The sequence below is a fragment of the Sarcophilus harrisii genome, chromosome 6, assembly GCF_902635505.1.
Source record: "Sarcophilus harrisii chromosome 6, mSarHar1.11, whole genome shotgun sequence".
In the NCBI taxonomy this organism is placed as follows: Eukaryota; Metazoa; Chordata; class Mammalia; order Dasyuromorphia; family Dasyuridae; genus Sarcophilus; species Sarcophilus harrisii.
In genome coordinates, this window is record NC_045431.1 from 158,371,672 (window position 1) to 158,495,429 (window position 123,758).

The 123,758-nt window shown below is 35.5% G+C and overlaps 1 protein-coding gene across 4 annotated transcripts; it reads right to left on the minus strand.

The window, feature by feature from the left end:
* Positions 1-17,764: 17,764 nt before the first annotated feature.
* On the minus strand, positions 17,765-104,983 carry LIN54 (lin-54 DREAM MuvB core complex component). 4 transcript variants are annotated; one of them, XM_031943392.1, is made up of 13 exons: positions 104,870-104,983; positions 80,464-81,198; positions 75,874-75,994; positions 73,081-73,223; positions 62,994-63,219; positions 48,484-48,560; positions 47,986-48,183; positions 42,921-43,012; positions 41,179-41,250; positions 39,469-39,571; positions 38,312-38,449; positions 29,002-29,204; positions 17,765-20,117 (listed from the first exon to the last, which is right to left on the minus strand). In XM_031943392.1, the coding sequence occupies exons 2-13, from the start codon at positions 81,160-81,162 to the stop codon at positions 19,916-19,918; spliced, it is 2,274 nt and encodes a 757-aa protein (XP_031799252.1). In that variant the 5' UTR covers positions 81,163-81,198; positions 104,870-104,983; the 3' UTR covers positions 17,765-19,915. The 4 variants fall into 4 exon arrangements, with proteins under 4 accessions (XP_031799252.1, XP_031799250.1, XP_031799251.1 ...); XM_031943390.1 differs by lacking the exon at positions 104,870-104,983 and adding an exon at positions 102,379-102,441 and having other exon boundaries at positions 48,484-48,557; XM_031943391.1 differs by lacking the exon at positions 104,870-104,983 and adding an exon at positions 102,379-102,441.
* Between the last annotated feature and the right edge of the window lie 18,775 nt (positions 104,984-123,758).

Here is a 123,758-nt window from a genome sequence, read left to right on the forward strand (position 1 = left end):
TGATGCGGTCCCTTTTGCCCACCATTCCGAAATACCGATCCGTACCCCACCCCCCTTCAACCTTCCCACTTCCGGGGTGAGTCATAGATCATCCCATAAAACTGGAGGCCGGGACGAGGCTGGACTGGAGTGGAGAGTCTGAGCTGGGACAGGGGCAGAGTCCTCGGACCTACGGAAGAAGTCTTGGGACACACAGCCAAGAGTAACGGGCTGAAGTTCCAAAGGCCGACGTCCCTAATGAAGACAGCCCAGGAACTTTAAATCCTCGATTTGTTGTATGGAGCTCAAAGCATTGCATTTCTCCTTTGAGTCTCCACACCGAGATCACTTGCCCGCGGTAAAGCAGCGAGGATAAGTTTTGCTTTATTGAAAGTCGACACTGTGCTAAGTTCCGAAATGACTATTAAGCGCTTGCAGCGCCAGAAGCTGCCAAGCAGAAATGATAAAGTGGCAAAAATCCGACATGCAACTCGGTATCTTAGCAACAGTTACTGGCGGGCTGCCGTAAAGGATGAATCGAGCCTTTGCTTCAAGTAGGATTTTAAGCCAGCTGAGCTAAAGGCAGCGGCCAGTAAAGGGGAGATGGCAGACTGCGGTCAGGCTGGGGCAGCTGGATTGTAAGCAAGTGGAAGTGAGGTAGAGGAGCGGAGTGCTAGGTGCAGGGGAAGCCCTGGGCCGAGTCAAAAAAAAGTCCATTCAAATTCAGCTGTGACCCCAAGCAATTCATTTACACCAACTTTACCGAGGATAAATGTGTGCTATTATGTCAAGTGCAAATGACCCAGATGGTAATAAGGAACTGCTGAAATTTGTGTGGCAACAGGGCTTTTCGAAGTCTGCTGGGAAATGGATTGGAATGGGGAGCAAATGAGGGATTCCAAAGTGTTAACGATGTTGCAAAAGTAGAGGTTGCAAGCCTCTAGGGATGTTCATAACCAGTTACCTGTATGGTAGGCATAGGTTTTGAAAGGGTAAATTCAACAAGTTAGATATAAATTGGAAATTGCTGTCTATCAAGTTTTAGTGGCTATATTGTATCAAAACAACTTGGGGGGTAAGGGGGAGAAATAATCGGATAGCCTATTTGGGAAAATCTTATATTCTTAAACAGTGAACCTGTGAGACAATTGGATATTTCTAAATTAGCAGAGATCTCTCCAGTGTGAAAAATTTAAAAAGCCCCTTTTCCATTTTTTTACTCATGAGGTCATTTATTATCCCTCATCTTGTGTTATATCTTGTACATTTTGCATGTACTAAAATAGTTTTTAGCAATTAGCTTGATCATTTATACCCGATGTTTCAACACCATAATAGGCACTAGAAATGTAAAAACATGGAAACAAGGTTCCTATTCTTTTGGTGAAAGAAACAAGGTGGAAAGAGGGAATGGGTAGACCTGGGAGGTAAAAGTCCTCATTGTGAATAGAAAATGTTTGCGGGAGAGCTGTCACAGATTTAACAGGATTATAATTCAACTCTGAATCTAACTCGGTTTGAATAAGAAATTTATGCTCAGATTTCTTATTCTAAATTTCTTATTCAAACCAAGTTTAGCACATTGAATTTGCTCCCACAGAATTTTAGACTTGGAAGTGGCTGTCTAATCCAACTGAGTATTATTTGCAAGCTTAATGAAAAAAAAATCATTTAAGTTCAATTTCTTTTTGAAAACTTTTATTTTTAACTTTTTGTTTGGTTGAAGATGACAAATGTTGAAGAAGTCATACTCTGGTTAGCCAGACTCAAATCCAAAACAGTGAATTCCAGGTGGGGCTGGGACAGGTCCGGACCTTCTATTGGAATTCAAAGGGACCAGGATTTGTGAGTCAAAGGGTAATTTACATTAGCTAGGGGGGGTTGGGAATCAAAGATTGGAATCTTTCCCCCATCATTCCCCCCTCAAGCAGTTGGAACTTAAATTCATTTAAGGACTGGAGAGACTGGGACTCAAATGCAGAGGGCATCTGAACAGAATTAAAAGATAATCCTTTAGTTGTGCATCTGCTGAAATGAACGTTCCCAAAACCGCACTGCACTGAACTTTAATGCTGAAACTCCACAAACATGAGGTCGTCTCCAGTCACAACCTGAAAATTGACAAACATGACAAAACAATAATCAATATTGAAAGCATTATGGTAAGATGGGTATACCGTTGCACTATAAATCATTAACATTAATAAAGTGTATGTTATCAGTTTAGAATCAGGCAAAGTTGTTAAAATGTCCATTTTCTTTGGTTAGGAGATTGAACAGAGGGATTCATTGTTTTTTAAAAAAAAAAAATCTGCATTTAAGCCATATTTTATAAGCACTTTTTCTGGCAGGAAAGAGTCAGCAGCAAAGTAGGTATATATACAAGTAAGGAAAGCAAAGAAAACCATAGGGAATGATTTGGATCAGAATTGCAGATACAGACTATTGTTCCTCAATTAGCCATTTAGATTTTGAGAAAATGACATTTAGCAAGCTTACCTTTTTCTATTAGTATAAATTAACAGAGCTGGAAGGGACCTTGGGTCATCTAATCAAATCTCATTTTATAGAGATAAAGCAGGAGAAAATGTCACAATAGTGTCAAAGTTCAGCTGTAACTACAGACTCCAGAACTCTTGGATCAAATTCTGAACAGATGATTTTCTTCATGAAGTTATATTATCCAGCTTTATTCCTAGGAAAAGACTCGGATCAATATCGTGCAAAATGAGATACATCTCAAACATGGTCACTGTGTGGGTTTAATTTGCTCAATTTCCCCTCCCTTTTTTTTTTGGGGGGGGGGGGGAACACAAAGTATAAGATTCAATAATGATAATAAGTTAAATTTACATAAAAATACAATGAGCTCTATGTAACAATTTGGTATTGTGTGTTACAGAAAATCCAATTTACAAATACTCAGATATAGAACAGAAATGTTTATTCTTAGCAACTTGCAAGAAGCTAACATCTCCAGACTAGACTCCAGACCAATCCAGAGAGGTTAATTTCCATAAAGATTGAAATGAGTTATATAGTCATGACCACAAGAATAATGCTTGGAAGTAACACGAACTTTTTGACTTGGAATTTTGTGATGGTCAGTTTTACAACTGTTTACCCTATTTTGTTTCCCAGATAAATTAAACCCCAATCTACCTTAGTTAATGATTTTATAAGAAACCATATAATCCCCTCACAAAAGATTTGTTTAGAGCTAAGTAATCCATTAAACTAGGATAATCAAGGAAGCTCGGTTTACTCAGGCTTCCTCAACAAATAGAGATTACCCAGTTTACAGATCCCTTAGAATGTCTCCAGTTCATTAATTAGTTAGCTTCTTCTAAGAAGTAGAGGTCCAGGAGATCAGTTATTTCTACTAGAGGAGCAGGTTTTTGTTCTCCTTTCCAGAGTCTTAATGATTAACAGACCCTTGAAATTGGGTCTGGAATTATTAAGTGAGAGGTTTAAGTTTTGGGGTCCTTTTAAAAATGGCTTTCTTGTGAAGTCCTCAGTTTCCCATTACACTCAATATAATTTTTTTCTGTATTACTTTGTATATGGAAATATTCGATTTTTTACTTAGTTCTACCATGTAGTTTCATCCAATTCATAATTATGAAAGCAGAAACTTAGGAGTGGGCTTTGAAATTATGTTAGCTGTTTTGTAGAACAGTTTTGTAGTTAAGACACCAAGGGTGATTTAATACTGGTTAAACCAGAGTTTGCAAAGATTGTTTTAATAGCAGCTTTTGACACTCTCTCCCTCTCCCCTCCCCCTAGGTGCTTTCTGGTTCCAAGTATTTGACATCCATTTTGGTGACTTCACTGTGATGATTTTACCTTGCAGTAACTACTACTAATTTCAGAGACAAGATCTTAGTTCAATATCTGGTTTACAGACCCTGGACAATTCACTTAACACTTCAATACCCTATGCTAATTAGGACATTGTCAGAAAGTTGCAGAACCTGCCAGCCAACATTAGTGGAGGGACTTTCCTCATTTGGGAGTTCCCTGTTACCCTATGTAGGGAACAGTTTTCTGATATCTTCAGCCAAATGAGAAAGTTGTTGAATGTTTGAAATAACTTTGAATTTACCTAGATTAGATTTTGTTTATACTTCAAACAGAAATAAGGATTAAGGCAATCTCCTCTATTAGCCACCCCCATCAGAGATTGACTGACCTTTAAGGAACTGGTCCCTAAACAAGAAAATAAAAACCTGGATCCTAATTAGTAATTGGTCACTAATAGTAGGAAATAATATTTCCTGGTCCTTAAGCCAGTTTCTGTAAAAGCTTAGAAGCAGATGCCTCTTCTTCTACATGAAGCCTACTTATCCACAAAGTATTATTTAAAAATTAAGCTACACATAACAGAAAATCATTTTCATATGCAACTATGTTACTCTATTTAAGGAAATGCTCGTTTTATTAAATTCACAGTAACTTAAAGTTATTGCATCCTGACTTTAAACCCTTAAATACAAACACTTCATACTTTTTCCTACAAGCAATACAAATAGAGCATTCTCTAGCTAACTGACATGGTCAAATCTATGCTATTTAGGAGTACCAGATGGAGAAGAATGTCTATCTGAATGAAAATGTAAACAGATGTCAGAAGTGGAGGCATATCAACCAGATGAAACAAAAAACAGGATGGGGGAGGAACAAAGTCAAGTATGGATTATTGAAAAGACAAGACTTCACCAAGAGAATAAAGACTAGAGTCTGGGCCTCAGCTTTCTCACCTTTAAAATTAGTGTCTTGCTTCTACCTAATTTATGATGCTATATTGTATTCCAACTTTTCTCCTATTTTTTATGATATGGGGTAGTTTTATCTTGAATCCCTAAGAGATGTCCCATATTTCCTGCTACTCAAATCTATGGATCCTCTCAACAATCTAGTTAACTTCTCCAATAAACTAACAGCAAAGGCTTGAGATTTTTTGTCTCATTCGCAGGTAAGGAAGGTGATCTATTTCTGTATTTTCCAGCTAAAACATTTATTTATGTGCAAAGCAAAAAGGGAAAAAATAATTCCAAATATAACTTCAGAAACAGCATCCATTAAATTTAGGAATCCTCTGAAACCCATGTTGAAACTCAAGTTTGAATTTGTTGTGAAATAAGAAAAGTTCTGATCTTGAAATGACCAAAGTACAAACTGCTAATGAGATCACAATCTGGGAAACACTGGTGTTTTTCCATTCCCAGAAATTAGCACAGCATTTTGCATAGTCAGGGCTAAATAAATGCCTTTTGAATTGAATTGTTGGAACCTTCAAAAGGAAAACATTTTAATTAATTTAAAATATGCATGAGAAATATCCTTCAAATCTATATATATCAAATTTACACATTTAACCCCCCAAAAAATTTTGCATAAAAACATAGTCAGGTTTTCCTCATCACTGTACAACATGCCATCTTTAAATTCTGATTAGCATAAAAGTTATTGCAAGTAATAAGGAAATATTCTTCCACAGAATTCATCTTTGTTATCATAATGAAAGAAAAGATATAGCCACTCTTCAGTATTGCACATCTCTGTGGGTTAATGTTGAACTATGTAATTTATGGAAGGACATGAACAAAAGTTATGAAGAAGAAAAATAAACACAAAACATGGAAGCAAAGAACACTTTCAGCTACAAAAATATTTTTAAATTAAGAAAAAGAACAGGAACCCCTAGATTTCCCAAAATTATCAAGTGACCCTAGGTCACCTTAAGGAGATATACAGGTAAAGTTACTAATATTAGCATCTGACACTGTTGATCTCCTAGATCCCATCTTCTCTAGACCTGCCAGACTATACACTTAAGTATACAAATAGTATAGCATCATCTCGATTTCTTTCTTTTTTTTTTTTTTGGTAAGGCAGGTGGTAACTTGCCCAAGGTCACTCAATTTATGTTCTTTGTGTGAAGTGTCCCAGGAAGAATTTGAACCAGGCCGGTGCTCTATCCAATGAGTCAGTTAGCTTGCCCCAATCATTTCTATGCTTAAGTCCCAACTCCCTTTACTAAATCCCCACCCTAAACTCCAGTCCCCATTTTTCTTCTCCCTTCCCTTGCCTACATGTGCAACCTTGGCATTATCCTTGACTTCCCATTCTCCCTTACATTCCCACCCCACCAGTTTCCAGTTTCTCTTCTCCTAAGGCCATCACCTAAATTTATTCAGATACTTTTAAGTACTTAATACACAAGAAGCCTTTTTTGATTCTTCACACTAGCTATAGAGCCCTACCACTTCCTTTTCTGCACAAAAAATTTATCTTTGACTTTACTTTATATTAAGTTATTTCTATAAAGTGCTGTTACTTTCTCTAAAATATAAGGGCAGCAAATCATCTTCAAAATAAAAGTAAATATGGATACATTGAAGATCATCTAGTAACTTGTTACTTTAAAACTAACAAAAAAACCATTTTTGGGGGGGGGGGGGGCGGGGAAGAGTTATTCACACATACCCAAAAATAGTACTCTCAGGATAACTTACATTTTAATCCACTTCACCTGCATATTCATTATCTTCAGAATTTCAGGTTATCCCTTTCCAATCTCTGGAAGAAGGTAATTCCTAAGAGAAAAAATAGCCTGTAAATTATCTGTTCACCCAACCACAGATTATCTATATAAACACTATCTTTAGACCAATTTGCATATCCTCATACAAATATTTAATAATCACAACGGTTCATGATGTGAACAGCAGTGAAAAGGTTTAATCACTGGATATGAAGTCATTAGATGAGGTCAAACATATCAATAATAAAAGAAATTGAAACCTTATACCATTTTTTAAATCAAAGATATGTACTACTCCACTAAAATCAGGGAGTGAGATAAGGCCGTCTATACCTAAATGCTCACCACTTCCACTGGATACCGAATTCTTTTGGCCTCAGGAGCTGCTTCAAGGCCACAAAGTCCTCTAGACCACGAGCATCTGGCACAGTGCCCTGCACAAAACCATCACTTTAATGTTTGCTGAATGAAAAACACAAATTCTAGATGGATTTGTGTGTGATGCAACAATTTCTCTGCAAATGATTAATGATTCCATTTTGCAAAATGTCCAAAATCAAGCAATTCAGGTCTGGCAACCGCAATATATGGGTTTGTAAGATGTTTGTCACATAAAAGGGAATGATGGTTAACGAGTTCATTCCTATTAAAATATTCTAAATGCTACTACTTTAGCTATTACTACTATTATTACTAGTATTATTACTACTAAATGCTACTACTTTAGCCATTACTACTACTATTAGAAGAGTAATACTACTATTCTAAAGTAGTACATTGGTCATAAATTTTGTTCTAGAACCACACACATAAACATACTATGGAGGCCCAGGGAAGTGACCTAGCATACATTTTAGATTTCTATTATGAAATCGAATTCCTACAAAGTAGCAGACATCCTATTTTGGGTAGAATATTAGAAAACCCTTAAAAAGGGAATGGAAGGGCGGTGTCCTCAAGTGTTAAAAATTCCCTTGGTTATTCATCCACATACACACATATATAAAATTAAGTTTTGCTGGGGTTTCTTCCCTTCTTTTTTTAATTTAATTTTTAATTCACTGTCATAAAAGGTGCGGCACTAAGTGGGGGTTGGGATACAAAACTAGGTAAAAATACTAGTTACGCAAAGGCTGCGTTAAAATGGGATTTACGAGGCGCTTCGATGGCCTGCAGGAGCCGCGCTTGGGATAAACGCGGAGATGCCCAGGTTTTATGAGACGAGGCAGAAAACGAAAGCGCTCGCCCCCGGAGATGGCTTCTAGGCCGCGATGCCCAGGCAAAAAGGCCGCGAGGGCTCGGAGAGAGCCCAGAGCTCCCCGGCACCACCAGCCCGCCGCCTCCACACGTGTCTCCTGCCTAGCCCGACCGTGGCCCGGTGGCCGCTTGTTGCAATCGCCCTCCCGGCCAGGGCAGAGGAGGCTGGGCGGGCCCCTGCTCGCCCCTCCGTCCGTTCTCACCCTTCGATTCGGGAGACTCCCAACGGCTTCCATGCCGGCAATCTTGGAGCGCGGGGCCCTGGAGCCGCGGCGGCAGAACGGAAGAACGGAAGAACGGAAGACGACCGCAAGAAGGAGGAAAAGAAAGGAAATCGTCCGCGAGCCCCCATTTAAAGCCAGAAGGGGGCGGGGCCCCGAGCAAGCCGAAGCTTCTATTTCGATTGGTTCGTCAAATGAAAAGCGGCCTGTGATAGGTAGCATTCAAAAAAGAGGCGGGGCTATACTTAGAAAGGAGTCAGTGGAGGAGGAGCGACGTGTCGGTTAGTTCTCATACCCAATCTTCCCGCCGCATTAAGGAGGCCCACACCGAGGATGGAGCTAACGTTCTTTGACGTCACATCCGGGGGCGGGCTGCTACTAGGGAGTGTCGAGGTGGTCGGATGTGCCTCTTTTCTATCATCTAACGGAATTCAGGCCCTTCTCTGTTTAACTTTTAAATCTTTCACAACTTGGCTGAAAATCCCCTGCAGCACGTTAATCATGTCGCACTCTCTGTTCCTTTTAACACTACGTCTCTTATCTTGCACCCTGCGAAGTTGCTCGTGCCTGGAATGCATTCCCCCCTCCTCACATTACAGAGCCCCTCTGCGGCGGATCAGAAATCACGTTCTAGAAGAAGCTGTTCCTCACGCCCCACCCTCCCCAGCCCCGCCTCTCCCAACTGCTTGGGTCCGCCCCCTAACTACCCCTAGCAACCGGCGCTGGACCTGCAGTCGCCAACGCCCAAGTTCAAGTGCAGCCTCAGACACTCCCTTACTCTGTGACCGTGGGCTAGTCATTTCCCTAAAGAATAGCTTAGGAAACTAACTAAAAACCGAGTAACATTACACCGGTCCCCCAGCGTAATCAAAGATTGCTTCTTCAATCAGCCTCTTACATTCTCAACTTCAACTTCGTTCTTCTTCTCCCCGTGTGCTTAAGTATAATCAGTCCCTGTTAAATTTCACTTCTAGTCCCCCTCAAACTATATGTCTCACATCACTTTTACAGCCAAACTCTCAAAAGATTCTTAATCCTTTGACTTCTAGCTTCACCAATCTACTGAAATTGCCTTCTCCCAGATTGCCAACAATTTTCTTTTTCATTTTTGGTTTTTTTTTTTTTTTGATTTAACAATCTTTTGGGGGATTTTTGTTACATTTTACAGATATCAGAGTTGAGAATCCCTGCTTTTGTGGAAGAATAGAATCATTTTTAGTAATATTTTATTTTTCCAAAAATATGTAAAGATAGTTTTCAACCTTCATTTTTGTAAGACATTTGTGTTTCAAATTTTTCTCCCTCCTCTTACCTCCCCCAAGAGGGCAAGTAAGGTTGCATGTGCAATCCAAAACATATTTCCATATTTGTCATATTGTGCAAGGAAAATTACAACCAAAGGGAGAAAAACATGAGAAAGAAAAAACAAACCAAAAAAAAAAGATGAAAATACTAGCTTTAGATAAATGGTCAAAGGATATGAACAGACAATTCTCAGACAAAGAAATTGAAACTATTTCTAGCCATATGAAAATATGCTCCAAATCATTATTAATCAGAGAAATGCAAATTAAGACAGCTCTGAGATACCACTACATACCTGTCAGATTGACTAGAATAACAGGGAAAGATAATGCAGAATGTTGGAGGGGATGTGGGAAAACAGGGACACTGATACATTGTTGGTGGAATTGTGAACACATCCAGCCATTCTGGAGAGCAATTTGGAACTATGTCCAAAAAGTTATCAAACTGTGCATACCCTTTGATCCAGCAGTGTTTCTACTGGGCTTGTATCCCAAAAAGATCATAAAGAAGGGAAAGGGACCTGTATGTGCCCCAGCCCTGTTTGTAGTGGCTAGAAGCTGGAAAATGAATGGATGCCCATCAATTGGAGAATAGTTGAGTAAATTGTGGTATATGAATGTTATGGAATATTATTGTTCTATAAGAAATGACCAGCAGGATGAATACAGAGAAGCTTGGAGAGACTTACATGAACTGTTGCTGAGTGAAATGAGCAGAACCAGGAGATCATTATATACCTCAACAACGATACTGTGTGAAGATGTATTCTGATGGAAGTGGATTTCTTTGACAAAGAGAAGATCTAACTCAGTTTCAATCGATCAATGATGGACAGAAGCAGCTACACCCAAAGAAAGAACATTGGGAAATAAATGTAAACTGTTTGCATTTTTGTTTTTCCTCCGGGGTTATTTATACCTTCTAAATCCAATTCTCCATGAGCAACAAGAGAACTGTTCGGTTCTGCACACATATATTGTATATAAGATGTACTGTAACCTATTTAAGTAGGTTTCAAGTAGGACTACTTGCCATCTGGGGGAGGGGGTGGAGGGAGGGAGGGGAAAAATCGGAACAGAAGTGAGTGCAAGGGATAATGTTGTAAAAAATTACCCCAGCATGGGTTCTGGCAATAAAAAGTTATTAAAAAGAAAAAGAAAAAAAGAAAGAAAGAAAATACTATCCTTAAACCCATATTCAATTTCCTTAGCTCTCTCTTTGGATGCGGATAGCATTTACCAACCCAAGTCTATTGTATTATCTTGAATGCATTGCTAAGCAGAGTCCATTACATAATGTTACCATGCACAGTATCCTCTTGATTCTGCTCGATTCACTCAGTGGTAGTTCATGTAAGTCTTTTCAGACTTTTCTGAAATCAGCCTACTCATCATTTCTTACAGAACAATAATATATTAGTGACTCAGTTTTCCCATATCTCCTCCAACATTTATCATCTTTTCCTGTCATCTTAACCAATCTGAGAGGTATGAAGTGGTGCCTCAGAGTTGTCTTAATTTCCAACAGTTTTTTATGTGTTAATTTAATGTCCCTTTCTCCATCCTCATCCTTCTTGTCTCTGTGATTTGGGGCATGATTGACCACCCCTTTCTCCAATGTAGTCTCATACTTTGTCTCCCTTAAACACGGCTTCTCCTCCTACCTGGCTCATGCTTTGTTGACCATTGTCCATCATCCATTCCTTTAGAATATGTGAACCCCAAATTTCTATTCTAGGTCTTTTCCTATTCCTGGGTCCTTAAGCATTCAGTGATCATCTCTATACAGAAAACTTGTATATCTTCATATCCAGATCGTACTTCTCCTACATTCTAGCCCCCTTGATGATATCTGGATTTCAGGGTTCCTAGTCAGGGAACCAAATGATGAGATTTAGATTTAGGGAACCAAAATGAGATTAGGATCCTTGGTAGTCTAGTGGTTAGGATTTGGCATTCTCACCGTAGTGGCCCAGGTTCAATTCCTGCTCAGGAATTCTAAATTTCAGGGTTCCCGGTTGGGGAACCAAATGAGATTTAGATTCAGGGAACCAAAATGAGATTAGGGTTCCTGGTGGTCAGGGAGTTAAATGATAAGGTTAGTGGCAGGTTTGGGGTTCAGGGAACCAAATGAAGAGGTTTGGCTCCCCTAAACCCCCCTTAGGATTTGGCACATGGGTAGGGAGTTTGGGCAACCCCCTTTCTGGCAATGCAGAGATCCTTCATAAAGGAATTTACAAACCCTGAAAAGCTAGACTGATAAAAATAAGTTTATTATAGGTATTTGGAATTCAGCCTTTGCTAGGAATGAATAGAAAGGCTGAATTCTTCAGTGGCAAAGTCCCGATAGAGAAGTAAAGTTTCTAGAGAGAAATCCGGACAGAGAGATTTTAAAGTCTTGTTAGGGAAATAGATGAGGATAAAGAGAGACTAGAGAGACTAATGCTGAAAGAGAGTATTCCAGGGGACAGAGTTTGCCTATGCCGTGAAGAGAGAGTTTCTTTGGTATGGCAACACTAGGTCCTCTGCAAGAACTGAGCCCCAAGTTATCATTTTTATAAGGAAATCTGAGACAGAAGTTTCAATTGAATGAGATTCCCTCATTGCTGTCACTGCCCCCAGGCCTAGATGAGACCCCTTACTGAGAGTTGTTTTGAGCCAACAATAGGGGTAAAAAATCTTGGAACTGAGTACTTCAACTAGTCCCACCAAGATAAACCACTTTATCTTAGTTCCTTGGGGAGGTTATCAGAAGAGGATTCAAGGAGAACTTCTCCTTGAAGGAGTTTTCAGAGAATTTTGGGGTCCCTTCATCATCCTTATCAGCAACTAAATGATCAGATTATGGGGGTGGCAATCTGATTTTCCCCTGGATTAGATCCTTTGGGAAAGTTTTGTTTTAAGAGCACTTGTCCTTAGTCTGTCCTTGAAATGCCACAATAACATAACATTCAATATTCCCAAATAAGCACCAACAAGGGGACTATGCCAGGTCTTCCTTCCAAAAGTATAAAAAAAAAAAAAAAAAAAAAAAAATCTCTAACATGAAATTCAGAGTAAAAAAATAGCGAAAGAATGGGTAAACAAAAACGAACCACACAATAATGAACTATTAAGGTGACAGGGATATTCAAGACGCAAACAAAAATGTCAGAATGAATTCTGATTAGGAAAGCCCAAAATAAGTATTATTTTTCCAACCCAAGAGCAGCTTAGGAAAATAAGTTAGTGGGATGGGGACTGACCAACAGTTAACAATAAAGCATGTGAAACATTCTATAAGCCAGGGATGGTAAAAAGCTTGAGACTGAAAACTAAAACTGGAAGCACTGCAACAGAAAGAGATCCCTGAACCAGTATCAGGAAGAGGAATGGATGCCATCAGGCAGCTCTGTCACCCATTTTCTAGTTCCAAGGTGGAAAGGAATGGTCCAGCAAGAGAAGCCCATGTTGTGTACAGAACAAAGAACAAGTTCTAAAAAATTAGCAGTGTGGCACCTAGTCTGAGAGTATTGGGGAATGTCACTCAAACAGTTAGCCCTGCAATAAGCCATTAATTAAATAAACAATGGCAAGAAAGCAAGATCAAAAAAGAATCAAACAATTCAGTCACTCTAAACCTGAACCTGCAGAACTTCCCAATAGAATAAGAGTAATTGAATTCAGCAAAAGACTACTGAAACTTAAATATAATATAGCCTAGGGCAGTACTTTGGTCAGCAGTTTGCAGACCTCACACCAGGAGAGCAGGCTGTATGTGTCTCCTTATTCAAGGAGACCTAGCACCTGTGGTGGGAAGGCTGCTCATCAACCTTTAGTGTCCACTTGATTCACTCATCTTTTGCCTGTGGCTTCAAGAAGCAGCTACCCTCAGGTAGCTAATCAGCAGACTGGCTAAACCACATTGAGGGTAATTGACAGGCCTCAAACCCATCAATGAATTAGGACGATGCTTACTCCAATTATGCGAAGATTTTCCCAGAAGAATGGATGGATAAGAACAATTTGTTCCAATGACCTTGAAGGCCGCTGAAGCAGGTGCTATGACACCATTAGAGCTTGGTCAGATATCATGGATGCCAACATCATCCACTTCGTCCTGAGCCATCCCTAGTCATCTTGACTTTTGTCCTACTACTGGACTTTGAAGACTGGAAAAGAGCAAGACTGATGATTTTGTACAAATCTGCCTCACTTAAATCCATCCAATTCACTCAAAAGTTGACATCACCTATGATATCACCGGTAGAAGGACAGTGAACAGACATTTTTCCCAGATCACTCCATCTTAAGTGAAGAAGGGACCCTGAAACTCGAAAAATCCTTGAAGGAGAAAATTTCCTTCAATTCTGCCTCAGTGAGGGACCCCACCTGAGGGAAACAAGACAGTTTCATTCTGTTATCTAAGTGGGGCTGATTCTAGTCCTTAGGAAAAGAATTCCAATTCTATTCAAGAAATTCATTTTATTCAAATTCCAGCTCAAGTTGAAACCCAGCTAGTAGATGAGCCAACTTGGGACTCTTAACAACTAGCCCCCTTCAGCTTGTAGCCAAAGCTCCTATTATAAAAGAGCCAAACTAAAATCCTCTTTGCAGGGGTCCCAAACATGCCATGCTATGCCAAGTAGGCCTCTGCCCACTGGAATAATATTCTTTTCCAGTGCTATCCTCTCTTAACCCTCACATATTTCCCTATCCAGACTTCATGCCTCTCTGTCAGGATTTCTAACTTTACTTACCAATTCCTATAATAAACCTCTTTTATCAATCTAGATTTTTTGGGTCTGTAAATTCCTTCACAGAGAATCTCTGAACCGTTAGGAGTTTCCCAAAATTCCCTATCCTTGCACTGAATCCCAAGGAGGTACAGGGGAGCCAAATCTTTCCATTTGGCTCCCTGAACCATGAACCAGCCACTAGACCTTATCATCTAGTTCCCTGACCACCAGAAACACTAATCTTTTTGGTTCCCTAAATCTAGACCTTATCATTTGGTTCCCTACTAAAGGGAACCCCAAAACTTAAAGCCCATCATTAGAAGCATTGAAAATTTGCAGACCCTCAGAATGAGCTGGGGAAACATCAGAAGGTAAACATCTACAGCCAAAAAAAAAATCTAGATTGGATGCAAAACCAGTAGGAATTAGAAGTTTAAAAAAATATATTTTTAATAAGAGCAAAAAAAAAAAAAAAAAAAAAGAGCCAAGTAATTCTTTTTTATGGTGGCAAAGAATTGGAAACTGATGGAATTCTCACCAACTGGGGGCAATAACTGAATGTGATGGAATGCTATTGTGCTCTAAGAAATGATGAACAGGGCTGGTTTCCGAAAAACCTGGTAAGATTTGTATGATCTGATATAATGGAAAGTGTACAGAATCAGGAGAATAACGTACACAGTAAAATAAATATTGTAAAGATAATCAGCTTTGAAAAATTAAGTAACTCTGACCAATACAATAATCAGCTATAGTTCCAAAGGACTCATGCTATGTATAACATATCAAATTGCTCACTATCTCAGGGAGGAGGGAGAGGAGAAAGGGAAGGAAAAAATTTGGAACTCAAAGTTTTAAAATTTTACAATTGAAAAAATGTTAAAGTTAGCAAAAAGTATAAAAACATGATATAATGTATAAAAACATGATAAAAATGCTATCACCAGATATAAATAAAAGCATATATTTTTCTCTTTTTTTGAACATGGCTTATGCAGAAATTTTACATATCTATACATATTTTTACATAGCTACAATTTTAATAGGATTTGTTTTTCTTGTCTTCTTGATTGGGAATAGTATGAGGGAGAAATTTGGAATTGAAAAAGAATTAAAAAGTCTGTGCTTTCAAGCTCTTAGACTACCCCGGACAAATGTGTGCTTTGGAACATACAAAACTGGCTGTAATTCAGTTTTTACTTAGAGATAAGGAAAGAGAAAAATGGGACATTGTTCTGAAATAGTAAGTGTAGCAGGGGATTGGTCAAGGAGGTTCTTTATCAGTTGAGTTTCCCAGTTCACTTGTTGAAGTTACAGTTTTTCATGTATAACATATATTGGATTGCTTGCCACCTAGGGGAGGATGAGGGGAAAAAGGAGAAAATCTGCAACACAAGGGTCAATGTTGTCAAATTATCCATATGTTTTGAAAATAAAAAGCTTTATTAAAAAAAGGGGAAAAAAAATCTGTGCTTTGAAAAAAAATACAAAAATTAAAATAAAAATTTGAAAAGGCAATTAAGTATCAACTGAACTGAAACTAATCTCTAACCTGAGAGTGAACTGTAGTAGAACAAAGCAGGCCAGAGACAAGGAAAGTCAGAACACAAATAGAAGTTTAATTTCCAAGTGAGGAAAATGGCTTGCAAGCAATGACACATGCTGGAGCCCTGCCCCTAGTAGGGGAGCCCAAGGCAGTGTGGAGAGTTCTCAACTTTTGCCAGTGGCTTCCCAGTGAGTAGTAGCCCTGACAGTGAAGAACAACAGCAATCTTTAAAAAAATGAAACTACGTTACGAAAATAAATTTACTTTATTTTATACTTGATAAAATTTAGATTACAGTTATAACTATGTGCTAATTTTAGAATAAACAATGAATCAAGTACTGAGCTTTGGGGTGTAATTTTTTTTCTGACAAAATTGTATGATAGCAAGAAAAATAATTCTTTACTCCATGATTTTGGAAGAATTATATAAAGAGTCTTTACCAAGCAGGATAGAGATCACAGAAGACATAATGGGAAAAAGGAAAAAACTAAAAAGTACACAAACAAAATCAATGCAGCTAAAATTAGAAAAGGAAAAAAATCTTTGATAAAGGTCTCATTTCCAATATATGTAAGGAATTGACTCAAATTTATAAAAATAAGAGCCATTCCCCAATTGATAAATATGCAAAAGCATATGCACATAGTTTTTCTGAAGAAGAAATCCAAACTATCAATAAACCATACATATATATATATATATATATATATATATATATATATTCTTCCAATAATTAATAGAAGCAACTATTAAGACAATTAAAGCAGCTCTGGGTTTCAATTCAAACCTGAATTGGCAAAGTTGACAAATAAATGGCAAATGCTGAAAGGGCTATGGAAAATAGATGTATTATTGTAGTATTAATATAGTTGTGAACTGGTCTGACCAATATGGATCTATGCCCCAGAAGTTATTAAATTATGCATACTATTTGACCTAATGATACTACTAATAGGAGTATGCCTCCTAGAGATAAAAGAAAAAGCAAAAGGACATATATGTATAAAAATGTTTCTATCAGCTCTTTTCCTGTTGGCAAAGAACTGGAAACTATATTGGAAACTGAGGGAGTACCCACATCAGTTGGGGAATGGCTGAACAAATGATGGTATAGGAATACAATGGTACATCATTGTACTTGAGAAATAAAAAATGGGATAGTTTAAAAAAAAAAAAAACCTGGGAAGATTTGTATGAACTAATTCAAAGTGACGTAAGCAGGATCAGAACAATTTAAACAATAAAAACAACATCACAATGAAAAAGAGTCCAGTGGACTCATGAAAAAGCTAAAGATTTTTTGTCCATGAGCAATATGGGAACTGGTTTTGCTTGATTTGGTAAGGTTAAAAAATAAAAAAGGATTATTACTGTAAAAATCAAGACTTGAACTCAGGTCTTCACTGACTTTAATGCCATGCCATGCTGTATTTGATTTGAGTCATTATGATGTGTTTAATGTTGCAGAGTCAAATTAAGATATATAGAATGATGCTATCAAATTCATTTAACAGTATTATACAATGAAACTCTAAAAAGTTTTTAAATCTTTTAATAAAATACATCATTCAGGGGAAAATTTAGGAACTATTATTATTACCCTATTATATACACCTCAAAATCATTTGAACCATTATCTAGCATCCCAACCAAAATTATAGATTGCTCCTTTAATTAAAGAAATGGGAAGAAAAGGTTCAGGAAACATAATAATAAAAATAAAATTGTATATTTAGTGAATGTGAAATAATTCTTAATAATGCAAGCTTTTAGCAGTGATTTGTCTTTTGTAATTTCTGGCATGTTAAAATGTAAAAAATGTAAATTCTCTCAACTCCTTCACCATAAAGATATTGAGAAGATCTTGACACAAAGGGGCATCAAGAAAAAAGTACTTATAAGGCTATTCACAGTTTAGAAAAGACTAAAATTGTGAAATTTTGTTGGGGAAAAAAAACCTAAATTAGATAATGACCATTATTTTCACAATCAACAATCTGATGTAAGGAATTGAGCAAAGTGACAAATTCTAACTTGTGGGCTAAAAAGAAAAAGCCAATTTTATTTTTAATGAATGTCAACTACATATATTAAAGCTGTCTTACTTATTAAATTGCCAGATATAATAAAAATATAGTAATTTTAAAGAAACTAAAGAAAAATGCAAAATCAATTTTTTTTTTTACAGAATAGTATAAATGTTTATTTTTCCTTATGATTTATCTTGCTGCTTTGTTTTTACAATATAGAAAAGTGTATTTTCTGAATAGCTCTAGTAAATATAAATTTATTCTTTTCTACTTTTGGATGTAAATAGAACTAGAAAATGATATACTCAGCCCACCCCAAATATTCTTTTAAAATAATTGAATGAATGTGATTATTAATATTGTTGAGCGATTTGATGCAAATGGCTAAATACAAAAGGAAAACATTTAGGAAGTACTATATGGGGAGGGAAAAATACTTTTGATAGCTTGTTGAAAAACCAGAGAAACTAAAAGCAATTGATTGCACCTTCAACTCTTTAGAAGAAAAACATTCTCAACAATGCCATCATACATAATCTACAATTATAAACCAAATTTCACAAACATTTTCTGCATACAGTATATATAAATACACATCACAAAGGTGCAATTAGAATTAAACACAGAATATGTACAAAATGAACACAGAAGTTTAGTTGTAGACAAAAATTACTGTAATCTTTTAAAAAATAACTTGATTAGGTATTATTTTATCCACTTACACTAATTACATTTATACAAATTTTAATTGAACATACTAGTTTGATGTGCTAAGAATAGCTATACTATCTACATTTAAAGTTACTGCACTGTTACTTTGAAAGTCCAAATAAGAAAAAGAAGATACTTTAATGAATAACGGATTTTTCTTCTTAAGGATTATTTAATGTCTATCTTCTACCTGTTGAGTGGACATGCTCACACATATATGTAATGCACTTCACACATGCTACAAATTCCATTGTAGGAAATATAACAATCATGTACATGTAATAATTACCAAGGTAAGCTATCTTAAAAAATGGCTGAATTCCAACATGGTTATTTCTTTTTCATAAAACCTAGAGTTCTACTGAACTTAAATCCTTAAATAAAAAAAGGTTCTTGAGTTACAGAAAATGATTTTCATGTTTTTATTAATTCTATGAAAAAAATCAAGACCTTCAAGCATCATACTATCATCTTCTAATGATAGATTTGGTTTGGATAATTCTGATTCTTTACCAATGTACTATAGCATCTTTGATAAAAAAAAAATTTATCTATCATCTTACTTTTATCTTTTAAAAGAAACAAAAATTGTGATAGCTTTGTTAGGAGGCACGCTTCTGTAAATCAAATCCGATTCACAGATCACTGTTCAAAAGGTTCTCTTTCCATTGAGAAAAAAACAAATGTTCAGATTTCACCAGTTCTTGTGGCTTTGATATCTAGATCTTTCAAACCCTCAGAAAATGACACACTTGATAAATACATGTAAATATGATTACTTTGTGACATTAACAGATGTTTACTTTTAATCATGTCTAGCATTTCCATTTTAATATCTAGGAAACTTTTTGACCCTTTATTCTTGTTTTAAATCTATACCACCATTTTGAAAAACAAACTAGAGAAATCTCACTTGTTAATCAGTCCCGTTATACAGAAATATATTACCCGTCCTCGGATATTTAGCTTACAATTTTTATTAATACATTATAAGATCTTTTTAAAAACAAAATAATATTCATTTTAAAAGCTGTGCCTGTGGATTCTTCTTCTTCTTACACTTAGAAAGTGGCAAAAGGGCATTACTCCACTTTTCATCCTACAGTTAATTTTTAAAAGGTAGCACTGACTTTTTTGTAACAAAATATTTCTTGAGAATTTTTCTTCAGAATTAGTTTACATGTATATATTTTCTAAGATCAAGCCTTTAACCAAATAAGTATTTCTCACCAATATTTCTTCAACTTCCACTTGAATAAAGTAATACAAGGCTTTCCACCATAAATAACAGATAATTTATAAATGCTCTTCAGGTAAAAGAATCAGAATGACAGACAATCTAATTCTAAAAAAACTTAAGCAAATAAATTCAAAAGCAAAACAACACAAGAATAATTCAAATTCAGAGTTCTAAGTAGATTTACCTAATTTAAAAGAACTAATTCCTCATTAAAAATGTCTTCTTTTTCAATATTATGAATCCTAGCTTTTTTTAAAACAAGCACTGAATTCACAATGCAGTCAAGTCACTTCTCTCCAAGTGTCCCTTTGCTTTAAGTGTTCCTCACTGTTCATTTTTCAGTTTTTGTGCAAGAGTTAGCAATTCATGGCACAAGGGTCACTCTTGGCTTTTCCTGCAGAGTTGATGACTCTCATTAAGCACCGTCCAAACTCCTCCAGGATCATCCTCTCAGCTGCTGCTTTTGACTTTCCTTTCTTGTCTGCTTGCTCAGCCTGGGCAAGAAGACAGTTACATGTTGCTTCTGCTACTTCCTTGGTCACAAATGTAAATGGTAATCTGAAATGATAACAAACATATCATTCATTAATGACACATAATGTGGCTGGTCTAACACTTGACTAAAATTTTCTTTTAATAAAACTGTACTTCATCAGAACAATAAACAAATGCTTCTGAAATAACTTGTGAATTAAAGATCAAATGATGTCAAGCATTAGAAACTAATATTTCACATATGAAAACTGGCAATTCATGTATGATTAATTTATTCTTTAATTGCTATTCTCCATATGGCACCAAGATCATAAATGATAAATTACATTTATCTCTCGATAGAATCACTAATTTTGTAGGAAAGGCTTGTGGAGAAAGATAACAGGTATTTAAAATAATTATCTTTCAACAAATACTTGTGGTATTTGTGTAATAATAGTATATTATAACAATTTCAGATTTTGAAAAATCCTCATATTGAAAAAGTCCTTTAAATTGTAAAAGCAAGAAAACATTTAGAAAACAACTAATTTATTTTGGGTCAAAATATCTCAAAGTGGGAAGAGCTTTACATGTTTTAGTGTCTTTTCTTTATGAATTAAAAGTTCTAACCCAGAACTCTGAGGGGAAAAACGGAAGCTGCTTTGCAAAAAGAGCTCCACCACCTATTAAGGCTTCATTAAACACTGGGCTTTACTTTTAATAAAGTATTTTCCATCATATTCAGACACATGTGTTTCATTTGTTTCCAAACTATTCTTGAGGCTAGATATAGGCTATCTACTACTTAGTACAGTGTGTGGCACACAGTAGGAGCTTAGTATTTATTGACTGAATGAGTTTGACATATAACCACAATCCTTAAATACAGGCTACCTGCTGAAAAGCAATGGAGAACCCAATTCATCCTAAACACCCTAATTCATCTTTTAAAACCAACACTTACCATTGGGCAGTGGGAAGAGATACAATGAAAGTTAGTGATGGGAAAATGGTTACAATCTGCAAATGAGGTTTAATGCATTTAGTTCTAATGCAAGTCAAATACCTTTCTAAATCACTTTAAATTAGAAAGTACTAATAATATATAAATTACTTGTTATAATTATGGGCAATGAAATGTTTTGTTAAAAACTTAATACTATCTGGCAAGGAACTGGAAACTGAGTAGATGCCCGTCAGTTGGGGAATGGCTGATTAAGTCATGGTATATGAATGTGATGGAATTAATTGTTGTTCAAAATGAAATGACAAGTAGGCTGATTTCAGAAAAGCTCGGAAAACTTACATGAGCTGATGCTAAGTGAAGTGAGTAGAACTGAGAGTAACAACAAGCTAATGTATTGATCAACTGTGATGATGGTTCAACAATGAAGTAATTCAAGGCAATTCCAATAGATTTGTGATGAAAAGAGCCATCAGCATCCAGAGAAAGAAATATGGATCAAAGCATAATATTTTCACCTTTTTGTTGCTATTTGTTTTATTTTCCTCCCATTTCCTCCCCTTTAATCTATTTTTGTGTGTGTGTGCAGCTTGATAAATGTGGAAATATATTCAGAAGAATTGACTTTAATTTGTATTGGATTATTCATTGTCTAGGGGGAGGGAAGAGGTAAGGAGAAAAATTTGGAATACAAAGTTGTAACAAGGATAGATGTTGAAAACTATCTTTGCATTGCATTTATGTTGAAAAATAAGAAGCTATTTTTAAAGTGTCAATAACATTTTATTTTAAAAAAGAAAAAAACAAAAACACAAAACCCATAACACTATGAGTACACAAATTATTTTTTTCTATTCGAGATTTTAGTTTTTTATTTTTTTGAGCATAACAATGGTTCTAGAGATGTTCTGCTTGTAATCTCCCTTTGAACAACCTTTGGTTCTCTTGCACTGCATTTATGTTGAAAAATAAAAAGCTATTTTTAAAGTGTCAATAAAATTTTATTTTAAAAAAGAAAAAGACAAAAACACAAAACCCATAATACTATGAGCACAAATTATTTTTTTCTGTTCGAGATTTTAATTTTTTATTTTTTTGAGCATGACAATGGTTCTAAAGATGTTCTGCTTGTAATCTCCCTTTGAACAACCTTTTGTTCTCTTTTGTTTATTTTTTTAAATATTAATAACTTTTTATTTTTCAAAACCTGGTTCATTGTTGGCTTTCTGGAGTCATATTGGGTCATTATGTTAGAGTTCTTAAATCTTTCAAATTTCTCTTTTTTCCACAGAGTTGAAGTCACTATAAAATTGTTCTCCTGATTCAGTTCACTTCACTCTCAGTTTGTAAAGGTCTTTCTGGATTTCTATAAATCTATTCCTTTCATATTTCTTGCCATTTAATAATATTCCATTAAATTCAAATACTATAATTTGTTCAGTGATTCCCTAATTGATAGACACCCAGTTTTTTGAAGTCTTTGTTATTATAGTAGAAACACGATACTATAAATATTTTTCTACGTATTGGTCCTGTCTATCTTTTAAAAAATCTCTTTGGAGTTTATGTCCAATAGTGGCAAGAAGAGATCAGGTTATTAAAAGTTTGATATATCAGACAAGTTTATACTTGAGGTTAATAAGGAGACACTGGAGCACACTGGGTGGGTGAGGAGTGGCATATGTGACACAGTAAAATCTGTAAAATTCAAAACAAAGCAGAAAGTCTCTGGGGAGAGACTTGAAGCTGGGAGATTTTTAATAAAGGAAAAAGTGACGAAGGTCTGAATTAAGGTTGTGGAAATGAATGGAAAGACATTTATTCCCATTTTTTAATGCTTTTAATAGAAACAAGTATTGCATTTTGTCAAAAGCTTTTCCTTCATTGGTTGACATAATAATACAATTTTTACTGTTTTTGTTTTTGCCATGAAAAACCTTTTCCTAACACTGAACACTGGCTATAAATCCAGCTAGTCACTTTATAATCTTTTTAATATGTTAGCAAATTCTCTTGGATAATATTTATTTGATGCTTTTGCATTCATATTCATTAGAAATATTGAATTATGGTTTGTTCAGCTTTATCTTACTTGCCTATATCTAAAAGACCACTTTTCCTTCATAGAAAAAAAATTGGTAGCATTCTATCTTTTGCCATTTTTGCAAACACTTTGTGTAGTATTAACACTAGTTTCTCACTGGATATTTGATTGGGTTCAATTGTAAATCCATCCAGGTTTTGTTCTTCCTTTACCTTGACCTATGCCAAAGGGGTTTTTCTATAATTTGTTCAACTGCTTTTTCTGAGATTGGGCTCACTTTTCAATTTCTCCTATCATATATCTAAACATTTTATATTTGTTTTTGTTTGTTTTTCTGGGGTAATTGGGGTTAAGTGACTTGCCCAGGGTCACACAGGTAGGAAGTTTTAAAGTGTCTGAGGTCACATTTGAACTCAAGTCCTCCTGACTTCAGGGCTGGGGCTCTACCCACTGTGCCACTTAGCTGTCACTGGTTTATATACTCTTTAGTGTTAAATTAACACCAGCTACCTCCAGAGGATGCTATATACTTTCCAGGGTTAATGGATAGATCGTACTCAGGCATTTCAATTCACCTTAACTAGCAATCATAACAGGGTCATCAATAACAGAAATTATCAATAGCAAGCTATTTGTAAATAACAGTTGTGATACCTTGTTGCTATCACATGCATTTTCAATCAAGATTATTCCAAGTATGTTTTTCAAAAATTGTTAAGGGAGCCAATAGTTTGAATGACTGGCATTAACAGAGAGCAGGTCTCAAGTAATACCTGGACTGGAATCTCGCATGTTCATGAACTTGTTCAATATTGGCCTTCTACAAGAATTGTCTGGAATATTACTTACGCTCTAAATGCTATTCTTATGTTTAGTAAAAGTTTTCTAATTTATTGCTTTGATAGCTTAAAAAACAAAATAAGCATTACATGACCAATTCTTTGATCTATTCTTTCTCTATGCTGTTGAATGAAAGTATTAGATGTTTAGATATAAATTTTGCCTTAAATTGAAGCATTGTCTGCATCTGGAGAATTCTGTAAGGGAAAAATTTTGTTAGGTTGCCATACTGTAGCAATTTTCTTTGATGAAATTGTCTTAAAAAAAAAAATTCCTTCTTTGATCTACCTAGTTCTTTTGGATTAGTCTCCAATTAAGTCTGAATGCTTCTTCAAAGGCCATTAATGGCTCACAATTTTTAGTTTTATAAAAGTGGATGGAAATCACCCCCCTCCATGTTATCATTGATAACTAAGTTAAGAAAAAGTCTTAGTTAACGGACCTTTCATATATCTTTAAATCAGTTCAAAAAGGCTTTGAAATTAGAATGACATTCCATGAGAATAATATTTAGATAGGCAAAGGAAACTTGACTACATTTCAGGTCTAGTCTATAAATTATCAATGAGTTAAGATAGGATTAATCTGAGAGGCTGGAGAAAGAACAGCTTTACAGAACAATCTCAAGGATGTACCTTGGGTGGAAGAGAAAGAATAAGGAAAGGCATTAGTCTAACCCTTAGCCTCTTTTCCTCCCTCCTTTCCTGTGGTCGGGTGAGCTTTATGAATTAGAAAGGATGCAAAGAAAGATTATGGTGTACCAGCGGCATCCCAGTGTTAATTGGTTGATGACAGAGTCTGATTTCTGAGGCAAGAACACACTGGGTGTGCTCATCATGCTTTAAGGAGACCTTCTTGAGCACACTTGGATGGCAGAAAAGGTTTATCCAATGATCCCACTCTAGACTTTGTATATACTTGAGGGAATATCACAGACTTTTTGGAGGATATGATAGGCATATTATACTAGCTGTTCTGTTATACTTTAGCTACTTAAGGTTGACTAAAATGATTCTCAATTGATAATCCTGGCAGGATGCAGGATGGGGAAGAGAATCCCACCAGTTGGGAATAGAGAAGATCTTTTAAACTGTTCTGGTGACACATATCTTCTTTGGCAGTCTGGTGAAGCCTATGGACTCCTTCTCAAAATCATGTTTTTAAATTTATCAAATAAGGAACAGATAGATGAAGCAGTGAATAGGGTACTGCTCCTGAATTCAGGAGGACCTGAGTTCAAATCCACACTCAGACACTTAATAATTACTAGCTGTGTAATCCTAGGCAAGTCACTTAACCCTAACCACCTCACTAAAAATAAATAATAAAATAAGTAGGATTACCAAGAAGTCCAATAATTAGGAAGAAAAAAAAAAAAAAAAATCCCTGCCCCCCCCCCCCAAGTTCATGGATTCTTAAGAATCCTTGAATTAAAAAAATATTCCTGACATTTAGAGGTAGCCAAGAACTCTGAGGGGGAAAACATGTAGCCAGCCAAGTTCAGAGGGCTCTTCAGTGGGAGTGAGAGAGTTTGGCTGCTTAGAGCTCACATGAACTATACTTTGCAGTGGTCAGTAGGGCATATGATTAAAGCAGATTCAAGTCAGCTTTTCTAAATTTGTTTATGAGTATTCTGAGCCATAGAATATGGCCAGTATCGCTTCTCGGTCTTTTGACTAACATCAAGTGTAGAATATGGCCAGTTTTTTTTAAAAAAGTGCCAGTTGTAGGTATCTATAATCTAATAGATCTAATCTATTTCTAATCTAACTTTTCTAAAATTCTATTTAGGTCATTAAAATTGTTTCTTATTAATTTTTTCATTTCATTTGCCTAGGCCTAAAAGGGCTACATAGATCCCCAACTACTATAATTTTGTTATATTCTTCTCCTTTTAACTCACTTTATTTTTCATCGGACGGTAAATTTTGAGCTGAAAGGGACATTAGAGACCATGAATCACTACAAAACATTCATTTTCAAGATGAACAAACTGAGGCCTCGACAGGTTACGTGTCTTGCTCAAGATCAAATAGCTAGTAAGTATCTGACGTGGGATTTAAATCCACGTCTTTCTACTTCTGACCCTCATGCTCTGCCCTAATGGACTATGCTATGCTTCCTGCCAAGCATTTGCCTCAGTACTCAGTACAGATGTTGTCTGTTTTAGGACTTTATTTTAACACCATGTGAATCTTCATGTGTTATATATGTTCACTGTAAGCAATATACTATTGGCTTCTGCTTTTTTATCCATTCTGCTCCCTCCTTTTTATGAATGCATTGTACATGTGTTTTGGATCCCATCTTGCCCTTTTCCTCACACTTCAGAATTGATTCCTTCCTTCTCTCTCTTCCAATCTCCAGGCTTGCCCTATCATCCTTTCTGAGTGCTTACAAACATGGCCAAATTTCCTCTGTTTAAAAAGCCCTCCTTCCCGCCCCAATCCCCTCAAACTACTGTCCTATTTTGAGGGGAACTAGAAGGAGGTATGTCAAATTCTTCAGGAAAAATCTTGTTTATATTCACTGTGCATCCTGCCTTTCCCCTATCTCTCACTTTCAACTCTTTTCAACCTGTCTTCTGACATCATTCCTAAAATGAAACAGTTCTCTCTAAATTACCAATGATTTCTGAATTACCAAATCAAACAGCTTTTCCTCAACCTCTATCCTGCTTTATGTTTCTATAGACCTCGAATAACATTGATCAATCTGTTGTCTCTAGTTTTCAAAACATTAACTCTCCAGGTTTCTCCTATTTACACTCCCCTCCCTAGCACATATGCTGGTTCATCTTGTAGATCAAGAATCCTAATTGTGTGTGCCCACAAGACTCTGGCCTAGACCTCCTACACTCTTTTCTTGCTAACTTCATCAATTTCCACAACTTTATCTTCTTCTCTAAGTAGATGGTTCAAAGATCTAGATTCAGCTCCAGTTTCTCCAATGAACTTTATCCCCATTACCACATGCCTATTAGACATTTCAAACCAGATGGCTTAGGGACATTGAAAACTTAGCATATCAAACATAGAACTCCTTCTCCTCTGTTTCCCCTATTTCTGCAGAAGACATCATTTTTCTTCTCAAGTCCCAAGTTTTTAATCTCAGCATTATCCTTCACTCTTATGCCCACTTGGTTGCCTTGCTGTTCCTAGCACTACACAACGCTCACACCCATACAGCTACTACCTTCATGCAGGCTTCCTCACCTCGGACCCAGATGAGTACAAGAGTCTCCTAATTGATCTCTATGCCTTAAAATCACTCTCCACTCTAGTCCATTCTTTACACAAAGTGATGTTCCTTAAGTAGAAATATGACCAGTTCAAGCTCCTATTCAATAAATGATAGTATCACTAGGATCTAATATAAACTCAACTGTTTAGCTTCACAATCTTGTCCCAACTTATCATTCTAGTTTCATTGTATATTTATTTCTCACCCTCCCTCTCCCACATTCTCATGACCCTATGAAACAGGCCTCTTTTCTAACTCTCACATGTGATGTTTTAGCTACACCTCTTTTTTTTATTAGGTACATATTGTCTCTTCCTAATATCAGACTGTGAGCTCTTAGAGAGCAGGGACTGTCTTTTTATATTCCTAGTACTCAGTGCCTAGCAGGTACTGAATATATGTTTACTGATGCCTTTCCTAATATCCCCAAACCGCTTTTATTTCTCCCCTGTAAAACTACTCCCTTTTATTCACTTTCTTTGTGTAATTCACTGCATTTCTATTCTGAACATCTGTTTAGTATAACACCTGGCACACAGCAAATACTTCATAAGTACTTGTTGACTGCTTATCCCATTTATATTGAAAATTATTGCAATTAATCGGTATTTTCCTCTATCATATAGTCTTTTTTATCCTTTATTTCCCATCTCATTATTAAAAAAAAGTGGCAAAAAAGAAGAAATGTTATCAATATTAGGAAGCTATGATGGAAACATCTTGCTTCCACTAAAAGTCTTATACTTTCTTTCCTTTTAATTAAAATCCTGCTTTGGAACTGGCTGATTTTGTCTGTGACTATTTCTTCTCTGATCCAGCTTCCTCTATGTCCACTTATTTCCCTATTGAGCTCCACATGATTTTACACTAAATTTTTTGGACTTTATCTACATGAACACTTTCTTTGTCTGGTCAACTTAAGAGTAAAGTTCAAGTGTTCTTTGGTTCCCCTTCCCTCCATATTTACATACTTGTCATCACTCACTCTAGGTATGCAAAATAACCTCAAAAAAAAAGTAAACTTTCCCTTCTTTCCCATTTCTTTTCTAATGTATTCCTTTTTTCCCCTTCCCTTTCTTCTTCTCTTAAGACCATCAAAACCAAACAAAATTACTTCCAGGCTTTGTGTCTTATTTAATTTTCTCTATGACCTTTGAGGATTACAATTCCCAAGACACATTTGTCTTTTCTTGCCTTATTAGAAAGTACTTTTTGCCTAACCCTCTTCAAATGTTCAAACAAATTTAACTTTGTAGGTTTCTTTTGATTCTTGTGTATATATTTCAAAATTCCTATTCAGTTACTGCCTTTTCATAAGGAATGCTTATTGATAAATAAATAATATAAATAAATAAATAAAAGCTGATTCTTGGATGTGGGTCTAAGATTTTCTCTCATCTTATATAATCGTTGACTTGTTCCTTGGTTTTTAAACAACTGGGGGAGAAGAGGAAGCTGCCTGTGATATATATGCTTCCCTTTTATTTGGTCAAAGAAATTCAGTGATTCTTAATCATTCTTGTTATCTATATGAGTTGTTTTTGATAATACGTACAATATCTTACATTTTCTTAGGAGTTAAGTAGCAAAATACAGTGTTGGGCCCAGAGTCAAATCTATTCTCAAATGCTTGCTAGCTGTATGACTGTGGACAAGTCAATCAACCTCTGTCTGTTTTATTTTCCACAACTGTTAAAATGGGGACAAAAACAGCATCTACATCTCATGGCTCATGTGAGGATCAAATGAAATAATGTTTGTAAAGCACTCAGTACAGTGCCTGGCACTTAAATGCTTCTTTTCTTCCTTCCTTATTGGGTTACTATATTCAAGTAACTTCAAGTTAGGTATAAAAAAAGAAACATTTAACTTACTTTCCTCCTCCACTAGTTAAGGCAGGTGTTGGTCTAGTTAGCAGGTCTGAAATTTGAGAGGATAACTTTGTCTTTGCTGCTGTCTGTTGTTGTACTCTTACTTCAGCTGCATCTGCCAAGTGCATCAATGTTTTTCTTTCTGGGCTTTCTTCAAAATTCTTACATCCAATACATTTGCATATTGAGGAACACATTATTTTTGCCTAAAAGATCAAATAAAGAAAGGTTAATTCTGGAGAGTAGTTTGGAACTATGCTCAAAAAGTTATCAAACTGTGCATACCCTTTGATCCAGCAGTGTTACTACTGGGCTTATATCCCAAAGAGATCATAAAGAAGGGAAAGGGACCTGTATGTGCACGAATGTTTGTGGCAGCCCTTTTTGTAGTGGCTAGAAACTGGAAACTGAATGGATGCCCATCAGTTGGAGAATGGCTAAATAAATTGTGGTATATGAATATTATGGAATATTATTGTTTTGTAAGAAATGACCAACAGGATGATTTCAGAAAGGCCTGGAGATACTTACACAAACTGATGCTGAGTAAAATGAGCAGGACCAGGAGATCATTATATACTTCAACAACAATACTATATGATGACCAGTTCTGATGGACCTGGCCATCCTCAGCAACGAGATCAACCAAATCATTTCCAATGGAGCAGTAATGAACTGAACCAGCTATACCCACAGAAAGAACTCTGGGTAATGACTAAAAACCATTACATTGAATTCCCAATCCCTATATTTATGCCCACCTGCATTTTTGATTTCCTTCACAAGCTAATTGTACAATATTTCAGAGTCTGATTCTTTTTGTACAGCAAAATAACGGTTTGGTCATGTATACTTATTGTGTATCTAATTTATATTTTAATATATTTAACATCTACTGGTCATCCTGCCATCTGGGGGAGGGGGTGGGGGGTAAGAGGTGAAAAATTGGAACAAGAGGTTTGGCAATTGTTAATGCTGTAAAGTTACCCATAAAAAAAAAAGAAAGAAAGAAAGGTTAAAGACATATCATTAATTTTACAGAAATAAAAAGTTGGTAAATAGGATTATGTCAGATTCTTCTAAGGAAATGGTTAATTAAACAATTAGGTATTTATTTCAATCTACACATACAGATATTTCCCAATTTGTACTTAAGGTACAAATGTTGGGTGAGCTAACCAGGCCACAAGAACTGTTTCCTGAGTCACTGTCTCAGACATTTACAGATGTGTAATCCTAGGCAAGTTACTGACCCTCACCAGAAAACTCTCAACAGACAATCAAGGTAGCAAGAGGGCATGACAGATGAAAATAACACTAGGAGGGGAACAGCTACGAGCAAAACAAACTTTTTAATCCCCAAGGTGGGAGTAAAAGGAAAAAAAAAAAAAAAAAAGAAACAGAATCTGAAGTGGTAACCAGGGATTGCCTTTTAGACAGCTTTGATCAATAAATACAGTGATCAACCATCCTTCTGGAGGTATGAGGATGAAAAATGTTATCCACCTTCTCCAAGGGAGGGGACTGACACAAAATTTAAGAAAGACACATACAATTTTGAAGATAGCTACTGTGTGGATTTGTTTTAGTTAAATGTGTTTATGTTACAAGGAATTTCTCTCTCCCCTATCTCCTGTTTGTCTTTAATGGGAACAAGAGAGACCTACATCTAAGGGAGACATTCCAGGGAAGAAGTGTTGTGGGCCATCCTAAGCAAGAAGCAAGTTTAGAAGCAGCACCTGTGTGGTTCTGACTGCAGAAACCATGAGGATCTCAGCTCTAGTACCTAGCCCAGGCTAAAGCCTGCATTGGAATATCTAGGTCAGGAATCACAAATTATTCCTCAGCATTCTTGTCCCTGTGAATCAACAATTTAATGGCTATAGGATTACAATGGATACAGGACTAGTCACCTGGACCTCCAAATAAGACAAGTCCATAGAAGTGTGGTTCAAACTCAAATTCAGGAATATGCAGAGCTAGATCAGAAGGCAGCAATCAAATCTGACTCTGGATCAGACTACTCTGTAGAAAAAGAAAGTATGAAGGCCCTCAATTTGAACTGTCCCTTAGATCCTGAAATAACACAACACTTAATACCTTAAAAAAGTAGCAGCAGTTCCAGCTCAGACATAACTTTCAGAATTGGGCATTTGAAAATAAAGTTTAAATTTAGGAATTAGAATGGAAGAATGAGCAAACAAAAGTAGAATTCTACCACCGAAAACTCAAGATACAAACTAGAAGAGAATAACTCCAAAACATCTATAAGCAAAGTCTCAAAAAGGAACACAATGTGAGTACAGGTCCACTTAGAATTCCTGCAAGACTATGAAGCATGAGGTTTTGTTCCCTCGCCCCTCTAAAGGAGTTTAAAATGACTTTATAAATGAAATGAGAGTTCAGGGCAGCTAGGTGGTGCAGTGGATAGACCACCTGACCTGAAGTCAGGAGGACCTGAGTTCAAAACTGGAATCAGACACTTAACCCTTCCTATCTGTGTGACCCTGGACAAGTCACTTAACCCCAATTGCCTCAGCCAAAAAAAAAAAAAAAAAAAAAAAAAGATACAAAGATAAATGAAATGAGAGTGCTAGAAGAAAAAAAAAATTGTAAAGTAAATAAGGCCCAAAGAATAAATAGCTAGAAGTAGAATTAAAAGCTTAGCAATAAGAGGTATAGAACGTTGCTCAGGCAACCAACTCTTTGAAAACCTTAATGAAGAAAATAATTTCCTAAAAATCACAATGGACCAAAAAGAAGATAATGATTCCACAAGACAATAAAAATATTACAACAAAGTCAAAAGACTGAAAAAAAAAAAGAAAATAAGTATCTCATAGTAAAAACAAATCATTTGGAAAAGAAGAGATGATATGAGAATCATTGGGCCATCTGAAAGTCATGACTAAATAAAAAAGGGCCAAACATCATATTTCAAGAAATCATAAAACTGCTTAGATCTCCTAAAAGCAGAGGGCAAAATGAAAATCCAAAGAATCTACTAGTCACCTCCTGAAAGAAACCCACAAATGAAAACTTATAAGACCTTCAATTGTAATAAATAGTCCATATAGAGGAACCACAATCAGGATCATACATGATTTAGCAGCCACCACTATAAAGGAAAAGAAGGTTTATAAACAAGAATAACTTAAGTCAGCAAAACTCAGTATAATCCTATGGGGAAAAAAACAGACCTTAATGAAACAGAGGTCTACCAAACATACCTTATGAAGAGTCTAGGGCTAAAGGAAAACTCTGAAGTGTAAACATACCCATCAAGGGACACATAAAAAGGTAAATATAAGTGAACAATCATAAAGGAATAAACAATACGGACAATAAAACTAACATGGACAGCTGAAACATAGTTCCTCTCAGAATCCTATCATGTTTTGATGATCTTAAAAGAATGGAAAAGAAAAAAAGGAAGAGGAAATGTGGGAAGAAACATCTCAAATAACTGAAGTACAAAGCTGAAGTCTATACAAATAAACAGGAAGGTATGGGGGAAATGCAGCTGACATTTGAACTCTTCTCTGAAGTGGTCAACAGTTGGAAAAAAATTTCACACAGTTGGATGGAGATATTCAAAGGGAAAAGAAGGTGGCAGAGTGGAATAAAAAGGAAAATGAAGGAAATGATTAGTTCTAAACAAAAGAAACTAATAATGTAAAAAATTATTTACAGTAGCTCCTTTTGTGTGGCAAAGAATTAGAAACTGAGGGGTGTTCACTAATTGGGTAATGGCTAAATTGTTCATGTAAATTTGATGGAGTACAATTATGATATTGATGGGAAGGCAGGTAGTGATGCAGTGGATACAGAACTGGTCCCAGAGTCAAGAGGACCCGAGTTAAAATCTAGCCTCAGACAATTGACACATACTAGCTATGTGACCCTGGGCAAGTCACTTAACTCTTAATATTTTGCCAAAATAAAATAAAGAAATGGAGAGGATAGTTTCACATAATTAATGAAGAGCAAAGTGAAAAGAACCCATTGAAGGAAAACAACTCTGAAAGACTTAAGATACTGTGATCAATACAATAACCAACTAAGAGAGGACTTGTGGTGAAATTCATATCCTTATAGAGAAATGATGGATGAAAATATTGAAACTTTTTTGGAAAATGGGCAACATGTTCATTTGTTTTGCTTGACAGAAAATTTTGTTTTTACTTCTTTCTTAACTGAGGTTGAGTGGAGGAAGAAAAGGCAGATTTTTGTTGACTAAAAATAAAACTTAATTTAAAATAAAATAAAATGAATTATGAAAAAGAATTAAAGTAAGTTCAGACAGAAACAAAGATAAGTAAAACATTTCTGGAAGTAATATGTAGAATATTAATATATTTTTGAAAAGTAAGTAGTATAAAATGAAGATCCAAAGTTACATAAAGAATCAACTTTTTTGTATTCTACCACATCTATAGAAATGCTACATTTTATTTAAATTCTGAATAACAAAAAAAGGTTTTTAAAAAGTGTAGTTAAGCCAAATTATTTTAGAAAAAAACAGCACATTCTACATTCTCTATGGTATAAGCCATTATGTAATAACAGAATTCTTCTACTATATAGGTGATCAGTACATCAGGTCTTAAAGGCTAAAGCTCCCTTTCAAAGTATAAATGCTCCTAAAAGGTAATTATTATTAGCCAACATCTCTCATTTGTCAGAATGTATCTGTAAATTGTCAGAACAAAAACAAGAAAGAAAAGCAAGCTAGATACCACACATGGTTGGGAGAGGTCCAACAGATAGGAAAGGAATGCTGTAAAGGAAAGTAGGAAAGGGAGTGAGATAAACTCCACCATCTTTATCATTTTTTCTGGAGCTTTTAATAAACAACAAAAACAGGTACATAAAAGTTATTCCTGAAATAAGGTCACAAAAAAGATAACTAGTAATAGAAATGGGAATAAAAGCTTCTCTACTAAGTTCACTGTTCCTGTTCTAATAACTCAATGAGTGCAGTGGTTACCAAACTTATGAAGAATCCTCTGTTCGCTGACATGTCTCTGTCATCCCTCTTTTAGAAATTTTATTCACTTTCATGTCTAAAGAATTTATCATGGTGGACTTGGCTCTTTTCAACAATGAGATGATTCATTCATGTGGACTACAACATAGCATTTTCACTCTTTTTGTTGTTGTTTGATTGCATTTTGTTTTCTTTCTCATTTTTTTTCCCTTTTTGATCTGATTTTTCTTGTGCAGCAAGATAGTTGTATAAATATGTATACATATATAATTTATATATGTATATATAATTTAACATATTAAACATAAATATATTTTTTTTCTAATATTATATTTACTTCTTTAATTTCTTTCTTATTTGTTTTGTGGTTTGATTTGTCTAATTCTGAGAGTGCAAGGTTGAGATCTCCTACTATTACAGTTTTGTTGTCTATTTCTTCTTGCAACTCTCTTAACTTCTCCTTTAGGAAGTTGAGTGCCATACCACTTGGTGCATATATGTTTAATATTGATATTGCTTCATTGTTTATGCTACCCTTTAGCAGGATGTAGTTTCCTTCCTTATCTCTTTTAATTAGATCAATTTTTACTTTTGCTTGATCTGAGATAAGGATGGCTACCCTGCTTTTTTGACTTCACCTGAAGCATAATAGATTTTGCTCCAGCCTTTTACTTTTACTCTATATGCATCCCCCTGCTTTAGATGTGTTTCTTGTAAACAACATATTGTAGGGTTCTGACTTTTGATCCAGTCTGCTATCTGCCTCCTCTTTATGGGGGAGTTCATCCCATTTACATTTACGGTTAGAATTACTAAATCTGTATTTCCTGCCATCCTAATAACCCCAGATTGTGCTTTACTTATTCTTGCCTCCCCCACCCTCTTTCCCCTTTTAAACTTAGGTACCCTCTTGTATCACGATATTTATCCTCTTTATAATCCCTCCCTCCCCTTTGAGTCTTTCCCCCTTCCTTCCCTTATTACTCTTTTTCTTTTCCCTTTTCCTCTCCCCTGTTTTTTAATGAGGCGAGAGAGAATTTTCTCTAAAACAAATGTCAATTATTTTTTCTTTGAGCCAACTCTGATGAGAGTAAGATTCACACAATGTTCCTCCCCCTCTCTAAATTCCCTCAGATATGATAAGTTTCCTTAGCCTCTTTGTGGGATGTGGTTTCCCTCTTTTTATCCCTCCTTCCCACCTTATTCTGCCATCATCCCTTTTCCATAACATAAATATATTTAACACATAGTAACATATTATATAAACATATATGGGTTTAACATATATTGAATTGCTTGCCATATGGGGGAGAGGGTGTGGAAAAACGGGGGGATGGAATTTGGAACACAAGGTTTTGCAGGGGTCAATGTTGGGAAATTATCCATACATATGTTTTGAAAATAAAAAGCTTTAATTAAAAAAAAAAAAAAGCATTTACGTCAAAGGATATGAACTAACAATTTTCAGGTGAAAAAACTGAAACCATTTTTAGTCATATGAAAAGATTCTCTAAATCACCATTGATCAGAAAAATGCAAATTAAGGCAACTCTGACATACCACTACACACCTGTCAGATTGGCTAAGATGACAGGAAAAGATAATGACAAATGTTGGAGGGGATGGGAGGAAACTGGGACACTAATACATTGTTGGTGGAATTGTGAAAGAATCTAACTATTCTGGAGAGCAGTTTAGAACAATGTCCAACGAGTTATCATACTGTGAATACCTTTTGATCCAACAGGGTTTCTATTGGATCTATTAAGATACCAAAGAAATCTTGAAGGAGGGAAAGGGACCCACATGTACAAAAATGTTTGTGGCAGCCCTTTTTGTAGTGGCTAGAAACTGGAAATTGAATGGATGCCCATCAATTGGAGAATGGCTGAATAAATTATGGTATATGAATGTTACAGAATAGTATTGGTCTATAAAAAACAATCACCAGGATGACTTCAGAAAGGCTGGAAAGAATTACATGAACTGATGTTAAGTAAAATGAGCAGAACCAGGAGATCATTATACAGGACAACAGCAAGATTATATGATGAACAATTCTGATGGACTTGGCTCGCTTCAACAATGAAATGATTCAGGCCAGTTCCAATAATCTTGTGATGAAGAGAACCATCTACACCCAGAGAGAGTACTTGGGAACTGAGTATGAATTACAACATAGTATTTTCACCTCTTTTTTTGTTTGCTTGAATTTTATTTTCTCATTTTTTTTCCTTTTTGATCTCATTTTTCTTATGCAGCAAGATAATTGTAAAAATTCAACATATATTGGATTACTAGCCATCTAGGACAGGAGGTAGGAGGAAAGGGGGATTGGAACACAAGATTTTTCAAGGGTTAATGTTGAAAAATTATCCTTGTATATGATTTGAAAATAAAAAGCTTCAATTAAAAAAAAGAATTTAGCATGACGGGAAAGGTGTGATTCATTCGTATAAAAAGATCATTGTAGGACTCTTTATAAAAAAAGGAAAATGGAGTTTATGATAGTCACTAAAATGATAGAATAGTTTGTTCTTTTTTTTTGAGGTTCTAGACTTTCTTTGGTTCATGATCTTTTTGTTTCTTTTTTTTCTTTTTAATATAGCTTTTTATTTACAAGATATATGCCTGAGTAATTTTTTTCAGCACTGACAATTGCCAAACCTTTTGTTCCAATTTTTCTCCTCCTTCCCCCGCCCCCTCTCCCAGATATACATATCCATACAGTTATTTTGCTGCACAAGAAGAATTGGACTTTGAAATAATGTACAATTAACCTGTGAAGGAAATCAAAAGCACAAGCGGACAAAAACAGAGGGATTGGAAATGCTACATAGTGGTTCACGCTCATTTCCCAGAGCTTTTTCACTGGGTATAGCTGGTAGAACAGTTATTCTTAAGGATAATGGATTTATCAAATGATACCAATTATGTGTTAAGGTGATAGAAGTCAAGCAACCTATTGCTGCTGGTTGTAAAAATTTAGTTATTACTGGATACCTGGAAAGGTATAATGAAATGGGGCTAAAATTACACAGCAGAAGCTCATTTTCCTTTATAAATTCACAAACAACAAGTCTCTGAATGACCACTACAAAACCCAGAATATCCTCTAGAATTCCACAAACAAACTCTCCTGGAGTATCATCACCAAGCAGAAATAGTCCCCAAATCACCAGCAAAGCTCTGATCAAACATTTAAGTACATTTTCAAAAAGATATGGTCACATTAAATACTAATCTCTCAAGTATGTAGAATGAAAACTTTTTCAAAGCGATATTAATGGAATAAGGCAAGGTCCACGTTTGCTGTTTTCCATTCTGCTTGGTGAGTTATACTTAAAATACTTTCAGAAAATTTGCAGAACACTTCTCTGATTCTTCATGTGTATTCAATTACAAAAAAAAAAAAAAAAAAAGTTATTTTACTCATCTATGAAGTAATATGAAGAAATTAAATATAAAAGAGTATTTCATCGGGCTTTTTCTAGCAGAACCCCATTAAAAAAAGAGAACACTCAGAAAACAAAAATAATGGCAGCTCACAGTTACATAGCTGTTTTAACAACTCTGTGGAAGTACATATGATTATACCCATTTTACAGATGAGAAAATTGTGTCTCACAGAGGATAAGCAGAAGAGTTAAAAAGATATGATTTGAATCTAGGTCTTTCTGACTCCAAGATCTACATATTATATGATGATGCTCCTCCATTTATATTAATCACAATAACTGATAAATATTTGAAAAAAGTTTCATATGAAACAGTGGACTTTAGCCTGTGTAAGTCGTATTTGCTAATTTACAGAAATACATAGAGATTCCTGAGCTACCTGGAACAACTCAGGCCCACAGTCCTAGCCCATAAGTTAGGAACCACAGAAATAGATAACATCTCTGCTAGTCCTTTAAAATTTCTCATCCTTTAGTTTGAAAAAAATCAATTAATTATAAATTCAGAACATGAATTTCTGAGTACTACAAAGGGCATCAGCTAATAAAAATAAGCTATTATAAAAACACAACACTTCAAACTCAAGATTTGATCATACCTTAAGGTCATGTTAATAAATTGAAAATGAATAAAATAAGAGATCTCACTATTCCAGACCCAAATAATGCTCAGTAAATTTAGAAACAGCACTTAAAATATTCAGAGGATTAATTATATTCACAGATATTAGTTATTTAAAAGAGCAAAATACATTCTAATGTCTATAATAAAAAGATTAAACATCAGTGAAACTGTTCCTACATTAACAAATTTTGAAAACTGTGCTCACTTTAAAATAATGTACAGAAAAAGATGATATCTTACCTCATAACATTCACAGTAATTTTTAAGACATCCTGACCGTTTACAGTTACAACCCTTGCTGTGACGGCGATCAGACTCTCCTTCCTTTCCTTTCCCAATCTTGGGTTTAAAGGCTTCAGGATTTCTGTCAAGGCATGCCTATCAAAAGAGAACAAGCATTACTAAATTGGGAATCACAATGCAATAATTTGTTTAAGGAGCTGGGAATCAATATGAAAATATTCTGAGAACATGACTATTCACACATTTTGTCTCAGAGATCTGAACTAATATCTGGGACCTAGATTCTTAAACTATGATTTATGATCCTATAAGTAGTTTTTTAACTGAATGTGGAGGCCATGAATTATCAATAAATGTATGAGTTGTATATATTTTATACATAACATACTCAAGTGTTATGAAAAAATTTCTCAGATGAAAAGAGGTTGTGATTGGAAAAAGTTCAAGAAGTTCTGATCTAAGACAATTGTAGTAACAAATAGGAAACAAAAATAGATACTTTATCAACTGAGAAATATATGAGAGACAGAGACAGAAAGAGAGACAAGGAGGGAGAGAGAGAATTTCTGTGTGTGATGTATATGTGTATATAAAAATGAAAATAATGGAACATTAATTATTATAAGAAATGATGAATGTGATGAAGAATGAGAGGTCTGGGAAGATTTACAGGAACTAATTCAAAGTGAAGTAAATAGAACCAGGAAAGTGGAAGGGCCATGGAGAACACAGAACACAATGTCAGGATTTTACAATATATTGGTTAATTTAGGAAATTTTTTTCTCTTCTTTTATCTTCTTTGTTACAAGGAATGGTTCTTTGGAAGGAGGAGTAAGGGACACATCAGGTAATGCAATGGAAAAACAATTTTATCAATAAAAAATCATTTTAAAATAGTGTAATGGCTGTGATTTAAATGTAATATAAATCTCCCACATCACAATATCATCTAAAACCCATCTTTTAATTCTGAATCTCAGAACTACAGTACAACTTAAGAGTTTAGGTAAAGTGATTATTTTACATGTAGACATTTCCAGTTATTTTTTGTTGATACATGTTTATAGATTGTCAATTATAGGTTAAAGGCTTATATTATAAAAAATAAAATCAGAACTGTTTTTGAATTTTAATGAAATAAAGAAATAATCACCTTTATTGCTTTTTGCCTTTCATTTTCATGTTCCAAGTTATTAAAACAATTATTGCAATTGCAGTTGTTGCAGAACTCACCATTTGCAAAGCAATCACAGTATCTAAAAAATGAAAAAATAAAATATAACCCATGAATTTATTGTAATTTGATTACAACTGAAATAACTTAATAATTCAGACATAAATATTAATAACTGTTTGTTAATGAATTACTATTAATTAACATTTACCTTATACTCAAACCTCAAAAGCTAGTTAACCATCAAAGCTGATGGAATTCTGATCTAGTGACTCAGTTCAGCCAAGTGCTTACACCACAAGATTAATCATCTTAAATTCTGAAGCTGGCCTAAGAGCAGATCCAACTGTGCTCTTTAAGCTCAATACTGCTTGTGCATTATCAGCAAGTTTTTATAAAGAACTAGAAGTAAGAGTATGACTTACAATCTTCAAATAAACTTCTTGCCTATCTCAACACAAAGAAGAACCTGTAACCTTCCCAGAGAACCGGCTCCCTAGAACAAGTAGCCTCTGGCTCCTATTACTGTCAGATCAAAAGGGGAAGCTCTGTAGCTCTTCAATTAAGCTCTTTTCACTTCTTCTCTTGGTCACATTAAGTAGAAAGAAAAGTTTCCTGTCATATCATCTCACTTGAGAAAATGTTAGGAAAAAAAAATAAGTATAAAACAAATCCCTTCTATGCCAGCTTCTTGGATAAGTGACTTCCAAGTAAATCTGGTACCATTTTCTGCAGTTTCTGGAAATGTGTATTTTAAGTTGTCATAGTTACTTGAATGAGGTTTTGGAAAAGTTCTTTTTAGTCTTTTCAGTACCAACGTGTTTCTAATAAATATTTACTTTGGAGAGAGGCTGTCCCACTTTGCGTTGGGAGAAGCAGAGAAGATATACTAGGCATACAGGATGCCCCAGTTTCTTAAACTATATGGGATCTCAATTAAATTTTAGGGTCACAAAATCATCAATTATTATCAGTAGGTATTTGATTTGTAACCTATTTTATATACCATACACCTGGGATCATGTAAAAATTTCTTGGGCAAAAAGGGGTTACAAGTGGAAAATATTTAAGAAGCCCTATTACAACCAGATCAATCCATCACTGAAAGCTGCTGAGAAATTTTTGGAAAAACTAATCAAATTGAGGGCACTGAGCTTTACTTAAGATTGGGGCACTGGTGCCAAATAATTGGAAAGCAACACAAAATAGGAAACAGAATTCTGGGTTTTTAAGAGTCAAGAAGGACCTGGGTATAAATCGAGCCACAATTACTTGGGAGTTGTGTGGAAATGGGTAAATAATTTAACTGTCTCTATCTCTATTTCTTCATCTGTAAAATCAAGAGTAACATTTATTTCAAAGGACTGTTGTTAGAACCAAATGAGATAATATATGTAAAATATTTTGCAAATTATAAAATACTATGTAAATGTTAATATTATTATAATAATCACAAATTTTAGTAATATGAATATCATTCTCACAACAATTTCATTTACTGGAAAAATTACAAATATCACCACCACACTTATGCATAAGAAAAAGCATAAGAAGTTTATATAACAATGGCACTAAAAATTATTTGTTAGAAGAATTTTAGGAAACTTTTATGATTGCTTCAAATGAAAATATTGATTTTCAAACTCACCCCTCCCAACTCCATCCCCAAATTTATTTATACATACTTACAATTTCAAACAGAGTGACTTTGTACAGTTGCAAGGCTTTCTGGGTCGATTTGCAGACTCTGATGAGATTATCCTAAATAAGAAATGTTAAATAGTTTATTATACTTATTGCCCAGAATTACTAAAGGCAATAATGGGAAGCATAAACTCGAATATATCCCTTAAAAATGAAAAGGGATAAAGGAAGACATATATTTGTTTGTTATAAAAGAAATAATGGAGCTAAATTCACTGAGCTTCAGTATGGCAAAAGAAAAATAAACTTTCCTCAAATACTCTCAAAAACCACTGAATAAACAGCAGAGAGTGTCCACAACAACAAAAATATCAAACATCACTGAAGTATATTTGTATATCTATCACTTAAGCAATCTTAATAAGACAATCCAATGAAGAACAATTTGATTTATTATATTATCATTAATTTGTGAGATTAGGCAACCTTGGCAAAATGATCTTTAAACATTAGTGTTTCTGATTTTCTTCTTATCTTTTCTTTTACAGAACTAAAATAAGGCCTAATGATTATAGGGATCCTCTAGAATATAGAACTGACTATATTGTAAATAGCTAGTGAAAAGACAAAATCTAGATCCCATAAGAGCATTCTCTTTTTAAGGATAGACCCATGTGTGGTGGTCTCCAACTCGTGATCAGCAATTTTTAACCGAACTCTTAGGTTAGAAATTGGCGTGTCTTATTTTTTAGTATCACTAGACTTTAAAACTGGTCCTTGACTTTTTATAAAAAATGAAGAATGGGATTCAAAGCAATTCAATAGACCCAGAGAACTGTGGAGACTGAATGTTGATCAAAGCATAGTATTTTCACCTTTTTTTGTGTGTGTGTGATTGGTGTTGCTTGTTTTTTTCCCCTTTTTTGTGTTTTTTCCTCCTTTTGATCTCATTTTTGTGTGTGTGTGCGCAGCATGATTAATATGGAAATATGTTTAGGTGAATTGCATATGTTTAACCTATATTGGGTTGCTTGATGACTTGAGGAGAAAGGAGAGGGAGAAAAATTTGAAACACAAGGTTTTGCAAAGATGAATGTTAAAAACTACCTTTGCATATACTTGGAAAAATAAAATAATATTAAAAAAAAAAAAAAGAAAAGAAAATGAAGAACCCAAAGAAAAAGAGTTCTGAAGACTGGCCAAAGGGAAAGAAATCAAATTTAGCATCATGAAACCTTTCTTCTAAAGGCTTGAAAATATTCAAAGGAGATTTATTCTTCAAGAAGAGCTGCTTTTCTTTTTTGATAGCATATTGGAAAATCCTACTAACTGAAAAGGGCATATGAAACTATTAAACAAGTATATTATAGGGATATGTAATCCCTAAAAAAGTAAACAAGAATTACTAGAAGTTTGGATGCCATTAGAAAATTTCTATCTCCAGTAGGAACAATAAAATTACTGTAGAAGTAAATTCGAGATAGCCTCGACAAATCTTACCCTAATTAGTGACATAATAATACAGCAAACAATGGCTCAAAAATTTGTGAGTTTTTCATGTTATGGAATATATAGACATTTTAGATCTCAATTCCCAATATTCTATCCATCCACACATACTTTTTCTAAGTTTCTTTGCATAATTTTCTAATTCATAAATTTCTAAGCACAATTGCCTGGCAGAATAAATGCTTATTAAATGCTTGTATTCCACCTCAAACTGAGATACATCTTGATAAATCAAAAAGATACTAAAGTTAACTTAAAATAATTTTCAGGATACTCACCCATTGAATGGAAGTCTTGCCTGGGTTTGTATACTAGATGTCCCAGTAAAATTAGTGTTGCTTGCTATAGACACATATGAAGATTGCTGTAACTAACAAAATAAGATTTTTGTCAAACTCATAAAAATGGACAATGAATTCATTAAGAAGATTATAAATACTCAAATGGAGTCCTGATCTTAGTGATACAGATTTTTCCCTCCAGTGATGCTGATCACAACCCATTTAGTACAACTCTTACCCTTCCTTCCTTGGACTACTATTAATTTGCCGGGGAGGGGGGGTGTCTCCCCATATACAGCATGTTGGGGAACTACTCCAATTTCTCCTGACATCATAAGACACCAAAGGGGCAAAAACACCATCTGTTGGTTATCCTTCCCTCTCACCAAATGATGAGCCCACCTTTTTCACACATACATTTCTTAGATATAGCCTTTCTTCTGCTTTTGCAATATGATGCCCTATTTATAATGTCTTCCAGGAACAGCTGGATGATGCAGTGGGTAGATTATTGGTCCTGAAGTCAGGAGGACCTGAATTCAAATTTGACCTTGAATACTTAATGCTTCCCAACTGTGTGACCCTGGGCAAATCACTTAACCCCAACTGCCTCACAAAACAAACAAACAAACTTTTTCTAGCCTGCTCAGAACCAACATATGCTCTTCTTTGCCCTTGGCCTGATACTCATTTTCACTTCATTGAAGACTTTAGTGTTATATATCTTACAGTAACAGAATAACCCCAGAAAAATAAGGGGCAGAAAAGGATGTCATAATGTATCAGGGAGATATCTGAGGTCATTAGAACAATTATGCAATATCCTGGACCCAAGTTATTGTTTATTTGCACTGTCCATGTAAAAAATGTATTAAGTTCTGTATGGTGTCCATCTGATTTTCTAGACAATAGGCATTCTTCTTCTACTTGGATTTTCCTAGGTAGATATAGTTAGGTTAAACTTTTCTAAATGGTGATTCAACCAGGAAATGGTTAATGCTACCAGAAATATCTGAAAAATATCATCTATAGGGGATTGCTTTCCAGTTTAGATACTGTCCTAGCTCTTTTCTAGGACAGGTCTGTGGAAAGCATATCTTTCTGTTTTATGCCTTGCTTAATATTTATCACTTAGAGAGTGTAACAAAGCTGTTATTTTATCTTTAATTTTAAAGTGTAATGCAAGTATGGAATCTGATATCAATCTGTGTTTGAGAGCCTTGAAGGCAGTTCTCAATACAAGCCTATAAATCAATCAATAAACAATAATATAGTAAAATCTGGTACTCAATTTCTTAGTGAACTATATGATGGTATAGAGGCACTCTTTTTAGAGTATATTACTTTTACCTTCACTAAGAATACTCTTGACGAATGTAGAGATTTAGTTAAAATTTCACAGATTGAAAAATTTGGTACAGTTATCCCTTCCACACTGCAGACAGAGATTAGGAGCATGGTACCCTCACAATCTGGAAAATCTGAATAAAACTTTTTGGTCCTCCTTCCAAACCAAAGAAGTATGAATTATTATGGTATTAAAAGATAAAATATGTTGATATTATATAATACTATATTTATGTATTTCTGAGTTTCTAAACTTCTGTGTCTTTTGCAGATTCTGCAAAACTCCCCCTCAAATTCCCATTTAGTTTCTTATGCTAACTCATGATATATAGAAATTGCAATGGGAAAAGTTGCAATATAGAAGGGATAACTATATAGGCTGGTTCTCTTGGTCACCTTTAGTATCTCCCTCCTTTTTACAGGGAGAATCAATTCTCCAATGACCTCACAATTTTGTTGCCTCCAATTCAATGCAACCCATTTCAATAAACATTAAGCACTTACTATGTGCCAGACACTGTGCCTAAGCCACCAGAGAGCATGATGCTGCTGATGAAAAATGGAGTTCTCTGGAAAGTTCTGAGATTTGATGGCCCCCCCAGAAAGTAAAGCTTTGGGAAGAGTTTACTGCTCTATTCTCCAGACCTCCAACAAGAGAGGCAACTAGGGATTTGAAAAGGTGTTGAGTATGAAAACCTGAGTCAATGTGCAAGGTAATGAGATTTTGTGATCAATTTATCTGGGGGAGGCCTGAGGTTTTTGTGGAATCAAAACCAAGCAGAGCTAATAATGGAAAATGCATAATTCCCTCCAGGAAGCATCTCTTCTAAGTACTGTAGCAGAGCACAACTACTTTTCCAATCCTTATTCTTTTCAAGGCCATGTCTACCTCCTTTATAAGCACATTACAAGCTGTCATGTTAAGAGCATAAAAGTGGTATTTTTACAGTCCTTGAGTGTTTTAATTTTATTATAAAAATCTTTACAAATCACTCTACATCTTTTGTTAAGTTTCTTGTTTTCTTTCCACCTAAATATTGTATGCCCTTAGGGCATCTTTACTTAAAAGAGACTTTTGACAAGCTTTCTTTAAAAAGCTCGTACAGTTTAATACTTCTCTGTTCTTTGTGGCAGTATTTACCATCTCCCACCTTCTTTCTCTTAAAAGATTTTACTAAAAACTTAGATTGCAAAATAAATGTTGCCTTGAGAGGATACTAGGAATTTGGTTGAATGAGTCAGAAAACTTTGGGCTCTCTAAATTTCCTCCACAGAAATGTGGAGGAAATTCCTCAGACAGAATGTAGAGCAGCAGAAATAAAGAAAAGTCAAGGTAAAGCAGTTCTTCTAAGACAATGTAAGAAACTACCCACACACTTAAATGAGAGTGAATGCGGGAACCCTCCTGTCTGTGGGCACTAGCAGGTGAGCAGAGTCCCTGGTTTCAGTCTCAGCAAAAAGACAACTGTATAGCTTACAATCACCAGAGAAAAAGCAAGGAATACGAGTTTATGCAGGACAGCATGTCTGGGGGCTCCAGCTGTGGCTTAGGAGTGGAAAGAACATCCAAGGTTAAGCCCTAGGACAGCCCGCAGAAAATAAGATTAAGAAGGATTGAGGCTCAGGTCCCATATAACTTGGGACCAGAACTTGATCAGACCAATGGCTACTAAAATAAATAAATAAATATTTGGGAGGGAGGGGAAAGAGTATAAGCTAAGGGAAAAGAACCCAACCACAGTTAGCTACTATGGAGATAGCACAGATCAGGGTTCAGAGTCAGAGGAAGATAATGGAGCTAAAAATGTCATCCCTTTTTCAATGAAAAATGTCAAATGGGACCAATCACAAAAATGATTTCTTGAACTTAAAAAAAACAGACTGAAGAAAAAAAAATTATTTTGATGAAAGCAATTCAAGAAAATTATGAAAGTCAACCAACTTGAAACAGAGAACCAAAAGCTTAGAAAGAAAATGATTCCTTAAAATATTATAATTGGACTTTTTAAACACAAATAAATAAAACAAAATCAAAAGAATGAAAAATTAGAAGAGAATGTGAAACATCAGAAAAACAATTGATTTGATGAACAGATAAAGGAGAAATAATAAAAAGTCAAGACTGTCTGAAAATTATGATAAAAAATTATCTTGATACGATATTGCAAGACATTGCCAAGGAAAATTGACCTAAAATTCTAGAACAAAGACAAAAAAGAAATAGGAAAAAAATCTAGTGATCATTACCTGGAACAAATCCAGGAAGAAACTTACAGGAACGGCATAGCCAAGTTTCAAAGAACCCAAGTTAAGAAGAAAATATCGGAAACAACAAGACAAAAAAAATTTTTTAATATCATGGAGCTACAATAAGGATTACATAAGAAAGACCTTGCTGCTATTACACTGAAGGACCTATATTTCCCAGAGCAAAAGAGCGGCATTCATTAGAAGCAATTTCTTTTCCCTGTGCCAATGAAATCATCACCAAATGGAAAGTTTGGTTAACTTTACTGATCCACCCAACTCCCACTAAAGGGAAGGAGAAGAAGCAAATGGATTGGTGAATAATCTCCCTAGAGTCCCAGGTCACTCTATATAGGAGGCCAGCCCTTTACCTACTATCGTCTGCTGCCTTTACATGTGTATTAGTAAACTTAGAAGTAGTAAGATGTTTGATAATAATTCCCAAAAGTTTACTTCCAAGGACTTGGAAATTGTTTACCCCCTAAAAGACTGGAAAGTTAAAGCCTTCACAGATTTTCTAATCTACTCTTTATCTACCTTATCTTTAAAACTAGGCATCATGCTGAACAAGAGTTTAAAAAAAAAATCAAGCATTTATTGTAACATACAAAGAACTATGCTACTAGGTGCTGGAGACATAAATACAAAGACTGAAGCAATTCCTATTAGCAATAAGCTTAATTTCTAAATTAGGGAGAAAACTACATATAAAAATAGGTCCAGCAAAAACATAAAATGAATAAATTAAAATGCAGACAAAATGGATAATTACAAGATAATCCAGGAGGAAGGACACTAGCACTTGGGCGGGGGGGGGGGGGGGGGGGGGGGAAGAGGAGATCAGGAAGGGATTCATGGAGAGGATCGTTCCTGAGCTTCATCTTAGAGTAAGAAAAGGATTCTATAAGGCCCAGGAAAGGAAGTGAAGGCATGCCAGGCATGGTGAATGGCCAGTGCAAAGGCCTAGAGATGAGAGATGGAAGTTGTGAAGAGGAGTTTATAATTGATTTGAGAGACAAATTTGCTGAGTTAAGGATGGTCAGACCTTTGCTTGATGAAAATTGCTTCAGCAGCAGCGAATGAGAAGAGCTCTAGAAAAAGGGAGAGACCTGAGCTGGGAAGACCAGTTAGAAAGTTGTTTACCACAACCTAAGGGAGAAACCTAGGGGACAGCCTGAATTCCAATGCTAAATGTGGAGGGAGGGAAATATGTGAATGGGAAAGATCAGGTCATTCATGTAGTGAGCATGAGGGATAACTGGGAAGCAGTCCACATGTTCTATTGATATTCAACTAATGTCAAGACATCTGTACAAGACCATTAGCACATGGGTTATCCCCACATTTATGATTATGGGCAAGGATTGTGCGGGAGGAGAGGACAGGGTTGCAGCATTACAGGGAATACTTCCCTGGTAAGATCACGGATCCATCCAAGGATCAAAATGGCTAAATTTCTTCAACATACCTGAGTGACATATTGGGCTGGAAGGACGGCATACCCCACATTGCCTGTCCCAGGGGCTGGTGCAAGAACAGTCCCTGGGGGGAGGTTAGTGAGGTTCGGCTGAATTTGTGGCAGTGGTGTGGCTGGCATAATAAGCCGTTGTTGGGGTTGGCTAGTTGTAACGATCTGTGAGCTTGTACTGATTGGTTTGGGAACAACCTGAAAAGAAGAAAAAAAAGCACATTAAATTTAATGAATTTTTTTAAAAGCACTCTTCAAATCAATAAGAATTTAGGGGGCAATTATTAATCGTCACAAAATTAGAAATGAATTAGGCCAACTATCCCCCAGATTTAATTTTACATATGAGAAAACTGAGGCACTCAACATAAATAATTTATCCAAAGTCAGAAGTTGTTATGTGCCAACACCATTCATTCTTAAACTAACAATTAGAGATGCAGGTATAACATTATAGCAACATTTTAGGCGGGTCAAAAAATATCATAAAATACACACTTGTTTGACAGTTTGTGCTGGAACAATTGGAACTGACATCCGAACAGGGGCTGCATTAACCACTACTGGTTTTGCTGCTAAAAATAAAAGTAGAAAACAGGAGTTATTTCTTTTACTATAAAATATTATCAAACTCTTTACAAAAGTTATATCACAAAATAGTATTTTCCTAAATGAAATTATAATTCTGCTCAAAGTGATATCCATTATTTAAAGATAACATTTTTGAAAATCACTTGGGAATATCCTATTAATTTTGACGTTGTACTCAGAAAAGATTCTAGAACTCTTTTTTGGTCCCAAATCATGTTTTAAGTCACCAATCCATTCTGCTACAACTTTAATTGCTATTAACATAACTGCCATAACTTTAGACTAATAAATCTTTAAATTTATGTATAGGATTGCCTGTTGTTGTTGTGTTATATTATGTCCCTATTTAGCGTTTTTTTGATATAGATACTGGAGTGGTTTGCCATTTCCTTGTCCAGCTCATTTTACAGATGAGGAAACTGAGATAAACAGGATAAAATAACTTGCCCAGGATCACATAGCTAGTAAGTATCTGAGGCCAGATTTGAACTCAGAAAGCCAAATCATCCTGATTTCAAGCCTACTGTTCTATCAATGGTTCCACTTAAGAGGAATTTTCAAATGGCCTAAATTAAATATATCTATACTATTTTATCTTACCTGTCCAAAGAATATATTTTAAACCTCACTGCTTATTCTCTTATATCAATTTTCACAGGAAAAAGAGCATTGCTGACTCTTCTCAATAAAGACTCCAATGTATTTCTACAGTATGTGGAGGCACAACTTATTTCTAAACCATGGTCTCCAGATAGAACACAGTATTATTCACATAGTCTGGGGTATTTAAATTTTTACAATTAGAGTTCTTTTTCTTTCCCTTTTTTATGTTATAGATGATCATATTAAAAAAAGATCTGTGAGCACCCTTCTGAGCTATTCAGATGCTGGAGATGGCTGTCAAGGCAGCTACCACCCTGGATGATGTTTTTATAGGTACAAATGCCCATGTACCAACAGGATAAAATACAGAGGGCCAAGGTTCTTTTGTGCCTAAGCCACTCCTTCAAAGGAGGTCAGAAACTTAGTAAATTGCACTAATTCTGCATGAAAATTAAGAATGCCATTCAGTGCATTACAGCCACACTGTAAAGCCCACCAAAAACATGGCCCCTTTGGGTGCTTATATCATCATCCTCATAGTGATTATTTTCACTACTGAGGTAGTTATCAAGCCATCGAATGTCACAAGCATGGAGTCAGCCCCTTTTCTGACTCCAAATGTAGCATCCCTTTCCCTATGCCATCATTACATTATACAATGTCATGCCTTAATCATAAGAGGCAGCCCTGTCAGGGGCAGCTAGGCCGCACGATGGTTAGAGCACCAGCCCTGAAGTCAGGAGGATCTGAGTTCAAATCTGGCCTCAGATACTTAACACTTCCTAGTTATGTGACCCTGGGTAAGTCACTTAACCCCAATTGCCTTAGCAAAAAAAAGAGGGGGGGGGGCACTGAGTTGCTAAGAAAAAGGTGAATAGGAGAGACAAGGATATGAATCATACTTCTAACCATCAGTGGTTGTGTCACTATGGAAAAATTAATTAAGTTGAGCCTTAGGTTCTTCATCAGAAAAATAGTTTGATTAGAGGAATAAATGATAAAATGTACACACAAATGCTTTTCTAAACTTAGTGTGCTAAATAAAGTATTATTATAATTGTTATTAAATAATGGAAGTCAGAATGAAGAACAGGTTGTTGAAGAAAGACAAAAGGCTTATTCTTAGAAATGTTAAATGTCGAGTGCTTGTTACTCTGGAGTTAAGAACACAAGGAGGAAAGTAAAGATTTGTGAATTATTTCACAATAGTATAATAGATATAAATAAACATATAGAATAGACAATATTCCATACAAATACAATACAAAATAGACAATAGAAAAGAATAGAAAAAGACAATAGATAAAGATAGTAAGTGAGGAAATGTGAGAAAGAACAAAAATGGAAGAAGAGAACTCTTCTGCAACACTCACATTAAAAGGTTGCATAGGATCAGCCAGGATTATAGAACAGGAGGTAGCAGGTTTTAAAACCTAAAAAAAGAACTACCTGGAGGACTGATGGGGAAATCTTAGAAAAAAAATCACAGCTTTTATGGTGAAACATTGGGATGTACACAAACCCAGAAGAAAGAGGAAAGAGGCTTAGCAGTATTAGATCTCAAACTATGCTAAAAAGCAGTAATCATCAAAACAACTTAGCACTGGTCAAGAAAGAAAGGCTGATCAGTGAAAAAGAAAAGGCATATAATAAACCAAAAAAAAAAAAAAAAAAGAACACAAGTAGCCTCATGTTAGATGAACCCACAGATATCATCTATTGAGGTAATAACTCACTATTTAAAACAAAACAAAACAAAAAACTGTGAACCTATCAGAGTACCTTGCTGTACAAATTTTTTTTCTCCTAATTCTCATTTTAGTGGTTTTGTGTGATGCACAACACACAGAACTGGAAAGTGAGAAAGCACACTAGCAGAAAGTAGGTATGGAACAACATCTCACATTGCCCACCAAAATAAACTCCAAAAAGATACAAGGCTTAAATATAAATGGCAACATCACAAATAAGTTAGAAAATCAAGGGAAAATTTGTTTTTTGGATGGATAAGGGAAGAGTTCATGGTCAAAATTGATAAAGCAACATTTTAAACAATTTTGATTTCATAAAATTTAAAAGCTTTCAAACCAACATAAAGAAGATTTGAAGGAGAAAAAAAAATAACAGAGGAGGGAAGAATCTTTTATTTATTTATTTATTTTTATCATAGCTTTTTATTTACAAGACATATGCATGGGTAATTTTTCAGCATTGACCCTTGCAAACCCTTCTGTTTCAAATTTTCCCTTCTTTCCCCCCACCCCTTTCCCTACATAGCAGGTAGACCAATAAATGTTAAATATGTTAAGGTATACGTTAGATACAATATATGTATACATATTTATACAGTTATCTTGCTGCACAAGAAAAATTGGATTTAGAAATAAGGTAAAAATAACTTGAGAAGGAAAACAAAAATGCAAGCGGACAATAACAGAAGGAGGAGAAATGCTATGTTGTGGTCTACACTCATTGGGGGAGAATCTTTTAAAGTAACTTTCTCCAATTAACAGCTTTAGCAAAATTGCAAGATATAAAATAAATACACATAAATTATCAGCATTTCTGTTACTAATGAAGACTAGCAGGAAGAGATAGAAAAAGAAATTTCATTTAAATTAACTGTAAATATTTGGGTGTCTACCTGACAATACAATTACAAAACATGAATATTTATTTTCTTTCTTTCTTTCTTTTTTTTTTTTTAATGAGACCTTTCAGTTTATTTTATGGAAAAATTATCTAAACCCTTCCTGGAGCACTGCGGTTGCCTTTCTTTTAATTTCTTTTTAAAAATTTTATTAAAGCTTCTTATTTACAAAACATACAGATGGGTAATTTTTCAACACTGACCCTTGCAAAAACTTCTGTTCTAAATTTTTCCCTCCTTCCCCCACCCCCTAGATGGTGGGTAGTCCATGTTAAATATGTTAAAATATAATGACAAAAGACAAATATTTTCACACAAATAAAGTCAGATTTAAACAACTAGAAAAATATCAATTGATCATGGATAGGCCAAGATAATATAATAAAAATGACAATTCTACCCAAATTAGTTTACTTGTTCAGTGCTATACCAATCAAACTGCCAAAAAAGCATTTTATAGAGCTAGAAAAAAATAATAGGAAAATTTATCTGGAAGAACAAAAACTCAAGAATATCAAGGGAATTAATGGGGAAAAAAAATGAAATCGATGAAAAAAATTACAAATGGTAATGGTGGCCTAACAGTACCAGACCTAAAACTCCATTATAAAACCATATGGTAGTGGCTAAAAAATAAGAGTGATAGATCAGTACACAGTACACAATCAGTGACACATGACACAATCATCAATGACTACAGTAATCTAATGTTTGATAAACCCTAAAATTCTAGCTTCTGAAATAAAAACTCATTATTTCACAAAAATTGCTAGTAAAACCAGAAAATAATTCTCTCAAAAACTCAGCATAGACCTACATCTCACACCCCATACCAAAATAAGGTCAAAATAGCATAAAGAAGGGTGATACTATAAGCAAATTAGAAGAGAAAGGGATAGTTTACCTATCAGATCTCTGAAGAAAGGAGAATATATGGTCAAAGAACTAAAGAACATTATGAAATGCAAAATGGACAACTTTGAATGTATTAAATTAAAAAGTTTTTGCACAAACAAAATAACACAGCCAAGATTAGAAAAGAAGCAGAAAGCTGGGGAAAAACCTACAATGTTTCTGATAAAGGCCTCTTTTCTCAAATATATAAAGAACTGAGTCAAATTTATAAGAATACAAGTCCTTCCCCAATTGAAAAATGCTCAAAGGATATGAATAGACAATTTTCAGATGAAATTAAAGCCATCTATAGTCATGTGAAAAAAGATTCCGAGTTACTATTGATTAGAGAAATGGAAATTAAAACAACTGTAAAGTACTATCTCATGCCTCTCAGATTGGCTATGACAGGAAAAGATCATGATTAATGTTGGAGGGGACGTGGGAAATCTGGGACACTAATACAATTGTTGGTGGAGTTGTGAAATAATCCAAACATTCTGTAGAGCAATTTGGAACTAAACTCAAAGGACTATAAAACTGTATATTCTTTGCTTCAGCAGTGCTATGACTGGGTCTAAATCTCAAAGAAATCATAAAATAGAGAAAAAGACCCACATGTACAAAAATGTTTGTAGCAGCTCTTTTTGTGGTGGTAAAGAATTGGGAAATTACTAGATGCCCCTCAACTGGGGAATGGTTGAATAAGTTATGGTATATGAATATAATGGAATATTATTATTCTATAAAAAATGATGAACAACTATAAGAAATGACCAGCAGGATGAATACCAAGAGGCCTGGAGAGACCTACATGAACTGATGCTAAGTAAAATGATCAGAACCAGGAGATCATTATACACTTCAACAACAATACTACATGATGATCAATTCTGATAGACATGGCTCTCTTCAACAATGAGAGGATCCAAATCAGTTCCAATTGATCTGTAACGAACAGAACCAGCTACACCCAGAGAAAGAATACTGAGAAATGAGTATGGACCACAGCATAATATTTCCACTCTTTCTGTTACTGTTTGCTTGCATTTTTGTTTTTTTTTCTTCTCAGGTTATTTTTTCCTTTTTTCTAAATCCAATCTTTTCTGTGCAACAGGATAACTGTATAAATATGTGTACATATATTGTATTTAACATATATTTCAACATATTTAACATGTATAGGACTATCTACCATCTAGGAGAGGAGGTGGAAGGAAAGAGGGGAAAAGCTGAAACAAGTTTTTGCAAGGGTCAATGTTGAAAAACTACCATGCATATGATTTAAAAAAAAAAAAAAAGATGAACAAGTTTATTTTAGAAAGATCTGGAAATATTTACAAGAATTGATGCTGTGGGCAGCAGGTAGTGCAGTGGATAGAGCACCAGCCCTGAAGTCAGGAGGACCCGCGTTCAAATGTGACCTCAGACACTTAACACTTTCTAGCTGTGTGACCCTGGGTAAGTCACTTAACCCCAATTGCCTCGGGGAGGGGAGGGCGGGTGGGAAAAAGAAAGAAGAGAAGAATTGATGCTGAGTGAAACAAGCAAAACCAGGAAAACATTGCACACAGCAACAGCAAAATTTATGTGATGATCAACTATGACAGACTTGGTTCTTCTCAGCAGCTCAGTGATCCAAGGCAATCCCAAAAAACTCTAGATGGAAAATGCCATCTGCATCCAGAGAGAGAGCTATGGAAACTGAATATAAATGAACACATGCTGTTCACTTTTTTCCTTTTTCCTACTGTTTTTTTTTTCCCTTCATAGTTTTTCCCTTTTGCACTGATTTTTCTCTTCCAACATGAAATATGTAAAAATATGAATCTACACATGTAACCAAATTTTTTAAATGTTGCTTTTACATGTAACTAGGGAAAATAAATTTTTTTAAAAAATAAAATAAAATGCAATGTGAAAAAAATAAAGTGAGTTTTTCTGATAAAATCTTATCTTCAAGACATATAAGTCGTTAAAATGATAAGAATATTGTCAAAGATATCACTGTTCTAGTCCCTCAGATTCACAAACTAGGTGCCATATTTGAGTTTTTGCTCTCCCATATCCAATTTGTTGTTAAGTCCTGTTGCTCCTACTTTCACATCACCTCTTCTATATTATCCCCCCATTCTCTTCTCCCTTACTGCTCCCACTCTAGTACAGGTGAGTCTTTCCCCACTCCAATCTATCTTTTATTCAGTTATCAAAATGATCTTCCTAAAACAAAAATTTATCCATGTCATCTCTCTATTCAATAATCTTCAATGGCTCCCTATCACTTCCAGAGTCAAAATCAAAATCTTCTGTTTGGCATTCAAACAGAAGGATTCAAAATCCTTCATAACATAGTCCCTCCCATCCTTTCAGTTTTCTTCTACCTTACTTCCCACCACGTGCTCTTCAATCCAATGACTGGCCTCCAGTTTGGCCTTCAAAGCTCAGCTAAAATCTCATCTGCTACAAGAAGCCTTTCCCAGTACTTCTTGGATGGATAATCCCTCTAAGACTAAATCTTATTTTTTATTTTTTAGGAAGTACTGTCAGCAACATTTATTTATTTTAATTTCTAATAAAATTATATCTTATTTTCATATGTTCATAAGGTATTGCTCCCAACAGATTGTGATATGCCTGGGGGCAGGTAGCTATTTTTTGCCTTTCATCTATAAGCAATTAATAATAGTTGACTTAATTTTAAGGAACTATACTACATTTTTCTGATCTTCCTAATATGTGAACTTGGAGTTATTCTCTACTTACTCTCTTTCACCCCTCATATTTAATCAGTTACCAAATCTTACACATCTCTCTTATGTATTCCATTCTCACCACTCACTCAAACATCACTCTATATCAGGCCCTCATCACCAATTAGATGGACTATTACAAGCCTCCTAATTGCTTCCCTGCTTCAAGAATTTCCTGTCTTAACTTATTCTCCATATAGCTGTCAAAATTGCAGATTTGACCATGTTATTCTCCTACTCAAATTCTGGTGGCTCCTTTTGGTCTCTAGAATGAGATATATATAAAACCTTATGTTTGGCTTGTAAAGCCCCACACAATATGAATCCAACTAATTTCCAATTCCACTGTACATTACTCCTTTTGTATTTTATAGGCAACAAACAACTTATCTTTTTCTGTTCTTCATACATTATTTTGTTCTTCATCTTTTCAACAAGATCCTTATTTCCAATCTCTCACTCCTGGAAATACGTTACTTCATTATCTGTCTTATACTTCCTTCAAAACCCTAATTAAAAAGTTCTACCAACAGTGTCCAATTCTACATTACCTCTCTCACATTCCTGCTATTTTACTTGGCAGGGCCCTTCCTCCTTAATGACTTGGCACTTTGTATTTATTTTGTATATCCTTATATAAGTAAGTACATTTTGAATATATCTATCATGCCTGAGCGAATGTAAGCTCCTTACAAGTAGATTATAGGACTATCAAACTGTGCATACACTTTGATCCAACAGTGTCTCTACTGGGCCTGTATTCCAAAAAGATCATAAAATAGGGGGGAAAAAACCCACGTGCTAAAATGTTTGTGGCAGCTCTTTGTGTAGTGGCAAGAAATTGGAAACTGACTGGATGTCCATCAATTGGACTGGCTGAATAAATTATGTATATGAATGTTATGCAATATTACTGTTCTATAAGAAATAATCAGCAGGATAATCTCAGAGAAGCCTGGAGAGGCTTACATGAACTAATGCTAAGTGAAGTGAGTAGAACTAGGAGATCATTGTACACGGCAACATCAATATTATATGATGATCAGTTCTGATGGACTTGATTCTTTTCAACAATGAGACAATTCAGGGCAATTCCAACAGACTTGTGATGAACAGAGCAATCTACATCAAGAATGGGGATTGAATATGGATCACAACATAGTATTTTCACCTTAATTGCTTTTTTTATTTTCACCTTAATTGCTTTTTTCCCTTTCTTTTTTTTCTTTTTAATCTGATTTTTTTTTTTGCAGCATTATAAATGTAGAATATGTATAGAAGAATTACACATGTTTAATATATATTGGATTGCTTGCTATCTAGGGGAGATGGGTGGGAGGAAGAAATGGAGAAAAATTTGGAACACAATAAATTTTTGCAAGGGTGAACATTGAAAATTAGCTGTGCATTATTTTGAAAACAAAAAATTGTTGTTGTTTTTAAATAAGGTTGTTTCACTTTTGTCCCTGTATTCCCAACCCCTACCAGTTCCTGGTATACAAGAGATACTTAACATATGCCTGCAGACTAAGTTGACAATTTTGCTATTACAATTCTTGGCTGGATAAAACAGTGACAAAAATGTCATCATACTACAGGATTAAGGAAAGCAGTAAAAGAATTTAAAAATCTTATTTCATTTCCTTGAGAGCTGGGATTGTTTTATTCTTTGTATTTGTATACTTAATGCCTAGTAAAGTTGGCACAAAAAAGATGCTTGATAAATCCTTATTAATTGAATACTAGTATTATAATGCCCCGTTACATGTAGTGTATATGTAAAGTTTGAAATAATGTTTATAAAATATGGAACAATTTCACAGAATGGGTGAGTTAGAAAAAACCTCACAGGGTATCCCACAAAATTACTTCTTTGCTCAAAGATGTCTAAAAAGGGCAAATCTGCTACCTTTGAAGGAAACTCATCTCTCTCTGGGATTGCTCTTCATCCATTATTTCTAGTTCTCTCCTATAGGATCAAATGCCATAAACTCAACTCTCTTCTATGCGACAGCCTTTTAAATACCTGGACACAACACCACATGCCCTCTAAGTTTTCTTTTAACTAAGCTAAATGGCCCCATTTTCTTTGATTTCTCTTCAGGGAATACAGATTCAAGGTCCTTCCCATTGTGATTACCTTCCTTTGGATGTTTTTCTCATGGTCTCTCCTCTTTTTTACAAAGGGCAAGAAATTTATTCTCGTTTCTTTCCTCTCTGGGAACAAATTTGGCCATTATAATTTTACAGCATTTAGTTTTGACTGTTTTGTGGTAGGAGTTCTTTCCAATTTACATTGTATCAGTTCACATAAACCTCATAGTTTTCTATATTTATTATTAGCATAATCATATTCTATTACATTAATGTATCACAATTTATTTAACTATTCCTCAATTGATGGACATGTACTTTGTCTTCAGTCCTTTGATCCTAGAGTTTCAAGAAATATTTTAGTGTATATGGTTGCTTTCATTTTGTCTTAGACTTCTTTTGGGACACATGTCGAATAATGGAACTATTAGGGACTGTCCTGCCATTATCACTGAACATTCCTTATCCCTCTAATTACTTAAGATATTCTTTAATTCTTCCCAAGGAGCTTTTTGAAGCTCTATCTAAATAGTTATTGGACACACTTTGGTAAATTGACTCCCAAATATTTTATGTATTTTGTAATAATTTTGAATGAGACATCACTTCATTATTCCCTCTTGGACTTTCTTGTAAGTATTTCATAAACTGTTATTTTTTGGAAGCAGGTAAGAATTCTCTCTCTCTCTCTTTTTTTTTTTTGCTAATCTCTCATAAGCTATTCTAAGTAAACCTTAATATCATCAACAAATAGGAATGGTATTACTTTCTCTTTAATTATCTATGTGTCTTAAATGTTATTTTCAAATTCTTGCCATTGCTATCAGTTTTAGAACTATTTCAAAAAATTTTTCAAAAAAAAAAACTTTATCAAAAAAATTCAAAAGAAGATTAACAAGGAATATATCCTTATTTTGTGTATGTATTACTGGGAAAGTATCTAATATTTCTCCATTACATAGAATGCTAGTTTTAGATTTTGGAGAGAAAATCCCTAGACCTCTTTCACAGAAACTATAATTGTCTAATCATACCAACTATCATTGGTCTCTGTAAACTGTTTTACCCAAGTGTAAGATTTTGTATTTATCCAAATTTAATTTCAACTTATTAGAACCTTTTTTGGATACTGTGTCATCCTCCCATCTACAAATCTGATGAGCTCATCATCGATGCTTTTATCTAAGTCATTGGTAAAATGTTAAATAATACAGAGCCCAGCAAATACCTTTAGGATACCTTTTGTCACAATGTTACTGTTATTAATTACTAATTTTTAAATCCAACCATCCAATTCTAAAGGTTAGGGTTAAGTCATTCAAAAATGATCATTGCTCAGTATATCTGTTACTATGTACAATGTCCTTCTAGTTCTGTTCAATTGTGTTTTTTTTTTAAACTGTAGGTTTTATGAGAGAGCTTTCCTATCACAGAAGACACGTCAGAATGGTGAGTGACATAGACCAGTCAATACATCCATTTAAATGGAGTAATAGGTACATGAAGTACAGTGTTATGAAATAAGAGAGTTTTAAATAACAAGTTGAAAATTATGTATTTTTATGCTAAAGGTAATAGAGGTAGATACTGAAGATTCTTGAGGAGAGGACATGATCAGCTTTTGTTTTATTTTATTAACATTAATTAGGAAAGTATGTGGGAAATGACTTGGAGAAGGAAGTGATTAGAGATAAGGCTGTCCAATTAGAAGCTTATTGCACAAAATGAACCAAATCAGTTCCAATGGAGCAGTAATGAACTGAACCAGCTACACCCAGCGAAAGAACTCTGGGAGATGACTAAGAAACATTACACTGAATTCCCAATCCCTATATTTTTGCCTGCCTGCATTTTGGATTTCCTTCACAGGCTAATTGTACAATATTTCAGAGTCCGATTCTTTTTGTACAGCAAAATAACAGTTTGGTCATGTATACTTATTTTGTATTTAATTTATACTTTAATATATTTAACATGTATTGGTCATCCTGCCATCTAGGGGAAGGGGTGGGGGTAAGGAGGGGAAAAATTGGAACAAAAGATTTGGCAATTGTCAATGCTGTAAAATAACCCATGCATATAACTTGTAAATAAAAAGCTATTAAAAATTAAAAAAAAAAAAAGAAGAAGAAGAAGAAGAAGAAGCTTATTGCAGTCAGTGAGGTGAATTGTGATAAAAGCCTGAATTAGGGAGAAAGCCATGTACAGAAAAGATGTTTTCCATGCAGAATCCACATGACCTATTGTGGGAATTAAGAAGAAACAGTCACAGGTGACTCTAAGGCTGCATTAGTGAAAAAGTATGTGACCAGAAGAAAGGGTGCAAGTAGATAACTAGTGGGGAATGGAGAAAAGAATTGCCTTCTCAGAAAAGTAGGAGGATAATTTGCAGGTAGATCTGAAGACTATGAAATTTTTTCTCAGCAGGTTTTTAAGCAGCTCTGGAGCAGGAAGAGATTGTACATGGAGATTTATCCATGAAACATTAAAATGGATTAAAAACTGGATATGAAGCCAAGTGAAGCCAAAGAAAGGAAAGGAGACTGTGAGAAGATGGATGAGTCCAAGAATTGTAAGACCTAAGGGAGAAGAAAAGGTTTCAGGTGAGTGACAAGTAAGATGTGAAAGAATGGCAAGAGTGTATGAGTGTAGAATTTCAAGATGATTCTAAATACCAATGGTGAAATAATTAGGAGATGGTAAAATCTATTAAGTGAACAGATCACTGATTGGCTAAAGTCAATTGGAGAAAGCAGTTATTGGAATCAGAGAGATTAAGGAATTGAGAAATAGGGCTGTCAGGGAAGCTGTCAAGAATACACCATAATTTCCTTCACAGGCTAATTGTACAATATTTCAGAGTCCGTTTCTTTTTGTACAGCAAAATAACGGTTTGGTCATGTATACTTATTGTGTATCTAATTTATATTTTAATATATTTAACATCTAGTGGTCATCCTGCCATCTGGGGGAGGGGGTGGGGAGAAAGAAGGGAAAAATTGGAACAAGAGGTTTGGCAATTGTTAATGCTGTAAAGTTACCCATACATATAACCTGTAAATAAAAGGCTATTAAATTAAAAAAAAAAAAAAAAAGAATACACCACAAGGGGAATGGCAATGAATGCAGGAAAAGAGAAAGCTGAGAATTATGCAGAAGTAGGACTAGAAGGGATATGGTTCTTAAAAATAGGTATGAAATGACAAATATGGAAATATGTTTAGAAGAACTGTATATATTTAACCTATATTGGATTGCTTCCTGTCTTGGGGAGGAGGAAAAGAGGAGAAAGAAAAAAAAATTCAAATTCAAGGTTTTGCCAAGGTGAACAATGAAAATTATCTTTGCATGTATTTGGAAAAATAAAATACTATTTAAAAAAAAAGAATTTGTAGGAAAAAAAAGAATAGGTATGAAAGCTTGGGAAGAGGCATGCAACTTCGCTTCTGAGGGCTGTGAAACTGGGTATCTGGGATCAAGGAATCAGAAGTAGGCAGAATGGAAGAATAGGATAGTAAGACAGGAGAGACAAATGATTAGGACAGAGCTTAGCCAACTGCCTGGCACATAGTAGGTATTTAATAAATGTTTGTTGATTATTAAAGTAGAAGAAAGAACAGTATAGCTTACTCTGTCCATTGATACAAAGGCTTATTGGGGAATTGGGGTTCCCAATTGGGATTGGGGAATGGCTGATTTAGAAGTTTATCAAGAAGTCATAATCATGTGTCAAATGGTTAGAGCACTAGGCTTGGAATAAGGAAGACCTGAGTTCAAATCCAGTCTCTTTGATCCTTATCATCTGTATGACCCTGGGCAAATTACTTAACTTATCTGCCTGTTTCCTAAAGTGTAAAATGGGGATAATAAGATTTCCAAGGCTGTTGTATGGATCAAATGAGATAACATTTGGAAAAGCACTTAGCTTGTTTCATGACTAATATGAAAAAATGTTTTACATGGTTGCATCCATATAATCTATATACAACTACTTATCAGGAAGGAAGGAGAGAGAAAAGGAAAAAAATTTGGAACTCAAAAATTTTAAAATAATGACTATTAACAACTGTTTTTTACATGTAACAGAAAAAAGAAAATACTATTTAAATTCAAAAAATTGTTTTAAATGTTTCAGGTATTATTTTTCTCATACTTTTATTTTTCTTCTCTTTCTCAAATACTTAATTTTGAGAAGGAAAATGAAATCTTTTAAAAATGACTTCTCTTGAGAGATAATGAAGTACTATGCATAAAGGGCTGGCCTAAGATTCAAGTATTAGCTATGTGATATCTAAATCCTCAGTGCCCTAGGCAACTAAGACAATCAGTTATAGACAAGCTCCCAATCTGCACCAGTAGAAGTCTGCACACCAGGATTTTTCCCATATGGATAAATTACAGGACAAAAACAAAATTTCCTCTATAGAGGCAGTAAAGAAAAAAAGAACCAGGAAAACTTGGATTTGAATCCCACCTCTCTGACACGTAAAGTGTCAGATACTGGACAAGCCACTAGACATCTCTATGCTTCAGGCAAATCCCCAGTACTTTTCTCTTAAGCTAAAGAGAACCGTAATCTGTGCTGGTAGCAAAGAGCTAATGCACACTGACAGACTCATAGTATCTACTGAATTGCATTTATTATAACTGGTAGTTCTAAAGCTATAACTTAATAAAAAAAACAACTGCAAAGATACAAACTAAATTTAATTTCTACTTAGTTTCAGCAAAGAGTATTTACTTAAAAGACACTTCACATATTTTAGTAGGCCTTAAGAAGCTCTGAAGGAACTGTCAATGATGATAGCCACAAGCAGTTTTAAAAAAGAAATCATGTCAAAAGAAATCAAGTTGAAAACTTTTTATGCTAATACAATAATATTACAAAATCTCCATTTCCATTGATCTCAGAGAAAGAAAAGCTTTATACACATAAGATTCCAGGATGAAACAAGCACATATTTGCTACATTTGGCACCTCAGAGAAAATCTCAATCATTTAATTTTTGAGTTTTAAAAACTCAATCATTTAATTGTCTTATAAGATGATAAAATTTAAAAGTAAATGATGCTGAAGGTAATCTAAAATTTCAGAACTTCAAGAAGCTAAATGGTGTATGTGAAACAATGAGAAATTGACTGTCCAAATCCAAGTTACCAAAAATAAAAACAGGCAGTAGACCTTCAGGTAATGGCAGAGACCAAACAGTTAGTACTAAGTATTAAATATCTAGTGTTCCAATTTCCTTCCAAGTTCTAACTGAGTAGCAGTTATAATCTGTCATATTTTCCCATTATCTATGGATTCATCAACAGATTCAAAGTTACATTAAAGTGAATGCATTTTATCACAGTTTTAACAAGAAAAAGATCAAATGACTTTAAAAACATGAAACCTAGCACTATGACAACAGAAAGAAACTCACCTTGCTGTAGAGGCTGAGTGTTTGCACTGGGGTTTTGACTAGATGGCTGGGCTGAACTACTGGTGGTGGCCGTTGTTGTAGCTGTAACAAGTCGAACATAATGAAACTTGCTTCCAGGCACTTGAATCTGCTGAACATTGGGAGCAGTTGCCAGAGGAATAATAGTCTTAAACTGCGATGTACTCACTCCTCCAACAGTGATGGTCTGCAAAGCTGACTTCACTGCCTATTTAATAACATAATATAACATAGTTATCATTAATCAGAGGCTTAAATGTTTGCACTGTTAGCCTTTATTACAATTTATCTCTGTCAAGTAAAAGCATATTATATGTAATCCTAAATTTTAAGAATAGCCTACTCAAAAGAAATGGGAGAGAAAAGAAAAAACTAAGAATACAGAATTCCAGAAAGCAAAGAATCAATCACTTAACCAACAAAACTGAGCATAATGCAACATTGGGGGAAGGGACAAGGAAACAGGGATGGGTATTATGAATCTTTAGTGACTCCCAAGCATTTTTTCATGAAAACTCAAGATCTATATGGAAACTTGGAAATACAAATTAAGAGTCAAGAGCAACATAAAAAGAAGGATCAGGAAGTTCTGATCAGCCAAGATTCCAAAGTACTCATGATGAAAATGTGCTACCTATACTTCCTGACAGAGAAAAATGGACTTGGCAGGAAGTCCATTTTGCTTGATGTTTTGCTTGATGATGCATTATGTGTTTCAAAAGTTTTTAGTTTTCTTTGTTTTTCAATAGGAGTAAAGGAGTGAGGAAAAAGGTAAAAAAAATAGGTTAAAAAAAGAAGTCATAAATTGAATGTAGTTAAGATAAGAAGAGAAGTAGTTAAGTGAGAAAAGATTCTTTGCAGCAAATTTCTCTGTTAAACTGTTTCCAGATGAATATTAAGAAGGGATTCAAATTTATAAGAATAAGAATCATTCCCAATTGATAAAATGGTCACAGAATAAAAATAGGCAGTTATCATTGGAAAAAAATTAAAGCTGTCATTATGAAATGAATGCTCTAAATCACCAATAGAGAAATGCAAATTAAAACAATTCTGAGGTTGTACTTCACCCTCCTCAGAATGGTAAAGCTGACAAAGAGGAAATGATAAAGGAAATGATAAATGATAGAGGTGCAGCAACTAAGATGGCCATTAATGATTTATATGATAACTATACTGTAAAGACCAACTAGCCTTGGAAGACTTATTCATCAATCAACCATAATTCCTGATAACCAACTATGAAGCATGTCTTTATTCATTTCCTAACCAAGATTTAAGATGCAGAACATGATATACAATTTACACAACAAATGTGGAAACATTCTGCTTGACTATGCATATTTCTTACTAAAATTTTGGGTTTTTCTTTTCTTTTTTCAAAGGCAAGAGGTAGGAGGAGAAAATAAATGCTTGTTAATTGAGGGGAAAAAAGTAAATAAAAAAGTGAATGCCTACTATATATACTACATCATGTAACTGAATAACTGTTGGGTAAGAACAAAAGACAATTACAAGTAGCTTCAGGAAGAAGCAAATGGCTAAATCAAAGCTGAAAGGAAGTTGAACTGCATATGCATCTGGTGATGGAAAAGAAAATCTGATGCTATAAAGAACAATACTGCATAAGAACCTGGAACGTAAGATTTATGAACCAAGGTAAGATAGTTATGGTCAAACAGAAGATGGAAAGATATAAACATCAATGTAATGGGTATCAGTGAACTTAAAAAGACAAGGGGTAAATTTCTTTTTCTTATTCCTTTTTAAATTTATTGCTATTTTCTTTTTTTATAAGAGCTTTTTATTTTTCAAAATACATACAAAAATAGTTTTCAACATTCACTCTTACAAAATCTTGTATTCCATATTTTTCTCCCTCCCTCTTCACCTACTTCCCTCCCCTAGACAGCAAGTAATCCAATATATGTTAAACGTGCAATTCTTCTAACCTATTTCCACATTTATCATGCTGCACAAGAAAAATGAGAAAAAAAATAAGTAAACAAACAAAAAAAGATGAAAATACTATGTTGTGATCTACATTCAATCCTTATAGTCCTCTCTCTGGATGCAGATGGTTCTCTCCATCACAAGTGGATTGGAATTGGCCTAAATCACCTCACTGTTGAAAAGAACCAAGGCCAACATAGTTGATCATCACATAATGTTGTTATGTACAATGTTCCTTTGGTTCTACTCACTTCACTTAGTATCAGTTCATTTAAGTCTCTCCAGGCCTCTCTGAAATCATCCTGATCGTTTCTCATATAACAATAATATTCCATAACATTCATAACTTATTCAGTCATTCTCTGTTGGGCATCCACTGAGTTTTCGGTTCCTTGCCACTACAAAAAGGGCTGCTACAAACATTTTTGTACCTGTGGATCCTTTTCCCTTTTTTATGATTTTCTTGGGATATAAACACAATAGAGATACTACTGGATCAGGGTATGCACAGTTTGACATCCCTTTAGGCATGGTTCCAAATTGTTCTCCAAAATGATTGGATCAGTTCACAACTCTACCAACAATGTATTGATGTCCCAGTTTTCCCACATTCCCCTCAGCATATATCATCTTTTCTTGTTATCTGCTATTTATTTTCAAAAAGTTTCTCCACTTAATAGGATTATATATTTTTTCCAATTATATATAAAGATAATTTTCAATATTCATTTTTATAAGATTTTGAGTTCCAAATTTTTCTCCCCCCCTTACCAAGTCAGCAAACAATGTGATATAGGTTATAAATATACAATCACCAACGTATTTTCACATTAGTCATGTTGTAAAAGAAGAATCAACCATGTTGTAAAAGAACACGTCAATAAAAGTAAAACCACAAAAAAGAAACAAAAAAATTTTAAGTGAAAATAGTATACTTTAATCTGCTTTCAGACTCCACAATTCTTTATTTGGATACATTTTCCATCATGAATCTTTTGGAATTGTTTTGATCACTGCATTGCTGAGAGGGAATGGGTGAATTTAATTCAGATGGTTATTACATAGACAAATATGGACAAAAATCCCTTAGAAGAGAAACATAAGCAAACAACAACAAAAAAAGATCCTAACCATAAAAGCTACTATGGTGACAGGGAAGCTCAAAACACAAAATAGTCATCAATGACTTGAAAGTAGCCATAAGCAAAGACCTGAAAACGGCCATAAGCAAAGTTCCAAAGAAAAATGCTGACTGGATATAGGCCCAACAACAATTATTAGAAGAAACAAAGATTTTTTTTGCAGGGGGGAGGGCGCTTTAAGCAAAACAAACAAAAAATCATCACATAACTTTGCAATTACTACTGTGTGCAATATTCTCCTAATTCTGTTCACTTCACAACAGCAACAGCAACAACAACCATGTAAGTCTTTTTTTTCTGAAACCAGTCTATTCATCAACAATTACTAGAAGAAATAAAGATTTTATATTTTTTAAAGCAAAAAAAAATATTTTTTTAAATCAAATAAGAGCAATAAAGGAAAAATTTTAAAAAGAAATAAAAGAAATACAAGAAAATTATGGAAAAAATTAACACTTTGTTAAAAGAGATACAGAAAATATTGAAGAAAGTTATCTCCTTAAAAATCAGCACTGGACAAATGGCAAAAGAGGCACAATACCTTATTGAAGAAAATACTTTCTTAAAAATTACAATTGGTGAAAGGGAAGCTAATGACTCAATGAAACATCAAAAAACAAACTTAAAAAACTTTAAAAAAAAAAAGAAGAAGAAGAAGAAAAAGTGTTTATTTCTCATAAGGGAAAAACAACTAACTGAAAACTAGTTTCAGAGATAATTCAAGAATTATTGGAAAATCTGAAAGCCAGGATCAATATTTCAAATTTTTCAAATATTTCAATTCAAAAGAAAACTGCCAGATATCCTAGGGATAGAAGCAAAATAGAAATTGAAAGAAAGGGAGGGAATAAATCAGAATATATCAAATTTCAAAAGTTTCATATAAGGTTTTGTTATCCAAGACACGAAGGTTTGTGCATATGTGCGTGCATATGTGTGTGTGTGTATATGTGTGTGTGTACATGAAAGTCATTCCCAAAAAGTAAGTGGATGGATATGAAATTATAAACTACTAAAAATCTTATTTAAAATGCTTTACAAGTTACTAATATGAGAAAAGAAAATTAAAATTCCTAAGGTCTTATCCCACATCCTAAAAACTTGCAAAGATTACAAAAGATAGAAATGGTCAATGTTGATGGGATATGAGAAGATACTAGCACAATGGTAGTTCAGCTATAAAGCCGCAGAATCATTTTGGAAGGAAGATTTGGAATCCTGCAAATAAAGTGCCTAAAACGTATATAAGTGTATATATCCCAAGATCACTGAGAAGAGAGTCCCCATATACACTATAATATTTATAGCACTACTTTTTATGGCAGCAAAGAACCAGAGACAAGTGAAATGGTCTCCATAAAATGGAGACCAATGGAAAGCTTATACCAATTATGTCACATGAATGTTGTTATAGTGGAATATTACTGTACTATAAGAAATGAAGAATATGACAAATACAGAGAACCACAGAAATTTATATGGACTAATGTAAACTGAAGTATCTGAAGTTAAGGAAACAGTATACACAAAGGCTATCACAATGTCATCAGAAAAGATGACTACAAAAAATTATACAAAACAAGTATGGTCTCAAAGAAGAAAGTGAGAAGATGCTTTCCCCTATTCCTCTGCAGGGAAGGTGGAGGTGGGAAGTCCACAGCTGTGGAACACTACACATATTTTCTGATTTTTTCAATGTATTTATTGATTTTGCTGTTTTTCTTTTCCTTTCTTTATAAATATTGTCACATGAGAGTTTTCTAGAAGAGAGAAGAGATTCAGGGGAAAAATAAAAGACATCAATAAAAATTGATTTAGAATAGGAACTAAGTTTAAATCATTTTCTGTTGGACTAAGTACAAATCAGGGGTTCCTCCTTTAGGCCTGGCATCCTCGTCAAGTTCGTCCACATGGCAAACATGGAGGAAGGGAGTGCTCAGTTCTAACAATGTCATGTCCTTCACATCTTTTTTAGGCTACTGCTAAGTAAACCTCTTTCTATATTCACTGTTAGATGAAAGGAGCATCTCATTACATTCCAAACCCAAACCTAAACCAGCACAACCTCCAAATTCAGACAGCAGGAAGTAGAGCCAAAGGATATCACATGATGGATAAGTGGAAAAGCCACATGGAGGATTTGGAAGTCCTATATATACTCCAATGGCCCATATAACAGGAAGGGTCACCTTTTGACTCTGGAAGATCAGAATATCTGTGGATATTCAGTATCTAGTGATAGATGTGGATGTGATTGATCTATGTCTTACAGAAGCCATTCGATGGCAAAGGGAATAAGGCATGGACTCAAAGTCAGGAAGATGTGAAGTCAACTTCTGCCTTATTCAGTAATTGTGTGACTCTGGATAAGTCACTGAACCTTGCTTAATCTCAATTTCCCTATCTGCAAAGTGGGCAAAATAACAACACCTCATGCATAGGATTATTTTGCTCTGAAGATGCCAAAGAACATATAAAAGTACTGTTCAAACTTCAAATAAATAGCATATAAATTCTACCTATTACAACTATAGACTTAACTGTTATCAATGTTTTTCATGATTTCACATGTATAGTTGACATCATATTGCTTGCCTTCTCAAAAGGGGGATGAAAGGCAAGAAGGAGAGAGAAAATTTGGAACTCAAAAAAAATTTTTTTTTAATGAATTAAAAATAAGAAATAAAAAGCTCTTCCCAGATGATAAATGTTATGAATGATCACTTGTTGATTTTACAAAGCCATACATAGCCAATTATTACTTTATAAGTTCTCTGGTTATCTTGCTTGAAATGCTGTAATTTCTAAAAGCTGTACCTACTGAACTTTGATTCTTTGGTTCGGGACCCTGGGAGATAGAGACAAACTGCCATGTGTACCCCAGTTGATTTGCTAGGGAGAAGGGGTGCTACATCAGTTTAAAAGTTGAGAGAGGTTTTGCTCTTGGCTTCAGAACTAGGAGCTAAGGCTTTTACTTGGAGATTTCTGGTGCAGGGTGAGTGAGTAGCCTTTGCTGAGAGATCCTAGTAAAAGTTGCAGGTCTCCCCACTTTTATCTTAGCAGAAATAACAACTGCTCAAACAGAGCAATTAGAGCAGAAGTAATATTCCAGACAATTCTTGTAGAAGGCCAGTATTGAATAAGTCCATGAACATGCAAGAGTCCAGTTCAGAGACCTGCTCTCTGTTAATGCCAGCCATTCAAACTATTGGCTCCCTAACAATTTTTGAAAGACATATTTGGAATAATCTTAATGGAGAATGTATGTGACAGCAACAAGGTATCACAACTGTTATTTACAACTCTGTTTTGACAAATACCTTTGCTATTGATAATTTCTATTTAAAACTGTTTTGACAAATATCTTGCTATTGATAATTTCTGTTCTTGATGACCTTGATATGATAGATATCTTGTTATTGCTAGTTAAGGTGAATTGAAATTTCAGAGTATGGTCTATGCATTAACCCTGGAAGGTATATAGCGTCCCCTGTTGGTAGCTGATGTTAATGTAATACTAAAGAGTATATTAACCAGGGGCAGCTAGTTAGTGAAGTGGATAGAGCACCAGCCCTTCAGTCAGATGGACCTGAGTTCAAATTTGATCTAAGACACTTAACACTTCCTAGCTGTGTGCCCCTGGGCAAGTCACTTAACTTCAATTGCCCCAGACAAAAAAAAAAACAAGTATATGAACCCTGGCGCTCAGATTAATAAATGAAGATTGCAAAGCATACCTTGCACCTGGTCTTGGATATTCATTCACAGTCTTGGTATTCATTGGAGCTGGACTCTTTTTTCTTTTTCTAGGATGAGTGAGCCAACACTGATGCTAATCTAAGGATCTTTACTCTCAGAGGCAGCCCAAGGGGTAAGTAAGCATAGAGCTCAGAAGGCAAGACACCACATACTGAAAGTCTAAAGGTCACTCCCTTGTTGAAGCTTCCTGGTCAACTAAGTACAAAAGCCAGAGCATGCAGGATTACGAGTTTTTCATCCAGGCTTGACACACACACTTCTGATAAGGCTCTCCTCAAAGGTGAGTGTAGAGGTCAGGGAGCTAAGTACAAATGAATCCATGCTGCACAGATAACCTACAAATGCCATTTTGTGGTTTATTTTGCCTCACCTAGGACAAAGCCACCTCTTCCACTTGAAGACTTTATGTCTCAATCTTAAATTAAAGGGACACAATGTGTATTATCTCTAGATACCTATAAAGACCTGTTGGAGAAGTCTAAATGGGGGTGGAGGCACAGGGGCCATAGTGGTAGATAGAAACAAACAAAAAAATCAATCAATGAGAATTACTAAACACCTGTTATGCTTAGTACTAGGTTCTGGGAATACAGATACAAAGAATGAAAGGAAACTTACTCACAATGAGCTTGCACTCTAATGGGACTGAAACAAGAACATACAGAAGAGGGAGTACTGTCTAATGAGGCTTGAAAAATAAATTATAGAGGTTTTTAAAAGCTAAGCAGGAGAATTTACATTTTATTCTAGAAGGGATAAATGAGAATAAGATAACTGAGAGTGTCAAAAGAGATTTTTATGGATCTGGTTGTTTAAAAAATGGAGTATTTGGAAAAAGAATTGATAGCCCAATTTAGTTGGTTAATGCAAAAAAGAAATGAAAATACAGGAAAAAAAATTAGCTATTGCTATTGTTCTCATCACTGCCAAAACCTTATTACTTGGCCACAAATGAATACAGACTATGGATCAATATGGCTTACTACTGTGATGTGGTCAAAGTCCCTAAATGCATTTAACAACTGTATCTCTATCTGGTGATCAAAGGCCATATGCACTAGTAACTATGGAATGGCAAATGGAGAGTTCAGAATTTCTTGTGGTTACTGCATAATGATTCTCAAGCCATCATTATTCTAGAAGGCTCTTAAACACAGAAGTATGGAAATCAAATGGAGAATACAGACATTCCATCACTCAAAGTATTTTTAAACTACCTTGGCCTGGGGACTAGGGAAAAGTGATGAAATCCACTCTTGGCTTCCTCTTATAGCAGTGAATTACTGAAATAGCCACCAATAGACACTAAGGGGCCATCATTATGAATGCCATATTGGGTAACCCTACCTGGTGTTGTGGAGAGGCACAGATGGAAACCATTGGAATTGTTTGAACCAAAGAAAATAAGTAGTTTGGGGTAGTCTCATCTCCTGAAAAACTAAAAACATGATGAAACCAAGTGTTCTCACCACAACTAATTCACGAAGTAAATCTCTAGTCTAATTGATTCTTGGCATCTACATTAGGGACAAAGAAATGACTCCAATCACCTCACTGATAATGAGAATGATACATGGTGCAGAGGAATTGCCTAGTGATATGACATTTCTGATTTTGATGAAAGCTTTTTTTAAAAAAAAAAATCAATGCTACCTCTAAGAACTATCCAATTCAGTCTGGGAAGATTTTGATTATACTTTCACAATGTTTCCTTGGAATTAAAAGTCACTAATGGACTACCACATGATAGCTAGGCAGGATTATCAAATGAAGGGCTTCATTTCTCAATACAATGATGACATCTTGGTCACTAGAATGACGAAGGATGTGGCCCATTCTTTAGATCTGATAGTCCCTCATGTGGCCACAAGGGTAAAAAAGAACCGCAAAGATGATTCAAGGTCCACAGGCAAGTTACCCCCAAGCTGAGATATCCATTTTAGGTTAGGTAATGCAGGATTCTATAAATAGGGTAGGTACCAGAGCTCTTGATCATTAAACATAAATGCAACATTCCATAGCAGGCAAAGTTGGGTCTGCTAGAACTAGCTCTTTACATGAGATGGTAGTTTCCGTGCAACTGAGAAAAGTGTCAGGTAGTCAATCCATCATTACCCCTACTGGGAAAATTGGTGCCTGCAGATTCTCACTGGCTGCTTTCCAGGAAAGGCTGAATTAACAGATGGCTCTGCCCAACACTATGAAGACACAAAAGATTACAACTGCTGCTGCCATTAAACCCACTGAAAGCTGAAGAAAAGAGCGCTCACTGCAAAGGGCTCAACTTCATGCTACACAATTGGTGAAAAAGTGTCAACCTAATTACTGATAAAGAATATTTACAAATTGTGATTTTTCCACTGTTTCATGGAAAAGGACCTAGCATGTGCAATATGGTAGTTTAGATGAACTTTATGTATGGGGGCAAGGCCTATGGGAAAAACAATGACAAAACCTCATGTGATGTAATAATTGTGGGGGTCACAGATGTACATCATATAGGATTCAACCTTGGATTGATCAAGTGCATCAGAGTTGCTTTATCACTCCCAAAGGTCTTGCTCAATGCTGGATCCTTATTATGTGTACCTATAACCCACCTATACCACTAGGAAATGAAGAAATGCATATTCAGGCTAATCAATGAGTGGGGGAAGAATTATATAGCCCTATTGGACAGGAATGGATACTTCTCATTAGCTAAACAGCATAACTACAACAGCAGCAAAGAAAGTGAAGGATGACATCCAGACCTGAAAGGGTTTATCTACAAACGCAAAAAGCAGACCATACACAGATCTGACAATGACCATGACTAACACCTTCTCTGAGAAATAACACAACTGATCAAGTCAAACATATGACATCTGCAAGTATCACCTGGGCTATCACAGGGCTTTTAGAGCCCTGAGCCAACTATTATTTATTATTATCAATGGTCATTACTATTATATTGTTAGTAGAATTTTAACAGTTTCAACAGCCTATGATATGAAAGTGCTAATTAGTCCTATTTTAGAAATGAGAAAACTGAGGCTCAGGGAAGTTAAGAGACTGAAGACCATGATTATAATGAAGTCTGTTGTGACACTGTGTCAAGTAGTGTCTAGACACTAGGAAATATAGAAAAGTAGATGACATACTACGACAAAATTAAGACATTAATCACAATACCTAGAATTAAAAAAAAACAAAACACAAAATAACCTTTTTACCTTATTGGGAGATTTCAGAGGTGAGATCGCTATTTTGTTTGGTGTCTGTGCTGTAGAAGTGAGAGTTGACCCTATAACGCCACTTTCAGATATCGTTATGGTCTTTGGGGGTGTCCCTGGAGCAGATTGTGATAGAACCCTCCCTGCAAAGGAAAGGAAGAAGGTCAAACAATAGTGTGAGCCTTCCTCAAGTGTTCTGTTAAAGAGTTAACTATATTTGCATTACTTATGCTCACAGATTTGTATGACAAGACTGTGATCTACAGTCAAAGGGAATAAACTCAAGTAGGGTATAATCAAAGAAGTTAATGACTTTTATTTACCACATTGAACCCCCAATCTATAAAAATGTGCTAGAATTAAAAACTTGAGATTTATATGAAAGAAGAGAATTGGGATCTGGATTTCAGGAAGCTACCCCCAAAAGTATTCTATTCCTGAACTTTGACACTAAGCATCATGTACTATGTTGAGTATATACGAAGACAGACTGAAAATTTCATCTGAAGAATTCTTATTGTGGTCACTGAAAACAAGTTTAATTACATTTTTGTCATTTGTAAGGCTTGAGATCAATTTTGTATTAATCCTTCTAAATACTCCTCTCTTCAATAATATTCGTTTCCCAATATGTGAGATTGTCCCAATGTTTGCTTTTTAAAATTTATGTTATGCCAATCTAGCTGTGTATGCTCTTTTCTGCACTATTACAACCATCTTTTCCAACTTCATATCTATGATGCCATAAACTGGCAGATTAGTTGCTTTTTAAAAAAGTTTCACCTTGTTTAATTCATAGATATGGAGCTAAAAGAAGAAGAAGGAGAAAAGATATGGCAACATTTTTAGTTTTCTTTTCCTAAGAGGGTTAAAAAGCCAAAGTACAGTCTTCACAAAAGCCATCTTCCTCTCTATTTCTTATATTGGCCCATGAATTGAAAAATAAAGATAGCATTTTTTTTTTCACATTTTGTCTCTAACATTTGAGTTATGTAGTTGAAAGCTTATGAAGGTGATGGCACATCCAACAGAAAACCACCAGAACAAAAAAGGGCCTGAGGTTTGTGTCAAAGGAACGGAGACATTTTCAGCCTGAAGAAGAGAAAGCTAGGGGCAGCCACATGGTGCAGTGCTGTTAAAGCATCAGCCCTGAAGTCAGGAGGATCTGAATTCAAATCTGGCCTTAACACTTAACACTTCCTAGCTATGTGACCCTGGGCAAGTCACTTAACCCCAATTGCCTCAGCAAACTACAACAACAACAAAAATAGACGGCTCAGGAAGGACATGGCTGTTCTCAAGTATTCCAAGGGCTGCACATATATGTAAAAGAGGAATGAAACTTGTTTAATTGGGCTCTGGAAAGCAGAACAGGGACAGGGTGGTAGGAAGCTACAAAGAGACCAATTTCGGATTGAGGTGAGGAAGTTATCCCAAATTGGAAGGGACTACCTCGACAGAAAGCAGGTTCTCAATGTTACTAATAACAAAAATGATTTCAATAATGATGATATGTATATTATAATAATAGTGACGATGACAACAATGTCAATGAAAAGCTTGACAACATCACTTTGTGAGGGAAGTGCACTCATAATCTGACAGAAAGGAAACTAAGTCCATAGCTAGGAAGGGTCTACAGCAGGATTTGAACTTAGGTCTTCCTTTCTTCAGACCTCTATGCTCTCTGGAAATCTTCTAGCAAAGACTAAACAACCAGTTGTCATGTGTATTGTATATGGGTTAAACTAGAAGACTTAAGGAAATTCCTTCTAACTCTCAAATACAGTGATTCTTTCCATTTTTAGGCCCTGATTTTATGCAATGAAATATTCAAACAGGCTAATGTGTTCCTGACATTTTTTGTATGTTTCTTAAAGCTATATAAGAAGTTATATTTACTGATATTATTGGTTCAACAGCAAATTAAATCATGTATTAACATCTTGTCAATCACAAACTCAAGTATAACCTAGATTCTCTAACAACCAAAGCAGGTACAAGGCTATTGGGAAATCAAAACTTCTGATGGTTTTCAAGAGTAGTTTGTTTCACTGCTGAATACAAATGTAATATCTGACAGCTAAAAGAAATCCTGCTACATCATTTACATCATTATTTACAATGAAGAGATTTTCAAACTGAAAGCACTTTACTGTTGAGTCACATGCAAAATAAACAATTTCTACTCTTAAAAAACATCGAGACTTCAACAGAACACAATCTGAATTGTAAGAAAATAAAGCATCCTTCCAAAAATAGTAAATCCTTCCTATACTCGCTATATGAACACCAACAATAGGGTTTATATGCTATTTTTAGAGATATAAACTCTAAAAAATGTGTAAATAAGAATAAAGGGGAAAAAAGTTAAACAAAGTCTCAATTTTTAATTGAAATACTATGTTCCAAAGTCTAAATACATAACACATATATTATGCAAGTATTATGCTCCCAGCACCTGCAGTGTAGGTCCATGTTTTGGGGTTTTTTTTAATGCATTTGACCTTTGAGAATTTATACGTAATGTTTCATTTGAGAAATCAAATTCTACAGTAGAAGAAAATAAACTTGTTTTACCCAGCTGAATTTATATTCTTCTGTGATATGGGACATAGGTCTTTTACATATATCGAACAATCATAACTCCTTGAAAGCTAACTGAAGCTTATGTCAGCTGCCTTTCCTTTCTCACTGAATGTTTAAACAGGAAGACACTGCAGATGAGTTTAATGTAATTTTATATAAAGTAAAGGTAAAAATGTAGCTTAAGAAACAATAAATAAATACAACCTGCGATGACTGGTGATACTTGAGTTGTCTGTCCTGTAACTGCTTTACTATTAATTGGTTTTGCCAAGATTAACTTGGTGATCACTGGACCAGAAGTTGGTGTTCTTGTCTTCTTAGCAATCTGAAATGTATAAATAACTGTGTAGATAGCTATAAAGCACTCATTTACTTAGAATTAAGACAGCTCTAGCAAACAATAACCATTATATATGAATGTTAACAGCAAAAAATAAGAATTTAAATCAACAAATTTCACACAATTAATAATATTGCAAAGCTCTTTACATTGTACTATATAATGGTATTTAAAATTTCTGGAATATAAATTTATGATCAATCACAAGAAAAACAACAATATATTTAATAAGTAAGGCACCATTTGGCTTCTTTTCCCAAAAAATGAAGTGAAATGCTAAAAGAAAAAAAATAGGATAGAAAAAGGAGTCATTTTAGAGAAACAATCTAATATTATTACTCCTGAAAATACTATTTTCAGTCAATAGTGAGGTCACTTTCCAGTAACAACTCAGGTCTACAGAAGTATAATATAAATACATATTATGGAACAATTTTAATTTACAAAAAAAAAAAAAAAAATCCCAACAACCCTCTTCCTATAGTAGAGTAGATAAGCGTAGCTAATTGGAAAAAAAGAAAAAAAGAAAGAAAAAAAAAAGAGGAAATTTTTATAAATAACAATTCCTAAGAATTCCTGAAAGAAATTATCAAGTACTAAAAATTGCTCGTTTCAATTAACATGCAGCCCCCCAACTTACAGACTTAAAGTCTTTCAAGTTGCACAAATACTTTCTTAAATCAAGGCTTTATAACTGTGATAGGTTTTACACACACACACACACCATGGTTAAATAATACTTTAGATACATCACCTCATTTATCCTCCCAAAAATCCTATTATACCCCCACTTTTATGGATGAGGAAACAAAATTAAAGGCATTCAGTGACTTGGCCAAAGTCACATCTTTAGCTGATAATAGAGGTAAGTTATAGACTTTTGCTTCCAAGTCCAATAGTCTCTATTTGACACCATACTTCCCCAAAGTATATTATAATATTCATTACCAACATGAATGTGAACAATATAATGGACACAACAGAGCAATGAAATTTTCTGCTCTGGAGACTCAAATTCCAAACAACTATTTTAATGAAAAATATTTATTTTGCATTATAAATGCAAAATCCTATGGGGGGGGGGAAGAATGATGGAAAATAGGAAATGTAACATAAGATCTTTTTTTTTTTTTTTGGTTTGGTTGGATTTGTTTGTTTGTTTGTTTGTTTTTTTAATTTAATAGCCTTTTATTTACAGATTATATGTATGGGTAACTTTACAGCATTGACAATTGCAAAACCTCTTGTTCCAGTTTTTCCCCTCTTACCCCCCACTCCCTCCCCCCAATGTCAGGATGAACAATAGATAACATAAGATCTAACAATGGGCCTGATAACAGTGAACAATGTGAAAAACTGTAATTGGATTTTAAAAAATCAGCACATCCCTAAGTAAATGCTCAGTTAATAGTATAATGAGAAGTGAAAAGCCCTCATTTACCATTAAACATGTAAGATTTTAAAATTGTTAAGGATTTTATTGGCCTGTCAAACATTAATGGATTTCAGATACAAAAATGGTATTATATACTTAAGTTCTTAAAAAGTTAATGATAAATAATTTTTTTTGACATAAGTAATACTTACGTCTTCATGATACTTTCTTAGGTTTTCATGATACTTTCTATAACTTATTTGTAAGTGTTTGCTAACACAAATCCTTTCAAATCATGAATTTTTAAAAATTAAGGTAATATACTACCTTCCTCTCATTAGAGAAGTACAAGAACTACTAAGGTGGACTGTCGAATACACTGTCAGAAAACATCACTATATTGGATATTTGTTTTTCTCTGATGACAAGGGAGTGTTTAATTATTAGGAAAGAGTAAGGTATTTTCAAAAATTACCTTAATGTTGGAAAAAAATCATCAATAAATTTAGTTTAAACAAAAAAGCTATTCTAAAATTTAAAAAGTTCATGAACAATATAGAGTGTCATCATTTCCCTATGTTTAAGGGTGCCAAATCAAAGCTGTCCAGTTCTGTATTGGAACCCAAGACTTCCCATATAAAGGGGGGGAAAAGGTTTGTTCTAATTGAAACATAATTACATTTGGAATTGATCACTACCAAAGCATAAAGAAAGGATCATTTTAAAGAAGCTTATTTAATTAGAAAATCTAAATAAAATCACAAAGAATTATGTAAATATTCATTAATATCAATAATTAATCAAATAGAGCAAGCATTTAATATGCTTTCAGCTTCTTGAAAAAAAGAAGCTTTATTGATCTGCTACTTTCAGTAAACATGAAATTCTGAATAAGTAAAATGTTATAGATAACTGAAGAATACCCCTTGAAATAGCAAAACTATTTCAATCTTTGTTTTGGAAAATGCTCAAATGTTTGTTGAGAGATTAAAAAAAAAAATCTACTACAAGTTTCTGTGCTTTTATAAACAATTTTTAAAATCTGTTCTAGAACAGTGATTCATTACTGTAATGAACTCCAAATGAGTAAACTCCCTCTACTGATGCAGTTCTAATAGTTCTAAGATCTGAGAGCTGTCTGGGGTGCTAGGTCACTAAGCAATTTGCCCAAGATTGTATCATCAATCTGTGTCAAAGGAAGAACATGAACTCAGGTCTTCTTAAGCTCCAGGAAGCTCAGAAGGGACAAGATCGAGGGCACAAAGAAAAAGGGGTCTACTCTTAATGAGAAAGGTAACTTTCTTCTCAGAAATTAGAAGGGGGTAGAGGGCATTGATTTCCTCATCCATAAAATGCAGTAATGCCTGTGGAAGCTACAACTTGGGGTTTTGTAACCAAATAGGGTAAGTTCATTTAAAGCACTCTGAAAACTTTAAGGTGCTCTACAGACATACACAGCCTGCTCTCTACTCACTATCCCATACTGCCAGAGTTACTGTCCATATTCAATTTTTTTCTTATAGATAATCACAATGATTCTTATGCCACAATTACCTCAGAGGACCTGCAGTATTATATATGGGACCACTGGCCTCTAAATCACCCCAGAAAGTTCTAGTCAATGTACATTTTATGTTCTGTGCAGTATATGGAGCTACAGCTGGGTCTCAGTGTGACCATACCTTTCGAGTAACAAACTGAACAATGAGTTCTTCCTGAGGCTTTGATTATACCTTCTTCCTAGAGTCCACTAACCAAGAGCTATTGGCCTTCGGCTCTTTCTATCCTAGAAAACAGCCTTAGATTGCTAGAGGAAACCAAATAACCAGGAATTGTGTGAAATGATAAATATTCTGTACACTTGAAAAAGGAAAGGGATAAAATAAAATGTATGGGCTTTGCAATATATGGGGAAGCTAAATGATACAGGGTCAGAAAGACCTGAGTTCAAATCTTGCCTCAGACACTTACTAGCTGTGGAGTCACTGAACCTCTCTCAGCCTCAGTTTCCTCATCTGTAAAATGGGGATAATAGTACCAACCTCACAAGGCTCCTGTGAGGATCAAATAAGATAATTTAAGTAAAACACTCTGCAAATCTTAAAGCATTATGTAAATATGAGCTTGATCATTATTATTGTGCTGAGTATTTTCCATAAGTCTAAATGTCTTGGCTTACACCTCCAGGTTTGGAAGTTTCTTTATAGATGTTAATTGATGTAAAAAGACATTTTATAATAATAATTTTATGAAAAGTGACAGGAAGACAGTCTAATAACACAAGTTATTCAGGAGAACAAGGTTCTAGTTACAAAACATTGTTCAAAAGAACCCTTAATATTTATCAACTTAGCCATGCAACCTGTCTAAGCTTCCTTTTTGCCTCATATTCAGCTTCCATTTCTCATCCTCACTTGGAAGACTGAATCTGAAAGAGCACATTACAAGCCATTTGGGGATCATAGAGAGAAGCCAAGTGTGAACAGGAAATAACAAAAAGTAGAACCCCAAAGCATTGGTAGGAGTAACATCCCAAAGAGAAAAGCTTCAGTGGACAAGGAAGATCTTTACTGAGAACAAAGAAAATCATAAGAGTTAAGCAGCTAATCTTATGTAGGTTACCTTCAATTTCAGTGTCTCACCCATGACATAGCAAAAAAAGGCGCAGGGACAATGGATCTCCAAAGCTAAGGTTCACAGTGATCCACAGTCAAGGGACAGAGATCTGCTTATCTCTATTACCAAAGACGAAATTTTGTTCCATTCCTGAAAAGGTATTCTTGGTAACTAGTTAATAAGAATGTTTCTTCTCATGCATAAAAAACTTCCACTAAAACCACATATATACACAAAATACATATTTAAATGTTCAAAATTAAATTCAAAGAAAACTTCTTTAGCTAGCTAATTTACAAGCTGAAAATCTTTCTATACATTAAGTATTATTATTTTTATGTATATACTAAAAGCAACATTCAAAAGTTATTTGTTGTGAAGGAGCTGAATATAAACCAACCTAAATACATACTTACAACTTATCAATGTACATGCATCTTAATAGACAATTTTTTTTTTTTACCTGCACTGTTTTTAATTGTTGAGTCTGTAACACAGAAGGTTGAGTTGTAGTATTAATCAGTTGATTTCCTGGAGTCAGTGCTGAAACACCAATGACAGGTTTCATCTCTGGCCTTCCTCCAATAGTAACTACTTTGATTTGTTGAGATTGCACTTTAGAGTCTCCTGACTGTGTCTGAGATGTGGTTTTCTGAGTCTGGGGCAGCTGGTTATTGGGTAGTGCTAAAACAATTGGTGGGCCAGACTTGCCCAAAGTTGTTACAATTAACTTCTGTCCATCTGGTTTAATTGTTTGATTGCCAAGTTTAAGATCAGATGTCTGAGATCCTCTGTTTAAAATAATCTGATTGGCAGATATAGTCACAGGTGTCTGGGCACCAAGTTTTTGAAGGCCACTTGGAAAGGCTGCTTTTACAGAATTCAAATCTGTTTTTGTAACTATGGTATTCCCAACAACTTTGTTAGTGTGGTTACTAGATACTGTCACTGGTTCTGTCGGAATAGACATGGCTGTGGTTGCAGATTCACTGGATGAATTTATGTTGACAATTTCTTGCAGGTCCGTTTCCATGGGAATTGAATCTCCCATTGGGGATGAAACAATAACAGCCTCAATACTATCATCTTCCACTAAAGTTATACCAGTGTCCATGATCTCCTCTGGAAGTAAGCTGTTCACCTCAGCTGACACCACCTCCATGATAGTTCTTCCACTTGGAAGCTTGATAATCAGATACTACAATGAAAATAGGAGAAAAAAAAATCAGCTAAAAGAAATAACTGGGCTTCAAATAAGGAAACTATTATGCAACAACAAAATTAACATTCCAAGAAAATTCTTACCAAAGAGATTTTTTTTTTTGAGCCAACATAATTGGGTATTTAAAACCAACTTTCCCTCCAAGAAGGGAAAAGTTCTGAGATCTGGCAGCATAGACTGCTGGGAATTGTAGTTCCTAGCCAAAGTGAGTCTCCTTTACAACAGGACAACATAGTGAATTGTAGATTTGGAAAGGAACAAGCACCACAATGGCAGCAGGAGAAATTGGAGTTCATGATGGTGTGATGTGAGAGAGTTCAGAGCCTGGGAGATGGAGGTTGGCTCCAACAGTCACAGTATCTATTTGATATCTAAGACTATGATGAATATGGCTGGAACCCAGTATTATCAATTCGAAAAATCAGACAGGACAGTGAAGTTTTAGCGCTCCTCCCCTTTCCCCCTATCTTCAATTGGAATGGATATCCTATATGATTTATATTATTTTTAAACTATTCTTAAATCTTGATAATTTCAATTAAAAGAAAAAAGGAAGGCAAACAGGCAGAAAGGCAGGAACAAAGGCAGGAAGGGAGGAAGCCAAAACCACAATCAGTCTAAAACTACTAGGTAATTCATGTCTAAAATAGCTAAGAGCGTATTCTGGGAACACCAAGTTGGAACTGGGAGACAAACTTATGGTCTTGAATTTTATTAGCAACTTTTATAATTATCTAGGTAGCAAAAGATTAATCCATTTAAACTTTTAAATTAAAAAATCCATTTACCCTAGGCTTTTGAATCATAAATGCAGATTCAGGTGATAGAACAGTCTTCGCAAATGGAAGGACTCTTTCCACAGAATTCTTAGGCAGTTTTTAAAATTTTTTTACTTTGTTTTCTTTTTTTTTTTTTTTTTTGCTGAGGCAATTGGAATTAAGTGATTTGCCTAGGGTCACACAGTTAGGAAGTATTAAAAGTCTGAAGCCACATTTGAACTCAGGTCCTCCTGACTCCAGGGCCAGTGCTCTGTCCACTGCACCATCTAGCTGCCCCATGTGGGGAGTTTTTAAAATCAAATTTATTTTTTGTTATTCTGAACTTTAAAAATATCATAACAAAAAACATAAATGTGCATTTCTATATGCCAAGAATAAAAAATGGGAACTGTGTATGACACCACAAATATCACTTATGTACCAGTTTACTTTTGAGCTGTCCTGTTTGACTACATTTCCTTTTGTACTCTTCTCTGCAATTCTATAAATGACTCAATGACTCTTTTTTCTTTTATGAAAACCCTATTGTTAGTCTTCTTCCCCTCCCAAACTGAAAATAGAAAAACAAAATCCTTGCAATTTAATACAATTTAGTTAAATTTAGTTCCATGTTAGCTATGTATGAAAATACATATGTATAACACATATGTATGTATTTATTCTATACCATTGATTTAGTACCTCTTTCAACACCAGTCCTCTGGAATCATGGCTGGTCATTACTTTGATCAGAGTTTAAGTTCTTCAGAGACCCTCCTGGTTCTGTTCACTTCACTTTGCATCAATTCCACACAACTCTTCTAGGTTTCTCTGAAACCATCTCATTCTTCATTTCTTACAGTAACATACTATAATTTATTAAACTATTCCCCAACTGATGAACACCCTTTTTGTTTCCGGTTCTTTGCTATAGCAAAAAGCACTAATAGAAATAATTTTTAAACACAGTCGTCTTTTTCCTCTTTCTTTTAATTTCCATCTCTATTTTCAGTTTAGTGACTTTAGAAACATAATTCCAAACTCCTTTCCAAAACAGCTGAACCAATTCAGTTTTACCAACAGTGTTATAGTGTGGCACCCTGTGAGCAGAATTCACTCCTTTCATCGTTCTTTAATTTTGAAGTTGGTCTTTTCCTTTGACTTGGTGAGGGTAATAGTAATTTACATACCTCATTATTATGTACTTTTCTTTTATCTTGTCTAGTTTTATTATATCTTCATGTACATATACCTAAAAGTCATCTCACTTATGTCTTCCCAGGAACATTTTATGTTTTTCACAGATGCTAGTGAGTTATTATATAAACACATGAATTTAAGTTATTTAAGAATGAGGGAGTTACCTACTCAATCTCACTAAAAAATATCCTCCCATATGATCACATTAATAGCATATCCATCTCCATTTGGATGATAAAGAATAATGATAACACTAAGTATACTGCCAGCTACTATTATACTGCATGTCCACAGTTCCCCAAGCAGAGTCCACCCACTCACCTTCCCTAGAACTGTGCTCTCCTAATTGGTAGGAGTTCACCATAATAACTAGCTGGCCCCACACCAAGCACAGTTCATTCTATCTTCTTTTCATCTTTTATTCTGGGGAAAAAAAATCAAATTAACACAACCATTCCTGAAAAGAAATTGTCAACATTTATCCTATGATTCTACCTATAATCTCAGAGACAAAATCAAACCAAAACAATCTCTCCCTGCTGCTGTTACCTCATGTGTATGTGTTTGTCTTCCTCTATCAGAATCTAAACTCTTTAAGAATGGCCTATATAATTTTTGTGTCAGTAACCCCAGTACAATTCCCTGACAATAGTACACATTAAATAAATAGTTTTTCGTTTACTTATTCGAGAGACCAATTAAATTGGGCTAAAGTCACATTTTGGTAATAGAACCATGTCCAGGAAAACTTTGTTTTATGGTCACATTTCATCTAGAAGTCCAATCAGTCATCTAAGATGCCCAGGATGAGAAATCTTCAAGGTTCAGGATAAAGCAAGTACACAAGCCTACACAGTCCTTGCTGGTCTGGGCCTAACTGTTTTGGCCAAAGGTTACTGGAAAACGTGCAGGGAGAAATGAACAACATCACCTGGAAAGTCTAAAGATAAGCATTGTTTACAATGACATATTTCCAACCAAACAACATATTCTGCTTTTTAGCAAAACCTAGAACTGATGAGGACAACTTTTCCTGATTTCCTCAGAATACTAGCACCCACTCTTAAGAGATTTTGTCTGTGTGTTGTTAGTCTGAAACCTCTGGGGAGTAGAGAATATTTCAATTTTGTCTTGATAGACTCAGCTCTTAACACAAGGCCTTACACAATATGGGAACATTACAATTCCAATGATATTGTGATGGAGAAAACCATCTGCACACAGAGAGAGGACTGTCAGGACTGTGATGTGGATCACAACAAAGTACTTTCATTTTTGTTGTTGTTTGCTTGCATTTTGTTTTCTTTCTCATTTTTTTCCCCTTTTTGATCTTATTTTTCTTGGGCAGCATGTTAATTGTGGAAATACATATAGAAGAATTGCACATGTTTAATATATATTGGATTACTTGCCACCTAGGGCATGGGATAGGGGGAAGGGAGAGAGAAAAAAAAATTGGAACATAAGGTATTGCAAAGGTGAATGTTAAAAACTATGGATGTGTTTTGAAAATTAAAAGCTTTATAAAAAAAACATAGGTAGGAGAAAGGGTGAAGTTTGTAAAAAACTTGAAGAATTAATAAAGCCAGATTATTATCTCATCTAATGATGAAACTAGAAAGAGAACAATATAACTTTAAAAATCGAAGAAAAAAATTAATATGGGAGGATTAGCAAAGGTTTGTTGACTAATTAGTATACTTCTACCTACCCTGATAGGATATACACTCTTAGAAAACAGGGACCAATTGATTTGTCTTTGTAAATTTAGGACTTGATGCTTAATAAGTACTTCTGATTAAGAAAAGTAAAATGATATCATTATTCAGAAAGAACTTTGATTGTTATCAATAACAAAGTTTCATTATAACATTAAGAAAACAGTTTTGTCACTGCAGAACACCTGAAACAAAAGTAAAATAATATGGAAACTAAATAGACTTAGTCTAGAAATGTTAGAAAATCAAAATACTTTCCTATTTCTATAATTTTCCTTGAGTTAAGTTTTCTTAAGATTAAATGATCAACAATTAGATGAGTTCAACAATTTCAACAATGAGGTGGTCCAAGCCAAATTCAATAGATTTGTGGAGATAATCATCTACATCCAGAAAAAGTACTACTGGAATTGAATGTGGATCACAACACAGTATTTTCACTTTTTTTGTTGTTTACTTGCTTTTTTTTCCCTCACTTTTTTCTTTTTTGATCTGATTTTTCTTGTGCAACATGATAAATTTGGGAATATGTTTAGAAGAATTGCACATGTTTAATTAACCTATATTGGATTACTTGCTAGATAAAGGAGGGAGAAAAATTTGGAACACAAGATTTTACAATGGTGAATGTTGAAAACTATCTTTGCATGTATTTTGAAAATAAAAACCTATTATTAAAAATTTTTAAAAAGACTAAATGATCAAGAAAGACAACAATATGTTGAAAGAAAATGCAGTCTAAAGAACTATGATTTGGTTAGCACAGGTAATTGCTGGTGTGAAAATTACTTCACCAGAAATCACTATATAAGACTTATGTGCTTGTAGCACATAAAGGTTAAGAGATCTTCCTACAGTCACAGAGGTAGTGTCAAAGAGAATTTTAATTCAGATAACTCTGACTCTGACTGCTTGAATTCAGCACAATCCAATATGCCCACAATATTGTGCCTATATGTTTACATAAAATTAAAAGATTTTGAAGAAACTTAACCTTACATAAATTAAAAATAATACAAGAACTGTATCTAATGTCCTAGATATGCAAGGGAGTCCCTTCCATAATTCAGAGGCCTTCTCATACTGGAACTTCCATTTGCACCTGGGGTTTTCTTACTCTGAAATAACTCTCCAATATATTGGTCCCCTTTGATTGTTAGATTCTTCTCAGGTATCCACTCTGAATACAGGTCCAGGTCAACCAAGTTTCATTTCCCTTCTAGCTATGCTTCTGATTCATGATTTTATCACCAGTTCTAGCATGGGTATCTTCCTTTACCACCACCCTCCTTTTGACATCTTCTCCCATTAAAATCTAAGGTCATTTAGGAGATTATCTTTCTTTTATATTTTTATCCATTTGGGCTTAGCACATAGCACTTTTCAAAGAATTTAAACAAAATTACTAAAGACTCATATTCTAATGAAATGTACATATAAACATATACAAAAAGAAGGAGTGGCAAGCCCTAGGCACTAGGTAGTTGGATAAACAGAGCTGGCAAGACCTCACATAGAAGGTGGTACCTGAGATCCAGGGGACCTAGCCCCAGGAAAGGATGGAGATTACCACACAAACCCAAAGCTTGGCCCTGAACTAAAGGTGAAGAAATGAGTAAAGCAAGGAAATGAACACAAACTACTGTTGTCCTAGATATCCACAAAAGTTCAGCCTTAAAGGAAGAATTGCATAACTACTACTTAAAGGAAAAAAAAATTCCCACAAAGATTTCATGAATGCCAAAATGAAATGAAGCAAGAAAATAATAATATAAAAAAGTTATGGAAGAAATAAATGAAGAACAAGAAGCTCATAAGTGATAGTAAATCTTACTCCAAAATGGACTCCCTGAAAACCAGAAAAGACCAGATAGGATCCTCCTATTAGACAAGAAATATTACAGCAAAATAAAAACCTTGAAAAAACACAAAACGTGAGATAATCTGATATCACAAACAACCAACCTGAAAAATAGGTCAAGAAAAGGTAATTTAAGAACCACTAAATTCCCAGAAAATCATGATGCAAAAAAAAGCAGAAAAAGTATATTTCAAGAAATCATACATCAAAGTTACAAATATCTCTTAGAACCACAAGGCAACAGAAAAGCATAAAGAATCCACTGATCACTTTCTGAAAGGAGCTCGAAGAGACAAACTCCCACCAATGTCACAGCCAACAAAATCCAGAGTTTCTACCTCAAACGAAAAATGCTATTGGATACACAGGAGGCAAAAAACTGCAGGTCTCTTCTAAGAATGTTTTAAAATACCTAACACAAAATACATAAGATTATAAAGTAAACCAATTAAGCTGAAATGCAATTATCAAAATATCTTTAAAAGTCCCCAGATTCCAAGTTAACAAGTCAACTTCCAGCCTTCTCTATTTCTACTGAGGGTACCAGTATCCTTACAGTTATTCCCAAACTGAGTCATCCTTCACTTCCCCTCATTCTTCATATGAATAAACAAAAAAAAATTATTAAATATTTAATACGTGCCGATAATTTGCTAAACATTGGAGACACAGATACAAAAACAGAGTAGTACCCATCCTCAACTGGCTCACTTTCTGATGGGGGGGGGGACAAAGAAAGTTCAAAGGGTAGTGAGTAGACACCAGGCAATAAAATGACTTACCTTTTCTTTTAGTGTTTTCAGAATTAGTGGTATGAGTAGGACTGGGAAAGGGTAGCTAACAAGATGATTAGAGCAAAGGGGTTTTTGCTTGGGATTGTCTAGATATGATGGACCAAGTAAGATCTTTTGTGAGGCAGGGAAAGGAAACTCTGGTGCTGATAAGAGTTAACCAGTTGTCAAATTTCATCCATTTAACTGCTCCATTATTTCTACAATCATCTTTTCCTCTTCCTGAGAAAGTTCATCATAGGTTAGCCTTCATATCTCACCTGATTATTTAATTACAACAATGTCTCCTGAACAATTTCTTGGCTTACAGTCTCTCCCTCACAATCTATTCAACAAAAAAACTACCAAATCATGTTCATTCCCAAAAGAATCTTCAGTGGTTCCCTAACACCCTTAGGACACAATGCAGGCTGACTACATTATCCCTCTTCATTCACTCTCGATTCCAGCCAAGTTGGCTCTCTGCTGTTCTCCCTAAATGCCATATCCAATCCCCTTTTCCGTTTCCCATGGCAGAATACACTCTTTTCCAGGAGTTCTCTTTTAGAAGACCTGGTTTCCTTCAAGACTTCTTTCATGAACTGTGGCAAGGTAGGACTAAATTTCCTGATAGATAAGCGTTCTCACTCTTTTCAAATTAACTTAGATTTATTTTTCCTATGTATGAAAAAGTTATGGGAACTGTTTTTATCATTGTCTTGTCTCATTAAAAGCTAATCCAGTGTTTATGACATTCAGTAAAGCTCAATGATTTATCTTTTAATCTGTACAAATTGATTAAAATTGAAAAAGTTTGAGAACAATTTTTCAAAGTGAAATATTAGAAGCTTGTTTCAAGAAAGATAATCTTTCTAATTAATAGAAAAAGTCAGATATCAGAAAAGTTAACTCTGAAATCTAGAATACTTAAAAAACAGGATCAGATCCAGCTTCTATAAGTTAAATAGGTTCTTCCTGGACCCTGTTATTTAGCAATATGCCTAGCAAATAATAATAATTTTAACAGAAACTTATCTGGGCACTATAATTTGGAGAAAATTGTATTCCCTCCAATTCTAGCTGACAATGATGTTAACATCAGGGAAAAGCCAATTAATACTTCTTTCAGGGACATGCCTCAGGTAAAGACAGTGCTGAATGAAAAACTAAACTACCTGAGTTTGTTTGGATTGATCTGGAAACTGGACAATGCTGATAGGACTAAAGAACTTGCAGCCTTCAAGTGTCTCTAGGGAGGGTGCCAGCCCAAGAGAAGTAGGAGTCTTGCAGTTCTCCTCTCCTTTGAGCAGCCTTGCCTAGAGGGAAGGAAGGAAAGATAAAGCCACAAATGAAAGAAAAATAAAAACCTGTCCTTAACAGCCTTTTTTGTAGTGGCTAGAAACTGGAAACTGAATGGATGTCCATCAGTTGGAGAATGGCTGAATAAATTGTGGTATATGAATATTATGGAATATTACTCTTCTGTAAGAAATGACCAACAGGATGATTTCAGAAAGGCCTGGAGAGACTTACACAAACTGATGCTGAGTGAAATGAGCAGGACCAGGAGATCATTATATACTTCAACAACAATACTATATGATGACCAGTTCTGATGGACCTGGCCATCCTCAACAAAGAGATCAACCAAATCATTTCCAAAGGAGCAGTAATGAACTGAACCAACTACGCCCAGAGAAAGAACTTTGGGAGATGACTAAAAACCATTACATTGAATTCCCAATCCCTATATTTATGCCCACCTGCATTTTTGATTTCCTTCACAAGCTAATTGTACAATATTTCAGAGTCTGATTCTTTTTATACAGCAAAATAATGTTTTGGTCATGTATACTTATTGTGTATCTAATTTATATTTTAATGTATTTAACATCTACTGGTCATCCTGCCATCTAGGGGAGGGGGTGGAGGGTAAGAGGTGAAAAATTGGAACAAGAGGTTTGGCAATTGTTAATGCTGTAAAGTTATCCATGAATATAACCTGTAAATAAAAGGCTATTAAATTAAAAAAAAAAAAGAAAAAAAAAAAAGCTGTCCTAAAATTCATTATTATACCTACATTATTTCCCACCTTGGGAAAATGAAATTTCTGATAAAGTGAAGAGTTAGTTAAAATGCTTTGTTAACAAGCAGTATTACTCTGTTACTAAATTTTAGTGTTCATTATGCCCAAGTATCTTTGTCATTTATGTTATGGACTACACACAATCTAGTTTTAGGATCATAGATTTAAGCCATTTCATTCAATCCCCTTATTTTACAGAGGTGTAACTGAGGCCTAGGCAAGTTAAGTTACTTGTCACAGATATTAAGCAAACATTTAATATAAGCAAAATACCTTATTTGATTTTGAACCCATATTTGAACCCTAGGAAATCCTAGAATTAGCTCTGACTCCAAATCTAGTGCTCTTTACACTATGCTATGTTTGAATTCTTTACTATTTTCCAATCATTTATAGATAAAATGTGGAAAAGACTTACATAAGGTTAAAAAGACAAAAAGGACTTCAAACTATATTACTGGAGGGACTATCCACAGCAGTAAAACCGTAAATCCAATAAAGCACCAAAGTATTGTCAAATGTTTATAAAATCTGTCCAGTTACTAAGGATGAAAAAAATTTTTCATTTTTCTATACCTTCTTATTTTCTATGTTGAAACACAAACAAGAAAAGCAAAAGCTTTAAGCTTTAAGGATAGAAGAGTAGTCACTAGGTTCAAAAATTTGAAGGGCTATTATAAAAATGGTAATTTTTGAATAAAAGAACCTCATTTTCAGGAGCATGTCCCTACCCAAATCTGAATACACAGAAGAGACTAAAGTGGTAATAGCATATTTAATTCCTATCTAGTCCACTTAGAAAAGAGAATTTGGTGTTAACACACATCAATCTGCCTACAGATGGATAGAGGCCAAACATAACTAAACAAATCTTGGGATCTTATAGCAGAGCAGAAATTGAAATATATGAAATCACAGAATCTCAGATTGTAAAAAGGCTTCAAAGATATGTAGCTATAGATATATAATTTGCAATGAAGACTTACTATATAAGAAATATAAAGAATTTCAATGAAGATATGTGTAAAAACTATAACAGGGACAGAGAATAGACTGATAGTCTCAGAAATGTAAAAAGACCAAGATGATGCCTTAGTATGGTAAATAGAGTCTTTGCTGGCAATGTATGAATGATCATGGACAAAAGTATGGATAAATTGCCATTTATATGAGGAATGAATATCCACATTAATATCACTGTTCCATTGAGACAGAACTAATTAACTCTTTAATCTATTTCTGCTTTCTTTCCCAAAACCAACCAAACAGACTTCAAGACTGGAAAAGAGACAATAAAAATGGCTTACAAGGAAGTGCAATCAACAAACATATCAAAAAAACTTCTAGGCACTGGGGATACAATGGATCCCCAATTCTTCAAGAAATTTCGTTGTTATAGGGTAAGACAACACTAATTTGTCCTTGAAAAGTTCAAGTCACCAGGCCCAGACTACATATACACAAAGATACTGTAAAAATTGTGATAATTGGGGCAGCTAGAAGGTACAGTGGATAGAGAGCACCAGCTCAGAAGTCGGGTGGCCCTGAATTCAAATTTGACCTCAGACACTTAACACTTCCTAGCTATGTGACCCTTGGGCAAGTCACTTAATCCCAATTGCCTCAGCCAAAAAAAAAAAAAAAAAAAAAAAAGTATCTTTTAAAAAAACAAACAAAACTATGATACTTGAGATACCTTTGTCTTGGAAAGACTTTGGAGAATGTAAGGGGGAGCTAGAGAGGTAAAAGGCAAATCCCAGTGTTTGAAAGATGAAAAATAGTGAAATCTGCAAACTACAGGCCTGTGAGTTTGACTTCAAATTCTAGCAAAATTCTAGAAGATATTATTGGAGATTAGTGAATGTGTAGAAAAAAAGTTCTGCAGAGAAAGATTCAGTACAGGACTAAACTCATTTTTGGGTAACTTTGTTAACCTGACAAATTTCATCAAAACATTTAATAAATGTTACTCTTATAAGGAAACTGAAAGATGTAGGCTTGATAGTTAATGGTTAGATATTAACTTGGAAAGGTGTCCTTTTGTTTGTCCTTCCTTCTCATTCAAAAAGAGGACCATGACTTGTAAAGAATTGGATTAACATGTGGGAGGGCTGTGCAAACTCACTGACTTCACTTTCTCCTTCAGAGCCATCTGAGTCCAGTTTCAGAATGACTGGAAAAGTGTCTGGGAGACAGTGGGAAGCCTTGACATTTTTAAGGTCTTTCCCAAGTTTGTTTGATTGAAGAAATGTCCATTCAGTGATTAAAACTAGTAAGAAATAAAGCAGAGAATGGCCTCTTTTATCTAGTCCAAAAACAAACAAACAAACAAACAAACAAACCCAAAATCAATCTGTAAGGGAAGGACCCTCAGGGTTTCTGGCCAAAACAGAAACAACTCCTATTTACGTTTACTCTGAGTCATCAGGGTCCAAACAAGGACCGTTGGGCTTGGCATGAAACCTATAGCTGACCAATCAAAAAGAGATAGAGAGATATGGATTTAAGATAAGGTCCTTAAGAAATAAATGTAACCCTTAAGCCCCAATATATGATCAAAATTTACATTCCTTTGTGCAGAACACTCACAGGTACACCCTCAGTGGGTAGAGGAAGAGGAGGGAAGGGAGGGAAAAACGAAGGGAAGAAGGGAAGGAGAGAAAGAAAAGAGTAAGAGAGAAGGAAAGAAGCTGTGTGTTCCCTAATGTACTCAGAAGGGCAAATGGTACTGCTACTCAGAAGCAAGCAAGATCATTGCTCTTCCTTTCTAGAAGAGGACATACATAACATCAGCAAGGTGATGCCATAATTTGCAAATGAGTTGGATTTAAGTGAGGGAGGGCTCACTTTCTCTTCCAGAACCATCAGGGTCCACTAGTGGAAAACCAAAAAGGTGTGTCCTTAAGCTTTAACTGTTAAAAATCAATGAAAAGTAGAAGGCACAGACAGCAAAATTTATCAAATCTTTAGATACAAATGGAAAACAGAGTCTGCATTTGAAAAGATTTTGACAAGCTATCAAGAGAAGGCTGAGAATTTAAGGAAACCTTCAAGGACCAAGCTACATTGAATGACAAGTGCAGTTTTTTTTTTTTTTTCACCCACAAGGCAAAGAAAATGAAATAAGATGAAAATTTTTATTTCAAAGTAAAATAATAATCTTTTTCTTCTTTTTTTTCTGGTTGAGGCAATTGGAGTTAAAAGCCTTGCCCATGGTCACACAGCTAGTGTTAAATGTCTTGAGTCCCAATTTGAGCTCAGGTCCTCCTGAATTCAGGTGCTGTATCTACTGTGCCATCTAGTTGCCCTCAAAGTAAAATTATAATTTTTTTTTATCAATTGGCACATTTATTCCTTCCAGAGCTAGAAATATGGATATCTATTTAGGTGAATTGATAAATATAATATTCCAACCATTAACTGTAAAAATTAAGTATAGAAGAGGCTACAGAATCAAATCACAGATTTTCTGAGTTCCAAGAAATTAAAGATGTTATTTGTCCTAACATGAAAAAGACTCTTTTCCACCACATACTCAACAAGTAGTCACCTTAGGTTGAAGACCTCTACTGACCTCCTGAGGTAACTCACTCTGCTTCTAAGTAGCTCAAATTATTAAGAAGCTTTTCCTTAAATCAACCCTAAATCTGCAGTCTAAAATATACATCTTGGTGTATAGTGGTGAGTAGGGTGGGAAGATTTCCACAGAATAATGGTAGTGTTCCCTCTTCCAAAGGACAACTCTTAGAATACGATTCCACCTCTTCTTTTCAATTCCTTCAACTATTCTTCATGTGACTGGCACATAGCATATGCTTAACTAATACTTCTTGGTTCATTAATTGATATGGCCTTAAAGGCTTTTCACCATTTTAGAAGTGCTATCAAGGAGAAAGTCACTTCTCTTCATATTGAGTTTCCTCATCTGTAAAATAATAGTACTCTCAGGGGTGTAGTGGGACTCAAATGAGATAATATGTGTAAGGTGCTATCTTAAGCTTTAAAGTGCTTTACAAATGTTAGTTACTATTATTATAACTAAAGAAGATGTATTACCATTTGTCATCTGTTTTTCCTCTCTACCCTAATGACCCTTGATTTTTTCCCCAACACTAAAGTTGAAATCTCCAATATGGTCCCCCTTTTCCTAGAGTTCTTCAAAAAACAAACTGTATGACACCAGGCAAATCGCTTAACCTCAATTGCCTTATATACACCCCCCCCAAAAAAAAGAGTTAACTTTTCACTGAGAAAGATTTTAAGTTAAATGCATCAAACAAAAATCCTTATAACACACATTTACATAGTTCAGCAAAACAAATTCCCACATAATCTAAGTACAAACTGACTGCATCTTTATCTAAGTTTGTCTCTTTCTGATAGGTGGTGAATGGCATGTTTCATTCTTTTGAATGTGAAGTTTGTTTCACTGATCAGCATTCTAAAGTCTTTCAAAGTTGCTTTATAATGTAGTCACTGTGTCACCTGTTCTAATTCTGCTCACTTTATTCTGCATCAGTTCATAAAATCTTCCCAGTTTTCTATGAAATTATTCATTTCATCATTTCTAATGACATAAAAACTATTCTACTGCACTCCCATACCACAACTTATTTAGTCATTCCAACAGGAAGAAAGACCCTTAGTTTATCATTTGGAGCTACAAAAAGAGCTGCTACCAATATTTTTGCACATGTGGAGCCTTTTTCTCTTTCTTTGCTCTCCTCTGGGTATATGTCTAGTAGTAGATTAGTTGGATCAAAGAGAAGGAACAGTTTGCTAATTTACTAAACACAGCTCAAAAGTGCGTTCCAAAATGGTTTTTCTAATATAAAGCTACAATGGTGCACTTACCGATTTTCCTTCAGCTCTCCATCATGTCACTTTCATTTTGTCATCTTTGTCAGTCAGACTGATATAAGGTAGAAATTCAAAGTTGCTTTAATTGAACTTCTCTAATTATTGGAGCATTTTTCCATATGGCTGGTTGATAGCTTGGATTCCTTCTTTTAAAAACTGTCTATTCATAACCTTTGATCACTGATTTATCTATTTGGGAATGGCTGTTAGTTTTACACATTTAATTCAGTTCTTTGTATATCTAGAAAATAAGACTTTTATCAGAGAAATTTGTTCCAAAGATTTTTTTCCCAATTATGTTTTACCTTTTAATTTTTACTGCACTAAACACTTTAAAATTTTATATAATCAAAGCTATCCATTTTATCTTGTGTGATCTTCTCTATAACTTATTTCATCATGAACTCTTCCTCTCCAAATTCCAAATTTGGAGAAATTCCAAAAGAAGTAATATCTTCCTTGTTTATGGTATGACTTTATATCTAAGTCCTGTTTCCATTTATCTTGGTATGTGGTGTGAGGTGTTGAATCTAAATAGAAGTTCTGTTGAACTGCTATTCAGTTTTACCAGTAATTACTGCCCAACAGTCACTCTCCCCACTAACAACTTGGATTTATAAAACACTATACTACCATGTTTGTTGAATTCATATTCAGTATACAATAATCAACCTCTTTTTAAACCAGTACCACATTTTTACGATTATTTCTTTGTAGTATCTAAAATGGATATCTGATATCTGAAATGGATAAAGTTCCTTTTTTTTCTTCCTTTTTCATTATTACCTTTAAGATTCTGGGCCTTCTATTCTTTTTCTTTATTTTATTTATTTATTTTGCTGAGGCAATTGGGGTTAAGTGACTTCTCTAGGGCCACACAGCCAGGATGTGTTAAGTATCTGAGGCCAAATTTGAACTCAGATCCTCCTGACTTCGGGGCTGGTGCTTGGCCTTCTATTCTCTCAGATGAATTTTATTATATTTTTCTAGCTCTATAAAATATTCTTTGGTAGGTACAGAACTGAATAAATAAACTGTTTTAAGTATTTGTATTATATCAGCATGACCTATGCATGAGAAATTAATGTTTCTCCAATTATTTAAGTCTGTCCTTATTTCTGTATTCATATAATCCGTTAGGTCTGTCCTTATTTTTGTATTCATTATAGTTCTTGGGTGAATCTTGAAAGATAATACTCCCAAACACTTTTTGGTTCTGTAATTATTTTTAAAGAAATTTCTCTTTTTAGTTCTTGCTGTGTTTTACTAGCTATATAAAAGAATGATGATAATTTATGTTGATTTATATTATAGACTGAAACTGTGCTGAAGTTATTACAAATAGTTTTAACTGACTCCTAAATACATCAAAATACCTGCAAAATTCTTATCTCATTGCTATAACCAGCATTTCTAATACTTCATATAGTAGTGTAAGTAATTCCTAATTGATACCAGAAAGACTTCTAACGTTTTCCCATTACGTATAGTTGTTTGGGGATTTAGATAAATACTATTTATTATTTTAGGAAAGTCTATTTCTATGATTTTTAGAGTTTGTAACAGAAGGTACCTTTTCAATCCTTATCTATGATATGGCCTTCATATTTGAACAACAAAAAAACAACACCAACAAAGCAGAGATTAACATCTATAATGAACAGTGATACAACATATTAAAACCAAATACTAGCAAGTACACTACAACATAAGTAAGAAGGTGACCCGCAATGACTATGTTAATTCAGAAATATAAATGTGGGGTTAGTTCAACATAAAGACACTAAATATAACAAATCATGTTGGTAACAAAGAATAAAAACTGTGAATGGTAATGATAGATGCTGACTATCCAACAGATATTGAATAGATGCTGAAAATACAATATTTGTTTTCATTAATAGCTCTAGAAACCATAGAAATAAATGAATTTTTTCCTTAATATAGTTCTTAACCTTTTTTTGTATCATAGACCCCCTTTGGCAGATCAAGCGAAGCCCATGCACTCCATCTGAGAATGTTTCTAAATGCAGAAAATAAAATACACAGGATTACAGAGAAAAATAATTATAGTAAAATAGCCATTTTTTTTTTTTTTAATAGTTTCATAGACCCCCGGGTTAAAAATCCCTGACCTATCAGCATGTAAGCTCTTTGAGAACAGAAGCTATATTATTTTTCTATTTGTACTCCTCATCCTTTCCATACCGTAAACAAATGTTTTCTTTCATTTTTTCATTTAGTTTTTAAAATTTTTTTACAAAGCTAGTAAAATTCAGAGACAATATTTAAACCCTTTTTTTTTTATTTGATCTTCCATTATACCAGGCTGCCCCCTCCTTATCGACTAACCAGTTGATCTTAAAACATTTATATAACAATGGTATTCATATAGTACTTTGTCTTACAATATTGCCACATAAAACTACAAGAACTCAATTTTACAAACTTTTTATTTATACTTCATAAAAGTTCTGGAAATGCTGTAAGATAATGAAGCAAACAGGACAAACAAATTTGAGTTCATATTAACCCAATAAAATAAATGTGACACATATAATGCAATACAATGTCAATATACACGTTTTCAAAACTGCAAGGTGGTTTTAATGTTAAATTATTAAATTCTCTATCCATAGCAGTAGAGGGCAATGATGCCACAAATAACTCAAGAATCATTTCTACTTGGTTTGGAAATATTTTTATGACTCCATTTCAATAGAATACAAATGTTCAGTGTTCTAGGAAATCATAATACTTCAAATAAAATAATGACATCCCACTGTAAAAGCCAACTAAATAGTTGAGAAACTGTAGACTATTTTGATATATCAGGTTTACAAGTTTGCAAAACTTGTTCAGCTTAAAGATACTATAATTGATCATCAAAATTCCATCTAAAATTTTTGAAACACTTCTTTTATTACTTAAAATTTGTAAAGTTATTCTTTCTGAGAATGCAACACACTATCCATTTCTTAGTAGCAAATTGATAAGACAAGAGATTTGGGACAAAACGTACCTTTTCAGAAATGGCCAATATGTTGATCTTTCATTTAATTATATACTTTTTTTTTTTTTTAAACCAGAGACCTTCTATTTGGAGAGTGAAAGGGAGAAATAGAGATGATAGGGAGCAGGGAGAGAGGGAAGAACATCAATGAAATACTTTTTAAAAAGTACAAAAGAGGAGGCAACTAGATCTAGCAATAGATAAGAGTATTGGCCCTGCAGTTCAAATTCACCCTGAAGCAATTAATGCCTACTGTATGATACCAAACAAGTCTCAAAACCTCATTGCCTCATCAAAACAAAAACAAAAACAAAAAACACTAAACCAACACTAAACTCCACCCATGCCTCTACATGAAGGCATGAAAGAGATGAGCAGGGCCATTTTCTTCCTATCTTAAAATTTACACTAAAAAAAAAAAAAAAAAAAAAAAAAATCGAATTGTATTCAGGAGTTCAGTTTCATATAAAAATCTTCTTTACTGTACTTTTTGTTGATCTCTTAAATTTCTCAGTGCAAAGGAAATTTATTTTAAAAGAAAGCTGGGTGTTTCTACTGGATTTATATATCCCAAAGAGATCTTAAAGGAAAGAAAGGGACCCACATTAGCAAAAATATTTGTGGCAACCCTTTTTGTAGTGGCAAGAAACTGGAAACTGAATGGATGCCCATCAGGTGAATAAGTTATGGTATATGAATTCTATGGAATTATGGAAATAAGAAATATGGAATATTATTGTTCTATAAGAAACGATCAGCAGGATGATTTCAGAGAGGCCTGGAGAGACTTACATGAACTGATGGTAAGAAAAATGAGCAAAACCAGGAGATCATGATACATGCCAACAGCAAGATTATAAGATGATCAATTATGATGGATGTGGCTCTTCTCAACAATGAAATGAATGATTCAGGCCAATTCCAATGATCTTATGATGATGAGAGCCATCAACACCCAAAGAGGAGGACTATGGGGGTCTGTGTGAATCACAACATAGCATTTTCACTTCTTTTGTTGTTGTTTGCTTGAATTTTATTTTCTTTCTCATTTTTTTTTCCTTTTTGATCTTATTTTTTCTTGTACAGCAAGATAATTATGTAAACATATATGCCCATATTGGATTTACATATATTTTTACTATGTTTAACATATATTGGATTACTTGCCATCTAGGGGAGGAGGTAGAGGGAAAGGGAGGAAAAATTGGAACACAAGGTTTTGCAAGGATCAATGCCGAAAAATTATCCTTGCATAGGTTTTGAAAATAAAAAGCTTCAATAGAAAAAAATAAATTTTATTTTAAGAGCTAGTCTTTATTGGAAAATAGGCATGGAAAATATTTAATGTACTACTTTTTTGCAAAATTTTTTAATAGATATTATGTCAAAGATGGTAATTTTATGTCCATTTAAAACCAATATTTATCCATCTAAAATTTTATACTGCCACTAATGGGTATATATTTTGCTTTGCTTAATCTCAAGTTTTATAGTTTATCCATATATTAAAATGTTAGTGATTTCTCTGAGATTACTGCCAACTCATCCAATTGTTTGTAGATAGTTGTTTACTTTTCTCCCCTATTAAACTTCGAGTTCCTTGAAGGCAGGAGCCATTTTTGCCTCTGTCTATAGGGGCAGAAATATTAAGCAAGTCCTTAAAAAAAAAAAAAAAAAAAAAAAAAAAGGTTAACTACTACAATAATTTAACTTCCTTTTACAAAATCTAACTTGTCATATAATTATTAATAGGATATAGCACATCAGGTATTGAACAAATTATAATGCAAGGCCTATTTATAAAATTTATTAACTTAAGAAAAATTATATGTGATGGTCACAATTATTAAATGATGATCTTTGAGGCAGGACTTTTATTTGTTCACACTCTTACTTTCTAGGGCATAATGAACTTCACATGAGGAAGCTTCCTCTATTCTATCAAAACAGATCCTTCTACTTGCCAGGGGTGTTGAAGAATTAAGGATATGTCTAACATCACCTAGATAAGATATGTCAGACTTGGGATTTGAATGAATCTGGAACTAGCTCTTGCTACACAATGCTTGCCATGTCTCTTCTGTATCATCTCTCAGATTCTGAACTAAGTCATCACATAAGACACTACGTTTTCTTTTTTTCTTTGTATCACCTGCAAATAACATAGTAGGAGCTGAAGAGATGAGATGTTGATTTAACACTCCCTTTCTGTTTTATCTGTTTTCTCTTGGGCTCGATACAAATGTGGCAGCAAGGAAGAAATAGCACAAGTTATCCATATCTCCATGAAGAAGCTGGAGCTTCAGAAACAGTGGGAGGCATTAGGAATATTATAGGAATTTACATATTTGTATTTCCTACACCATGAAAATCAATGTCCAAACTGGAAACTAAAGGTGTGCCTATCTATCAGGGAATGGCTAAACAAATTGTCAAATATGAACAAATTGTGCCATCAAAAATGATGAAATGGATGGTTTCAAAAAAAACCAAACAAACTGGGAAGGCTTCTATGATCTTTGCGAAAATAAAGTCAGTCAATAAAAAAATAAGTGCCTACTGTGTGTCAGGCACTGGATACAAAGAAAGGCAAAAGATAGCTCCTGACTTCCAGGAGCTCAAATTTAATGAGAGATAACACATAAAACAACTTTTGTATACAACAATTGGGAGCCATTGGAGTTTGCTTGAGTAAGAAGTGACATGTCCCTACCAGTACTTTAGGAAAATCACTTTGGTGGCTGAATAGAAGATAGACTGAAGTAAAGAGAGACCTGAGGTAGGCAGACCCACCAGCAGCTACTATACAAATAGCATTGTAATTGTCTGAGTATGAAGGGATGAGGGCCTGAATCGGGAGAAGGTGGAAACCTCAGAAAAAAGGGGGTTTTTGTGGAGATGTTGAAATCAACAAGACATGGCAAAAGATTAGATATGGGTAGGTGTCTGGTCTCTGAAGGGACTGCACAGATGGTGGTATCCTTGAAAGTAACAGGGAAATTTGCAAGGGTGAATTGCGGGAAGGAGAACATTGTGAAGGTAAGTTTGGTCATACTGAAGATGTCTTCATGACTTCAGTTCAAGATGTGACAGGCAATCGGATATGCAAAACTGGAAGTCAGGAGAGATTTTAGGGCTTGATTTAAGAATCATCATAGAGATAACTGAATCCATGGGAACTAATGAAATAATACAGAGGAAAAAGAGGGCTCAGGACAGAGTCCCTGTGACCTGAATAAAGATCCAGCAAAGGAATCTAAGGAGTAGTTGGGTAAAATGAAGTGACAGAACTAAGATAATTTACTTAATAACAACATTATAGAGGGGGAAAAAAACTTTCAGACTTTAGAACTGATTAGTAGAACCACCAGTCCAGAGAATTGAAGATGAATCATGCTACCTATATCCTTGCCAGAATTAGTTTACTTAAAATACAAAATAAGACATCGTCTTAGACATGGACAATACAGACATCTGTTTTACTGGGCTACATGTATTTGCTATAAGGGTTTTAGTTTTTTGTCCTTTTAAATTGTTCAATGAAGAGAGGGACATGAGAGATAACAAAAGTTCATAAATACCAGCAAATGGAAAAAACAAAAATAAAAATTATGTCCAGATGTATGTACATATGATATACAAATTTTAGGATATAATTTTTAAAATAAGTTTCATATTATACACAATATAAATAGGACATTTAGTATATTAGTAAACTTGCCTGTTTCCTTTTTATGCATCTGTAAATTTTCTCTACAACTCATAGGATCTGATCAACACATAGAAATTTATTTAAGTTAGGAACATCACTATAATATTTACTTAAATTTACCCTCGGAAATCATAACATTAAAAAAAAAAAGCATCTTGAAAAAAGATCGGATTCACAATACCCTGTACAAGTCTCTGCTGTGCACCTATGATGACCTATAACAAACATCTGTCATATCACTGGTAACTAAAGCAGTTTTTAATAATCTAAGGAAGAGCAGCAATAAAATAAATAAATAATGCAAAGGTAATTTAACTTGTAATTTCTTGTGGACTGAGAAACTGGATGTGGATGAGTCAAATAGCATGAGGCAGGCAAAGATGGATTACAATATGCAATACTGGGAAAGAATATCTATATAATTGAACTCAGATCTACTGGAACATATTTTTTCTACTAGACATAATTACTGACTAAACTCTGAACTAAATGAATTTCAGGAAAAAGAGAGCAATAGAATAGGCTCTCAGAGACCACTACAAATAAATGTTCAAAAATTTAACCTATACTCTTTTCAGAACGATACTTAAAAGGAGCAAAGTGGGAACATACTTGTTAAATGGCCCTTAGACGATTACCTGGAGAACAGTGACTTTTATGGGTTCTTTAGATAACATACATTATTGAAAAGACAAACCTTGCTCAACTCTCCCAGCCAAGCACTGACCTGCCATGACAGAATAGAAATCGAGGTACCTACTTATCTAAATTCCCTAAGCATGTTCCTAGCTAAACAGAGGCTGCAGCTCCCAATCGGGAAGACACAGGGTCCGGGCACCAAACGCTTCCGTTGCCCTGGTGCACTAGAAATGTCACCACCTCAAACCCGACTCCGAGAAGCACAGTCACCCTCCAACACTTCCCCCCCCACAGTCTCCGCCGCGCACTTGACGTCCCGCTCCCCAGCCAACAACAACAACACGCACAACAGACCGCAGAGCTCTGCGGCCGCGGATGCTCGGAGCGGCTCGGGCCGCAAGACGCGGACGGAGGGGCCCCAGCCCTTCAGTCCGCCCGGCACGGCGCCGGCCGGGGATCAGGGCCTCCAGCCCGGTCCCTTCCGCTCCGATCCCCTCCCCCTCCGCGCCCGCCCGGCAGCGGCAACGCGTCGTCCTCACCTCCAGGCAGCTCGGACCGCGGGCTCTCCGGTGGCCCGGGCCGGCAGCTCGCGGCGCGGCCGGGCTCCTCCTCCGCTGTCGCCGCCACCGCCGCCGCCGCCGGGATGTCAGGGGCCGGGATTGGATTTCGAAAGATCCGCCATTTTCACGTCGTCATCAGAAGCGCGGCGGCGCGACGGCACGGCGGCACGGCAGGCGCGGGCCCGCGGCGGCTCTGCGGCGCCCCCTGCCCCCCAATCCCAGGACACGCCCCCCCCGCCAACCCCGCCCCCGCGCCGCGCCAACCTTCAAACGCGCCGCGGGGCGAGCCCTTGACGCCGGCTGGGCGCCCCGGGCTTTTGTTTGGCAATCTCCTGACCCAAACTTCACTTTTCCCGGTGAGGGAAAGCCGACCTAGCTGCGGGCGTTTTTTCATTTCCAGTTTACTAATTTTCTAACACCTTAAGTATAGAAATTTCCACAGTCCCCAGGGAAAGCGGCCCTTTCCCCCCGGCTTCCAGGTGGAAAATACCAGCTCCAGTTGGTCACTAGGAGAAGCGGCGAGACCCAAGCATGTCTTCGGCAAATGCGGGTTCAAATAGATACGATCACCAAAGTCCTATTTTTAAAATGCATACTTCACGTTTCAAATGATCAAAGTCTCCAGTCCATTTCCGTTTACTTATTCATTTCTACACATAAAACTACGGCCTACTGTTCCAATCCTCGGTGTGCTTAGAACCTCAAAAAAATTGTAAACCTAGTTGCCATCTGATCCAGTAGCTAGAATGTAACTGTTAACATTGTTTAAAAAAAAAGGGGGGGGGGGGGCGAATTTGTCCTGAGTTTTAATTGACAAACATTTCCATAAGTATCAAGTTCTAACTTGTACTGATACACTGAAATATACAAATTCTCTTTATTATGTCAATTCCCATAATTAGCCTCTCACTGAAAGCAGTCACAATAGGATTTACAATCCTATTCATATACAATGAAACATTCTTGAGTCTCTAGCCCAAACAAGTACCTACTAGGAACCAAGCCTTGTTCTAAGGATAGGGAATCTAAAGGCAAAAAGTCTCTAGCTTCAAGGAGTTCCCAGTCTCACTGGGGAGACAATATGAAAACAACGTTGTTCTTACAAAATCTAGACGGGATAAATTGAGAGATGATCAACAAATTAAAGGAAAACTATGTTTAATTACAACATTTAGTAGAAATGTCTTAGAATTACTAGCACCTGACACATGACAGGTGCTTTGTATGTATAAATGCTTTCATACTATATGTATTAAAGTACATAAGTGTATATAGGCATAGATATGCATGAATATAGACACATAAAATTATTAAGCCCTTAGGATAATGCCTGGCACAGAGACAGCACTATATAAATGTTAGCTATTATAAGTACATAATAAATCTCTTAGTATAGTGCCTGGCATATAGTAAGCATTATAAATTATGTCTGTATGTGTGTGTATATAAATTGGAAAACAATGAGCACAATGCTATTTTATGTGTTGACACATACATAAACATATATGTATATTCGTATATAATGCCTGATACATAGTAGGCCGTATATAAATGATAGCCATTATATGTGTATGTGTGTGTGTAAAGCATTTAGCATAGTGCCTGACATATAAGTAAACATTATTTAGCTATTTTATATCTGAGTGAATATATGTCTACATACAACATATATACATGTGAGTTTGTGTATAAAATGCAAAATGTTTAGCACAGTGCCTGGCACGTTGTAAGCACTATACGAATGTTAGTTTTATTATAATTTTTATTGCTTGCGATTAGGAGGTTCCAAAGTTAGCCATTCAGTAGTACCCAGGCCTTCCGAAGTGCAGACAGTGGGGGAAGGGGGGAATAGAGAAACTGGGCGGAGCAGGGAGGGGCTGCTACCAGCTGTCATTCCCCTTTTGGCGGGCACAACTTCTTCAGGTAAGAGACAGTCGCAGTTTGGGGGCTCCTAACAGCGCTCTTGGCTTTGGGGGAAAAGGATGGGGCTACGTGCCCCTAAGATCCTCAGTAGGGGACCCTCGTTCCAGGTTCGCTGCTACGCTCGCGCCCAATAAGGAGTGTTTCTTTTCCCAAACTTTACTCTGGGTTGTCACTTCTCGGCTGACTAGGCAAGAGCTTTAAGTCGGGGAGAGATAAGAGCCGGCCCGGCCCCGGGTGGGGGGAGGGGAGTCGTGGCACACAAAGGGGCCGGAGCGCAGGGCGGGTTGTGGGTCCCCCTCCCCCGAGCGGGCTCCGAGCAGTTCAACTCTGCGCTGCGCCGCGCCACGCCGCTGCCCTGCCCCGCCCGGTCCGGGAGACCGCGCAGACGCGATGGCAGCAGCCCTCCACTGACAGCTCGCCCCCCCCCCACACACACACACCTCCAGCGCGCCATCCTCCCCCCCTTCCCCCGGCTGCCTCGGGGGCTCCCCCTCCTTCGTTCCCCCCTCCCGCACAATCTCCCCCCCCACCGGTGGCTGACACTCACCCCCCCACCACAGCCGGCGGCGCCGCCGCCTCCTCCTCGCCCCGCTCTCCCTCCGCTCCCGGCAGCCGCGGCGGCGGCGGCGGCGGCGCCTGCGAAACACAGACCCGGGTTTGTTCAAAATCACGCGCCCAGCGCCATTCCACCGCCGCATCCCATAATAGGCTGAACCCTCCCCCCGCGATTTCCCCCTCCCTTCCCTCGCCGCCGTTTCCCTCCCTTGGCAACCCGACCGTAGCATCGTCAATACGCTGGGCGTGGGGTCACCACGTGACGAGGAACGTGCCCTGGAGCTTTCAAACGGAACGTTCCATGGGGGTAAGAGGAGGTAAAGATCCCGCTGGAAGAGACCATTCCTATTCCCCCCCATTTCCTTTTAAGGAAGTCTTCCCCGGCTGTCGTCCTTCCCACTGTCAGATAGCTCAGCTATTGACATGAGAGAGTGGGGAGGGTTGATTAATAGTAATAAATGCTTCTTAGCAGGGTTTTCTAGTCCCTAAACTGATTGGACGGGAGGAAAAAAGAATCCGCCTGCCAGAAAGATCAAAGAGACTTGGAGTCGTAGATAGGGAACAGCTGGAATGTCAATCTAATCCACCCTCATTCATTTTATTAACAATAATAGAACTTTATTTTTTATGCGAATTTTCTTTTGCAATTTTTTATGCAAATAAATATTTGTGCAAAAAAAAGATCAGAAGGGGAGCAAAAAACTGGGGGAAAACATTTTTACATCCAAGTATTCTGATGAAGGCCTCATTTCTAAAATATATAGAGAATTGACTCAAATTTACAAAAAATATGTCATTTTCCAATTGGGCTAAATGGTCAAAGAATATGAACAGACAAGTTTTTCAGACAAAGAAATTAAAGCCATTTCTAGTCATATGAAAAAATGCTCTAAATCACTATTAATCAGAGAAATGCAAATAAGTTCTGAGGTATCATTTCATTCTTCTCAGATTAAGATGAAAGAGAAAGATGATAAATGATGGAGGGGATGTGGGAAAACTGGGAAACTAATGCATTATTGATAAAGTTGTGAACTGATTCAACCATTCTGGAGAGTAATTTGGAGCTATGCCCAAAAAACTATCAAACTGTGCATACCCTTTGATTCAGCAGTGTTTCTACGAGGCTTGTACCCCAAAGAGATACTAAAGAAGGGAAAGGGACCTGCATTGCAAAAAATGTTTCTGGCAGCCTTTTTTGTGCTGGCAAAGAACTAGAAACTGAGTGGGTGCCCTTCAGTTGGAGAATGGCTATTTATTTGAATATTTATATGAATATTATGGAATATTATTGTTCTATAAGAAATAATCAGCAGGAAGAAACAATCAGTGAGAACTGGAGAGACTTACATGAACTGATGCTAAGTAAAGTGAATAGAACAAGAGAACATTGTACACAGCAACAATATTATCCGGTGATTAACTTTGATGGATGTGGCTCTTTTCAACAATGAGATGATTCAGGCCAGTTCCAAAAGACTTGTGATGGAAAGAGTCATTAGCATCAAGAAAGAGGATTATAAAGAATGAAAGTGGATCATAACATAGTATTTTCACTTTTGTTCTTGTTTGCTTGCTTTTTTTTCTTTCTGACTTCTTTTTCCTTTTTTTGATCTGATTTTTGTGTGTGTGTGTGTGTGTGCAGCAGGATAAGTGTGGAAATATATAGAGAGGAATTGCACATGTTCAACCTATATTGAATTATTTGCTGTCTAGGGGAGAGGAGGAAGGAAGGGGGGGGGGAATTTTGAACATAAGGTTTTGCAAGGGTGAATGTTGAAAACTAACTTTGCATGTATTTTGAAAATAAAGAGCTATTATTTAAAAATAGCACTTTAAAGTTTATAAAGTGCTTTACATATATTTTCATGTATCACATGGTCCTCACAGCAGTTTGGGAAATAAGTATTATCCCCATTTTACAGAGGAAAAACACTGATGAGGACACTAAGAGACTTACCCAGTGTTACACAACTATTAAGTGTCTTGAGACACAATTTGAATTCCAATCTTTTGACTCCCATCTTTTGATTTCAGGTTTATTGTCCCACCCAGTTGCCTCTGTTACAGATAGGGAAACTGAGACCTATTGTCCTCAGAACAACCCTATGGTGCAAATATCATCCCCTTTTTACAGGAAAAGAAACTGAGACAAAACTATTAAATGACTTGCCCAGAACCACATAAATATCTGAGACAGGACACAAACTCAGACTTTGTTGATTTCACAGCTTCATTTAACTGCTTCCATTTTACACATGAGGAAACTGAGGTCTAGAGATGTTAACTGATTTGTTCAAGATTATATAAGTGACAGTTATCTGAAGGACATTCTTTTGCCTGCAATATATGCAATGCTTTTCATTTTCACATAGAGCTAGGTCCTGAATAGTTTGAATAAAGGATCCCTTGAAGGCATCTCATTATTTCAAATTTGCACTGCATTTTTCCATTGTGCTAGAAAAAATTTGATATTTATTTCACATAATTATAATATATATATATATATAATTATAAAATAGTATGAATTTCAATACATTTTCATTCATTCTATAAATACCTATTATGTGCCAGACTCTAAGGACTGGGGATACAAATATAAAAATATGACCACTCCTTTCGTCAAGAAGTTTGCAATCTCTCAGGAGTCATAGAAAAAGAAACACAACCTATATACAAAGTAATTTCCATTGAGGACAGTAATAACAACAGGGCCAACGGTTCAGGCTGGTTCTTGAATAAAAAGCTGGTACCTGACATAAGCTTTCAAAGAAGAAGGGGATTCTAAGGGTGGAGTGTATACCAGGTAGGGAAGTGACATAATGAGAGCTCTGCTATAGGATTGTAAATATGTCAGACTGAAAAGAAGAAAAATTGGAGATGGTGATTAAAAGAGGGGGAAAAGGCATAGATATATAATAGAAGGTAGTTTTTACCTAGTCTAATAAGTGAGGAAATAAATTCACAGCAAAGATTAATTATTCGATCCACTAATATATGTTACTGAGCAGACTATAGAAGAAATATAAAATATGATGCTTACCTTAAAGTAATTTATAATCAATTTTAAGAAGTCAGAATATACACATGTGAATCAAAAACCAAAACAGTATAAAATATGTTGTTATGATATTGTATTATCTTATATTACATTATATTATGCTGATGTAATAAAAACCAGAAAAGTTATTGTATTTTTATTTTATATAGAATGGTGCTATTATGCAATGTCTAATTGCTATGACCATCAAGTAGGGAATGGCTTTTGGTCATATTGTTATTGAATCACTTCAATCTAATGCCATGACCCCATTTTGGGAGTTCTCTTGGCAAAGATACAAGACTGGTTTGATATTTCCTGCTCCTACTTATTTTACAGATGAGGAAACTGAGACAAACAGGATTAAGCGACTTGCCCAAGATCACACACATAACTAGTAAGTGTCTGAGACTGTATTTGAACTCAGGTCCTCCTGACTCCTGGGCTGATGTTCTATCCAATTTGACACCTGCCATCAACTGGTCAAAGGTAACTGGTCAAAGAATATGAAAATTCTCAAAAGAACAGCAAACTACAAATGACCATATGAAAGAATATTCCAGATCACTAATAATAAGAAAAGAGGAACCTTGGGGTCTCAACTTACAAGTCTACACATTGGCAAAGTAATATTAATATATGTTACAGATTATGAATGTCCTAGGCATTCAGAGCAGGAGAAATTAGAGAGAAATGGAGGATTCAGAAAAGGTTTCATGGAGTCATAATGAGCTTGAACTAAGTCTGGAAAGCTGGATCAAGAGCCTCCGGCCTCTGCTTCAGTTTCTCTGGATTTTGCCAACATTCTTCAGCAGCCATCTCACCTAGAATGGATCCCTCATCCTAGGACAACCCCGAAGTCTTCTCCTTTAGAACATCCCTCTACTGAGAAAAGGCCTCCATTGTGAGGAGGAGCCAAAGTCAGTCAACCTTCATTCTTATCCTGGCTCTGCTTCTGCCTTTCTGGACTTGGATCCATGCCCTCTTTCCCCCTCCCTTTCCCTGCTGAAGAGTCAGATATCTTCTACCTTCTTCCTCTATTGAAAGCTAAATTCCTTGAAGGCAAGGACTACCTTTTTGCTTCTGTTTGAATCTCTAGTACTTAGAACAGTGTCCAGCACATCATAAGCACTGAATAAATGCTTGGTGCCTTGTAGCCAAGAATCATTTATTTAAAACTATAAATGAGCTCAGCAATCATATAACCCAACCTTCTTTTTTCTTTAATGAAAAAACATAACCCCCCCCCCAAATTAAATGACCTGACCACAATCACTGAGATGCAGCAGAAGCAGCATTCAAACCTAAGTCCTTCTATTTTTGAATCCTATATCCTTTCCATTGTATTTGAGGTTTTCTAGCATGGGTAAGATTTGGACTGATCAAGGATAGTCCAAGAAGAGACAATAACACTCACAGAAAAATAGAAAGAGGAATGAGAATAATCACTGCACCAGCTGTATTATTCTCCTCTTATATCTTTTCTCCAATTCTCAGCTAAATTCCTTAAAAAAGAAAAGTTCGAGGCTCTACATGTCTTCCCATGCTCTCTTCTACACTCTCTGCAATCTGGCTTCTGATCTTATCATCCAGCTCTTTGGAGAGATACTTTCCCCAAAGCAATAAAATATCTCTTAATAGACAAACCTAATGTCTTTCTGCAGTCGTCATCCTTCCTCTCTACAGGTCAGGATTTTGATGCTATTGCCTACCTTCTCTTCTAACCTTTCTGGGTTCTCTTCCAGGCTGATCATCCCTCAGTATTCTTTGCTGACCCTTCATTTCTATTATATCCACCAACTGTGAGTGAACTACAAATCTTGGACTCTCTTTTCTTCTTTTTCTATTAAAAAAAAAAGAAGAAAGAAAGAAAAGATAAAAAGCCAGCAACAAAAAATTATTTGAAAAAGAAGGAAAGAAAATAATTGATCTTATTTATGACAGGAACCTAATCACATCAACAACAGATGGGTTTGGGAGAGGATCCACATCATTTCTTCATCAGGCACTTATTTGAAAACTCTCCTCTCCTCATTAATGAATGAGATCATTATCTTAGGCATTCCAATGGGACCAAGAATGCCCTGGGGCCCAGAATTTCTTGAATGACCATCCTTGGAACTTATTAGATGACTTAGAATCAATGGATAGAGCCCTGGGCCTGGAATCAGGAAGACCTAATTTCAAATTTGGCTTCAGACATTTACTGGACAAGTTACTTAACCCCTGTTTGCCTCAAATTTATTCAACTTTTTACTCAAATGCAATTTACTCAATTGCAAAATTTTGATCATCATAGCACCTGCCTCACCAGGTAGTTATAAGGATAAAATGATAAAACTTCCTGGCACTAGTACATGCTATATAAATCCTTATTTTTTTAGAGGCAACTGGGATTTAAATGACTTGCCCAGGCCAATGCTCTAACTGCTGTACCACCTTGCTACTCTCCTATATAAATCCTTATTACCTAGTGTTCCCTCTTATTCCTATCTGTTCTTTTTGTATCTTACTTCTCAATATTGACCTGACAGTTTAAATAAAGAATCAAGAATCCCTTCAAGAGCTATTGTCATAGTTATGCCCAGAGATCCTCAGAATGGAAGTATTTCCACTCACAGAATAATATTCAGTTCCATAGTGTCATTGTGGGAATCTAGAGTGACATAAGAAACCTGGGAGGGATGGATGATCTGTAGGAGATCAGAGAGCCTAATCTATTCACAAATGCTCCTGAAATAATGGAAATATTTGATCTCGAAGAGAAAATCAATGAACTTTCTGGCCAATCACAGTTACAGTGTGTGCAAGCATTACAAATGAGAATCTATAAGGTTCATTGAGGGTTGAACCATGGATAAGAAAGACACGCTCCAAATGAGCAGTATAGTTGTAATCAGCAAATTTAGACAAAAAAAAAAAAAAAAAAAAGTCAGCATTTTTTGGTAATATTTGTCTATTTTTTAATAGCTGTGGTTTAGGGGAGCAGACTATCTCCTTACTGATCAGTTGATTTCCAAGTTCCAGTTGCCCTAAACAACCACCGTGATCTCAGACAGTTCTGCCTTTTCTAATAGATTACTATTTGGGAGACTGGAGGTTTGGTGACTCAAATATGTCTGAATGCTAGATTTTTTTTGTCTCTACTTCTAATTTTCTTTATTCCTTCTAATCTAACCTTTCACATTATCCAAGTCATGCTTCAAACCTCTTGGCATATAGTTATAGCAGCTAGAATTGATCTTGTCATCTTATTGACTTGTTGCACTTGATGTATTAAAATAAAATGCAGAGAACTCCAAATTTGGTGACAACTATAATAATATTTTGTGTTATATTTACAGTTCTTCCACTTCCTTTCTTTTTATACTCTGCTGAACTTATTATATATAGCTTCTGAACTCTTTATTCAAATGAAACTGCTCTCTCCAAAATTACAAATGATCTTATAACTGACAAATGTAATGACTTTTCTTAATTTTCATCTTTTTTTTACCTCTCTGTAACCTTTGCCACTGTCAATCTATCTCTTTTCCCTAATACTGTCTGCACTCTGGGTTTTCATGACACTCCTCTCTACTACCCATCTTCTCCTTTGCTGGATCTTCATCCAGGTTATATATACTAACAAAGCATGTGCCCCAAGGCTCGGCTCTGGGACCTCTTCTTTTCTCCATTTATACTATTTTATTTGGTGATCTCATCAGCTCTCATGAATTCATCTATTACTTCTATGAAAATGATTTTCAGATTTTTTTTTTTTGTCTTGACCTAACCTCTGGGCTGACTTCCAGTTTAGGATCTTCAGTGGTCTATTGAGAATCTCAGATTGGGTGGTTTAGTGGACATTTTAAGCTCAACATTCCAAAATTGAATTCATTATCTTTCCTCCAAGAGAGGAGAGAGTCCTCCTCTCTTTCTTCCTATTGTTACTCTTTCTTCTAGTACAATCTCCATTTAACTGTCAAATTGATCCAAGTTTTCTACAATCCAGTGACAATGGCCTACTTGCAACAAAAGAGTTTAAATCTCAACCCTGAGTGTTTTCATCGATTTCCCCAATGCTTGGAACTGTCTAGTTCTTCTCTGTTTCCTGGCTTCCTTCAAATCTCAGCTAAAGTTCCAGCCTTTCCCAGGCCTGGAGAGACTTACACAAACTGATGCTGAGTGAAATGAGTAGGACCAGGAGATCATTATATACTTCAACAACAATACTATATGATGACCAGTTCTGATGGACCTGGGCCATCCTCAGCAATGAGATCAACCAAATCATTTCCAATGGAGCAGTAATGAACTGAACCAGCTACGCCTAGAGAAAGAACTCTGTGTGATGACTAAAAACCATTACATTGAATTCCCAATCCCTATATTTATGCCCACCTGCATTTTTGATTTCCTTCACAAGCTAATTGTACAATATTTCAGAGTCTGATTCTTTTTGTACAGCAAAATAACAGTTTGGTCATGTATACTTATTGTGTATCTAATTTATATTTTAATATATTTAACATCTACTGGTCATCCTGCCATCTGGGGGAGGGGGTGGGGGATAAGAGGTGAAAAATTGGAACAAGAGGTTTAGCAATTGTTAATGCTGTAAAGTTACTCATACATATAACCTGTAAATAAAAGGCTATTAAATAAAAATAAATAAATAAATAAATAAAGTCCCAGCCTTTCCCAATCTCCCCTCAATGTTAGATCTAAGAAGGTGCTATCTTTTGGCTTTCTTTGTATACCATACCCTAGGTTATGTATGACTACATGAAGGATTGTATTAGTTAAGACACTGGGAAGGTTTGCCATTTCTTTTTGCATTGTGTCCCCATTTTACATATGAGGATTAAGTAACTTAACCAGGTCACACAGCTAGTCAGTATCTGAAACTGGATTTGAACTCATCTCTTCCTAACTCCAGGCCTTGTGCTTTATCCACCTAGCCATCTAGCTGCATCAATGGGATAAGGTAGAACTTCATTAATGCTTTGATTAACTGAAACCAAAGAGAGATTTAAGGCAGCCACTGGACAAAGATCTTGATTAAGTCATTTCCCTAAGCCTAGACTTAATTAGGATACCATCAGAATAAGAAAAGATGGGAGTCTTGATTAATTCAAATTAATAGAAGCGAATCTTCAGTCTACCTTTTCCAGTGTGAAAGAAACTGGTTGAAGGAAGCTAGCTTTAGGAAAATGATTCTTCAAAAATATGTATAAGTGGAGCAGCTAGGTGGTGAAGTGGATAGAGCACCAGCCCTATAGTCAGGAGGACCTGAGTTCAAGTCTGATGTCAGACACTTAATACTTCCTAGCTGTGTGACCATGGGCAAGTCATTTAACCCCAATTGCCTCAGCAAAAAAAAAAAAAAAAAAAAAAAAAAAAAAAAAAGAAAGAAAGAAAGAAAGAATAGGGAAGAGGGGGAAGGGAAAAAGAAGGGGAGAAAAGGTCCTAATATACATGTCAGACATATTCTTAGCACAGAATAAAACTCACATAAGAGTGGCACAGAGTTGGGAAACACTGAGGCATAGGGGCATTCAAGTGGTCCATTCATGTGGGAAAGCTTGGTCCCAAAGGATCAACATGCTCAGAGGAAAAGGAGATGGCCTTTCAGGGAAGGGTAGTATATACTCCTATCCTTCTGAGAAAGGGATACTTAAACTTTGATCTTGGTGGCTGACTGGAGCTGGATGATTTACATATCAAGGTTCAAGGTACACAGGGGATTTTTAAGGTACACAGGGGCAGGAAGAAAAGATAAATTGGTATTATTTTTGGATGCACAGCTGTATTAACTTTAAAATATTACTGCCAGCATTTTTCTATGATTTTCCTGGATTTCTTAGCAATGGTTTCCCTAAATAGATTCCATGAATTACAAACTTAAGAGAATTCCATCAGTGTGGTCTCAAGACCACTAGGCTTTATCTTACAACATATGTTATCACCCCTGTTTTAGAATGTGAGCTTCTTGAGAACAGGGGATGTCTCATTCCTCTATTTGGATCCATAGGGCCCTCAAGTTTTCCAGTATCTTGCAAAGGTTTGTAGGGTTTTGTTCTCCATATATCAGTTTGAGCCCCTTCTAAGAATCTTTTTTTTTCAAAGGGATTTTTTAGAGATTCAGTGACTAGTACTCTAATTCCTTTTAGCCACTTAACATTAAAGACAAAGGAATATTTACTGCAGAGATATCATAACAACCAACACACACACATTTCCTTAAACATCTTGGGGAAAATGTCTCTATACCACAAGTCTCCCAAGAAGGGGAATAGACTCATGTCTTAACTCATTTCCTATCTAGCTAGCATTAGTTCCTCCAGATTCAAGTCCAAAGCCCACCTAGGTTAGCATTATGGCTGCTTAGATTATCCTTGTTGGTTATGGCATTTGGCCTCAAATCCTGGGCTCTGAGATCCTCACAGCTTGAGCTCTAGGCAATGAGTCTTTTGCACTTGGAGCTGAAAAGGATACTCACAAAAAAGGACAAATTCCCAAGCCTGTTTCTTGAGACCTGAGGTTTTTTCCTTCTTTATTTCCTTATTTAGGACCAAACCCCTGTAAGTCAGTCTCTGAAGAATGTGGCTGATTGATGAGATTGCCCAAATCCTCCAGGAGCATACTCCTGGAACAATCTCCCAACTAGGAGACTTTATTTCTATTTAAAGTGTAAATAAAATCTAATAAGTGAATCCCTATTCCAAAGAAGTGAGCCTGTGTCCTTCCACCCCTCCCTTTGAGTTTAGAATGACCCAGCTCATGAGGGAGAGAACCAACCAGAGTGATCTGGGTGGAGAGGAATTCCTTTGACCAAATTTCTGGAGCCTGCTGAATCTTATGATCAACTCATCTTCTCAGAGGAAGAGTTGAAAACTCTTGTCTACCTCCTCATTAATTGTTCACCAAACAATATTGATTTTCACCTGTCAGGGGCATCTCCTTTTCCAAAAGTATATTAAGGTTTCCAGTCTTGGCAGGTCTTTGTCTTTGATTATTGAGAGAAACCATGACCATCAATCATCAATTATTAGCTAACCTAATTAATAAAGCGATTATTAATAACTTGGAAACTGTCTCTTGATTTTTTCATTTATCACAGACCATATAGCCTAAAAAGAGAGATGAGGGGGGTAGCCCTCAGGCTTTCCCTGCCCTGGCCCCTCCTTACCACCTCCACTTAGTGAGAGGGAGCAAGTCATTCCTTAGATATAAATACCAGAAAGAGTTTGTTGATATAGAAAAATGCAGACCTAGCTACGCAGCCAGTGAAAAGATGCTATACACAATTTTCTGGGGGATCATTGCAAAATGTCCACACATGGGTCAGTTCTCCTGACCTCCAGAAGCTGGTCCTTTCTGTGTGGGTGATTCCAACTTATGCACACTACCAAATTCCCATTGTTGTTGTTGAGTTGTTTTTCACTCCTATCCAATTCTTCATAACCCCATTTGGAATTTTCTTGGCAGAGATATTGGAGTGGTTTGCTACTACCGTCTTTGGCTCGTTTTACAGATGAGGAAAACTGAGGCAAACAGTAAGGTGACTTGTCCAGGGTCACACAGCTAGTAAATTGTCTGAGGCTGGACACTCATTACATAGATAGCTTTTGACCTTCTCAGTAGCAATTCACTGAATTGTCAAGTCAAGAACTCTGGTTTGTGTATGGAATAGTGACTCACTAGTAAATAAATATTTATTACATTCTTACTATGTGCCCTGTACTGGGCTAAGCACTTTATGATTATTATCTCATTTGATCCACACAACAACCATAGGAAGGAAGGTGTTATTATTATCCCCATTTTATAGAGGAAGAAATGGAGACAGAAAAAGGACAAGTGACCTACCCAGCTAGTGTTTGAGGCTAGTTTTGAACTCATGTCTTACTGATTCCAGACTTGAGTGCTTTATCCATTATATCTGGAGGAGCACTGCAATTAGACCAGGAGGATCTGGCTCTCTCTTCTACTATTTGCTGCCTATGTGACCTTGGACAAGCCTTTTAATTTGTCTAAATCCCAGCCTCCTCAACTGTATTTACTGCAACGTGAAATACAATAATTATGCATACATATGTATTATATATTATTCAGTCTTTTTATACACCTTTAATGGTATAAAACTGCACCAAGATTTTGGGGACACAATTTCTTTTTTTGCTTATTTTTACTCCTCTCTAGTAAAAAAAGAACTTTTTGGGTCTTTTTTATAACAAATTTTATTGGTATATTATATATACTTTAAAAAGCCTATCCCACATTTCATTAGTACACTTGGCAGGGCATATTTGGGGTATTTTTTGCACAACAATACAAATCCCGAGTAAAGAGTTTTAATAGGCTCTTTCTTAGGATCTCTTCTGTGCGGGTCGGTGGGGGTGGGGTGGGGGTGGGGGTGGTGGTACAGCACGCGCGCGCTGCGCGGCAATCTCTGAGTCCAGGTGGAAAGGACTGCTGATGAAGTCATTTTCAGTGTTTGCAAGCGATGGGGTGACCTCATTCCCTGGCCCCATCTCCTCTGCGTGATGTAGACCTCAACTACTGCAGCACTCAAATGATAATCACAGGGAAGGTGCAAATAGAAACAAGTAACGATTGAGCGTTATTTGTCATAAGCTGGTGCGAGTGTGTTAATTAAAACAGCAATAAAGAAATCAAAGAACAGAAAACTTCAGAATCAACCTCTGCCCACCTCCAGCAAGGGAGGGACAGCCCTGAAACGGAGCTTACGGCGCAGCTCTGGCTTTCTTAGCTCCTTGGGAAAGAAAAGTTCTGAAAGCCTTCTTGCCTCCCAGTCTCTCCCCTTCTGAGGAGGTTCCATCAGATGAGGGAAGGAGGTGACGTGGCGGGTGGCAGCTCGCAGCCGGCAGCGGAGGCAGCCACTTGGGTACTGACTGGCCATCCAGCGGCCCCCGCGCTCCCCCACCCACCAGGCTCCGCTTCCCCGCACAGCCTTCCTTCTGTCGCTTTGCTCTTCTTTTGGACTCACCGGCTGAACCTGCTCCCCCTCTCCTCCCCGCTTCACTCTTTGACATCGAGCCAAGAGGCTGTTTCAGCCCACAGAACTTCAGCTCACGGCATAAAATTTCTGTGAAGTAGAGGGATACACCGGTCAGATGAAAAAGAATAATCTTGTGCGTCACTCTAATTATTTCATTCCAGTCGGTACTCTGTCTTACATCACTCTGCCTGTGTTCCTAGGTTTTATTGTGATTATTTCACATTATTTACATGCAAATATTTTAGATTTTAATGATTATTTTGAAATTGACAAGTATCAAGAAAAATGAACCTGTATGTATACATAAACATGTATATATATGTGGAAATTCAAATCTATCATATAGAGATTGCTCTTTAAAATAATTATACTGTATAATCAAGACAGCATGTTAGTTACAAAGCTGTCCTTTTCGTGTTTTCCTCTTAACTTCCCTGTTATCTTCCTTGCATTTAAAAATGTTTCTTTGATGCCCTTTTCCTTCTTTCCATTTTTCATGATTTGGAGCCTCTTGCAACAAATAAAAGCAGTCAAGTAAAAGATTGCACAAATTGGTCATTTCTAAAAATATCACATGCATTTATTTTATTTTTCCCTCAACCTTGTTTTCCAGGAAGAACAAGGAATAGTCAGCATATTTTATTCTTTCGTATCTCCTGAGTTTGTTGCAATACTTTATACTCAATGGGTATTTATGAAATACTGGCTATCACAATTGAAAAACAAGTAATTAGATAATTAGGGGTCCAGTGAATCAGCAGAGGAGAATAACTCACATTTTCAAAGCTAATCAATTGTAAGGGGTTAAGATATAGTAATAGTTATACTCCATCACATTAGAGGTCATGTAGCACAGTGGGAAGGATACAATTGACATACATACAGCTTCCTTACCTGTGTAGCCTTAAGCAAATCACTTAATCTTCCTGATGGGTGAAATGAGGATGTGGGGCCCTCCTAACTGGTTCAATATCCCTCTGATCTGTCTACAATACTGTTTGTGTGCCTGGAGATCTAAAATATCCTTATATCTCCTTGTAAACTACTTCAGCAGACAACTGGAGATGGTCCTGCATACAGTGGGAGGCTTTAGCCTTTTTAAGCTAAGGTCTTCAACATATCTTCCTTTGACTGAGGCAGTACCCTGAATCAGTAATGAAGGCAAGGTAGTAATTGAGGCAAAGAATCTCCTCTTCCACCTAATTAAAAAAAAAAAAATCTAAATAAATAAATGAATGAATTTAGGAGGGGAAGATCCTCAGGTTTCTGGCGAAAGCAGAAATCTAGTCACTGGACTCAGGTAGCTCTGGAGGGGAAAGTGAGACAGGTGACCTTGCCTAACCTGCCTCACTCAAATCCTCTCTCTGATGTCATGGTCCTCTTCTAGAATAAAGGACAAACAACTTCAGCAAAGAAAAGTTTGTATCATTAGTCATCTGTGGATCCCAATTATCCATATTTTTCCATTCAGATTACCAGATAACTAAGTGAAATAAATAATATAAATGGTTACACTTCCTTTATGGTTTAAAAAGATACAGTGATTGCATTTCAAAAAAAAAAAAAAAAGAAAACAATGGCCCACGTAAATAACTGATTTATGAGATATTGATGTTTATTTCCATAACAGGGGACTGACTAGTCCATGTGCAAAGTGCCTCTGACAGGCAATTGCTAGAGACTGGGGACCTTGCTTCTAGGAGGATCATAATCATGAGTTTTGGAGAGATCCATGTACAGATATCCTATGACTGGTCCTGATCTGCTAAGAACATGGTGGACAGAGGCCTCTGACTAAAGTTGGAGAACCAGAATTAAGAGCACTTTCCAAAGGCCTTAGTTTGACTCCTTTGTGGATGGTGGTCTGAGAGACATTCTGTACAAGGGGAGAAGCTTCTTCTAAGGCTGTGGTGAAAATAGTATGTTTCAATCTGCATTCAGTCTCCATAGTTCTTTCTCTGAATGTAGACAGCATTTTCCATCCCAAGTCTATTGGAATCAACTTAGATCTCTGTGAAATATATTAGAAGTTGCCTAAAGCACATGAAAAATACATGTATACACATGTGCAATACATGGTATCTTGTCCCCTCAATAGCCTGTAAACTCCTGGATTTTGTGGTCCCAAGGGCCTACCTTTGATTTACAGGTTAGCAGTTCAAAGAGAAAATGGGATGGAGTCTCCTCCCTTCAAGGTAAATGTGGTCCTGTGAAAATGGCCTAGGCCTTTGGTCTTTTGTTTTACATGGAAGAATTGGAGGCCAATTTAAAAAACTTGAATTTAAAAAAAAGGAATAGGAGTCTATTCAATATGAGTTGAGTCCCTGCTAGGTTTTTCAGCTAGCCCAGGGATGATGTCCCAAGGAGCAACATTTGAAATCAGTCCACAAGGACTAATCTAGCATTTGGATGAGAACTCGGTGTAACCAGTACTATGTAGAAACTATGCCGCCTGTGTCTCACTAGAAACCAAGGTGGTTATTAAGAAGAGTATGCCCTGCAGGGTGCTAAGGAGGGGGAGAGGGTTTGTATTTTTGTTCTTGTTTTATCTTCAAAGAATGTTTTTCTCTAAAAATTATTACATGGTACCATGGACCTGGGGTGCTGAGCAGTCACTGATAACTAGCCATAGGGGAATAACCAGTGGGGTACAAGTTAATGGCAATAGAGAAGAGGCAATCTCTTGGGGGAAGCTGTATTTGCTACTATCCTCTAAGTACCCATAGTTAAAACCAAAAATATCTGATGGCTCACCAATGTCTTTTCAAGTTTCTTTTTTAAAAAATTAAGTTATACTAGTTACTTAGCTAAAAGGTGATAGTAGAGAGGACCCAGACAGAAAAAGCAATGGCTGAATGATATATATCCTTTTAGGAGATTCCTTTCATTTGCAGATCTTTTCAGCTCTAGGGGTGGCATCCTCTGATCTGTGTACAATCTATGAACTACGTTCTTTTTGGTCCCAGAAGGCAGCTCTAGAGCATTGGGTGAAAATTGCAAAGAGGGAAATTTAGGCCTAAAGTAAGGAATGTCTTTCTAACAATTACAGCTATCTCAAAGTACAATGGCCTCTTACAGGATGGAAAGATTGCCAGACACTAAACTTCTTCAGGCAGAGACTACTCAGAATGACCATTTGTGTGTTGTAATGAGAATTCTTTGATGACATGACTTGAACTAGCAGCCACTTAGTTCAACCCATGTAATCATATATACATACATATATTCCTAGCTATGTGACCCTGGGCAAGTCACTTAACCCCAAGTGTCTCAGCAATAAATAAATAAATAAAGATTAAAAAAATATACATACATATATTCCCATTATATGTATATATATAATTCCCACTTAATAGTATTTTATTTTTTCTAATAGCATATAAAGATAGTTTTCAACATTCACTTTTTTAAGATTATGAATTTAAAATTTTTTCTCCTTCCCTTCCTTCCCTTCCCCCTTTCCAAAACAGCAAGCTATCTGACACAGGTTATACTTGTAATGTATAATCATTTTAAACATATTAACCATGTTGCAAAAGAAAAAATGAAAACAAAAGGGAAAAACCACAAGAAAGAAAAAATCCCCAAAAAGTGAAAATAGTATGTTTCAATCTGCATTCAGTCTCCATAGTTCTTTCTCTGAATGTAGACAGCATTTTCCATCCCAAGTCTATTGGAATCAACTTAGATCTCTGTGAAATATATTAGAAGTTGCCTAAAGCACATGAAAAATACATGTATACACATGTGCAATACATGGTATCTTGTCCCCTCAATAGCCTGTAAACTCCTAGATTTTGTGGTCCCAGGGCCTACCTTTGATTTACAGGTTACCAGTTCAAAAAGAAAATGGGATGGAGTCTCCTCCCTTCAAGGTAAAAAAGCAGGAACAGTCTACACTGCCTACACCACAACACTAATAAGAACAGCTTCACTGGGGAAAAATTTTCACAGCCAGTGTTTCTTATAAAGGTCTCATTTCTGAAACATATAAAGAACTGTGTTAAATTTATAAGAATACAAGTCATTCCCCAATTGATGAATAAAGGATATGAACAGACACTTTTCTGAAGAAACTAAAGCCATTTCCAGTCACATGAAAAAATGCTGTAAGTTATGATTGCAAATTAAGACAAGTCTGAGATACCACTTCATACCTCTCAGATTGGCTAAGATGACAGAAAAAGACAATGATAAATGTTAGAGGGGATATGGGAAAACTAGGACACTAATACATTGTTGGTACAATTGTGAAACAATCCAACCATTCTGGAAGCAATTTGGAACTATGCCCATATGGCTATAAGACTGTGCAAACTATTTGACTCAGCAGTGACACTACTGGGTCTGTATCCAAAGGGAATCATAAAGGAGGAAAAAGGACCCATGTGTACAAAATGTTTGCAGCAGCTCTTTTTGTGGTGGCAAAAAATTGGAAAATGAATAGATACTCATCAACTGGGGAATGGCTAAACAAGTTGTGGTATATGAAGATAACAGAATAGTATTGTTCTATAAAAAATGATGAATGAGCTGATTTTAGAAAGGCCTGGAAAGATTTACATGAACTGATGCTGAGTGAAACCAGCAGAACCACGAAAACATTGTATACAATAAGAGCAAGAATGAGTGATAATCAATTATGAAAGACATGGTTCTTCTCAGTGGTTCAGTGATCCAAGACTTAGAACAGATTTTGGATAGAAAATACCATCTGCATCCAGAAAAATAACTATGGAGAGTAAATGTAATTCATATACTATGTTCACTTCTTTTTTGTACTTTTTTCCCTCTCTTCTTTTATGATTTTTCCTTTTTGTTCTGATTTTTATCTCTCAACATAATTCATAAAGCAATATATATTAAAAACAAATTAATTAATAAACTAAAAGAACTTCATTTATATAGTATTTCTAGGTTTCCAAAACATGGAATACCATTTTTTATCATTAAAGCTTTGTTTTTTTTAATTTTCAAAACACAGTCATAGATAATTTTCAACATTCACTTTTACAAAACCTTGTGTTCCAAAGTTTCTTTTTTTTTTTAATTCCTTTCCCTCACCCCTTCCCTAGATGGCAAGTAATCCAACATATGTGAAATGTGTAATTCTTTTATACGTTTCCACAATTATTATGCTGCAAAAGAAAAATCAGATCAAAAAGGAAGATGAGAAAAAATGCAAGCAAACAACAACAAAAAGAGTGAGAGTACTATGTTGTGATCCACAATTCAGTCCCCATAGTACTCTCTTTGGATGCAAATGGCTCTTTCCACAAGACCACTGGAACTGTCCTGAATCATCTCATTGATGAAAAGAGCCATGCCCATCACAATTGATCAATCCCATAATCTTGCTGTTGCCATGTACAATGATCTCCTGGTTTTGCTCATTTCACTTAGCATCAGTTCATGTAAGTCTCTCCAAGCCTCTCTGAAATCATCCTGCTGGTCATTTCTTACAGAACAATAATATTCCATAACATTCATATACCATAACTTATTCAACTATTCTTTACCTGATAGGCATCCATTCAGTTTCTAGTTTCTTGCCACTACAAAAAAGGCTGCCACAAACATTTTTGCACACATGGGTCCTTTTTCCTTCTTTAAGATCTCTTTGGAATATAAGCCCAGTAGAAACACTGCTGGATCAAAGGATATGCACAGTTTGATAACTTTTTGAGCATAGTTCCAAACTGCTCTCCAGAATGGTTGGATCAGTTCACAACTCCACCAGCAATGTATTAGTGTCCCAGTTTTCCCACATCCTCTCCAACATTTGTCATTATCTCTTACTGTCATTTTAGCCAATCTGAGAGGTGTATAGTAGTAATTCAGAGTTATCTTAATGTGCATTTCTCTGATCAATAGTGATTTAGAGCACCTTTTTATATGACTAGAAATGATCTCAATTTCTTCATCTGAAAATTGTCTATTCCTATTTATTAATCACATCAATTAGAGAATGGCTTGAATTCTTATAAATTTGAGTCAATTCTTTATATATTTTAGAAATGAGGCCTTTATCAGAACCCTTGAATGTAAAAAAAAATTTCCAGTTTATTGCTTCCCTTCTAATCTTGTCTGTATTGATTTTGTTTATAAAAAACCTTTTTAGTATAATCAAAATTATCCATTTTGCATTCCATAGTGTACTCCAGTTTTTCTTTGGCCAAAAATTCCTTCCTTCTGCACAGATCTGAGAGGTAAACTATCCTTTGTGCTTCTAATTTCCTTATAACATCACTCTTTATGTCAAAATTATGAACCCTTTTTAACCTTATCTTGATATAGGATATTAGGTGTGGGTCAATGCCTAATTTCTGCTATACTAATTTCCAACTTTCCCAGCAATTTTTGTCAAATAGATAGACTTACCTCACAAGCTAGGGTCTTTGGGTTTCTCAGACACTAGATTGCTAGATTATCAAACACTAGTTATTGACTTTTGTGTCTTGTGAACCTAACCTATTTCACTCATCAACTACTCTATTTCTTCACCAGTACCAAATGGTTTTGATGACTAATGCTTTAGAATATAGTTTTAGGTCTGGTACAACTAGAGCACCTTCATTTGTTTCTTTTTTTTCTCCCCATTAATTTCCTTGAAATCCTTGATCTTTTGTTCTTCCAGATGAACTTTGTTATTATTTTTTTCTAGCTCTGTAAAAGAAGTTCTTGGGAACTCCTGGTTGGTATAGCACTAAACAAGTAGATTAATTTAGGTAGTATTGTCATTTTTATTATATTAGCTTGGCCTACCCATGAGCACTTGATATTTTTCTAATTGTGTGTAGATCTGACTTTGTGTGTAGAAAGTGTTTTGTAATT

Excerpts from the sequence above, each read along its gene's own strand:
- LIN54 (XM_031943392.1), bottom strand. The coding sequence starts at position 81,162 with ATGGAGGTGGTGTCAGCTGAGGTGAACAGCTTACTTCCAGAGGAGATC. Across the intron at positions 63,220-73,080 it reads CTCTGAAATCTCCCAATAAG|GCAGTGAAGTCAGCTTTGCA; the intron begins GTAAAAAGGTTA and ends GTTATTAAATAG. Across the intron at positions 38,450-39,468 it reads AAAGGCAAAAAGCAATAAAG|GCATGCCTTGACAGAAATCC; the intron begins GTGATTATTTCT and ends CTCTTTTGATAG.